General features: G+C 42.9%; 1 long non-coding RNA gene across 1 annotated transcript; it reads right to left on the bottom strand.

Moving 5' to 3' along the window:
* Window positions 1–24,193: 24,193 nt before the first annotated feature.
* On the bottom strand, window positions 24,194–131,644 carry LOC138261465 (uncharacterized). The gene is made up of 2 exons (XR_011199096.1): window positions 130,846–131,644; window positions 24,194–26,161 (listed from the first exon to the last, which is right to left on the bottom strand). It is a non-coding gene; the product is annotated as an uncharacterized lncRNA (long non-coding RNA).
* Window positions 131,645–144,179: the final 12,535 nt, after the last annotated feature.

The raw sequence follows: 144,179 nt of genomic DNA, 5'->3' as shown, positions 1-144,179 counted from the left end.
CCCCTACAGAAGGTTTGGCAAAGATATGGCACCATTAAAGCCTCCTGACAGAACTGACTTCACAGAAGAAGCCAAAGTAGGTCATATGGACTGAGAAGTGTCAGAAAGCCTTTGACACTCTGAATAAGGGGCACTGTATAGCACCTGTGCTAAAGGAACATTATTTGAGCAACCAGGTTGTTTTTCAAACAAGTGCTTCAGAACATCGGACTGGGCCAATGTTATCACAGCTAGGGGATGAGGGTCAGGAGCAACCAGTTGCCTTTATCAGCAGACATTTACTTTCAAGAGAGCAGGGTGGAGTACCATACTAAGGGAAGCCTTTGCTGTGGGTTGGCCACTGAGGGAGATGAGAACTACTTATTTGGGACTCATTTCCAGGTTCAGACCGACCACAGGCTTCTCAGATGGCTTATGCAGATGAGAAAGGAAAATACCAAATTGTTGAAGTGATCCATCTCCATACAGGGTATCGACTTTACAGTAGGGCACAGACCTGGACTCACCAGGCCAAAGTAGAAAGCCCTTCCTGGTTCTTCTTAGGGTCACTTTATATGCCTCCCATAGGATAACTCTATTCACGTCTACCTACCCTTTTTCTTCAAAGTAATTATCAGTAACTCGGGTCAATCTCTGGACCTCCTCCGGAGAAGTCAGACGCCAGGCTGCCTTCCACCAGCTACCCATCTGTCTCGCGGCATGAGCCTGTAACCTGAGCTCCAGGGGGAATGATCTGAAGCGTCTTGAGCTTTAAATTGTGTGACTATACATCTAAGTATTGATAAAGCAGGAGTAAATATATAATCTATGCGGGAGTGTGTGTTATGAGTCCCAGAATATTAAGAATGTGCCTTCTCTTGGGTGTGTAGAAAGCACCAGAAATCCACCATACCTAATGCCTTTATAAAACCATCAAGTTTCTCTTCATGGGCTATTCATACCTGTTTTTATATGTCCTTTCTATAGATAGGTCCATTACCATGTTGAAGTATCCCCACATTATCATCAAAGCCAGTGGAATCTCTATTACCACCTTACTTACTACCTGTAGCATATTGGTTTGACGACCTGGAGGGACATATACATTAATGAGCGCCATCACTTCTCCCTCCCATCGGCCCACTATTACTATATATCAGCCGAAGGAATCTCTGATTATTTTAGTTGTTTCAAAGGGAAGAGACTTCCAAACCAAAGGGCCATACCCCTAAATCCCCTAGTATAGCCAGCATATCCCAATAAGTCATACTTCCCTTTATTCAACACAGAAGTATTAATACCTCACATATGTGTCTCTTGTAGAAACACAAAATCTGTTGCGTATCGTGATAAAGTTTTATGTACAAGGCCCCGCTTAATTTTGTGACCCATGCTGTTAACATTCAACAACAGTACTGTTAAACTATTAACAGTCATTTATATTTGGTTCTTTGACTATGTCCCTGCATCCCTTTATTAGTTAATCAGCAACTTCCCTCCTGCCTTAGTTCCCAAAACCCAAAATCAAGTAAAAATCCCTCCCCCAACTCTCCACCCACCCTATCTTACCACTCCATGGATATGGAACTAGCCGCTCCCCAAATTCATGGTACAACAAACAAAAAAGGAATAAAAGGAAAAGAAACAATGAAGCAGTAACTAGCTATATCAGGGGTCCTGATAGTTGGGGTAGCACAGCGAAAGCTGCAAAGAGATATATGGCTGTCCCCGAGCTGGGAGATCTATCCGATTACCAACCAGAATCAAGATTATTTCCCCTGAGGTAACTTGTGTTACCACTTGTTTCGGCGTTTCTGTCTCAGATGAAATTGACCATGAGCCATATGCCTCTTGAGTCTTACGTGTCCTCCTTAAGCACTTCCCATCTTGTGCCACCCAATGCCACTTGCTGTCAATGGAAAGCTTCCACAACTTTTGCTCTTTCATTTTCCGCTCGATCACAAGTGGATTTCCGCCTGGATTGCATGTGTGACCAACATCTTTTCCTTGCTGCAATCCAATTGTTTTTGACCCCATCTCCTAGTCCATTTTGTGGAGGCAGATGCCCCCTTTATTCCAGCCAGTCCAAAACTTCTGTTGGGGTCGAGAAGAAATGTGTTTCACCTTCTGCAATGATACGAGGACTTGCTGGGAACAGTGCATATTTGATGTTCAGCGACTTCATATGATGCTGGACTGCCAAATAAGTAGCTCTCTATTTCTGCACTACCATTGTGAAATCCAAATATAACTACGCATTGAGTCCTTCCACTTGCCAGGGGCCATGTGTTCTTTTTTTTTGTAACAGTGCATTCCTATCACTGTAGGTGAGGAGTCTCGCTATCGTCACTCCGGTAGGTGCACCCAGTTGCAGTTCTTTGGCCGGAACTCTGTGTGCTCTTTCCACAGTAAAACATTTGGAGGTCTTTCCTTCTAGTACTGAGCCCGCCATCCATTCTTCCATATACAACTCCATATGTGGGCCTTCCACCTTCTCCCACCGCTCTAATGTTGTTACATGATGATCGTCCTTCTGCATCTTCCGCCCTTTCTCTGAGTACTTTCACCTCCTTCTCCAAGCTGGTTAAACAATCACTATGGTATAAAATCGTGGGCCTGGTATGTTCCACAGTCAATTCAGTGTCTGTCACTCTGTCTACCAGTTTCTTGTGTTTTTCCCTCAGGATGTTAACATCTATTGCCACAGTCTCAAATTTCCATTCCAGAGTCTCTCTAGTCTCCTTAATAGCTGCCAGGATTATTGCTGTATGTGACTTTAATCTGTTATTGTCCATATCATGTGATGGGGATTGAATTTTCTCCCTTTCCCGTTTCTCCACGAAGCAGTTACAAGGCCTTTGTGCACACCGCTATGATTACTGAGACCTCCAGATCGTGAGTGCCTCCAGAATTTAGACAAATCCCTTGGGTGTGTGGAGGTGTTCTGTTCCTCTGGCAGGAGGAGCATCTGGGCTGTTCCCAGGAACTTGATTAACTTCAAAGAGGTCTAGCCTCCCACAGGCAAATATTAGCTGACACCTGGGCATGGCCCTCTTTTGACCACCAAGCCAGGCAGACACCAATTCTAGTGAGAGAGGGGCCGACCTCAGAACCACTTTGAAGTGACCAAAGGGGTGCTCTTGTTCATTTCTCTGGCCAGATATCTATAGTGGGACAAGGAACTCTGTACAGGGGGAAAGTGTTCTGCCATGATGGGTTTAGTTAGAGAGGAGCAGGGTGGGACTGTTTGCAGTAGGGCCCACAGGAAGTGCTGCAAAGGTAAGTAGGATTATTCATGGGACCTTTTTCCCTATTCTTCATGGAGAGGCCAGGAGTCACCCCCAACAACACACTAGTGCTAGGCATAAATGTAGTACCCCTGGCCACCCTCTTCAGAATGCTACTAGAGCTGTGGAAGGCAAAGGAAAGGCTGCAACTGCTGTTAAGACCTTTGATAAGACCTGAAAGGTTAGACGTGCTCCCACTTGTATCCAGATCAAAGAAGTAGTCTCCAAAGGTCAGTTGGATGACCTCCATAAAGCTCCAGGGACAGAACAAGCTGCAAGAAACACCTTTTTCCAGAAGAGCTCTGCTGACCAGTTCCAGCTGGATCTCCCCTGGACCCTGCTGGCTGTTATTGCTGGTGTGAGTCTTTTCCCTCAAATGCTGTTCCTGAGTTCCAAGTACCCTTGATTGAGCCCATTTGTTCTCCCCCAACCATCCTGAAAAACCTGGGACTTTTTGGCTCCAAAGTCCGCCAGGGCCAAGCCTGCCAGGTAAATCTGACAAATGTGCATTGCACTGGGCCAAGGATTCAGGTTGCTTCTGCTACCAGCTTTTCTGGAGCGGCAAATCTGTTTCAGTTGGTTGACATAGATAGGGTATCCAGCTTCATGGAGCCCTGCTTATCTATATCTAGCAACCTTGCTCTTCTGGAAGAATCCAAGCTCCAAAAAAGTGACTTAATCAGAATGGTGACATCTTCCCTGGGAGAAAGCACCAAAAGTATCTGGGTGGTGAGGGTTTATCCTTGGGGGCAAAAGTCAGTGGCTTCTTTAGGACTTCATCCTCAACCTCGTGGAGCCCTTCTTGGCCACAGCCTGCTTCCTTGCCCCACTAATGATTTTTGACTTCAATTACAGAGACTAAGTCTGAAGGTAAAACTTCCTATCAGGACGAATCTGGTCTCAGTGGCCAACCCGCGCTCCATTGTGCACGGCCTTCAATAATGGCTAGGTCCTGGTCTTGCACAACCAGATAACCACGGTTGGTGCTTAACCCTTTTTGGCACTATTTTTCAATTTAAACTTTAAAAATTCAAATATCTGGTTCCCCTTATTGGATTTGAGTTGTATTGGTGTCATTTGCTTCATTATATTATTCTGTACTTTATCAATTGGAGTGGAATTTTTATTGTGCTCTGATATTCAATTTTTAACTGTTTTCGTACTTCTAAATGCTTTACGCATTTTTTAAATTACGTCTGTCTGCTTTATGCCATACCTTCCAGGGGTTGGACTCAGGTTTAAATTATTGAAACCTTTACAGGACCTAACAAAAATAGTGACATTATTAGTTGTGGTGGACAATCGTGTACCCCAACTAATTATCCACTTTCTCACAAAGAACTATTTTGACATCATGTTCTCAGCTCTTCTTTTGGTTATATGCTAGAATATCAAGAACAGAACTATTGTGAATCCACAATATCGAGGTCCAAAATATTGCAAAGGTAACCTCATATGGGTAGGTATAGATTTACTATTCTTAACTCTGCAAATATGTACCTTTAATATATATATCACCAAAATATATATGTAATTAAGTACAGTAAACCCATGCTTACATATATGTATATATATATATATACATATATATATATATATTCACTGAAAAAAACAAAGACTAGAGGGATGTTATCGGTAGGTTCATGTTTACTCACACAAAACCATAGAATTTCAGCACTTATAGTTATCTTTATCTGAACAAACTATAGCTTGTGCTGTTAAGTAACTGTTGGCACGAGTTACAATTTCTTAACATAAATATAGTTAGAAGTATAACTATAAGTGCTTTATGGGTTTTTGTGGGTAAAATATGAAGCTAACTATAACACCTCTCAACCTTTAGTTTTTTTCAGTATACATATATATACATATATATACATGAATATACATGAATATACGATTTTATATATATATATATATATATATAAAATCGTATATTCATGTAAAAAACCAAAGGGAACATAGAAATTCACCAGTTATAGTTAGAGTTACTTCAAGTAAAAAAGTTACGCCCTCGCCATGCACAGTTTTTCATCAAACATTTTACTGCAAGTATTATATTGATATTATCAATTATGTCATTTTATGACATAGGTTTATTGATGACCTTTTCATTATATGGAAAGGATCAGAGGAGAGTACTGTTGAGTTTATCGAGAGTAATGGATACAATCTAATTTTACTTTGAATGTGCGCAGGACAAGCATTGAGGTTATTGATGTGGCAGTTGGAGTTGAACATGGAGAGTTGCAAATACGCCTCTTTAGGAAGCCCACTGCAGGCAATAGCTTAATGCATGCCCACAACAGGCAGCCTGAGAATCTTAAATTGAGCATACATTTTGGTTAACTGCTGAGAGCTAGAAGGAATTGCAGTACAGTGGCAGCATATGAGAGTGAACGTAGAGTGATTATACATCGTTTCAGAGAGAGAGAGAGGTTCCCCGAATTGGGTCTTAGAGAAGTCCAGTAAGAAGGCAGAGGGTATAACTAGAGACCAGCTACTCTTCACTAATACATCCACGAGCAATGATGAATACAAATTGAGATTGATCTATACATACAATCCTAGTCACAGATGTGTACATAGAATTTTGAACAAACACTGGGGGATAATTAGAAGTGATGCCATGATTGGCAATAAAATAACACTGAAACCAAGCATTATATATCTGAAATTGAAATAATTGAGAGACACTTTGATACAAAGTGACATCACCCTGATTAGTGCTAACTCTAGATTTGGGTTACAAGGCTTCTATCCATGCAGGTGTTGCAAGCCATGTAAATCTAGTAAGATGAAGAAGGAATACACAACTGTGGGCAATTATACAATGGCCCATCAGACAATTTCTCACACGCAGCACGCAGTGTGTAAAATATGTGCTTGAGTGTTCCTGCTCTCTAAGACATGTTGGGAGCACCGTATGTGCTGCCAAAAACAGGTGCTGGAGCACATGCGGGCAAGCAATATGGTGAGCCGAAACACCCTATAGCGAGACATTATCAAACAGTGCATTTCAGTGACCCCACACAGTTATTCTATTGTGCAGTTGAAAACATTGGGAGGAATCCTAGAGGGGGTAATGATACTCTGTATCAAAGGAAAAGAGAATCAGAATTGATTATTGATCTTCAAACATTAACTCCCAATGAGCTGAAAAGTGATGAAGAGTTAAATGTGCATCTTCAGAGAGATTAGATAAATGTGATTTTTTTGTACTTGGATTCTGCTTTTTATGCTTTTGGTGATTAGATGAACATAGTCATTTTAGAATTTCTAATGATCATGTATTAGTGGTGTCTTTGTGTTGCAGGAAGAAAGAAGAAAGGAAGGGGCGCATGCCTGCTGTCTCCGGTATGGGTGAGTGAGGAGCAGCCTACCCTTGGTGTGGTGATTGTAAAGTTAAGATTTATTTGGTTACTTTTCTTTATTTTTTGCACTTGTGAAGATCTGTTTGCACCTATAAGATACGTACATATTTCACTTTACCTTGGGAGGATATCCACATTTAGCTATTAGATATAGTGACCTTGGTACCATATAGATGGCAGTGCAGCACAGGGGATCCTAAAAGGGCATATGGGTACAATATTACATTGATGATATACATGTCTTTAGAGCCCTACCAGATCCCTGTACCAAACACATTTTGATATTATTTTTCATATTATCGATTTAGATTTCTGTTTGTTAGTCTTCCAGTTTTTTTTGGTTTATATGACGTATATTCATATATATTTTTTCTTATGGACTTCATCTGTGCAATGTTGTATCCCGAGAATGAATCTTCGAACTAGAGTGATTTTATAGGATTTAAAAAAAAAAAAAAATGTGTAGTATAATGATTAGCCCACTGTTAGCAACTTGAATGCTGGGCTGTTAACATGTAAACTCATTTTAATCAATTTCTCCCATGAGACAGTCTGGGAATGTTTATTGTGACACTATCTGGAGATATATGTATGGCATTACGTCCATCTATATGAATGATTAAAGAGGGCAATTTCTTCTCCGAGGCAGACGGTGAAGCTATGATAGCATGTTAGCAGTTTCCCTGTGGGAAGGTGCGGGACCTTTTATCTTTGGGTTTCTGCACGATGTATTTTCATGTCCATTATTTGTGTACACGGAAGTCTGTATTTCCCCTTTTGTACTTGCATGCAGATGTATGTGTAGATATAGCTTTCTAGTGTTGTTTGCATTGTATGTGAACAAATGGGGGCAAAGATCTTCATATATGTGCATTCTCTACACGTGTAAACCTAGATTCCACACTGGTATAACACTAGGACAATATCGTGCTTATGTTTTTGTACACTGCGTGGATGGTGTTAGGTCATCGTCGCTGTCGGCGACCCCTGGGGATTTAAACAATGCTGTAGACACACTCGGGTTATGTGAGCAAGGCCGAGTTGTGGGTAGAAACACATTGTGGTGAAATAAATGGCAATACCCTGGCTGCCCGAGTGATCGCATTTTACTTTGCAGTGTTTTGGACTATATATACATATTTATATATATATATATTACAGAGTCCCGGTCGCCACTAGGTAGTTATAGCTAGGACCATTTTGTCCATAGATGAAGTGTTTTTTGATTTGCCAATACCTTTGGCACCGCGTGACGAATCTTCACAAAATATTCAAAATTAATACTTTGGTCAGTCCAGCTGCTGTCTTGAAAGTTTCAGGGTGATTCATGAAGTGGGGGCCAAAATAAAGGGGTGGGGGTCCCAAAACACTTTTTCTTTATTCTGTGGCTATGGGGATTTTAAATTCTTTAGGCGCCTATAGTCTAAACCGCTGAACTTTTTTTTGGTTTGGTGTAAATCCGTTCAGTAGTTTTGGAGTGATTTAAAGTAAAAAAAAAAAGTATAGATATCTAACATTGTGGATTGGCGAATTTGGATTTGGAAAAGCAAGGCTCTGATTACAGACCTCAACCTGACAGAAAAGTTGCGTACGCCATATTATTTGTTGCATCGGCTCAGGGGTGGTAAAAGAAGAGAGAAAAACACATAAGGAGTCAGGATACTGGTATCCTGACCCCATAGGACACATAGAGTGGTTAGGGACCCCTCGTTGGCAAAAATTGCCTAATCATTTTTTTTTGTCCTATGCACGGATTTGTGGGTCCTTGGATCCCGAATTTGTGAATCCATCTGAGGATTAGCAAAGTCAGAGAAAATTTGAAAAAATAAATCACCCACTTTATCCGAACTAATGCTGCCCATGGCCAAAGGCCATGCACAACTTGGGTTTGGGTGCATGCAGGAGGGTTGGTCGCTGACCCTGGCCATATGCCATGCATGGCGCTGCTTATATTCACTTCTGTGCGTGCTAAAAACAAAATAGAAATTCACTAAAAAACAAAGGTTACAGGGACATTATAGTTAGGTTCTAAATTTACTCGCACAAAACCTTAGAAATTCAACAGTTATAGTTAGAGTTATTTCAAATAACCATAACTCACACCGTAAGGTAACTATAACTCACACCTTCGCCATGCTCAGCTAATTACTTCACATTTTATATCACTGATGACACCATCATTGACATCTTTGATATTATCACTGCAACATTTGCAATAAAATTATTGATCAGAAAACTGTGCATTGCGAGGGTGTGAGTTATTGTTACTTGAAATAACTCTAACTGCTGAATTTCTAAGGTTTTGTAGAGTACATTCAGAACCTAACTATAATGTACCTGTAACCTTTGTTTTTATTAGTGAACATATATATATATATACATATATATATATATATGTACACATACATTTATGATATTTTAATCCAAGATATTTAGACTCAGTGTTATGGCTCCATGAAAATTTGTGTTCTAAATACTGGGGAAATGCTGTTTTTTCTGTAACTTGCTCAGTGTGCGAAAGACATCCGTGTTCAATCCATAAAAAAGAGTGATTGTCTCTGCTTTGCTCTTTGCTGCTGGTACTGTGAATTTTACCTACCTTGTTTGTACTAAAAGCCAGCCTTGTCACCAAAGCGGCAGTTAATTTGTGCACGTGGTCACTAGCTCATTTTCCGAAGCATTACAGAGAAAGGCAGAAAATGGGAAAAAAGGAGCAAGAGAAAGATAGGATAACTGTGTCAAAAGGAGAAAATATGGATGACAATTAACCCGTAAGAGTGAAATAAAGGATCAGGCAGCTTAGAGTGAGGAAAAAAGGAGACGTGAGGTATAACCAGGGATTGGCAGGCTTCGTAATCGACGATTTTGTAATTCAGCAACCCTGGCTTTCGAAAAATATGGGGCTCCTATGCTTAAGTTTTTTTAACAAATCAAGCAATGCGCTGAAGGTTTATGTAACAGTACATGGTTGTTTCATTCCCTGTGTATTATTTAGTGTGCGAGTCTGGAGTCTCAAGAGGAAGGTGCAGGTGAAATCTAGTTCGTCTGGGCATCTGACAAAGTGCAGGCCGCAGTAGCCCCTAAGGTGCGTGGAGCCATTAGACTTTCTTTCAGGAGGGCCCGGTAAGCCCAAGGCCAATGTATATCTTTGAGATATGGAGGATTCGAGGGCCCCTCATTAAATTATGCAGGGGTCACCCATCATTTTGCATTATGCCACTACCTTAGCGCTTTACCAAGTAGGGATGTTAAAGCAAAACTGAATCCTAACCTTGGTTAACGCCTTCTGTAATGTTGGCTTGTTTCTGAAGTCACTCATTTCTTCAATAGATTGCCGATATTTGTGGCTCCTCCATGGCTAAATGATCAATTAAAATGCTTATTAAAAGTAATAGACATCTCCAGCAAGCAATGTAGAATTTTTGTCACTGCTTCCCAGTGAGCCTTCAGTGAGCAAGCGCCATTACTACTGGGACTCATTTAAACTATTGTTTTCCGTTTCAATGGCGGCCACATGATTAAAATGGCAGATAACCTTTTGTAACTGATATATATTATTCTAGGCTTGATTTCACTTTTTGAAATTGTTTTGTACATTGTATTGTTATGTTATTTTGTGTTGTGTTAAGCTATGTTTGTTTTATGTTATCCCTTGTGAAGAGTGAAGGTTGGGCAATTTCCGCTCTACCTACTGCGAAAAGTTGTTTTTTAATCTCCTGGCTTTAATGTGCAAAAGTTTGCAAACAGCAGTTGTGCATGCCTGAGTTGCATATGTTCAAACATAGTGGTTTGTCAATGTTTGTTTACCGGTGTATTTGGAGTGCTCCAGTAGGCACAGGTGTTAGCTGCCAGCCATTTGTCTTTGTCAGTGCTTTTTTATGTACTAACAAAATTTTAGTAAAATCACAAGGTCTAGGCTAAAACGTAAAGGAAAAGGTGACTTGCTATAGACAATGTGTTAAACCTGACAGCCTTAGGGTGGTCTTCCCCCAACTTTTGCCTGCCTCCTTCTGCTTTTGATCCTCTTTTTTGCTGGTTTTAGGACTCTGCACACTTTACCACTACTGACCAGTGCTAAAGTGATTGTCTCTCTCCCCTAAACATGGTAACATTGGCTCATACCCAATTGGCATTTTTACCTATAAGTCCCTAGTAAAGTGCATTAGATGTCCCCAGGGCCTGTAAATTAAATGCTATTTTGCTACTAGTGGGCCTGCGGCACTGATGTGCCACCCACATAAGTAGCCCCTTATCCATGTCTCAGGTGTACATTGCTAGGCCTGTGTGTGCAGTTTCACTGCCACTTCGACTTAGCATTCATAACTACTTGCCAAGCCTTAAATTCCCCTTTTCTTCAATAGGTCACCACTAAGGTAGGCCCTAGGTAATCCCTAGCGTAGGGTGCTATGTAAGTAAAAGGCATGGCATGTACTTGTAAGTTTTACATGTCCTGAAAAATTCCCAAACTGCTTTTTTACTACTGTCAAGCCTGCTCCTCTCATAGGCCAGCATTAGAGATCCCCTTATGTGCTTTTAAGTGGTACTTTCTGACCTGAGAGGACTAGACTAGTCATATTTGGTATGTTCGGCATGGTAGTAAGAAATTCTACTTATTGGTGAAGTTGGATTTTACATTACTATTTCAGAACTTCTACTTTTAGAAAGTAGGCATTTATCTACACCTACTGCCATCTGTGCCTTACAACCTGTCTCCAATTCATGTCTGGTCTGTGCTGGTTGACAGCTCTCCTTGTGAATTCCATCCAGACAGCCATAAATATAGGACCCTCAGCTGCATCTGCATTAATCTGCATACAGATGGGTTTCTCTTGGCAGGAAGGGTGGAGGGGCTTGCTCTTACACTTGAAAGGGCAGTGGTCTGCCCTCACACAAACAACTGATAACTCCCCAAACAGGGCTCCTGGCAGGCAGGTATGGATTGAAAGTGGAACTTTTGCACTTCAAAACCACTTTTTGAAGTTTCCCCTACTTCAAAGGCACTCTTGGGTATATATATTTGGTCTGCAACCCCAACAAATCAGACACTTCTGGATCTACAACTGGACTTTGTCAGAAAGACTGCTGAGCTGCCCAAAGGACTCATCTGGACTGCTTTTCCAGAAGGACTGCTATCCTGCTTGCTGTTCTGCTGCCTGCTGCTCCCTCATTCTGCTGGAAAGACCCTGCCTTCCTCCGCAAGTGCTCTCCAAGGGCTTGGATTGAGCTTTCCTCCTCTTCTGAAGTCTCTGGGCCAACAAAGACTTCATCTACTGGCTAGTCCACCGAATTCAGCGATACCAGAACTGTTGCCGCTCTGTGATACTGTGCGCTGCCTGCTCTGGCTCCAGTGTCCTTGCTGAATGCAATGATCGTGGCCTGGAAAGTAAGCTTGATGTCGCCGCAATACCGCTGAATCCCCGCAGTATGATCATGACAATGTAAAGTCAAAACATAGCGTCTTGATCTGCTGGACTTACCAACCCCTCCGGGTCACAAGGAACCATCACCTCACCATTGATACCGCATCACCTCCCCTGCAACCGGACACAACAGGTGCATCGGCCTCCACTGCGCAACAGTGAGGAACTGACTCCTCACCTCCCTGGCTGCAGCCAGGAACTGATGCCGCACTGACCCCAGCTGTGCCTCATCTCTCCGACTCCGTGCTATGTCTTTGTTTCCTCGTATACCAAAGGTACTGTGCCTGAAGTCAGTGTGACTCTGTGACAAGCCCGCACTCCTCTGCGAGTGGCGTTGGCCTGTTAGGAACGACTCTGTCACAATGTCGTAATAGCCCCAGATGGAGCAATTGTGTTCCTAAACACAATAATAGGATTTAATCTTGCAAAATTCAGATCTTTACTTGTGTATTTTGGATTCTTGTCATTTTGGTTTTATTTTATCCAGATAAATATTATTTATTTTCCTAAAAAATGGTGTTAAGTACTTTTTGTGGTGTTTTCACTGTGTTACTGTGTGAGTTATTGCACAAATACTTTACACATTGCCTTCTAAGTTAAGCCTGCCTGCTCTGTGGCAAGGCTACCAGAAGGTGAGCACAGGATAATTTAGGTTGTGCAGTGATTTACCCTGACTAGGATTGTGGTCCCTACTAGGACAAAGGTGTATACCTCTGCCAACTAGAGACCCCTGCCAAATAGAGACTACATTTCTAACACAATGTAAATATAATATAAAAAATTTAAGGTGCGAAGTTCAGTTTAGTTTTCAACTATAAAATAGTCCCTCCCATAGATAACTTTTTAAAATACTTGTGGGAGCTTTGCCTATTCATACACTTGTACAATTCACAAACTTCACAATTTCTCAAAGCCACAAAGTACAAAACTTCACACAACTCGTCACTACTCCAGCAGAATGAAACAAATGTACGCAGCTCTAATATTTTCTATGAATGCAGTTTTTAAAAAGCGCAAATCTGTCATTCACAAAACATCTTGCGCTGTTGGAGGGTCACGGTTCTGTTAGCAGGGTACTTTCAGCCGGATGTAGGTTTGCCAAGGAGATAGCCCCAGGTTGGGTTTGTCTCATGACCTTTCTCATCAACCATGAGGCTGAACTTGGACATCCAGAGTCCTACATGTAAGGATCGATTGGGACCTAATGTGACTTAGAAATGACAAGTTTGAATTGAAAAACAAAATTACTACAAAAAAGCTGAAAAAAGTCAACGTTATTATATTATACAAAAGAGAAAAAGTATAATCGTTGGTATTTCTACCTAGCAACTGTTATTTTGCAACTTTATATGGAATGTTTCCTAGAGTTGTTCAGGGAAAGTGTGTTCTTAGGTTTGCAGTTTTAATGACTGCACCTTTCATAAAACACAATTGAAAATAACAACGCCAATACACTGCAGTCATATTTAAGCATACTTTATTAAACACAAGACACCATAACACACCATGAGAAAGCATTGTATTACAAGGAACTACTTCAAAGGGAAGCTCTTTGAACTAAATGGAGATATATGGACAGCGTTGTTTTGGAGTGTTCTAGAGAACAACGATGTCACAACTTTAGTAAGTAGAAGTCTACAAAAGTAAAACATGAAGCATAAAAGTGATAAAAGTCATTTATATAAAATGCTGATCGGTAGTTTACCCTTTTTCAAAATGATACCAATCTTCAGAAGGGCGGTATTGACTGAAAAAAGAAAAACACAATTAGACGTTTTCAACATTAAACAAACAGCTTGCACAATGAAGAAATATTTCGTTTTGCAAGTATTTCAGTTGTTTTCTTGGGTGTGTGCCATCGAAGGGTGACTTGGAGATTTCAAGCTAAGAATGCCACATTTTTCTGGACCATTTGCACTTGTCTGCATATGCGTTCAAAGTCTGGACATGATTGGGGATATGCATTCCAATATATATATAGCAAAAATGGTTGTGGTAAGATTGGAACCCAGACTGTTTACAGCTGGCATGGTTCTCTGTCCTCAACTGTGAACAGACTTGGGAAGAAAAAAAAAACATTTAACATTGACAAATCAGCCTCGGCTGCACGTGTAAAAATCAATAGGGTTGTGAGTGGAGTTGTGCGTGTGTGTTTGGGGAAGGGGGGAAAGCAACTATCCTAACTAAGCCTTGCAAGAACGGGAGGGAAAATTAAGTTGTCGATTCTGCTTTGATTCACTGATGCTGATTAATACGGACAGTAATGAGGCTTACTGGCATTGGGGTTTTTGATGTTGCTCACTCTATTTGGTCATTGAGTCTTATTAATTCTAGGTACTTTTGAGGCTTGAGCTTACCTGGGGCCATTTTGGTGCATTCCTGAATGGGGCTATTATTGGCGCTTCCCATTGATTATTGCAAGGGACAACAAAAGTGTCTTAATTGTTATGACCATTAACACTTACTAATGCTTTGGACTTTATTTGAGGGTTCTTACTGCATGGCTCCATTTATACTCTTATTTCCTTTGCTCATGCATAAGACTTAACAGTGTAGAATATATATATACATGATATATGATGCACACAAGTCCTCCATTAAGGGAGCCATAGACCCTGCAAGGCGGCTTCACGTACACAGGAACGGAGCACCGTCAACAATCCTCACAGAAAACCAAAGAGGAAGCCAAATCTGAAACTCTCTGTGGTTTATTCAGCAAATAAAGTGGCAACATGCTTTCCTTCTGTTCAGTCCTGATGCGTTTCGGCTCCACTCTTGAGCCTTGATCACATGTGCAAAAGGTTACTTCTCCGGATAAAGACTATGTGTGCCGGACATTGACTTTGACATTGCCACTTTTACATTGCCAGCCTTGCTATATATCTACACTTTGGCGCTACAGTGCCTTTGATGGCCTTTATCCTGGAGAAGTAAGCACTATTAGCGTAATGAACATGGAACTACATTAATTACAATCCATGCTGGTTATAGTGGTACCGGGCACATCGCCGCCAGCATTTAAAAGCACGTGGTTATGTTACACAGTTACCTTTTGCACCTGTGATCAAGGCTCAAAAGTGGCGCCGAAACGCGTCAGGACTGAACAGAAGGAATGTATGTTGCCACTTTATTTGCTGAATAAATCACTGAGAGGTTCAAAATTGGCCTCCTTTTTGGTTTTCTGTGAGGATATATATATATATATATATATATATATATATATATATATGTACACATACATGTGTGTGTCTGAGTGTGTCTGTGTATACATATATATATATATATATATATATATATATATATATATATATATATGTATCAGAGGTCTCCAAACCTTTGAACGCCATGCCCCCCCAGCTGAAAAATAAAAATTATCATTTGGCCCCCTCCTCAGACTTTTTCACATTTATTGTGTAAAGATGGCAATGTTTAAATATGTCTAGACCTATTTAAACATTGCAGTTAAATACTGTTACCTTTTTAAAGATACAATAAAATGCTTCTGCTTTAAACAAAGGCCTGTTATCTGTGTATGTTAATGCTTCTTTTGGCCAGAGTCTGCCCCCCCCTGTGATCACTTGAGGCCCCCCTAGGGGGGCCCACCCCCTGTATGAAGACCTCTGATATATATTTAAAATATTATATATAGATGTGCACACAGGCACACATATGTGTGTGTGTGTGCGTGTATGTAGGTATAAATATATATATATATATATATATATATATACATATATATATATATATATATATATATATATATATATATATATATACATGTACATATATGTGTGTGTGTTTGTAAGGCATTTTTTCAGACATTTTTGGAACCTCTAAATGTTGGTCACTCCCACTATTTATTACCAGAGGCACCATCTTCTGTTTGGAGCATGTCTAATAAGTCAGTCACACAAACAGCATACAATCTACTGTCCGTGTGCCACTCAAAAGTATAGTTATATAGAGAAAGATAGGTTAGTATGGGCTCTGAGTTATAAAACAGTGATTGTAGGAGCTAGACATAATTATAGCACCCTATGAGATGTCCATATCGTGGGGGCTCATTGATGCTAGGGGTTTGTGTTTTCAAAAAACAAAATTAAATAGCAAAGATGTTATCTTTAATTTAACTTTAGCTCCCAATGCACCATCGACTATTACGTAACATATTATTTCACAAATGCAATACCACATTACTAATCTAAAAATGAGAACTGATATCATTAAACTTTAAAAAACAGTCGCAATCCAGTGCTGAAATTAGCATACCAACAAACCTACGTACCAACTCTTTAATACCTCAATCTCTTTCACCACAAAGCAGTAAGTATCAGACGAAAATATACACGAATTAAAAGAAGGTCTGGAGCCTGATTTCGAGTTCAGTAGATATTCCGTCTGCCCTCTTATACGTTTCATAGCATATATCTCATTTATAACGTTGTGAACGAGACATCTGTCACATTTGTGACAGACCCATCTACCAAACTCTAAGTAAGGGCTCCAGTAACTCCCTCACAAGTCTCACACGCAGAACTACATTCTCAGTCTTTCATTCACGTGTTTCCCACCTTTCAGACACGGTGGCAGGATAGGAGTCTTTCTACAGGTTAAGTCACTAGTATAATGGGCTCATTTCACGTATTGTTAGCTTTTATATTGTAGACAATACTCACCCCCTTTGTATGTGTGTCACACAATCTGCCAGATCAATACTAAAAAGCAGAAATTAATGGGTAAAGAACCAAATTATGGAAATATTATAACTGCATTAATTCTGTGTTCGCTGGTAGAATTATACTGCACAGCTTGAAAACTCAACAGAGAAATATAATTGACATAAGAAAGGAATAATTTGAAATGCTCCTTGGTAATAATCCTTCTTCAGAACTATGTTTAATACAAGTCATTGCTTTCTCAAAAACCGAATAATGTATTATCAGAGAGAAAACAACAAAGATGTTTCAGTTAGGGCTGAATGTTGTTAGATCTCTTGATTTTGACTTAATAAGTGCGTCGACATGCCACTATTCTGTTACATTAGGTCCCAAAAAAACTGTTATAAAGCTACGTAAAGTAACACACTTCCAAACTAAAGCACAATATTTATGAATATTCAGTAAAGAAAATTGTATAATGAGAGGATCTCCCATTCTTCAGCGTGAGTTTGCGAGACCGCCTGGCACTGGCTACTTAAGCTGCACTGGCTCTCACAGAGCTTGCTCGTGCTTGCTAATTTGACTAACAAACTTTGTAGCAGACAAAAACACATACAATAGTTACAAAGACATCATACAATGTATGAGTACTGGCTCAGGGCTGGACTGGACAGTCTGACAACCTGGTCTTTACGGATCTGCTGTGAAAGAAGGATGGACTGCCATGCCCCAACCACTCCATGACCCCATTCAGTTGTGGCCACCTGCACTGTGCAGCTCCTTTGAACATTTTAGCAAGGTTCTATTTTGATTTACAATCCGGCATTGTATTATTCTTTTTTTAAATCAACATTGGTAGTTTTTTGTTTTTATTTTAGATTGACAAGCATGATTTTTATTGTGACTGTGAAACGATCGTATGATCAGGCAGTGGGGTTTAGGTGGGGTGGGGAAGGGATAGGTAGTGAGATCAGTCAGTATCTGCCCATGGCAAAGGCAGTGACAGAACAAGGCACTTAACCACTTATTCCATGCTGCAGTGGTACCTTTTCTAAAATATAGTGTTGAGCTTGGTAAGGTAGCGGAGCATGGTAATGGTCTGTGCAAATGATCATGATGTCTGTCTTGAGAACATTACGGCACTCAAGGCAGTGCATGCAATATGGAGCAATGAACGTATTCCGCTTCCTGACTCCCGTTGCAAGTTTGCATTGTACAGATTCCATTGGTTGTAAGACGATCAATGCCTAATTAATGTTTTGCTGTAAAAATAAAACACAATAATGCACAACTAAGTAGGGGGTAGGGTGTTAAAAAGCTTTTAATAGAGTGGGAAGGTTTCTTTAGACCGCTGTGGTGTTGCTCTGATTCATAAACCTTGGCTCCCTGGTCATGGGATCATCTGTGTGGTCTCTGGTCCTTAGCTGGTCACCAAGAGTAAGCCTAAAGCCATACACAAGCAAAACACTTTTTGAGCTCTGTGGATTGGAATGCGACTGGTGGGAGGGAGGTAATGATGCTTCATTGTCGTGACAGTGGCCTAACAAATGTTGAGGGCCCCCTGCATTGTACATGGAGGGGCCCCCTCCGGACTCACTCAGGAGCTCTTATGCCAGATTACTGTGCTGAGGGGTCCCCGCTCTACAGGGGCTGCCGGGATCTTTGTTATGCCCCATGTTGTGAACCTGTTGCCTTTACCTAGCCTATGCACAGACAGACAAGAAAAGATGAATGTACTGCAAAAACATATGCCAGACATATATTGCCAAAAGTGGCACTCTTTGGATTGTCAAAAATAAAGATCAGTTTATCTAGTTTTTAGCAAGTTCTAACACTAACTAAAACATGTTACCATGGTTTTTGGGACTGTACTGAGGACTGACGTGGCCAACATCTACTACCTTGCTCATGGAGTTTTGAATTCCTAGTTCAGATTCTTCAAATTTCTACCAGTCGGGTATTTCTATACTATGAGGCTTATTTAAAAGACCCTCTGCTCCTGTGGCCCATCACTTTTAATGACGTTCCAGCGGCGCACACTCCAGGATCATATTTACAAGGCCACATAAAACCACCCTGCGTGGCTTTTCATGACCTTGTAAATATTGACTGGGGCAACGCAGCACAAGTCGCTGTGTTGCCTCACCCTGCGACAGGGAGGCGTGCCATGGTTGTTACGTGGTGGGAGTTCCCATGAAACATCCATGGCATTTGACACATTCCTAGATTTACAATGTTTTGTAATCCTGGGAATGTGTCAAAAGCCTATGCCTCCCCAGGGGAGGCCTAAGGGAGACACAACAAGGAGAAATACCTTTATTTCTCCTTGTTTTTCCCTTTTCTATGGGTGCTGCATTCTGTAGCATACTTAGAAAAAGGACAACCCCTCTTGTGATTGTTTTTGAGCAGGTAGGTGTCCCTTCCTGCAAAAACCAATCATCCCTGCAATGCAGACACCCTTGCACCATAGTGCAAGGGTGGCTGAGTTGGCGCATGGCAGCCGGTTGTGCACCAGAACAGTGGCAAAGGACAGAAATGTGCTGTATCTTATAGATAGGGTGCATCCCTGCCCTTTTCTTTTGATGCAGAGCAGCACAGCAAGATTCCTTGAGATACTGCCCTGCGCCAAATCCTCGTAAATGAGGCCCTATGTTTGGAAGAGGGAAAAAGTTTGCAAAGGGTAAAACTCCATTAAAAGTGCAGTTCTCCGATGGGTCATCTTCTCATTCGATTTGTGGGCTATATATATACTAGCAGATGATAATTCAGTAGGGGCTCAGCCCTGGTCACCTATACTCGGTCAAGAAGCTAAAGTCACAGAGATGAAAGGTGGCGAGTAATTGGACATGAACTATTTCACAGAGCTAATGTAAAAATACTACATTTCCAGACAGACATGGACTTTACTGTACTCATCCCTTTCACTCTTGACGAGGTTAGTCCTCTTTTCTGGATCACTACCCAATCAAGGCAACAGCCTGGTTTTCAGGATCAGATGAGAAATATGGGGGATGGAGTAGAGTGACTGTGGTACTTGGATAGATGGAAATGATGCTTCTTTCCTCTTTCCTTACCTTCATACATAACAACAGTAAGTATGATTTATGAGGAATTACTGTTTTTGAGATTCATTAGGCTTGTGGTAGACGGATGAGAGGGATTTATTTATTCCAAGTCTACTTATATTCTGATCAGCCTGTTTGTTATGTTTTATGGCAGATTGACATTGCCTTCTTTCCTTTTCGGTTTTCTATTCCCTGTTATCTAAGGGAAATTGTCTGAATTATTTTTTTTCCAATATTATTTTATATTGCCTATCCGTTCTCAATTAAAAAAAGCAAGAATGGCTAGCACAAAAATCAAAAGGAACCTGTTTCCTTTCACTAGCACATGCACACACGGCAAGATTAGCATACTCCGTTATTTTTACTCCAAACACACATTTGCCATATATGACACTTGTTAGATTGCAAAACAATAAAGGTTATTCTATTTCATTTTAGCAAGTATCATAAAACTTACTAAAGCATGGCATTTGTGATTCTGCTGAGGTTAGCATGCCCAAAATCCACTAATTACTTATGGAGTTGTGTTTTATAATACATACATGGGGTTCTCCGCATAATATTTAAGGCATTATTGTTAATAGGAAATATGAACAGATCTTATTACATTATTTTGTGACATACAGGAAAGCTTCATCATTCCCAGTCGTGTTCTGCGCTGAATAAAATTCAAAATAGGACTACAGTTGTTTTGCTGTCTCTAATTTTCGCTGAAGCTTATATGCCCAGCAGTGAATCTATCTGAAATCTAAAATACGCCTTACAAACCACATTGAAATCATAATAATTTTTTGTTTAACTATGATTAAACAAATGTAAGCCTGTCAAGTTCAAGAGGGATTACTTTGATGCCTACAAGTTCCAAAATAGGGTTCCTGAGCTAATTGCATTTTAATGAGAATAATAAGCTGCTATAAAATGATTTTGCTCAATCGCTGTCAGATGATAAGCACACTGATTGGCTCCCAGTATCACCTGTGTACCCCCTCAAGCACTGTATTATTTAAGGAGACTATTTTGCTTTTACTTTCTGTACCTTAATTAGCTCACTTCTTGACCACACCTACTGTACTGTCAGGTCATCCGCCACCTTCAGTGGCTCCCGATGGTCAGAGGAAACTCATTTTTGCTGAGGTAGCTTCAAGGTGACTTCTCTTATGAACCCTCAACTGCAGTGGCAACTTTGGAATCCTTTGCTTAACAAACAGTGAACACCTATTGGTGCACTCTTAGCAATACAACTGCTTGATGATACAGTTGCTAGTACTGCTGCATGTAATATTTTTACGCCTGATCATCCCCTTAGCCTAACATTACATTAGGTTTGGAAATTCCCCTTGCTCAATCATAATATAATTAAGTAAAGTTTCACTGTACCTGTTACTTTAATCTACCTATCCAGGGTTAAAGAAGTTGTTTGCAAACACTGTTCTGACTGGTTAGAATGTTGAAACGTATTGCAGTTTCCAAATATAAACAGTCCACTTCCAAGGTTTGACTCTATGCTCTTTTGGTGGCATGCTCCTTGTCAATCACTGTATGAAAATGCTTCAAACAAATTGTTGACTTGGCAAAAATGAGATAGAAAATGTGGTATGCAACTATATTACAATGACTGCTTCATCACTGATACTTCTCATTAGTAATGCGTCATCAGAATCATTTAGCGAGAAGGGTGCATTGACTTGCCCAGTGCTATAACAGTGACCATCTTTGTGTAAGAAAAATACTGATATTTTAAGGTTCTGGATGGCCCAAGAGATACCTGGTTTAGATCGAACCTACTAGACAGAAAATGTGTTGTCTCTTGCAAGGACTATTGTGGTTACCAACCAAGAACAACCAGAGGTTTGGAACCACCTCATTGCTTACCTTTGGTTGACTTCCCTTGGTGCTATCATTTGCCTGCTTCTTATTCGTGCCAAGGTTTGTCAATCTTGTGGTTGTCCCTCTCAAGGAGCATTGCCTCTTTACAATCTCTTTGACCAGTTGGCATTGCTGCTTCCACTGCATGGTTTTCAAGCAATTCTTATATTTTGTGTGAGTTTTTAGAGTGCTTGTGTTTTTGAGCCATCTTCCTCGTGAACATCAGGCTGACTCCGTGTTGCTCTCTGTTGCCAGACTGTTTCTCTCCTCCACGTCCTTTTGCCCTCACCTATGTAGCTCCATATTGCTTCCACCCAGCCATGCCCTCAGTGTTTCCTTCCTTCAAACCCTGTGCTGCTTTCTCTCCAGCTTCCACCCCATTGCTTCTGTATCTCTTCCAGCTCTTCCCACCTGTTGCTTTCATGCCCCCTCCTGAGTTGTTTCGGCGTTCGGCCTAACCCTTCCCCGTGCTGCTTTGTCGTTCCCTCCTGCCAGCTACCACGTTGTTTCCGCTCCCCCTGCCTGCCCACTTTAAAAAACAAAAACGTGCTTGTGTATTATTATTTCTTATTAGTTACAGATACAACTTGAAGTGCTTTAAATCTGCTTTTGTCTTGTATTTGTTATTTCAAGTTTATGTTTTGAAAGTGAAACAAATATTGGATTGCTACTGTTTCACAATTTGCCTTTACATTTTCTGCCATGAAATTAATGCCCAGGCAACTAAAACACAGGCCACCACGGACAAGAGAAAGAACAACACATTTTTTATATAATGATAGCTGCTGCAATCTTGTGACAAAGACGGCAGAGGTAACTATCACCCAACTACATTGTATGCATCCTATAGACTGTATAAATATGAAATATCCTTAAATCCATGAGATTTGTAAGGTTCTCATGTAGGTTACTGTAGTGTACATAGTGCAAGGATTTTGACTCATGTATTGTTAATCACAACCTCTCTTTAGGCCTGTTATCATAATTAGATGCAAAGCATGGCCACAGATATCTCAGAAAATATGCAGAAATACAAACTAATTCACGTTAAATCAGATGTAGATGTGCTACAGTGTTTGTCACAGTCAAAACTATAACTTACGTTTTAGAATGTCCATTCTCCATTCAGTGACATTCAATGGCATTTTCTTATATATATTTAGGGCAAAACATACCAAGGATCAGTTGCAAAGCAGCCACTGTTTTTAGACAGTGGTACGGTAAGACACAATCCTTTTTTGCCGTGTGCCAAATATACCAGCACAGCAGAAAATGGCCCTTGACAAGAATTTACTGAAAACCTGCCTCATGAATATTAAAGAGGCCCGATTTCTCTTCATAGGCTAGTGAATGACTGCAAATACAGGGAATGGAGTCCTACGAGACACAAAAGCCGCCATCCCTACATCTGCATCCCCCCTATGGAATGACAGTGTTCCATGTCCCTTACAGTTATGAGAATGCGAAACTGAAAAAAAGGTAGGATATGAACGGACATAGGGCATGCAGGGGTTCAATGGACTCCTGCACACTCTACCCCATGCTGGCAGTGGGGATCATTCATTTTGTAAATGGTCACCGGCATCTTTCAGGTGTTGCTATTCTATGAATGGGTTGTGATCGCAGGCTCTGCTGGAAACCATGTATACATATCCTTGTAGGTCTCAAGGCAGGGAACCATCTCTTTCCTGACCCTTTTATAAATTACCAGGACACACAATGTGGATATTGTGAGTTCTAAGGGTACTTTGGACTCAAAATGTGATTAATACTCTGTGATTGGAGATTTTGCATGTGCAAAGCCTGCAATGTAGTGCACTGCAGACTTCCTAAGAGCAAAAATCTTTTATATGTGTGGGCCCTAGTTCCTTAAAATAAGTGTAACATCAATTTAAATGCATGTCTTTATATTACTTCTTATCTTCTGTTCCCCTATGGTTATGCCACTACCACGACCATCTTAGTTCTGATCTTGTGCCATAGCTTGAAATATTCTTTGTCCATGAAGTTACTTCTCCTCCACCACAAGGGTTTGCTGTTTCATAACATTCAATCTCGCCATAATCATGAGTTAATGTTGAGCAAGACGTCATGTCATGTGACCTTAGCGTTATACTTAGCGACATCCCCATGATTTTTCTCAGCTGCTTTGGCATACAGCATAACTAACTGTTTACTTAAAATCTGCATAAGGAAATTACCAGGCACAGACATTGTTGACATTAACCAAGATGGATGCTGCATCTGAACAGAAATCGCTTGTGTAGACATTTAGGTTCTTTCCAATTAAATTGACTTCGAACAGTTGACTTTTTGGTGCTTTAGATAAGTATTAGATCAATTATTCTGACTCATGCCACCTCAAAAATGTACCTGTGTGCTATATGTTATGTTTAAGTAAGCAGTAGCTCTTCTATATTTAGGAGAAGCTGATGGATGCGTGTGCCTGCCCCTCATGGCTTCATACTGATGTTACCATTCAAATCTGCAATAGAAGTAGGAGTAAAGTACTCTGCTCAAGCCATCGACCTTTAAACCATAGCCTGCAATGCTTAAAATATTTATTCGACCCATTCGAAAATATTTTAAGGGTATCCCAAAATTGTGTCCACACGTACATACCAATTCACACCAGCACCGATAAAACATACACTAAGAATATAAATACTTATTTCAAAATTATCATATTGATTGAAGGTGATTTCTGGTGCCAAAAAGTCAATTCTGTTCACTCCGTTTCAGAGATGAGTAGGGGAGCTGTCAACTTGACTCTTTTATCTATGTTACCATTTTAAAATTGGCCATGTGCTTCAGATTTTATTCAAAGAAAATGAAGAGCACGAGACACACACAGAAAACTATGTTGTACACAAACTAGTAACACCTGAATGCTATGTTGTCCTGGTTGGCCATAATGTCCAACCCACATTTTTGAGAAGTTCTCCTTTGAATGTAAATATATTGCAAACTAAAGCAGGGTATGCATGTTTGAACAACAAATTTGGAAAAATCAGGAAGGTTAAACTTCTTTATGCTTCTTTTTGAAATTTGAGGTAGAATTGATGATGTGAACTCTTCAAAATTAGCAACAAAAGTTGCCCGTAGCCAGACCTAAAAAAGAGTAGACAGTTTGAGTTTTTATTTAACTCAATATTTTAAATGAGAAAGAACTCTTATTAGAAATCTTTGTGATGGAGCATCACATTGCACAGAATAATTTAAGAGGCAGATGTGTGACTGCAAGTCATAAACAGGTGTTATTGATGTATTTTGTCTGCTCCACATTCCAATTAAATCAGTTAATGATATGTTGCAAAGGCGTTGATCTACTGAGCGGTTAAGTGGAAACAGCAATAGTGTATAATTACTTGATAAAACTGCAAGACTTAAGATTCTGTTTCATAAGACATTTATAGGTAGTACCGTTTGCCAAGCACCCAGGATTTATATTCTGTAAGACATACAGGGCAGGCCTGAGGTCCTACAAGACTGGCTTAAATGTGTACAATAGTAAATGTCACAGTAAGGTGACCGAATTAGCACATGGATGAGAAATAAGGGTCAGATGTCAAAGCTTTTTAGCGGTCGCAAATGGTCCGATTCACAGAATTGGGCCATTTGCAACCGCTAAATAGCTTTATGGTATGTACCAATGGAAAATTGTGATTCAATAATCGTAAATTTGCTTTGCGATTCAGTATTAGGAATGGGCGTGTTTAGGGTGTTAATTTGGGAGGCTTCTGTCCACAGTCTGAGCTAGCTGGTCAGTGCAGTGGGCCCCTGGATGATGAGGGAATGTTGGTGAGAGTAGCAGATCCCTCGTCTTCACATATGGGGAAAATGGAACCCTCCTTGCAGTAAAAAAACAGGGACTTGCAACTCTGACAGTGACTGGGTCAAGGCAGTGGCCACACATCGGGAGGCCCCCACAACGAGTACTGACCGATAGCTGACTTGGGCTCCCAAGGAGTGTAGGAGTAAGCGGTGGAGACATGTCCCGGGGTAGCAGCTGGGGAGTGCCCTCCAAGGATGTATGTGCTTGACTTCAGCGGCTGGTGGTGTGCTATGCTCGACATGGAGATGGCATAGTAGAGAGCTGAGAGGAAAATTTTAAACCAAGCTCTGGACAGAGAGATGCCACTGCTTGACCGCTGAGGTTAGTGCGGTGGCTGAGGGCCTTGTGGCACCAACATTATCCCATTGTGCCATACATGAGCATGTGGAGTGCAGTGGGCTTGGCCCCTGGAAAATACTACCAGCCACGTGTTGCACCCTGATGTGTTGCTTCCTGAATCAGGACTTGCTTATAGCACATCGTATTCTTGTGCTGTGAGAGCACTTTGGTGTCATCAGGGAACTGTGAATCAAGCGTACTTGCCTCTCTGGTGCAGGTGTAGTCATTATGTGAATGCAGAAATGGCCTGCACTTTTCTGTAAGTACTCCTGAAGGACATTTCCTGCCACCCCAACACTGAGAAACTGTGACTCTCCAGTCAGCTGGTGTTCGAGTTTCTGGTAAGAAAGAAAAACAGTATTAGGATTAAATAAAATATACAAGCACTAGTCACATCCTTCCTCTTGCTTCAGCAGTGGCAGAAGTGCATTAAAGAAAGTATGGGAAGCATGAAGACGACAGGGTAAGCAGGCATGCTAGCGGGGTCAAATGAGTGGCTAAAATGATATTTTTAACCTTTTTTGGTCCTTCACCTTCAGGTAACTATATATAGCACAGCTTAAATGAAAAAGGAAGTTCAGTTAATCAGTGGGAAATACACTATCATACATTAAGAAACCTCTATTAAGAATGCACTACAGAGGCCAGTGTAACCAAAGAGCCAAAGAACTGAATTCTGGTAGGTGCAGTGGAGAATAATGAGTTGTGTATGTTTAGTGCTACGAGGTCCCAGTCTGTGACAGAAAGCACTGTGAATTTGTAACTCACTTACTTTAAACTTTCATTGTACACAGTATAAGGTAGACTGCTATAAAATGTGCAAAAATGTTTAAGATTAAAAAAAGGGCTTCAAAAACATAGATTTTAGTAATATCCAGACTGTACATAGTCCAGTTTTTATATCTGTGCTTTAAAAGCACACACTTCACAGATTAACTCCCTTGTAGTATCACTCAAACAGAATACATTTGTGTCATCATGAAGCCAATACCGGCTTCCAAGTACCCTTTACATCAGCAGATTAACCAGTTGGGCACATTAACATTTGTTTCAGGCAAGCAGGCACCCTGGCAAGAAGGCTTGTTTAGCTGTCTGCCCCTCCCTTGATTGCACAGCATGTGAGACTCCCTACGTTACATTTTATCTGAGGCATTTCAGCTCCCAAGATAAACCGTCCTGGGATGGTTGTCTTTTAACAAAAAGTAGGGGAACTGTTTTTCTTAAATTAAAAAAACTAGGGACATGTGGTGCTCCTCAGACCTTTCCACTTCGACCACTGGGCTTAGGAATTAACTGGTCACACAATGAAGAAACTCTTCATAAATGGCGTGTTTGAACAAGGACTTGACAATTAGTTCCAGACTGTATGAGATATGCTAGCAATACATGTTCAGTTTGGTAATGTCAACATTGTGTTGGTCACCACAGGTATGACGATTGTAACAGAAATGCTTGTCTTTACTTAGGTGATGCAGAACATGTAATCCAACAGATTGTTTACTCTATTTACTAATTTTTGAAAACTGAATGTATAGAAAAGTGGTGGGGTGTGGCTTTGTAGTTGATTTTGTTTGTGCAATTTGTGTCTTGTGGTGAGTGAGCTAAGTAGTAAATATCTAGGTTCTTTGATTTGGTGCCGTCAGTGTTGTGAGGCACAGATGTTTTCTCAGTGGCGTGTCTTGTGCACTCTGTTTCTCTAGTGGTGAGGTTAGTATAGAAGGCCTGGAGAATATATGCCAAGTGCTGAGGTGGGTATGTTTTGGAGTGTTCTAGTTTTTGATAGCAAGTACAATTCATGGATGGATGGTTGTACTGGGTACCTGTGATGGGAAATTAGAGTGTTCCTGGAGAGTATGTTGATGTGTTTGAGGGGTTCAGCAGACTTGCTATTTACGCAGTATGGTGTTTCAGCACGGTGGTGATGGAAATCAAGCTTCATCATGTATGTGGGATAATTTGTTGAAACTGTGTGACTGAGTTTTCGAATGTATGGGATTGTAAGTAATGATGAATGGGTGGCGAGATGTTGTGTTGCTTGTAGTGGTTGAGACATTTAATAATTCCCCTGTACAACTGTATTTGGAGGGAAATTGCAGTGGTTTTATATGGGAAACATGTACTGGTTGCGATGTAATCTTGAGAATGAGTGGCAGGCATACATGATTATTTCTGACGAAGTGGCTGGGTTTAGCATTTGAGAGTTTTTTCGTTGCTTGATTGTGTGTAGTGTGAATGCAGAATCGTTTGATATAGTGTGTTGTCTAATTTGCTTGCATAAGTGTTTTGTAGTGAGAAAGGATGTTGTTGGCATGATTAGTGCTATTGGAGTATTGAGGCACATGTACTGGGGCATTTTCTTGTGGCCTGGTGCCTGGCTCTACCTTGTAAGGATAGATGCAGGAGGGTCCTTAACGTGGCTTTAGCACTGCAAATCTTCTGTTGGCAAAGGCAAAACTGTGGCCTTGCCACATATTGAGATGTGGGTGAGTGGAGCTGCTGCTCCATTGTTCACTTATGTTGATCTATACAAATGCCACCATACATTTAGGTGCATTAATGATGCATTCTATGGCTATACTACATGATGGCTGCGGTGTGGTATATGGATATGATATAAGGGTTGGTCATGCCCCCGGCCGCTGAGACTGCTAGATTGAGGTGAGCTGTCTCCTGAGTCTTTGGCATCTGCAGCAGTGAAGATGTGGGTGCACTTCTTTACCAACCATTAGAAAACTCATAGCCATGCATTCTGCTGCCATAATAACTGATGGTAGGAATATTATTTAAGGACCATCGGGGGCCTACCGATCTGTAGTGCAACAGCTGCAGTGGCTCCGGGGCTCATAGGCTCAGAGATCTGAGGGGCTCACTATGTTCCCGTTATAGTTGTTTTTATTGTCAGAGCTGGGGTGAACGTCAGGTTTTTCTTATTTGCACTGGAAACCATGCCACCCTTGCTACACCCGTGAGGTCATTATGGGATCTTTACTGCAACACACATCCACTGCTTTATTCCTGCAACGCCACCCCTTTATGGGATCTTTTAAATCACTGAGGAAGAACAAATGGCGTGATATAACTTCTGCCACCCCTCTGGCTTTGGTTAAATGACAGTAATGCAGGTCAGAAATTGACTCCAGCAATTGTTTCACTCCTGAAAACCGAGTAGTTCCTCATGTGCACATTTTGGTGACTCTGGAAGGGGTCCCGAGGGCATTTGCTGTGTAAAGTTCTGACCCTCAATTCCTGTGAACATGTTCAAGAATGCAATCATTCTTGATCCTACAACTTCACGATTTGTACCTTTGGAAAGCAAATCTTCTCCACCTTTATTGTTCATATTGTTTCCACTTAATACAGTCCAGTGTCTTGACTGTGCTCCTTTAGCTGTTTTCTGGTCTTCTACTACAATATCGTTGTCGAAATATCGACCTGCAGATATCGAGACCGTTAGATCTACTAATAATACAAAATTTGCACGTGCCAGGATGAACTTTTGGACTCGATACCATGGGTACAATAAATATGTAGAATGATATTTCAGGTGTTGAAATTCTGACACGCAACCCACCTGTTTCTGCTATTTCACATATTGCATTGTGCGGCAAACTTGTTACCGATTTTTTTTGGTATAAAGGGCAATGTTTTCCTTCTGTCTGCATATGTATTTTTAACATTTCTATTCATTTTTTCAGATAATAAAATATAAGCAACAGTACAAAACAGATTTTTGCTTTACATGCTGTACAGGACAGACAAGCAAATGCGCTTATCGCTTAATTAGGATATTATAGACAGTGCAGGTTTTCATGTACCACTGGTTTGCTGAGGACAGACATTGATGAAATTAGCAAAGACAACAAGCAGCACGTAATTGTCTCAATGTCATGGTAAGTAAAAAAAATCAGGACAACCATTTCTGTTAAAATGAAGGATAAATTAAACTGTTCTGATCGTACTGCCGAAAAATAGTTAATGAAGAAATAATGAATTTTTTTACATTTGAAAAGTACTCATATGTGTCATTAGTTCACCAATTTTAAATAAAACCTGTAGGCTCAAAACATACCCAAACAGCAGGTTTGGGCAACTTGCAGAGACCATCAAAACTGCATGCAACAGATGACCTCCACAATTGCCAGGAAGCGATCCTTCTTGAGCATGCCTCACATGAAGTCCTGATGACAGGAGATTTTAGTATCAAGGACCTGGGGAGCAGAGGACCCGCAGACTGAAATACTAAGGAACAGGAAAAAATCAATAATCTCATGAGTACCAAACATCAGCTCCCCTTGACTTTCAGAGGAATCTCATATCTTCTTGTCTGAATCTCTAGAAGATCGTCTTATTCATTTTGAGATCCATAACAGGTGCTGAAGCAATCACAACACCCTGACTCTAACAGTGAATCAGGGAGCACCCATTCCCACCAAATATCGGACAGAGGGGGTCTTCCAAGTGCACTGATATAACAAAGTTAGCAGGATCAAATCAAGGATCACAGACACGCCAACCCTGACTAAGTGGCTATATAAGGTGACTACGGACCCCAGTACCACCTGGGGGGAAATGCAAACTAGGTGGGGCAATCTTTTACCAGAGCTCTTGGACGTTCTAATAGCAATAGGGGGGCGCACACAGCCTTCAATGACATCAGGGAGGGAGCAGAGCAACCAGCAGTACAACAAGGTCATCCTCACTACAAGGAGTATCCTAAAAAAGGCCTGGTGCAATCACAAGTCTAACAGCACAGAGAAAACTGTAACAGATCCCAGTAAAACACGCAAGAAACACAGAAAAGCAGTGTGGGAAGTGAAGAAAGCTATGTAGGGCAAGGAATGGTTAAAGGTACATACAATGATCCAGGAAGAAGCTAGCCTGCTTCAGAAACTACGTTGACAAACTGTAAACATCATACTGTACCATAGAACATGGAGTCCCAGAAAGAGTCTGGGTGACCTATGTAGCCGCACAATACTGTAGCTACTCGGTGGCACCAATTCACACAGACAAAGAGGAATATGCTGACCAGTCGACCGGGAATGAGTCAGATATCACAACACAATCCCAGCTGTGCAAAATCATCAAGGAAATGAAAAATGATGGGGCTCCTGGACCCAACGTGTTGCCTGCAGGAATCTTGAAAAGCTCAATGGAGGAATGGGCCAAACTGTTAACCCCTCTCTTTAACCAAATGTTCCTTACTGCCCAAATTCCCAAAGCATGGAGGGGCTCTAGTCTGTGCCCTATCTTTAAGAAAGGTGACCCAACAAAGCTATCTAATTATCGACTGATAGCCCTGTTAGACCTAGAGGCTAAAGCTTATGCATGATTACTGCTTACGAACCTAGAGGCCTGGGTTCTAGACAGTGACAAACTTCCATTCTTTCAGACAGGCTTTTGAGCAGCAGTGTCAACTATGATCACATCACTGCCCTCGCTGTGCTGAGCCATCAAGCAGCCCACGGGAAACAAATGCCACTCTTCTGCTATTTCAATGACTACAATGCTGCTTTTGAAAGAGCTGACCTACCCATGTTATGGAGGAAATTAATTCTGTGTGGCATTTTCCCAAACCTCTTACAGGTGATAATTGCTTTCTATTAAGACGCATGGATCCACATCAAAATTGGGCCACACACTGTCACTGCCAAAATCATTACGCAGGGTGGTTTTAAAAATGGGCTACGTCCTCACCCTACTGCTCTTTAATTTATACACAGCAGACTTGTGAAGAGCTCTAGCGAATAACATCCTGGCTTTGTTAGGCCATATGACTCTACATATCCTTCAGTACGCAGATGACATTGTCATAATGGATCATACGAAAATCGGTCTGCAGTGAGCTCTGAGTAGACTCAAAACCTACAATGAAACAAACTTTCTCATGATCAACCAAGAGAAGACCAAAGTCATAATATTCAGCCGCTATAAGGAAAAGAAACCTCTGTCATAGTGACCATTAAAATGCACAGAAATACAACTATTTGGGAGTCTAGACTACTGAGACATCTAAACCCTTGGCCCACATAGGCTCATTAAAAAAGAAAGCTGCTGCCATTACGTACTGTCTCGCCTGCCTCAACAAAAAAAAAATAGTGCCTCCGCTGCACTGATCCTCAAAGTCATAAAGGCCTGTCTCCTTACAGCATTACAATATGGCCACCAGGCAATCGCAGGCGCCTGTGCACCCACTTTGGAGCACTCAGACCTTAGTGTACAATAAGGTATTTCTACTACCCAGATCCCTGCGTGGGTCCAGAATCCATCCGGAATTTGGTGTGTCAAGCCAACGGTTAACCTGCAAGTCCGACATCTTGAAATATTATATATGCATACTAACAGCACCTGCAAACTCAGTGAAAGTCTGTTTGAAAGATACATTTAAGAGGCCTGGGAATCCTTGGCATCGGGTATTAAAGAAGGCAATTCAATCCACTCAAACAGAAGCACCAGCACTAACACTTGATACCGTTACTTTCTTAACACGGAAAAAGGTTATTAATAAACAGATGATCCTTGTGTCATTTCAGCAGGAAAGACATTGCTTCTCTGAAGTCCTCAGATATTGCACAGCTGCTGAATACGTCCTGTTTGGTAGGAAGATCCCAGCCATACCTCTCAGAGGACATGAACTTTTGTGCACGTAGAGACATCATGTATTTGCGACTGCTAGGCCTACCTGTGGTAGATTTCAACCTGGCATGGCCCACATTAGGGAAGGGAGGTGCTGCAGGATGTGCCACTTCAAGAACAAATCCTGGCTCCATCTCCTGTGCTGCTGCCCTTCTTTCAATGCTGCTGAAACCAATTTGCTGAAACCAATTTTTTTTATGAAGGGGGCCCGCAGCTGCCAAGAGGCCTTCTCGATATTTTTTTCTCATTCTGATGTGAGGTCCCTAGAAAAGTGCTGTAAATTTGTCAATGAACTTAGAGCTTTTCTTCAACCTCGAACTACTGACCCCAAGCCTATCAAGTACACTCAAAAGCTTTTCACTCAATACTGACACTTAGCTTCTTGGAATGCTTAGTTTGCACGGTCCACAGGACACTAACTGCACGTAACACTTTTCAATATTTAGCTATGCAGAAACTATTATCTGGTCTATCAATATTTTAATTATTTGGGTAATTTGGGTGTTGAATTTTGCTCATTTTGCTCATTTTAGCACTTCGCTTTTTGAAAGATTTTGTAATATCTCATTTTAATTTACGGGGTGTCCTCTGTGTACGCTGACTCGAAAAAAACAATCTTCTTGCCAGCATGCCTATTTTTCTTGTTTGTAATAGGTAGTCTTGCATCAACAACGCCTCATGGGAATTTGTACATAAAATTGGTTATGGTTTTTATTAACTAAACAATAAAATATATCCTATCATATATCATATCATAGTCCTCAACGTCTGTGCAGAATCCGGGATCTGTAAAACCTGTAGACCTATTTTAGGTCCCAGAGTTTCATAGTTTGAAACCCCAGTTTAGAGTTGGCAGACTTTAACAGGACTCAACATCGGTGGATAAACTTTGCAATGTGGTTGTGGGGTTGCGATTTGGGGTTCTCAAACTGTGGAATGTGTTTATGGATCCAACATGATGAACCAAACTTTTTTATAATTTTTGAACTTTGTATTTTCATTGACCTAGTGCTATGGTCAAGGATTGTGCATCCAGTCCCATTATATGGCCTTAATTTTTTTTTTAATCTTTTTTTTAGGAAGAGGGCAACATTATGGGCCCAACTCATAAAGGTATACTTAGATGTTTGGTCTAAACTTAGGCAAAACGTCTAGGTTTACAACTTTGGGAATTCACGAAGGGCACTTACGTGCCGTATCTTTAGGTCCGTCTAAATTTATATTTGTTAATTGGGCACATAGGGCCTGATTCTAACTTTGGAGGACGGTGTTAAACCGTCCCAAAAGTGGCGGATGTACCACCTACCGTATTACGAGTTCCATAGGATATAATGGACTCGTAATACGGTCGGTGGTATATCCGCCACTTTTGGGACGGTTTTACACCGTCCTCCAAAGTTAGAATCAGGCCCATAGTGTCCTGCAAAGGCAGCAGAAAGAGAAAATTGTCTCTCACTGAATTTCAGCGAGAGCATTTGGGTACGCAAACTTGAGTCTGAATTTGCAGCCCCAGAAAGGTTGACATGAGTAGAAGCTTCTTTATCAAATGAGGGAGGTTCAGTTTTTTTAAATGTGAGTCTGTAAACTGTCTTCTTAGCAGGGTTCCAAGACAGTTTGCTAACTGATGGTTCAAATAAAAATAACTTTAAACCCTGAAAGGTCCAACTGACACATTTATGTAAGATTTTTTTCCAAAAACTATTGAATAGATGTGCACCAAACCAAGCAAAGGCAATCTTCAGGGTAAAGCTGTAGTTTCATGCCATATATGGTGTCCAGAGTTTTTTTTTCTGTGACAGAGAGCAAAATACATATGCCTGCTAAAATGAGGAATGATGTTTTTGATGAACTTTTTTGGGAAGTTTTTACAACGATTCATGCAATTGCTTTAATGTTATTAGCAAAAAAGGGGCTTTTCAATTGCCGCTCTGACCTGACCATAGCTTCAGAGTCGCCATCGATGACAGTTTAATAAATATATTCATAAATATATATCCATGTACGTATTTACATGTTTCTTAAGTATATATACACACAATGACATATGTCACACACATAAGCACTTTGACCAAAATGACACAGTTTTGGTCAAGTGGGCAAGCCAGGATTAGAATGCTTGTATGCCAAGTTTGCAACATAGTCAATTAACTATTATACTACGCAGCAACTGCTTAGAGAAGCTACACTATTCCGTACAGTGGTTAATCAGGCGAATTTTAATTCCATTTCGTAAATACAAACAGCTCTAGATATCAAACAGAAGAAAAAGAACCAAACACATGCTGCCACTATCCATGAGTAACAGTCATTATTTCAATGATGGAGTTCTGAAATCATATAAACATATCAATTTAAATAATTTTGTAACTTTCAAACAAGTGGTAACTTCACCAAATGTATGACCTCAGAGTGGAATGCCTGGCCGTACACCAATAAAAGCGAGTAGAAGAACCTTGCCAAGACATAACTTTCAGAAATTTGGCACTCAGAGAGATGCATAGATTTATACAGGTGTTGTTTACCCATCTTCTCTGAATCTAACTTGCTATAAGCGGTGAAGTTCTGAAAACGTTGCCATTTAAATCTTTCCTCTCTCTTAGTTAGACGTTCACACACATCTTAAGTGTGATTACGTGTCTATAGTTACAAGTAGCTCTTAAAAGGGTCTTTGCCAGACCTACAGGTAAAGTATGTAAAATTAAAGCAGCCTGGAAAACACTATGGCCCTGATTTATACTTTTTTGCGCTGCATTTGCATCATTTTTTGACGCAAAAGCGGCGTAAACTTACAAAATACAATTGTATTTTGTAAGTTTGCGCCGCTATTCTGTAAGTTTGCACTGCTTTTGCATCAAAAAATGGCGCAAAAGCGGCGCAAAAAAATATAAACCAGGGCCTATCCTTTTAATGAGCGATCCTATCATTTCCCCAGGGCAAATTTATGGAACAAAAGTAAAGTATGTAAAATTAAACCAGCCTGGAAAGCATTATGACCCTGATTTATACTTTTTTTGCGCCGCATTTGTGTCATTTTGTGACACAAAAGGGGCGTGCACTTACAAAATACAATTGTATTTTGTAAGTTTGCACCGCTATTTTGTAAGTTTGTGCTGCTTTTGCATAAAAAAATGACGCAAATGCTGCGCAAAAAATGTATAAATCAGGGCCTGTCATTTTAATGAGTGATCCTACCATTTCGCCAGGGCAAATTTATGGAACAAAGCCCATAAAAGAATGACAGCGGCACAGCTTTGTAGTTGTTTTTTTTATATTTTACGATTTTGGGCATCTAACATGACATTGAAGAACTGTGACATATGTCTGCTTCATTTGAGGATCACCACTTGCAAATTGTGATATTCTGTAAGAAGGAAGTCATACGACGCCGGCATATAAACATACTACCAGATTTGCAAACATCAAGCTTGATTCACAAAACCTTGGCTGCAGTTTTGTGAGGGACATTTTAGGTCTTGCAAAAGTGTGGTTGAAGTTTCAACACTGGGTGGTCCTGAGTCACAAACAGCATATGTGCGCAGGAGTAGAGTCGGTGGTTAAAGTTCTGATCCATCCCTCCAAGCATAGCAAATCCCTGCGGTGCTCCCCTGTGCAGTGGCTGTCATGAGACACTAGGATATGTTGATGGGGGGCTACCTATGTAAGCAGATTGTCATACCCATATCCACGCCGCCCTTAGTCGAGCACTGATATGTTCTGGCCTTGAAAGGTTCATATATCAATGCTGAGGTGTACAGTCCCACTCAAAAGAGTAGGAGTGTTAATCTGCACTCCACTGCTCATGGATTCGTGAGCAAGGAAGTACACTGCAGGATCGGCAATGCACACATGGAACATTTATTTTCCATCCCTATATAGCAACTTGACCTATGGCTTCCTAGATCCAGTGCAGGATTTCCAAACGGAGTAGCTTGTGTGCCACATGCATAATTTAGTACATCCTTCTGTTAATAAAGGATGCACTGGAATTAGTTTGCTATGCACCAAACACAAAATTGGCGAATGTGCATTAACATTCCAGTTTGCCATCAGAACCCCATATTGCATAAGTAAAATTTGCCCCAAATGCACCCTTTCCAAATCTGAGCTAGGGAACATCAGGAAACGTGTTTTGAATTGAGACCACAGTGCTCTGTTCTGGAAGTAGAAGGCTAATTTTGTGCATGCTAGTTCTGCCTTGTTGTGGAAATACTCTGGTTATCAAAACGGTGCCAAATATACAGGCGTCTGAGTCCTTATCTCGTTCAAATAAGCGTTTGTGATCAATTCTTTTACCTCTAATAAGCACTGAGTCCCTCACATTCATTGTTTCAAGTATTTTTTCCTTCGAGGTTGGTAAAAGCTTCAAACTGTGCTCACGGGACTTTTCCTTATGATATGAGGCACACTGAGCTCCTAATGGTACCAAACATAATACTAAGGAACCACAACCTCCAACACAACATAGAAGAGAGACTCCAGTCTGTGGCAGAATTCTTGAGACCTGGGTGTGAAGGCACCCGAACCTAAAAGCATAGCGGGGCCAAACTAATGTGAGTACAGTGCTATACAAACTATGTTAACATACCATACCACAACAAGCCTGAGACAACTGTATACATTTATTTTCTGAATCATTTAGATACTCCCAGAGGAGGCAGTACCAGTTTTGAGTAATCATAACATCTACATGCAACATGTCACATCAACTGAAAACCAAATGAAACTGTTTCCTTAATGCATACAATCTGGAGCATTCCTTGACTGGTGAGAAGGCAAGATAAGAATTCGTCGGGGATTCAAAATAGGTTTTTCCAAGTCATTGACTGTAGAAATTTAAAATCCTAACCAGTGCTTAATTTGTAAGATAAGTGCTGGGGCACAAACTTTGTTCAGAAGCTGCTGCCGGCATTGCAGAAGGTCGTGGTGCCGAATAGCATGGTTGCATAGTCTTGATTCCCATTCATGCATCTTTAATCCATCATCAGTCTCTCCATGCCCCTCAAACTCACTCCTGTGTTCTTTTTCATCCCTTCCCGCATCCTTTATCACTGTTTTTCCGTCTTTCTCTTCCTCTTTCTTTCTCCCTTTTATGTTTTTCTCTCTTTTATTGTGATCCAAATTTTGAAAGGGAAAAATAAGTGCTGGTGCCCAAAAAAGTGCTGGTAGGTTTCACCTGCAATCACCTGCTCAAATTAAGCACTGAATTACTGACAAAAAATATAAGGAGCAACTGTATCTGGATCTGTTTATCAATATGAGTTCAGCAACTAATTCCCCATTATTGGCCAAAGGATATGATCGCTCCTTATTCCAGTTCATTTGTTCATTGAAAATGTCTTTATAGGCTTACTGAAGTCCTTATCAAAAAGCACCGCCATGGCCTAAATCAAACCATCTGACAAGACAATGCATGAAAGCTGGTACACTGCCTAAGGGGTTATTTGCAAGGACATAGTAAAGATGCTATTGGCACTTGATGCAAGCAAGGAAAAGGGACCCTTGGCCCACAGGTTGGTAGAAAAAGACGGACATGATTAGAGTGCAGTGGATCCCTCCCACCCCTGGGCTGCAGTGCCGCTGCAACTGCATAATATCTACACCATGTTCATTTAGACCATAGCTTTGGCAAAGTCAGTAAGTCAGGATTATATTTTCAGTTAAAATCCAGACCTTTAGCCCTGCATAAGCTGCTGGGAGCGCTCATTTGTATTTCAGCAGTAGCTCAGTAGCAGGAGCTGAATCTTAGTGACTGGGCAGCTGAAAATGGTCGTTTTTAAAAGATCAGAAAGCTGTATCTCTAATGAAAACCATCAGTGTAATTGCCATTTGGAGTTCCTTCCTTTGAGGAAGGGATACCAAATACATTTGCATCACCACAAATTGAACCAATGTGTCATGTAGTGAAAAAAATAAAAGGTCGCTTTTTATACAAATGCAGTAGGAGATAAAGAATTCAATGTGACAAGGTATGAAGTCTGAGTGTGCTTTTCTGATGTAAACTAGTCCCCTATGCATTCCAGTGTGAGCACCTCCTAGGAGGTAGAAGGGTGCACTCAAGCAGCCAAACGACTATGAGGTTAAAATACTCCTCTCGCCTGATCCTGGATGTGATGTATAATGCCTCAAACCAATAACTGAGGGGTGTTCACTCAAGCAAGCCAGTCATTTGGACGATGCTGACCCAAAACTCACTCTGAGCTCTGCGGTGTCTGTTGCCACCAGCCTTTCAAAGGTGATAACAACAAGTGTAAATGATGTAAAAAGGGCTAATATATGTATGAAACAGGAACAGACCTTTCTATATTATTACGCTGAGCTGTAACTTGTGCACGAATAAACAAGCACCCGGCGCAAATGAAATTTTCGGTGAGGTGTAGGAGAGCACAAAGTTACCGCTTGGGAGTGAATGGGCCCTCAGAATCAGAGACATTTTAAGGCATGGGCAGAGTGAGCTCAGCCCATGGTCCCAGCCTTTCAAGGGGCCCACAGCTAGAGCCAGTCCGCTCTGCAGAGAGTGTTGCCATAATGACCTAGAAAAATTGTTATACAGATTGTTTTATATACCATCTTTTTCTTTAATTTATTTTCAATGAGGGTAATTTATGGGAGTCTATTACAGATATTTTGCAGAGAAATGCTTATGTTTTTCAACACCATGTAACAACCATACAAAAATTATTTCAGACCAAAACAGGACTTCCCAGATGAGAAATGGGAGCGGTGTCAAATATTAATTGTAATAGTATTAGTTCGCTGCTGCTGTTTTAAAAAAAATACGCCTCACAGTCACTGAATATTAGATGTAAACACATTTAGAATTTGGACCAGTGTGTCTGTACACTGTCAGTAACTAGGCCAAAGAGGGCATGTAAGAGCTGAAATTGGATCATGAACTCAAAGCTGTTCTGAACAGGGGGACCGAAAAGCACGCTTGGCCCAGACCCCTGAAATCCTTAAGATGTCCCTGCTAAGATTTGATGGAGAAAGCAAGTGCTGTAAAACTCTGCAGCTTCCTAAGCTCAAATAATGGTTTGGGGGCCTTATCAAATGGCTAAAAACAACTGATAATGCTTGAACGAAACCAACTTTCCTATATTTTCATTGTGGAAAAACAAGAAAATCCTCTGAAGTTTTGTCTTTGATTAGCAAAAAACTAAATTTCCACATATGTGACATTAGGCAATAAAATATAGAACATTCACCAAAAAAGACTAACGGCTGCTTCAGACTTCTCAATGTAACTGTTTGAAATACCAACAAGCATCACAACTTAACTATTTTTAGGATGTCATAGCTTTAAGACATTAACTTCTGCAATTCCAGACAAAACGCCTGTTAAAGTGACATTATGAATCAAAACATAAAGAACACTGAAATTGTACTTGAGAAAACCGTAACCGAATGACAATGCAATTCTCATGCCCTCACACATTAAGTCACATGTGGCATGTTACGGTAGGCAGACTTGTAGAGGTAATTTCACCAGGGAGGTTATCCTGGCGCTGAGCATGTATGTGTGTGTCTAGCCACAGCTAGGGCCTAGAGAGGATTAGCCAGATCATCAGCTTCTTGCGGAATTCAAGAAGTGAGGTTGAGGCTTTAGACGAGCAAAGGTGTCTGGAAGGTTTGTGAAAGCAGATGCAATTGTTAAGGTATGCTAGGCCAGTATGATGTAGTGCCTTGAATGTGTGGGTGTGGAGTGAGAATTGCACTCTATTGTGAATGCAGAGCTAGCCACTTCAGGTGGGGTGTGATGTGACTGCGGCATGGGAGTTTGAGAGTGGTTCTGGCTGCTGAGTTCTGGAAGGTCTACAGCTTCTTGTGAGTCTTTTGTTGATCCCAGCATAGAGGGTGCCACCATGGTCCTGCTTGCTTGTGACCAGGACTTGTGTGACAGTTTTCGGGTGCTGAATGCAAGCCATTTGAATATGTTCTTCAGCATCTCAAGGGTGTGAAGAATGAGTTGGTGATGGCATTGACTTGGGCAGTTATGTTGACTTTGCTGTCAATGATGATCCTAAGGTCCTTGGTGTAGGAGGTGGGATGGGTGTTGGTCCTTGCTCTGTTGGCCACCTGGTGGATTCCCACAGTGATGTGCTTTTTCTTCCCAAAAATCACAATTTCTGTCTTGTTAGTGTTCAGCTGTAAACTGTTGATCTTCATCGAATGGGCGATTTCAATCATGCGTATATTGAACTTGATTCAGGTACTGGGCGTCTTGTGCGTGAGGAAGAGAAAGAGTTGCCTGACATTGGTGTAAGAGAAGAATTTGATGTTCTGGGAATGGATGATGCTGGCTGGAAGGATCATGTATCCATTGAAGAGAGATGGGCTCAGGGATGACCATTTGTAAATCCCCAGCGGAGATTACAATCATCTTAGGTGGACAGTGTCAGACTGACTGACTGGTTTCTTCTAGTCAGGAAGGAGCAGATCCACTGGAGTGCGTGTCTCTGGATTTTGATGCCGTGTAGGCATTGGATGATGATGGGATGGGAGACTGCCAAACACTTCAGAGAGGTTCAAGAGGATGAGGGCCACAGGGTCTCCTCAGTCCACAGTCATGCAGATGTTATCCATGGCAGTGATAAGGGCAGTTTCCATGCTGTGTTTGGGTTGGTGGGTGTTGACAGTGGCATTCCAGTCCTTGTCAGTGACGCTGTCCCAGTATTGGTAGTCTGGCAAAGGTCATGTACTTTGGACCAGGACAGGGATGCTGAGCTTGACAAGGGCATGCTTTGTTCAAAGGACTAATATGGGCTTGTTGATTTGGGTCTTCTTGAAGTTGACAAAAATAGGATCCAGGAGGTGATGTACATGGGTGCCTTTACATGTTTAATGTTGGATGAGGCCCAGGGTTCTTAAGTCTTCATTGAGTGCTTTTGAGTTGCGGTAGGACTGGTCTGCCAGGTGGAAGTGCAGTTCCTGAGTAGCATATAATTGCTAGCAGTGAGAGTGAATGATGCAACATCACAAATGACTTCATCTTTTTTTAACTCTGGGTGTATCCCATTCATACTGTGCAACATTTTAGCCATGCAAAGACAGACTTGATTGCCCCAAGCCTTGTGCTACCACATTTTCACCAAACCAGTGCACATCGCCTTAGCTTATGTGCAACAGCCTATGGTCGGGCCCGGTACCCTGGCCTTATGCACTGTCTTTTACCAATGTTCAAAGATTAGCTGATGGGTTCCTTGATCCTATAGTCCTTAATCTAATAGAAAATGCCAGTCGGCAGGATCTATGAGTTGTGTAAGAATCAGTTTTTTTTTTTTTAAACATATTGGGAGCAAGATGGGCCCCTTACATTACCTCTGTCTTCAGGGAGTACTCTCCCTGTCCACTTATATGTCTTTAACATTTTTTTCAGAATGGAAGAGTTGGTGCCTGGTGTATAGAATCTGCATTTTCTACATGGTCACTCCACAATTTTCATTTTTTTGTTGACCTTATTTTTGATGGACTTAGAACTTTGTGCACTTTACCCCTGCTAAACAGGAGTCAAGTGCCTGTACTCCCCTTTAGACAAGTAAAAATTGGCTTAAACCTAATTGGTGCAATTAAGTTTCTGATAAGGACATAGAACATGGCGTAGAAATACACCCCTGGCATGGAACGTTAAATGCCACCTGTGGACGGCAGCACCTCCTGTCCCAAACACTACAGTAGGAGTGAAAACATAGCTTTAGGGTGCACCATCTGTAGGCTGATAACAGCAGCTTCACCCTGCTGTACAGACCTTGCAAAATTAACCTCTTTGACAGGTAGAAAAACCTGATTTCAAACAGTAACTGTCACCCCTAAGCGCATGTTTCTGCCCACATGGCATAATGCATAATATGTAAGAGTGGGATAGATGTGACATTGGAAATGGCATGTTCACCCAGTTACTAGACCCAAAACAACATTGCCTGTGGTCAGGGTGTAACTGGCACATAGGAAAAGTTAAGGGATAGGTTATACACTTTAATGTATTGCTTTTGACCAGTACCACCTTTAGACATAATTAAAAGGCTTATTTTTAAATTGAATAAAAATCCAATCTAATGTGAAGCCTGATTTTATTAACTGTATTGGGAATGTAACTTTAAGAAAGTTACCTTACCCTTCCTGAAGCTGCTGGGAGCTCATTTGCATTAGATGTCCCAGTCTACTGCAGTCTGAACTTGGCCTGAATGAGGTGTGAAAGAGATGTGAAATCTGCTCCCAGAGTAGAGACAAAGACCTGGATGTGGTGAGGAATTTTTCTTCATCTTGCAGAAAGACCAGTTGATGTGGACCCAGGAACGTCATTAACTTAAAACACAAATATATAGGCTTTCACAACTAAATGTAACTGGAATCCTGGAGGTAGTTACCTTTTGGCTGCCTAGTTAGGTTGGCCCTAAAGTAGCCTTAAAAACCTGTGGGGTTACTCCCAGCCAGAACTGGTTTTCAGTTTCCACAAAAAGGGGGCTGCTCATTCTCCTGGCACCACCTCAGGGTGGGCACACAAGCTCTGCTGAAGGGGGGAAGGGTTCTCCCATCTTGGATTTTAGGAATAAGGCACACTGTGGGATTGTTTGCAGTAGGGCAAACGGGAACAGCTGCAAAAAGTGGGTAGGGTTGCCCCTGGCATCTATTACCCAATATTATAGGAAAAAGCCTGGAGTCACCTGTGTCCACTAGCTTATGCCAGACATAAACGTGGTACCCCAAAACACCATCTGGGGAACACTTTCTGGACCTGTGGAAGATCAGAAGAGTACTGGACATGATGTCTGTAACCTGAGAGGAGTCCTGATGGAATGTAGCTGCTCCATTTTGTACCCTAGACAAAGAAGTGAACTCCTAGGGCCTGAGAGGTGACCTACTTTATGACTACAGAGACACACAAATGTCCTGTTGACCAGTAGCTACTGGACTGTACTTTGATCTGGGCCTCTGAAAACACCCTGAGAGTCCCTAAGTACTTTCCCCAAAGGAGCTTTACAAGTGTTCTTATGTGGTTGTTTGAGCACCATAAGAAAGTTTAGAAATGTTCCTACAGAGCTTCAGAGGGATCCACCAGAAAAATGTATCTGACTGGCATTGCCACAGTATGCGATTGGATATTAGCTTAGTCCTACTCAAAGATTCCCACACCTCCAAAAAACAGACAAAGACTCATTCTGTGATGGAATTTAAAACATTTCAGAAATATATCCAAAGTTCCAGTGTGTCATCGGCACCAACCTGCTTCATGTATCCGGCCTTCAGTTCCATGACTATGGATACAGTTTCAGCTGCAATGTGCTTGGGGAGGATTTTTCTTTTCAAAAAGTCCGATCTTGAGTTGAGGCTTAGAAGAAATGTCATTTGTTATCTTCAAAAAAGTCACAATGTACCATTCTGAAGTGGGGTTTTTCAAACTTTTTGGCTTCCAGACTTTCACCGGGACCAACCCACTTGGTGAATCAGACCCAGGATGCATCGTAGTTGACATGAAATGACATCTAGCTCCCAGTCTACCACCTACATCGAATGTCATCGGCTGTGAGTGATTTTAGGAGCTACGTTTACAGAAAACTTTAAAAATGTATATCTCTATTTCCCCTTATGTTTTTTGCCATTTTGGTGTCATTTTCTTTATTATACTTTACTCTATTTTTAATTCAGTTAGGGATTTTCAATATTCTGTGTTTTGGTTTTATAACTGTGTTAACACTGCATAAATATTTACATTTTGCCTTTAAGTTAAGCCTCTCTGCCCTGTGCCAAGGGCAGAGAGGGGTGAGAACAGATCAATTTAGCGACGCTGAAAGTTCCCCCCGACATGAATTGTTATTATTCATTGTAATCCAATAATAATCCATTTTCTCACACCTGGCATCCTGCAGTGGCTGCAACTATTAAAATCTTCAGTTATTTACAGTTAATCAGATCATTCGGATCCTCAGATCCTCCAAAGATCCATAGCTCCTGCATTTTAGATAGAGAAAAAAAATGTTTCTTCATCCAATCTAATTTATTTTCAAATTTATTATCATTGGAGGATTTGGGGATCAGCAAATAAGTTAAACTTTAACCCAATATCAATTAACTCAAAATGCACTGAATAAACATATTCCAAATCACATAAATGCTCTATTCTGAGTACAATTCTGGTTCTTAACCAAGTTTTTTTTGTAATTCCATTCTGCAGGCTTTTGCTGTGGCGGTGAGCAAATATTTTTATGGGAAATACACATGTTCTCCATACCATCACTTCTTCATCGCTGTACAAAGCTGCATAAAACTTGGAATGCCAAAATATAGTGTGATGACTTAAAAATCACAAGTGATAGTTACTTAACAAAACTCAAAAGTCCCTGAAAATAGTCAGTTTATGATTAGCTAAGCAAACCATAATCTGAGCCCCATGCAAACAATAACTTGCACTCCAAATGCAATGGTCACAATCTCACAATTTTTCTTTCAAAAAATAACTAGACTAAACAACACAGTACCATTAAATAACATCACTAATCCAAACAAATAAATTGTACTAAAGCCAAAGGGAACTCACTGAACATTTGGTAATGTTCTGGTGATATGGAAAGTCACAAGTGATGTCATCTAACATCTTCAATGTCAAACCCTCAGATCATGAGCATTACATTTGGGTTGTGGGTTATAAGTGTGAATTTAGGGGCATATTTAAGAGCCCCTAGCACCTTATTCTGCCACATTAGGGTAATTTATTTTTACGCTAATGTGGCCCAACAAGGCCAAAATCCCTGCGCCACATTTACAAAGTGGTGCAAAACATGCATTGCGCCACTTTGTAACCCTTTGCGCTACATTATGCCTGCGCCAGGCATAATGTATCCAATGGGGGCGTTCCCCGGTTAGGGGGTCTGAAAAAATGGCGCAAGGAAATCTAAAAGATTTCCTTGCGGCATTTTTTCCAGCACTAACGACTACTCAGAGCAGGTGTTAAAATGGGGCACACCATTGTTCACAATGGTCCCCTATGTACTCTGCAGGTGTCACACCAAAATGTTGGTATGACTCCTGCAGAGTTCTTCAATAGCGTCATAAAAAATAACGCTATTGTCCCCTAACCTGCGCCATGGTGCACCGTATTTTAAATACGGCGTACACATGGTGGCGGTGGATGCACGGTAAAGGGCGCAGGAAAAGTGGCGCTGCACTGTATGCAGCTCCACTTTTCTTAAATATGCCCCTTAGTCCTTGAACAGTTTACCTCCTTTTTGAAGAACCTATTTACGCATTCCCTCTTGTGTTCCTTTTATTAGAAGCAAAGCCCATATTTGCAAATAATGCCTCTGAGGCTTATCATCCCATTGGCCTATTTACTTTTATATAATTCTTGTATTTTTGGGGGTGCCAAAGGGCTGTATATTGAAATACAAAACATGGAAGTAACACCATCTCAAATAAATAATTTAAATTTAAATACCAAGACAACAATCACCCTATCATTATCTCAAATTCAAAAATGAAATGTTTCCTTACATAGGAAACTGTTGGGTATTTGGTTCCATCTAATGATATGGAATGCCACAGCATATATATGATGATCAAAGTTACCTCAATATAATATTGACCCTTTCAAAATGGTTATTTTAAACCATGTAATGTCTCAATAGAGTGTTAAATAAATTCAGCCTCTCCAAGAGTGAATATTAGTAAATTGATTTAATTTGCTCCATTTGTCTTACAACAGCAATAAAGTCACTAGATCACCTTTTAATCACTTCATTTTGTTTAGCTCTTTATCGGGGAGGCCTGCAACCACCGAGAGTGGTGGGACACACAAATAGGTGGGGGTGGGGGTGAGCGCATGCACATGCACTACATGAAAGAAGGGGGGCATAAAGTAAATACAATTTTAAAAAGCTTACCTTGTTTGAAGTTGGTGACGGACACGTCCTCCTTGATCCGGTTTTCTTCTTCGCTCCAGCCTCCATCTCAGGCCGCATTCAATTACCTTAACCAATCCTGGCACTGCTCTCATGCTGGTAACCGTCAGGAAAGTAGCACCAGGATTGGAGGGAGTGGACTCTCTTGGTGCTGCCAAGGGCACTGGGGGCCTGGGCTTTCTCTAACCCAGCTGTCTTAATACATGTGTTAAGTTATACTAGTTTTATAAAGCGCACTTCCACCCAGCGTGTCTTGGAGCTTACCTATGCTGTCAGGACAGCAAAGGTGTTTTCAACAAAAGTCCTAGTCAATGTGACTGACGGGCACGAACATACAAAGGTATGTGAAAGAACAAGTGCAAATTATGTGTAAAGGCACCGGAATGACAGCTGCTTTGCGACTTTGCAGTATCAGGTAAACTGAAGAGGTGACCTATATATGTACATCTAAAAATACCCGAAGGAGTGCTCGAACGTGCAAGATGACATTGCAAAGAGCAAATAGGCAGTCAGAAAAGTGATATATGTTCACATGTTCTCGACAATGTATCCAGGTGTAAGTGTCTCATTTAGAAAGAGCAACTTTAAGGAGCCCTTCCATTAATGAACTAACTCGGTCTGGTGGCTCTTGTAATAACAGACTCCTGTGAATGTAAACCACACAGAAGGGCACGTCAAGTGAAATAAAAACAACTGTCTCATTAAAAATTACAGATCTACATCAGGGCGTATGAAACACGATGCAGTACAGACGCTTTCTGTCCTGTTTCACTGGAAGAGGTTGCTAGCCAACAGGGGCGAAGCTTGGTCAGTAGGACTTGAGGGGGCGGATTTGGGGGTTGAGCTTCAGATTTTTCAAAAATCACTCTGGTACATCATGTTAATCATTACATGAGAAGCAGCCCAAAAGGAGGGCTTAAGGGCCCGTGGAATGGTGGGGGAGTGTGCATTGTGAGGACGCGTGCGAGTATGGTTGTGGGTGTGTGCGTTTTTGTCTATTTAAAAATCCCAGGTGAAATCCGACAGACACCTTACCATACCCAACTGAAAGCTCCTGTACACAACTACTTATTAAATAATACGTTTATTAAGGGGTGTAAAACTCCATACACCTCCCCAGAAGCTGCGCCCCTGCTAACCAAACACCTATGTTGGATCACCCTCCCATAATACATTGCTCTGTCTGTTACTGATAGCCTTCTTGTTGCACCATCTACTTTAGCATGACATACCAGTGCAAATACTCCAGATCTTCATACATTTTTGGACCAGATGAAAGAGCACATTCCCCTAGACTGTTAACCAAATAATAACGCGCCTGTGTAAATTTTTAATGAATAACATTGTTATATCTCAGTCTTTGCTTTGTGTGTACAGGCAGTTCTTAACTCTGACTTGTAATATCCGTAAAGTGAGACAACAGACTGTGCTTCAAAATAATTAAATAAATACATTAATACATAGACAAATAAATCTATATACAAGTATGCCTCCCGACAAATGTCTTCAATCCCAAGCCAGTAAAATAGTTGCCTTACCCTCACATAACGAGGGCCCTGTCCCTGGATGCGATCACTTTCTAATCTGCTAAATTCTGATACCTTGGGCACTTCGACCGAACTGTTTTAATAATTGTCACCTATTCCGAGTTCACCCTGTAATATGGGGCTTAACATTGGAATTTCGGCACTTAGCGAACCAACATCCAGATGTACCGGTATTTTCCAGGCATTCTTAACCTCGATAAATTTCGAGCAGTTTGACGGGTCACTTACTTGGGGAATATTGCAGGAATGTTCTGCTGGCTACACATATCTGGGAATTCTGCAATGTGACTAATATGAGTTACTACACATCCTGGAATTTCACAGGACACTCATAATGAAGGTCTTAGAAGGGTGCGAGCTCCTTTTGCAGGACCCTTCATACACCTAAAATCACGTAAACGAGTCTCACTAAATTGGGTGCATGACATAGCAAGGGGGCCATGGCAACTATGTAAGCAAGAAAATGGATGTCCTGCCTCCTTGCTGAGTAATAAGAGGCAGTCGTATTTGGGGCGCAGGGGGCTCATCACATCTGTGGGCCCCTGTGCCACTGCACTTGCTGCAGTAATGCGACTGTGCCACTGGGGAGTGCACCACCAATAGTATGAAACATGTGCATGAGTCTTCAAATCATCAAACAAATGAAAAAATCGTTGTTCTGAACAGTGCTTGAAATGATAAACTAGAAGTGCAGGGACCCTATACCAGAGTATCTGTTTGTTTCGGAGAAGTGGCAGTACTCTCCAAGTAAAAGTATTGCACTTCTGCTGAGAAGTGCATGTGCTTCCCCTCTCAAAATAAAAAAGTTCAAGTACTCAGTACTGACCCATTTAAAGCACTCGTTAGTATATTTCACAAATGTATGCCATAAATGAGCATCGTTAATCCACATCTTTTCAAGTTTTTTTCTCTCTTCACTGTGCATTTGGCCTTTAGTTTACTCAAATTAGAATTAATTTGCCTTGTTTGTGAAGTAGAGCAAATCCTGAGAAAATATCACTTCACTGCGATGCACAGTTTTCTAGTCAACAGTTTGGTTGATGTCGTCATCTTTTAACTTTGAGTACTTAGGAAAAGGCTGTTGGATAAGTTACAAACTCTACTTATCTGGCCTTTAATTTCTAACAGTCATCACCCTTAATCCCAAGCACTGTCAGCATCAAAGCCCAGAACTGAGGTTATTAAAATGAAATGTAATTTTTCAGGAAATGGATACCCAAATAGTGGAGTCTTATTACAAGCTACCAGTCAGGGGAGTGGCAAAGGCCTAATTAATGTACAACCTTTTTACTACGTGTTAGCATTAATCCCAGCACTGTATGAAGATGTGGAACTTCGTTGCCACACATTTCATGAAACATCATAGTTTGTTTGAAATAAAAAAGCAGGAGTAAAGTCTACAAAGATCGAATTTATTTGCTTATGTTACAGCATATTATCATTTTGCTTACTGATTTTTCAGCAACATAAGCAAAATATTCTTAGGAGTTGTTTTCATTTTTTAATTTATTTTGATGAAGATCAAACCTGTAAATTGCCTACTTGCCAAAAAAGTTAGTAAAAATAGCGTTTTGGTGAAATTCCTTTTAGAACACATTAGAAATCTAAAGGAAGCGATAACGTTCACAACATTGTAAGGTACACAATTTAGGATCCCACCCATAGTAAAATGTTTAAGCAACCATAATACGTTTTTTAACTTTTACATAGACAACGCAAGCGCTGTCTCTTCAAGACATTTTGTTTACAGTTAGTGGGTTACAGCCGCCCATAATCTACCATTGGTCAGCTTCAGCGTTGCTCTTAGTTACTTCATTTCCGTTTATAACAGCATGCGTGCATCATGTCCTGTCTTGAGTTTGATCCTTCCCTAGAGCATGAACAACATGCGTGCATCATGTCCTCTCTTGAGTTTGATCCTTCCCTAGAGCATGAACAACATGCGTGCATCATGTCCTCTCTTGAGTTTGATCCTTCCCTAGAGCATGAAGAGCATGCATGCATCATGTCCTCTCTTGAGTTTGATCCTTCCCTAGAGCATGAACAGTTTGGACCTACGTTTTTTTTGTTTTCAAACATTCCATGTAAGTTCTTGTGTTTTTAGGCCATTTTCCATCTCCCTGTCCTTGCTGCTTCTTTTCTCTCCCATCCCCTGACCCGTCCATTACTTCTCCAACCCCCACCAGCCAATTGCCATCTCTTCTACCCCCCCACCCCAGTCATTGCCTGTTTTACCATGAGGTCGTTGGTTCCATACTCCATCCCAACCGCCACTTTTCCAAAACCCATGAAAATAAATCAATTGTTGACATTTGCAGATCAAAACCTTCTCAACGCACATGTCTGTAGAGATGAGTTCCTGTCATGGCCGTGGTAGTCTCAGACACAACATTCGTTACAATGCAAATAACAAAACATTTTTGGAAGAAAAATAAACACGAGTGTCGAGTCTCTGGCATTATAGCACTGTTCTGGTCACGCCCTCCATTAGTGGCCTGCTACTAAAGTCCTGATTTGTATTTTATTTTTGTTCCCTTCTATGACCCCTTGCAAGTAACTTCCAGAGAACATCTCGCCCCGAAAGAATGCAGGCAAGTGACCCTGACAAGTACTGTATTCACGTGCACGGCAGCAATGGCCTGTCACTCGAATGGTCGCTTAGCTGCTCCAAAGCGTAGTATGTGCTACTGGTCGCAGGAGCTGAGGCTGAAGCTTCTATGTTGTGCCGAGCAGTTGCAGTCATGTGGATACTGCCGTTAGTGAGGAGGTCACCTACCTCCTTCTTGAACCTCCTCCGCCTTCGAACCCTCAGCTGTCATACATCTCTGAGCTTCGTTCACGCAGTGACATGCATCTCAGCTGCTCTCCACACACTCATATGTCCCTGGTAGGCAGGACATGTCCATGCCAAAACATTGCTTCTTCTCCAATCAGAGACATCCATTTTTAACTGACAAGAAAGTCCATGCTATATGCAACATGTTCAGACATTGCTGGTTTTTAACAATACTTTGCATTCTGGTACTTGTAGTATTGCATTTAATATTGCCTAAAATCGCAGCGGTTGGTTGCTAATGAGCCATAACTCATTGAAGAAGTGGTGTGTGACATGGAACCACTTGACAGTTGCGGTACATACCTTCAAATCTGTATGAAGGTGTAGTAAAAGGGTTAAACAGCTAGGTACAGTACTGGTTGAGCGGTTGGCTCACAAGTTCCATTCTTGTTAATTTTAGTAATACATCGGGGTGGGGGGGTCGAGTGAGACTTGTTGCTAGGTTCTACACTTTGTCCAAAGCTATTCAGAAATTACGAACATGCATACCTTTGTTGTTTAATAACTTAGCCAGATTTTTTACAAGCTGAGCAGCCAGTGAATGACAGACACATGCACTCTCTCTCTCTCTCTCTCTCTCTCTTTGAGAGAAGGGAAGATTTAGGCCCATATTTATACTTTTTGACGCTAAACTGCGCTAACGCAGTTTAGCGTCAAAAAATTTAGCGCCGTCTAACGCCATTCTGAAGCGCCATGCGGGCGCCGTATTTATGGAATGGCGTTAGCCGGCGCTAGCAGACCGGCGCTGCCTGGTGTGCGTGGAAAAAAACCACGTAGACCAGGCAGCGCCGGCGTAGGGGGAAAATGGCGTTAGGGCGTCTTAAAATGGGGCAAGTCAGGTTGAGGCAAAAAAATCGCCTCAACCCGATTTGCGCCATTATTTTCGACGCCCAGACGCCATTTAAATGACTCCTGTCTTAGTAAAGACAGGAGTCATGCCCCCTTGCCCAATGGCCATGCCCAGGGGACTTATGTCCCCTGGGCATGGTCATTGGGCATAGTGGCATGTAGGGGGGCACAAATAAGGCCCCCCTATGCCACCCAAAAAAAATTAAAAAATATAAAAAATTATACTTACCTGAACTTACCTGAATGTCCCTGGGGTGGGTCCCTCCATCCTTGGGTGTCCTCCTGGGGTGGGCAGGGGTGGCAGGGGGGGTCCCTGGGGGCAGGGGAGGGCACCTGTGGGCTCATTTTGAGCCCACAGGCCCCTTAACGCCTACCCTGACCCAGGCGTTAAATAGTGGCGCAAATGCGGGGTTTTTTGACCCGCCACCTCCCGGGCGTGATTTTTGCCCGGGAGTATAAATACGACGCATTTGCGTCGCCGTCATTTTTTTAGACGGGAACGCCTTCCTTGCATCTCATTAACGCAAGGAAGGCGTTCACGCAAAAAAATGACGCTATTTGCCCATACTTTGGCGCTAGACGCGTCTAACGCCAAAGTATAAATATGGCGTTAGTTTTGCGCCGAATTTGCGTCGAAAAAAACGACGCTAATTTGGCGCAAACGGAGTATAAATACGGGCCTAAGGCCCATATTTATACTTTTTGACGCTAAACTGCGCTAACGCAGTTTAGCGTCAAAAAGTTTTGCGCCGGCTAACGCCATTCTGAAGCGCCATGCGGGCGCCGTATTTATTGAATGGCGTTAGCCGGCGCAAGCAGACCGGCGCTGCCTGGTGTGCGCGAGAAAAACCACGTACACCAGACAGCGCCGGCGTAGGGGGAAAATGGCGCATGGGCGTCTTAAAATGGGGCAAGTCAGGTTACGTCGAAAAAATCATCGTAACCCGACTTGCGCCATTTATTTTCGACGCCCATCCCCCATCAACATGACTCCTATCATTGTAAAGATAGGAGTCATGCCCCCTTGCCCAATGGCCATGCCCAGGGGACTTCTGTCCCCTGGGCATGGTCATTGGGCATAGTGGCATGTAGGGGGGCACAAATCAGGCCCCCCTATGCCAAAAAAAATTATTAAAAAAAAAAAAAAAAATACTTACCTGAACTTACCTGAATGTCCCTGGGGTGGGTCCCTCCAGCCTTGGGTGTCCTCCTGGGGTGGGCAAGGGTGGCAGGGGGGGTCCCTGGGGGCAGGGGAGGGCACTCTGGGCTCATTTTGAGCCCACTTGTCCCTTAACGCCATGCCTGACCCAGGCGTTAAAAAGCGGCGCAAATGCGCCGTTTTTAGCCACGCCCACTCCCGGGCGTCTCTTTTGCCCGGGAGTATAAATACCACGTAAAGGCCTGGGAGTCATTTTTTAGACGGGAACGCCTCCCTTGCATATCATTAACGCAAGGAAGGGGTTCACGCTAAAAAATGACGCACATTCCGGGAACTTTGGCGCTATTCGCCTCTAACGCCATAGTATAAATATGGCGTTAGTTGGCGTTAGTTTAGCGTCGAATTTGCGTCGAAAAAAACGACGCAAATTCGGCGCAAACGGAGTATAAATACGGCCCTAAATACGGGCCCAAGTGACCAAACTCTGTAGTACTGACTGCTGCCTCAGGTCTTTATTCTTTCAGTATAAAACTGTCAGCTTCACATGTACTCTGCAGAGAGTTGTGTCCATTTACCACGGATTGAGTGGTTTTAGTTTACCCATACTTCAAAATTTCCTTCACAAAAAAAGTACTGCAGATAAATACTTATCAACAATTATATTTACTCTTCCCATTAACACATGTTTTTAAATGTTGCATACAATGCCTCATTGGATATGCTGGCATGTTTTCCAAACTCTTCGGAATTTAAGCATGATAATTTCCAGAATGGCATCCCGCTGTCCATCCCCGCTCTCCCCCCAATCCCCACCCCACCCGCCTTCCCATTCACCACCCCTACCCGGTTGCAAAGCCAATAGCTCACCAATACGCAAGACCGATTGGCTTTGCAAACGCTTGATTTTTACTGACTCATGCTCCTCCATTCTTATTCGCCTAATTGTTTTGTCTTCCTGACACGGCTCTGTGCTGAAACGTATTTGATCTGACAGCCACTATTTGTTTAACCATGTTTAAAATATAATACTTATGTCTAAATCACCCTACTCTCTCCTTTCAGCCTTTGTTTAAGTGTGGTTCATTGCGCGCAGCTGATTCTGTTTCCGGTTTGTGATCTCGCGCCATGCAGAGTAGCCGAGCGCCAGGAGTAATTGTCATTTGACGGTGGTATGTTCAGATACCAAGGGTCAAAGGTACTGTACAAATCAGGGTTCTGTTATTATGTTGTAACAAAGTAGAGATCGACCTTTGGCTTGTTTTGAGCGGGTTCGCCTCTGCTGCACTCTCATTAAAGTCAATATTAGAGCCGTGTTTGCTCTGCTCGTTATGCAATCATGATCTATCAAAGCCGCTTTTGTCACTGAGCAGAGGAATGTTGACAACTCAGCTGGCAGTGTTCTTGCAACACTTGAATGCTGGTCAATGGTTGCTATTTCGTGTCTGCGCTTAGGTAATCTTTGTTCTGCTGACTTGGAGGCCACACATATGCTTATCCGGCATCCTTTCATCCAAAGTAATAATGCCTTTTGCCTTCCATTACACTAGATTTATCTGTTCTTCCTTTGCGGTGGCTAGCTGTCTTCCCACTTCCTGTCTGATGGGAAGCACAGGTATAGGTAACTAAAGAGGCCCTTGCACTGAGAGGGTAAGAATGGTGTTGTCAAAGAAAGGCAACTGGTGAAAAAGGTGAGTGGATTTTCAGCACTTTAAGCAAAATACAATTTTACAGCTGGAGTACTCACCATACACTGACTATAAGTTCTCACCATACACCAGTGGTCTCCAAACGTTTTAATGCTATGCCCCCAGTTGAAAAAAAAAAACATTGAGGCCCCCCTCAGAATGTTTCACAAATATTTGATAAAGATGGCAATGTTTAAATATGTCTAGATGTATTTAAACATTGTAGTTAAGTACTGTTAGCTTTTTAAAAATGCAATAACAAGTGTTTGCTAAAAATACAACACTGTTATATGTGTAATACTTATTTTTTTGTTAGAGCCTGGGCCCCCCCTGGGATCACTTGAGGTACCCCTAGGGGGGCAGCCCCCCAGTTTGAAAACCCCTGCTGTACACTGAATAAAGGCTAAATGGGGGTGGGAGGGTGGCTTTTTTCAGAAATGTGTTACCAAGACAAGGTGGCATTTAACCTCGCCAATACGGAGGCACCAGCCCTGACACCCGCACAAGCTGCTTCTTTCCATCTGAACACGTTTTTTGCAAATTTGACTTTCCCCATTACTGTGTCACCCATGACCCCATTATTGCCTACATTACTTACTAGGCTTCAAATACCACAAAATCCTTAAATAAGTAGGATGAGCTGTGCCAATATGGCTCTGGAATATTGTAAAGAAGAAGTACAGTTTTTGCCAAAAACATAATATTTAACAGTTCTATATAGCGCCCCAGTATCACTACAATTGTTAGGCGCTTTAGAGAGAACTCAGTTGAACTTTACATGTTAGACAAAGGCTTGCATGCAGAAAATGATTTACATTTCAGTTCACAAGCCTTAAGCGCGGTTACTCCGAGTCATTAACAACAGAGAGTTTTACGTTTTAAATGTTATCCAAAACAGAATATGGTAGTTTTTTCCTATGACAACAGGTAAACAATGTGATTAAATCTAATAAGGTCTGCGACCTTTTTGGCTGCAGAAAACATTAATAATTTGGATAAGTAAAATGGTTGATCCTCGGGGATGATTTGATAGGTGAGACAACACAATTTGAAATTAATTCTAGCGGTAAGGGACAATCACTGAAGATCACATAGAATCAGAGGGTTGTAATAAATACTTTCTCAGTTGGTGACAAGTCTGGCGTCCGAGTGTAGAACTGCCTTGTCTGGTGCTATTGAGCGCTTCCAGGCACTAGCAAGGATAGCATTCCCAAAAGAAACCTGGGAGTGAGTATGACTTGGTGTGTAGTTCTAAGGCAGGCAGGTGAGATACAATGTTGGGTCCTTCTTAGTACATGATTGAAGAAGTTATCAGAATTGGCCATATGGTTCATGTGAGAAATTACAGTTAATGAAGAGTCTAGATAAATAAAAGCCTGGGATTGTACTGTGAGGAAGAATGGAAGTAGAATGCCTCCTGATTTCAATCTTTCTAGAATTGTAGAGTCAATATTCAGTAGAAATGTAGTTTTTTTTTCTTGGTATTGGCATTAGAAAGTTTTCTGACATCAAAGTATTGAGTTCTAAAGGCCGGGTTTCAGCGCCATTATGGGCCTTATTACGACCTTAATGGAGGAGTTGCCTCCATCACAAATGTGGCGGATATCCCTTCCACGGTATTACGATCTCCATTGAATATAATGGGATCACAATACGGCGGACGGGATATCCGGCACAATTTATATGATGGAAACTCCTCTGTCAAGGTCGTAATAAGGCCCTCTGTCCTCAGAGGCAGAGGTTCTCAGGTAGATCCGCAATGTGTGTCAGCTACAAAATATGTGGTTGCATACTAAAAATGTTAAAACTTTTTAATACTTGCTTGATTTTCCAATAAAACCTTTCGCCAAAACTTTATTTGTTTGTTTATATGAGCTGCAATTTACCCCTCACGAAACACCTCATTGAAACATGATGGCTGCTGTTTAGACTGATTACTCCAGATCTGTTGCTAATTGACAGGTTACATCTGGTGCAACCTTCATTTTGCACCTCTGGTACTGGAAGGTATCTGGACCCTGTGCTCTTCTGATGTCATGCCCTACATGAAAAGCATAGCTGGAAAAATGGAAGGCATCTTCGGTAGAAAGAATGTTCTCAAAAAGATGCACTTAGGTAAAAGAAAAGACATTTGAATTTGTAAACCTAGCAAAAGATAAAACATTAAAACTGTGGAACAACTTTCTTTTTTTTGCAAAGCAACATGTCCAGCCCATTCTTGTTGTATCTTTCCCCCATTCCAGTAGAAAGTCTACGCTAGAAATAACATGCACACCTTTGCACAGTGGTGCAAAGATGTGTGCCTCTTGTTAGGCAGCCTTTTATGCGCCTTAGTAGAAGTGGATTTTCAATGCTCTCTCCCCCAGCAATGGAACATAGGCACTTTAATTGCTGCACTGCACATTTTTATGTAAATCTGCCCCTGTATATTAACTTATCTCTCCCAGTGCTCACTTCATATGATATGGCCCATAGCCCTTCTAAGGATTCTCAGTTTGGACCTAAACCACCCCATCATTCTTCTGTACTCTTCAATCCCACTCTCTTACTATTTCCTTCTCTAAGCACCGAAAAGCAACCAGCTTCTTGCCTACAGGAGTACACACTTATTTGCAGTTTCATATAGTATAAACCAGGCCCATAAGATGGAGGACTGGCCCAGCAGCCTGACACATCCAGATTTTTGCTTGTGGGTGTTAGACTTGGTGTGGTTTCCGCCTTTCTTTTTTGCCTTCTGACCTGTTTTGTTGAATTCATTTTTGTTGGCTTTAGAGTTCTGGACACTTTACCACTTTTGACCAGTGCTAAATTGCATGTCCTCTTTCCCTAAAACATGTTAATATTGGCCTATCCACACTGGCATATTCAATTTACTTGTAAGTCCCTAGTAAAGTGCACTACATGCACCCAGGGTCTGTAAATCAAATGCTACAGGCAGCCTGCAGCACTGATTGTGTCACCCACTTTAGTAGCCCTTTCAAGATGTCCAAGGCCTGCCATTGTACAGCCTACATGTGCAGTTTTAAACTCCCATGTTGACCTGGCAAGTTAACCCACTTGCCAGGCCCCAAACTTTCCTTTTTAATACATATGCCATATGTCATCCCTAGGGTAGGCCCTAGACAGCCCAAAGGGCAGGGGAAGTCTATTTAAAAAGCTGGACAAGTACATTTATGTTTTACATGTCTAGGCAGTGAAATACTCTTACATTCACTTTTCACTAATTCTATCCCTATCTCTCCCAGAGGTTAACATTGGGATTGCCTTATTACATATTATAAGTGTAATTTTCAATTGGCAACAGATGGATATTTCGAGTTTCGTGTCTCTGCACTCACAATTTAAAATCACAACTGATGGTGAAGTTGGATTTTAAGTTGCAAGTTTGAAAATGCTACTTTTAGAAAGTTGGCATTTTCTTACTTTAACCATTCTGTGCCTCTGCCTGTCTCTGAATCCACATCTGGGTAGGTGACAGCTGGGCTCTAAAGCATTCCCTCTAGGCAGCCACAGATACAGGGAGATAGGTGTGCCTAATGGGCCATACACATCCTGATGGGCCACTATCATCCTGGTGGGTCATCCTGAGCAGGATGGGAGGGAGGAGCGGACACTTACATCTGAATAGGCTGGGTCCTGAGCCCTCGCGAAGGGCTCCATAAACCCCTGTAATGTGTCTGGAGCCAGGATTGGAAGGACAAGGACTGTGGGTACTTCAAAGACCTCAAGTTGAGTTCTCCACTTCAAAAGGACAACTGGGTATAAATACTGGACCCCAGAGTCCACCTAATCAGTACACTTCTGGACATGAGGACATTCTGCCAGGAAGATGGGCTGCTGTGCTGCCGAAGGGACTGTCACTCTGCCGGACCTTGATGGAGGCACCTCCTTTTCTCTGCCTGCCCTGGTGTCTGCTGCACTCCTTGCCTGGGAGTAAGAAGGACTGGACCTGCATCTGTACATTCCCAGAACTACGGTGACTCCCAGAGTTTGATAGCTTTCCTCCTGTTCTGAAGTCTCAGAGACATCAAGCATTAGATCCACTCTGCTACAGCTTCTGGGCTCTGCCAGCTGTGAGTCCTACCCTGGTCCTACCCTGCAAAGTAGTGCCACTTCCGTCCGATCTCTCTCCTCCCTTTTCCAGCGAAAGTCATCGAGAAGATCGTCAACACTCAGCTCATCCACTTCCTCGAAGACAATTCCATCCTGGACCCCTCACAATCCGGATTCAGACGAAACCACAGCACTGAGACTGCCCTCCTCGCCGCCACAGATGACATCAGACATCAAATGGACAACGGCGAAACCTCAGCCCTCATCCTCCTCGACCTATCAGCCGCCTTTGACACCGTCTGCCACCGCACCCTACTGACCCGCCTCCAGGAAGCCGGCATCCAAGACAAAGCCCTCCACTGGATCTCATCCTTCCTCTCCGACAGAACGCAGAGAGTCCGTCTCTCCCCTTTCCGCTCCAAAGCCACCAACCTCATCTGCGGCGTCCCCCAAGGATCCTCCCTCAGCCCTACGTTGTTCAACATCTACATGGCCCCCCTCGCTCAACTGGCCCGCCAACATCATCTCAGCATCATCTCCTACGCCGACGACACCCAGCTCGTCCTCTCCCTGACCAAAGACCCGCTCACCGCCAAAACAAACCTCCACGAGGGACTAAAATCCATCGCCGATTGGATGAACAACAGTCGCCTGAAACTCAACTCCGACAAGACGGAAGTCCTCATCCTCGGACGCACTCCCTCGGCCTGGAACGACTCATGGTGGCCCTCCGTCCTCGGACCCCCACCCACCCCTGCCAGCCACGCAAGAAACCTCGGCTTCATCCTGGACTCTGCCCTCACCATGTCCAAACAGGTCAGCGCCGTCTCCTCCTCCTGTTTCAACACCCTTCGAATGCTCCGCAGAATCTTCAAGTGGATTCCAACAGAAACCAGAAAGACGGTGACCCAGGCCCTCGTCAGCAGCAGACTTGACTACGGCAACGCACTCTACACAGGCATCCCAACCAAAGACATCAAACGACTCCAACGTATCCAAAATGCCTCCGCCCGACTGATCCTCAACATACCCCGCCGAAGTCACATCTCCCCTCACCTAAAGGAACTCCACTGGCTCCCGGTAGACAAGAGGATCACCTTTAAACTCCTGACCCACGCTCACAAGGCACTTCACAACACCGGACCCTCCTACCTCAACACCAGACTTAACTTCTACACTCCAACGCGTCAGCTCTGATCCGCCAACCTCGCCCTCGCCATCGTACCCCGAATCCAGCGCAAGACATCCGGCGGCAGATCCTTCTCCTTCCTCGCCGCCAAGACCTGGAACTCTCTCCCCACATCTCTCCGCCAGACCCAGGACCTCCTCGCATTCAGAAGGCTTCTCAAGACCTGGCTCTTCGACCACTAAATCAGCAGCGCTCCCCCCCCCCCCCAGCGCCTCGAAACCCTGACGGGTACATAGCGCGCTTTATACATTTTATGATTGATTGATTGATTGATTGGGCCCTTGAAAGTGGGTTCTGCAGCTGTTTTATACAGAAATCCATGCATTATCACCACTACATCATTCGGAACCGCTACATCTCTCCTCAACGCCGACGCATCACTGAGGACAAAGACATAGCAGCACCAACTTGTGGGCCAAGAACAGGCGCATCACCCTCAGCCCCAGTGCATCACCATTGCATCATCGACTGCGTGGCTCAATGACCACACATCGCTTTCATCGCAAAGGGGTTTGATGCTGAATCCCTGCTCAAAGATCAACGACTGTGCAGCTCAAGGACAATGCATCCTCTGACTGCCCAGATCTGAACCAACGAATCGCCTTCGCATCGTCTCGTCTTCTCCACGCATCAGATCTTAGACATAACCCACCATACAAGGTACTGTTTCAGCGGGACAAGTTTGGTCCCTGTGGCCGGCCCATGCTCCATTGCGGGCAGCCTAAACTTTGGATTTTCTCCTGTATAGCACGACCAAATAGCCCAGTTAGTGTTTTAAGTTTCTAAGCACTACAATTGCAGATATTCTTTAAAAATTAATATCTCAATGCCTACTTATTGGATATTTAGCACTTATTTTGGTCATAAAATTGAGATCTAATCTTTCTAACCAAGTGTGGATTTTTGTGGTGTTTTCATTGTCTTTCTATTTTGCGTGTTGCACAAATATTTTACACATTGCCTCTTAAGTTACACCTGATTGCTCTGTGTCAAACTACCAAAAGGTGAGTAGAGGTTAAGTTTTAGTGAATCTAACTTGCCTTGACTAAGACTGTGGTTCCTGCTTGTCAGTATGCATACCCCTGACAACCAGAAACCCAATTTCTAACATTGGGTAAGACAGAAAGAGCAGCAAAATCATTTCATCCATGAAAAATTTACCATCCCAGTTGTATTGATTATTTGCCAGATTGCCTGCTTTTCAAAGAATATGAATCTCAATAACAGCCTTCTCCCTGCTGTCAATGAGTACATGAATTGTGCTGTATGTTTTTTTAAGGAAAAGTAATTTTTTTTTGCCAAATCCCTCTTTATTACCATGCTATTCACTGATTTTAAAATAAAACAAGCAGCACATTTTATTTACCTGGTGACAGTAACAAATGTACATTTTACATGTGCTTTCACTTTTATTGAATTCCAGGCTCAATTATGCCTTCAAATATGAAAGAGATATATCAAATTTATAATAGGATAAAAATCATGTTAAATGTACTTGTATGTAGTGTGTGCTCATCAGCAAGTGCATGAATTCAGGGAAAGGGCAGTGTGATGGGGTACACTTTGACTTTTCAGCTATGGCAGAAATAAAATACAGGGCTCTTCCTAATGAAAATCAGATACATAAAAATGCTGGACCCAGATTTACAAAACATTTTGGGGCATATTTACAAGCCCCTTGCACCACCTTGTGTCGTCCTAGTTTTTTTGGGTTTTTTTTGCGGTAAGGTGGTGTTAAGGAGGCCTTTCTTTCTCCCATGCCATATTTACAAAGTGGTTCAATGCATGACCTGCATCACTTTGTAAACCCTTGTGCCACATTATGCCTGCGTCAGGCATAATGTATGCCAGGGGGGCGTTCTGACACCGGGAGGCCCGAAAAAATGACTCAGTGAAATTGACAGCATTTCACTGCACCATTTGTTCCATCATTTTTAATGTTTGCTCGGAGCAGGCATTAAAATGGCGCACCCATATTAACCATTGGGTCTCCCTGCGCCTTGCTGCACCAGCATCACATTTTTTGACACTAGTGAAGCAAAGCACCACAACAGCATACTTTTTTTTATACTAATGTACTAGCAACCGCCATGGTGCACCATATTATAACATGGTGTCATTAGGTGACATTAGGAGGACACAAGAAAAGTGGAACATCAGGACTGATGCACCACTTTCTTGTAAATCTGCCCCTTTGTGTCAGGTTGGTGTCCCGTTTTTTAAAGAAGACCTGTTAGGTTGGCATTTACAAACCATTCACAGTCTGTGTTGCTTTGTAACAAAAAGTAACATAAGGCAGCCTTGCAATACTGTGCATCAAGCAGATGTACCATGAGTGTGCAACTCCTCATGGATTTTGACTCAAATCCCTATTTACAAAGGGTTGTAGGCAAGGAATTGTACTAAAATCTTGTGCCTCTCTGAGGCAGAGGTAAGAAGGAGAAATATTTTTCTTTTTCTTCATTTTTTCCTCTTTGCATGTGTGCTGTATTTTGCAGCACACATACATAGAGGAACTTATCTTAAAGCATAGTTTTTCTGCAGGAATAGTGCTCTTCCCGTACAAAAGCTATGCTGACCACAAAACAGACACCCATGCACTATATAGCGCAAGAGTACTTATGATGGCACATGGCTGCCTAAAGTGCTCCAGCACAGGGAGAGGGCACAATGCGCCACTTCTGGTGCATTTCTGGTCTATCCACTTCATGCAATTCAGTGCTTTCTCCCTTTCATGCTTCTCTGGGTAGTTCCCAAGAGTGGATGGAAGAGCGTATGACTTTGCTGTAAATACCTTTGCTATAAAAATGGCAAATACTTTTGCTCCTTATTCCAAATATTTAGTAACACAGTGAGCTTTGGCCCTTTAATCCCAGATGACATTTAGTTTGGAAATATTACTACATTTTTCTCTTGCAGCACATGAGAGAAGGGGCAAGAGGAGAACGTTTCAGTCTCGAAGAAGCAGTATGCCTACAAGTACACAACGATGTTTTCACAGAAAGGTGAAACGCATGAGTACCTTGGTAAGTAGGAAGAGTCAGGCCTAGATAAATAGTGAAGAAGATAAACCAGGTCAAGCAGTGGGGTAGTGGGTTAATAATCTAGTAAAGTTTTCACATCTATCCAAGAGCCACATACTAGTCCACATTACTTGAATTACTGTATGCTTGACTGCAGACAGAAGACATTTAAGAGCATCTCTCTAGCCACCAGTCATTACACCAAGACGCGTCCTTCATAAGATACATTGCAATTCAACACTCTTCCAGCTAAAAATGTCCCACAGTGTGTTCTGCTGGCCCTCTTCTAGGATATGAAACTCTACATAGATGCAACTACAATACTATACTCTGCGAAATACTAATGGTACCTGAGAGTAGTCTCTGGTTGATTTACCACCTTTAATTCATCTTCACATTTAATAACCTTTTTTTGTTTTGCGTATCAATATTTTCCACGTGAAGATGCAGGATATAATTACTTTTCTTGGTGTTTCCACCATTGTGGTCCCTTCCGTGCTGGCCTCTGTCTCTATTGCTCACAACTCCACGTGTCACATTTCTTTTGAGGCGTCATCCTGTGTGATTTATTTTTCTCGCTCTGACCTCCTTTCAGATGCCTTCCTATTTGCCATTTAAGATTTCTTCCAGGAATAATAGTGCTTTGCGTTTCAGCAGTCCATGCAAAATAGAAATTTTCGTGATTGGTAGCTCCACATACAAAATTATTTAGTGCCACGACTAGGTGGCAACCTCCTGCAATATCTGCCCCATCTCCGATTATGGAATCACTTGTCCTTTACTTTCTAAGGTGCATATAGGCAGGAAGAGGGCTGAGCACGTATTGCAATGAAGCACTGAGATATGGAAGATAAGAAGGCAGTGGGGAAAAAAGGGGGTGGAAAATTAGTGGAAAGCTCACTGACAGAGAGGTGACACATTGAGCTCACTTGGCACAGCCCCAGCACATCTAAGTTTGACTTTCAGGTCAAGGCATGATTTCTAACTATAGGGAATTCATAAGGGTGGTTCAGCAGTCAGAAAACCATTTCACTCATATGAACGTTTACCTCACTGAAGTGTAATATTATGCAGGAGTAAATCTCATGCAAGGAGTTTGGGTAGATGTTTAAAGTCATAATTAGAGGTCAATATCTTTAAACACTCACAGTGTGAGTTTGAGAGTATTCGCAAAAACATTTCAGCCTGGAAAAGATCAGGGGTTTACTCCTATCAAGGGTAGGCGTAAATCTCTTTCCATGGTTAGAAGGGGAATGAAACACCCAAATCGTTGCAAGGGTCTAGGAACTGGTAGTTCTCTGTAGGGAATTATAATGTCCCAGTGAGGAAAAAATATGCTGTTGCGCAAAGGCACTGGCTTTCCGCGACTGCAAAATTGTACAATGCATTCATTGTCCACATAGGGGACATACCAACCCAAATGCCAAGAAAGGAATTTACAACTGATACATCCTTCCAGGCATAAATCTGAGCAACTTTTGTGAATCCTAAATATGTCTAAAACTATGCCCATGCAGGAACAACATTCTCTGGCCAGTTTCATGCATCTGTGTGTGAGTGAGTCGGCCCCAAGAGATCACTTAAACCCCCCAAAAAATGCTGTACCGAGTTTTGCACAACACAATACTCTAGAATGACCACCTAACTGAATGCCACTATAGGCACTGTCACCAGTCCTGAACGTTTGACCTGCAAATCACTGATTTCAGATTTATTAGTCTAAATACTCCAATGGAAGGAAACAAAAATACAACAGCTCAATGCAGCAGGCAATCTACCACACAAAAGTCCAGGGCTTGAAAGTGTCCATAGTGGTGTGCAGGATATTAGATCGCATCAATTGCTCCTGAAACATGCAGCTTACTAAAGAGGTGTGAAATGTATAGAATTTCAGTAACCCTAGGAATGAGTTGAAAGTTGTAACACATATTGAAGATTTTCGAAATGTGCAATGAGTGTTTGCAGATTGCACGTGTGCCATGCCATGCAAATTACGAGGGCAAGAAAATGTACAGAATTAAAAGTAAATTAAGACCAGACCACAGAGTAGGTGGATTGACAGAATAAACCAACTGGAGAGCAGAGGCATAACATAGATTTAAAGCACCAAAAAATATGTTGAACCACCCCCTCGGGAACAGTAGCAGGGCCGGTGTGTTGATGCTTAGTGTACTTTGGAAATAAGAAGACGTGTTGCAGCATTTTGTATGTATCAAAATGAGAATAGCACGAAATATTGGATTATAACAGAAAGTGGCAATACGCAGGATATGGGAAACTAGCAGTTCGACTCGAGCAACAGGAAAAGTGAAAAAGTTACGAACTCTCAGATTTTAAAAGTCTCGATTCCACCCTACAAAATGTAAATTTACTTCTGTAGATTCTTTCTTTATTTAAAGTAAATTTATGTTTTTTACCCCATCTCAGAAAATTCGAAAAGTATTCATGGAGATTTTTACAGATTGCAACTGTTAAGGAATATTTACCCACATAGCAGTAGCTCATATTTCAGATCTAATATTTTGTCCAAACGATATTACCTGCTTTGATATTGTGGTATAAAACCGTTTATATTTATTCAGATATAAATACTAAATACTTAGAAAAAAGTGCATTTGGAGATAAAAAACGAAACACATTCCTATGCACCTCTCCCAGTTTTGGAGTGTTTTTCCCCACTCCTGCCTTGTGAGTGTTCACATTCCTTTCCCAGCCTCTCCACCCTAAAACATTAAGTGCCTTACCCCTTGAGGCGATAATAAGGATTTTTGGCGTAACAGTGTGTGCGTAAATCAATTTGTCAGTGTAAAATACTATTTTGTATCAAAAGTGAATTTACACTGGTAAATCCATATGTATAAGATGCGGGCATATAGCTTTTTGAAACAGATCAACAAAGATTAAAGAGTTGGAAATGGCAGGAAGAGATCAGAAACAAGGTTTACAGACATGGTCAGAGGGAAATAATAAACGAGAATGAGGGAATGAGAGGAGGAAACTAAAGAAAGGAAAGTATTGTAGAGAGACAAGAGGAGACAACAAACCTTAAACCTTAGGGAAATTGTGAGGAAAGAAGAAAGGATGACAAAGAAGAGACAGACCAGAGTAGTGAATAGGTTCGATTCGAAAGATAGAAGGACACCCTAAGAAGGACAGTACAAGAAATTACCAGCAAGGAAAGAGTCCCTAGAGGTAGATGAAGGGCAACAAGAAGCAAAGAATTCTTCAAACAAGGTTGAGATGTAGGAGTCGATCAAGAGCAAAAGGTTGAGTGACTTATGACAGAGAGGGGTGTATTGGTTGTATGTGAGAGTACACATAACAAAAATATTGTTAGGCATATATTTTGTGTCCTAAAGATCATTTACAAAAATATCACTCCATTCCGTATATATTTTCTAATATTAACTCCTAGGGGAGATATTTTTGTATACAGTAATTAGGACACTATAGGGCAGATTTCAGAGCCCCTAGCACCACCTTAGCACTGCCATAGTGTACTTTATTTTATGCTAAGGCGGCACTAAAGTGACATTTCCCTCGCGACACATTTACAAAGTGGTGCAATGCATGCATCTGCCACTTTGTAAAACCTTGCACTACATTATGCCTGCTCCAGACATAATGTATGCAAGGGGGAGCGTTCCCCCGTTAAGGGGCCGAAAAAATGGTGCAAGGAAATCTAAGAGATTACCTTGCACCATTTGTTTAGGCACTTTTAACGCCTGCTCTGAGCATGCGTGGAAATGGGGCATTCCATTTTTTATATTGGGCCCCTATGTACTCTGCAGGAGTAGCACCAAAATTTGTAAAAAACACAACGCTATTGGCCTCTACCCTGCGCCATGGTGTGCCATATTTTAAATGCAGCGCACACATGGTGATGGTAGGGGGACGCTAAGGGGCACAAGGAAAGTGCCACTTTCCTTAAATATGCTCCTATATTTTTATCACACAACATTTATGCCCAATTATTATGATACGATAACACTGTCGTTTCCATAGACTGAGCGTAAGAGAGGACTGACTGCAGAGGACATAACAAATGAGAATCAATAAAGAAAAAACAGCTAAATTCAGGCAAACATTGAGGAAACTTCCCCAAACAGATAAGGAATAAAGGTGACAGAAATAAGTAGAATGGGCAAAGTTTGTTTAGGCACGGAAGAGGCATTTTTGACACATTTCTGAAAGGTCCTGGGGTGTGATATCAAGAAAGTGAGGTTTGCAAGAGCTACCCAGAAAGATGCTCCATAGCTTTAACTGGGAGTTCAGGTGGTAAGGTTAGCACAGGAGAGGAAGGAAATGACTGTAGGTTCAAAGATTCAACAGAGACAGGGAGGAAGTAAGAACTGAGTAAAACAGTGGTGAAAGGAGTCGAAGGAGGTGGGATGAAAGATTAGCACTAGAGGGCAATCTAAGAATTAAAGTAGCTAACAATCAAAGCAGTGATGTAAGGGCAAGAAGAATAAGATACAGCAAGGATATGTGGAGGCTAAGGATGAAAGAAGCTTTGGATGCAATGTGACAGAAGAGTTAATGGCCTTAAAGAAGGATGTCTTGGTGCACTGAAGAGTACTATATGTAAAAGTTGAGATGATTCAGATACGAATGTGAAACAGATTGACTTGGCAGTGCCCTAACACTCCCGAGAAGAAGATTAAAAAGCCAAGGAAAATGAGAGGAAATACACAAGAAGAGAAATATGGGAAAGTGAAAACGACAGAGGGAGTGGCAACAATAAAGAGTGGTCACAAACTCTGCGAATGTGGCACAAGAATAGAAACAAATGTCTCAGCAGGAGGGAGATGCAATCCAGAAAAGTAGGCCATATGGACTAGAGTCGTAAGTGGAAAGGGACACAACTGCATAAAAGCAGTGGATAGATTTACCACACCAGACTTGCAGAGATATGGCTATGTGTGTGGTTTACCAGAGGGAACAAGGAAAGGAAGTGGATGAGAAAACGGAATCGTGAAGTGCTAATTGAAAGGTTAGCTAAAGAAAGCAAGAACAGGGAAGGGTAAATTAAATTTGACAAAATTAGAAAAGTCGTTTGATTATGTCACACAAAAGATGGACAATTGTGCGGGGAAGGGAAGATAAGGGGGGAACAAGTGTAAGCAAAGTATAGTAAATATCATTTTTAGTACACCAAGAAAGGTAATGACACAGAAGAAGGATCAAGTACTTAAGGTTACATTTCAGGGTAGAAAAGAACATATGGTAGGTGGAGAAGACATCTGAAAGTGACAAAACAACAGCACAGCAGAAAGGTCGAGGATAGGGGAGAAGAATCAAGCTGAAGATTTTGATCACAGAAAAGAAAAATATAGCCTTACAAATCGGTATACAGTAAAATGAAGACTGTGATCCCACAGAAGAGTACAAGGGCAAGAGGACGATATATAGTGTCCGTGGAAAAAAGGTACGGGAGAGACTCAGAGACTTACTGGAATTTAAGAATAATAGATTCATTATTTGTTTTATTTGTTTATTTAAGGGGTGGGTGGGGGAGAGGTACAGGGACAGGGGGGAATAAAAAAAAACTACCTGCTTCCAATGCCGCCTCGTGCTACCACCTCACTCCTCTTCTTTTGGTGTCCCACCATTCACTGCGACACCAGCACAGGCTCCCCAGCATTCCTGGCATGAAAGCAGCATCAGGATTGGTCTGAGCGGTTTGGACTACCGCTCAGACACTGCCCTGTGTCTGTGCAGTTTCTCCAGCCTGGCTGTTCAACACAGCTGGGTTGGAGAAACCTAAGTGCGGATGTGTGTTTGTCTGACCTAAGACGGACGGCTCTCTTCTCCTCCTCCCTCCCATGGCCCCGTTAACTATAATTTTATTTTTCTGCTGCTGGCTCAACGAGCATGTTCAGGGAGGGGCAGGGCTGGGCCATAGAAGGGAGGAGAGGGTAGGGGGAGTGGAGTGCACCTAAGTGCGTCTGTGTGTTTGGCCAGCCATCTTAGGCACTCCATGAGTGGTAAATAACCCTCTCTGTCACTACATTGCTACAAAAAGTTTCATTTTTAATAAAACAATAATTGTGACATTTGATCATTTAAAGTTAAGATTTAATTATCAAATTAACATAGCATCCTTGGAGGTGATTAACCATTATGTTGAATTAAGTTGGAAGGCTTCCCGGTTTCTTACCGTGAACAAACTAGAAAAAATAAACCACTCCAAGTAGTAAAAGTCAAGGCTAGCTCAGATGGCTTGGTGATTGCATTTACCCTATGGTTTAGGTCTAGTGGCAACATCACGGTTTGCTCCCAAAAACATATATATTATTTGAGAGAGAGTTACCTAGTAAATTTCAGTCACTTATATCACCCCGAATTTTCAGGATTAGAATGAATTTGACTCTGGCACTGGAGCCAGGATCTCTATAGCTAAACTTAATGAAGTCTTTGATTATCACACAGATTTCAAAGTATGTTTTGATGAAAATTGAATTAAGACTTTGAAAATTACATAAATCGTAGGTGAGCAGACTATTCAAAACTGGCTGTCTGTGATTGTATTCGTAAGTATTTGACGATCTTGACAACTGAAGGAGCTCATGTTAATTTTCTCCTAGATTCGAACTAGAGTGTTTCCAGGCTCATTTATGTTGGCTACCCAACTGGGCTTGAAAAGAGTGAAATACAATTTGTTTGTTTTAGGCCTGAACTTGGAAACAACAGTGTTTAATTAAGCTTTTGTCTATTTTAGCACGTTTTCATTCAATGATATTGTAAAAACAAACACCAAGAGGTAGTCTTTTTATATTTTTATTCGGGAATAGATCTGTGAGCATGATTTTATAGGGGCACCTATTAATAAGAAAATATATTGTCTTACACATATGGGTATCGTCATGAGTTTCCTGTTGGGGCTGTCAGAATACTGACTAGAAAAAGCTTGGGCTACAAAAAAGTTGTAAGTATTGGATTATTTTTCTTAATTCCACATCTAGGTACTTTGAAGATATATATTGTTACATACACACAGTGCTTTATTACTAACTTTTGATCCGTTTGAGCTAGAAGCAGAATGTATTTGTTGAAATTCACTAATTAAGCAGCAGAAAGTAGATTATGTGGCAAATGCACTAAATGCATAATCATGCCGAAAATATTGCAGAATCACATAATTCTAAGGGCCCTGGAAATAGTCACTATTAACATACAGATCAACTTGAAATCAAACAGAATTATGACTAAACTACAGCCTGAGTAAAGGCCTACTGAAGATATGACACCCACAACTGTAATTGTTGAGGATGGTCTTTAAAGAATATGAGAATGCATAACTTAAACTGCAGTGGCCCATCTTCTTTTTCTCAGATAGGGCATCATGATCTTAATTGACATACGTGAATTAACTACAGATTATCCCTTGATGCATTGACTCTACGAGGTATGCAACTACTCTTGCAGGTTTGAAGGTCCATTGCACCTGACCACCTTTGTTCGCCTTGACTTAAATGGACCAGTGTTTTTCATATCCAGAAGTTTAAAGGTGACATAAATATTGCCAACATGCACACACACTACATTGAGCCCCATTGACAATTATGTTTTTGTAAACGACTGTGTAGCAGATGTGGGTGATATTACAATAGCAATCAGAGTCTTTTTGCAAAATACATTCACAAGTTTAAATTTGACAAGCATTGACAAAGCCAGTAGATTTGGCCTTTAACTGAAATTATTGTTTCAGTGATTGGTGAGTTTAGGTATTCAGTAACTGTTCGCACATGCCTATGGAACTTATTCTTGCACTCGTGTACATGACTCATTCTTTCATTTACCCACTGTTGGACTTGGCCCTCTATACAGGGTCACCCTAAAACCTTTTGCCTTCACCCCTCCTATTTTTCTGAATTTGTTTTAGTTGGCCTCAGGACTCTTGCACTTTACCGCTGCTAGAAGATGCTAAAGTGCGTGTTCTCACTTGTTAAAATATGGTAAACTTGGCTTTCACCCGATTGACATATATAATTTATGTATAATTCTTTAGTAAAGTGGTATAACATATTCACAGGGCTGGTAAATTAAATGATACTTGTGGGCCTGCAGTACCTATTGTGCCACATACTGAAGTAGCCCTTAAAACATGTCCTAGGTATGCATTACATATCATTGTTTTAAAGCTCCAACATGGCTCCCACCTTTAGAAGCAATGTGTCAACCACCTTCGGATGTTAAAGCAATATTCACAGTATTCACAATGTCATTCAAATATGACTAACATGCAAACATAGCACTGGAATGCCATCTTAGAATGGTATTGTGCATATTGTGTCACTGCTGTATCGATCCAAGATGGCTGAAATCTTGCTTCTGGGTGGGGCAGCCATCTTGGAATGTTAAAACACTGAGGAACAATGGTCAATACCATTCCAAGAAAACCACATAGTTTAAAAGTATTGGTAGCATTGGATGGAGGGTACTGCAAATTTCATGAGTAGCAAGTCAGAGGCTTAGCCTCAAGAGCGGCAGAACACTCTAGAAAAACAAAAGAAAAAAGGAGAATGAAAGAAATTAATCGGTCCTCTAAAAGGAGAAAATTGAAAACTAAAGAACTGACCCATCAGCCTTGGCCCTGATACACACTCAATTTCTGGTCGACGTGCACATGTAATCAGGTCTTAACTCACTGAACTATGTATGGAACAATGCCTGAAGTGGGCTGACCCATTGACCCATGCTAGGTTTTGTAAGTTTTCTTTTGATTACTTTGGTCTGTCCCCAATTTATTTTATTTATCCAGTGAAATAGATAATAATTTGAGGGCTTTGGTCAAATCTCTTTTCCAAAACAATAGCGATCAGATAAGAAATAGTAAGATCCAGGCGATGGCACTGTCTGCCATCATACAGATTACATCAATTGAATGGACAGGACCTTATCTAGTTTGGTTTTAAATCCAGAACATAGATTTTATTTAACCTGTTTTAGGTTGTGCACAGTCCATTTCCTGGCAGCTTTTCCACAACAAGGTAATCGGTTCTCTACTTCACCATGTTGCCCCTGTGGCAATACCAGCCAGCAATCCTTCATTAATTTTATGTTTTTCTATTGAATTTATATTATTCCCAGAGTTCAATGTTTATGCCCTATATTGCGCATGAAAAACTTTAGATCTGTCAGTACGAGCCTCCAATGTTTGCAGGGTCTAGATTCAGTCTTAATTTGTTATGCAGTAATTAGATATGTGCATCAAGCTCTAATGATTAGAAGAGATATAAGGGTTCTTACATTGCCAACTTCGTAGTTTCAGCCACTAAATCTCTATCCATCAACTGTCTTAAATAAAATATTGCTTCAATGTTTTGTATTTTTTTTTTTTTTAAGTTTTATTTAAAGGTTGTTCCCTCTGTGTATTGGAGTGGACATTTATTGTGTTTTATTCTTTTTATGCACTTTATCTTGTACTTTAAGTTTGTAGCATTTTATTCTGTATGGTGTCTTTTTATTGCTAAAATAGCTGGATAAAAGTACTTTGACTGACTGACTGACTTTGATCTGTGATAAACAGTTTTTTATAGAATTGTGGCGCGTGATTTTAATTGCAACTTTAAACCCCTTGGTATTTCCATTGACGCACTTCAGAAGCTTATACTCCAGCCAAAACATGGTCTGCAGCAGTCCTGCAACTAAATACCTTTACCTTCAATAATGGCCTGAGAGCCTGCAGTGGGAGGACCCCCTTCAGATAAAGAGGGTATGGCAACCTTCAATCGCCAGGATGGGGCTAGTCACAGAGATTACATATTGATGGATGTGAGACTGTGGATGCAAGTAATCAACATGGAGGTGGTTGCACTCTCTGGGCCCTAGTATTCCTCCTCATGACCTAGAACCTCTGGATAGGAGGCTTTTGCCAATGAACAACCGACATAGGCTGATATGGAGTGCTGTTGCTGCTACACTAACTATATATGCCCAGCTATGTGAGGTTATTGTTGCAGCGTTGGACGCAGTTCTGGCCTTAAGAGGGAGTTCACTCCCAGTGTCCTTTTGAGAGGACTGTATTGACACCCACAGTTCCCTGTTTTCCACCTTAAAGGAGCTTTTTCTGGTAGAAGCAAGGACACTTCCAAAATGGGCTCATGTGGCCAAATGGTACACAAAGGCATGTTGGGTATCGAACCAGGTGCTGATGGTCTAGAACCGTGCCCCGCTTTGCAGTAGTATAACAGCTGCCGCTTGGGTCCAGCACTTCTCTGGCATGTATGCCCAAGATGTAGGGACAAATGAGTTGGGCTTGGCATCAGCCATTGTCCCAACTCTGAGCCAAGTTAGCAGGCCATGTGAGGGTGTGACCATGGCCACACACGCAGTAGACCCGGCCACCCCAGGGGAATGGACAAAGGAGTGTCAATCATATGGCAGCCCGCCAACAGCGACTTTGTTCCACCATATTGACTATGGTGCTAGTCCTATTTCTGTAAGTGAAATTGCTGCGGCAATTGATTGTATTACACCATGGAAAGCGTCCGGGATTGATACAGTGCCTGAGGATTTGTTTAAAGGTGAGAAGGATATTTGGTGCCCCTATTCTGTGCTTCTCTTCAACAACATCATGAATGGGCTCACCATGCAGTGGACTTAGATAGAGGCTGAAATTGTTCCAATCTATAAGAAGGTCCTTAGGTCTCTGCTAGCAAATGACTGCCCTAATAGTCTTATTGAGAGCTCACAGAAGCTCTTTAGTCGAGTTCTGTTGAGCAGGCCTTGGGTTGGATTGAGGATGTAGGGGTGCTGACTCCTCTCAAAGCTCCATTTAGGGCAGGGACAAGCATCCTTGATCAAGTGCTCCAATTACAACTAATCTACTGGAAGTATGTTATGCTGGGGGGTGGGTGCCTCTATGTCACCTTTGTTGACCTTCGGTCGGCTTTTGACCTAGTTCCTAGGGAGGGCTTTTGGGTAGTTTTAGCTAACATGGGAGTTCCAAATTATTTGATTGATGTGTTCAGGAGGCCCCCAACCGGACAATTATGCACAGGTTAGATGTAGCCCTGCTGGGGACTTGACAGATCGTTTCCCAGTGTCTTATGGGGGTGAGACAGGGGTGTGTTTGAGCCCCACATTGTTTCTGTTATACAGGAAAGACCTGGCAACCCTTCTAGAGCAATATAAGCATGATGCCCTGCATCTGGCTAATAGGAATGTCCCGGAGTTCCTGTTTACGGACGACAGCTTTCTGGTCTTGAGACCCCCAATGGGTATTGAAAGTTTTCTGGACCAGTTCGGTGTCTTCTGCAAGCAGAGATGGTTGGAGACCAACCCTAACAAAACAAAATATATGGTACTGAATACTTGCCAGATAGCCAGATCACACCCAGTTCTTAATGGCTCAACATTGGAGTGGGTCCTTTACCTTTGAATATCTAGGGCTCACCCTCAATGAGCATTTTGGTTGGTCATCCCAGATCCAAAAGTGTAAACTTAGATTAGAACACTATACTAGTGGTATTCTGAGAGCATTGAAGGGATCTAGCTGATAACACCTGCATTGCAAATTTATAACATGTAAGCTCTGGGGAGTCTCTATATGGTGGGAAAGTCTTGGTGCACAACAACTTCAATTATATGGAACTGATGGAAAATCGTTTTCTGCAACTCCTCACCAATCTTCCTGCCAGCACTCCATTAATGCCCCTCCGGCTAGACCTAGGCATTTTATTTCTTGTCCTCAGAGTAAAGTTCAGATACCTGTTGAATTGGAAGAGGATCTGGTCCTCAGCTGACTTATTGTCTTTTACGCAAGGCCTGGAAGAAATCTTAAAACTTCCTGAGGATAACAGGTTCCTAAGGTTGGGGTATATAGGGCTCAGTCTTGAAGAGATTGGGTTCAGGAATATGTGAACCCATCCGGAAACGTTGTGTGGCATTTCTAAGTCCATGCTGAAGGAGCTGTATTGGAGACAATCAGATGGTAGAGTCCATAGGACGCGGGGAAGGTACAATGACCTTGGCTTTTCTAAAATTTAAAAACACCTATCGTCTGAAAGAGTACATGAATGCAATTGAGTTCCCAGCTGCCAGATCTCTTTACCTCAAGTACTGTGATGGGACATTGTCTCTTTGATCATTTACTGCAAAGTGGCAACGCCCGCATGGTTTTGCTGAACTTGACCTGAGCAGTCCATTTTGCTCCGAGGCTAATGAAACTGTAGACAATGTTCTGTATTTTTGTTCACAATATCATTCACATAGGAGGAAGTGGATTTTGCAGCTGTGTCACAATTTAGGCATTAAGGACTATAAAGTTGCAACTAGGATTCAGACACCGCACACCCAATTGTATTGGCTGTCTCTTGCTTTCTCGCATATATGTGGAGTTTCAGACAGAAAAGGCTCTCCCTGTTGCTGCTTAATGCCTAGCGTCCAGAACCAGATTGCACTAAAGTAGTATTTTGCAGTTTCTTCTGATTTTATAAAATGTATGCTGCTTTTGTAAATGGTTCTCCAGTGCCCGTTATAGTGCAAATTGTGTCTACGTGCTATGAAATGAACTTAACTCATATTCCATATTGCTGTGATGTCAACCACATATGCTGCTACCTTTTATTTTCATGTCTCTCTTTTAACTATTTTATATTTTGTAATTTTAGAATTTGTAATGCTGTAATTACATTGTTTTAACTTGTTGTTATACCTGCTTTCATGGCAACTGCCAAAATAAAGCTCTATAAAGGTAAAGATAAACAGTTAACCCCTCCATCCAGACCTAAAAAGTCCTTAAACACACACACAGCTAGATACAATGTATGAAATTCTAATTTTGGTGATTCTGGATAGGCATAAATGGACCCATTTTCGACCAGAAATCAGGGTTTATGCCTATAAACCGCACTGTGAATCAGGCGTATGATTGTCCACAAAATGAAAGCCCAGCTTTAGTGTAAGGGTAGAGATTGTAATGATCCCTCATTTAATCCTTACTATGACCAACGCAATACACAATCATACTTTGTTCTGTATTTTGTTATTTCTGCATTTAGAGGTCCATCAGCAAGCTAACCAGTCTATGCAGTGGTATCAAATTGTTTCCAATTAAATAAGGCTGTAACTCTCAACCATGTTGGACCTCCATGCTGGCCCTGACATAATAAATATCTGGCTTACAAAATCACAGTCATTTTTATTGGAATTTAAGTTTTATATTTGTATAAACATCATCCAACCCTTCCTTAAAAATACCTTTAAATAAATGAATAGAAAAACACAAAGCCATGATGACTGCAATTTGAACTTCCTCACATGGGGATGCTCTTGACTGCCCCTCCAGGTTCAAAAACATAGGAGCATATTTAAGAGCACCTAGCGCCATTCAAACGCCACATTAGCGTCATTTTTCTTATGCTAATGTGGCGTTAAAAGGCCAGAAACGCTGTGCAATATTCACAAAGTGGTGCAATGCATGCATTGTGCTACTTTGTAACCCTTAGTGCTACATTATGCCTGCACCAGGCATAATGTTTACAAAGGGGGGGTACCCCCATTAAGGGGGGGGGTGAAAAAGTGGCTCACGGAAATCTAAGATTTCCTTGCTCCATTATTTTCAGCTATTTTAATGCCTGCTCGGAGCAGGTGTTAAAGGAGGCTTCCATTGCTTACAATGGGCCTATGGGTGCTTTGCAGGATTAGCGTCAGAATTTTTTACGCCAATCCTGAAAAGCACCGGAATAGCGTCAAAAATTCTGACATTAGTCCCCTAACTACTGCCATGGTGCTCTGTATTTTAAATAAGGCACACACATGGTGGCGTTAGGGGAGCACCACTTTTCTTTAATATGCCCTATTGTGTGCCAGCTTCTGTGCTCTAAAGGTTTTCAAGCAAATCCTCCACAAACCACCCAGCAGGCACGCAAAATCATTCCGAGCACTCAGCATTAGATTCCAGATTTCTTGTAACTACACTGTCTCCGGCTACATATGTTTGCACCCTCTACCTCCTCTTGTTTTTGCGGCTTTGACTGCCTTGTGATCATTTCAGGACGTTCTTGTTTTTTTGTGTGTTTTTTTTAGCCATTAGTTTAATTACAAAATAAAAAAAGGTTATGTTATTTTATGTTATGTCATGTTCCCATTGCTTAAAACGAATCTATGCTTGTTGTACACAATATATATTTTCATTTCACTTGTTATGTTATGTTACTTTTTTTTAAAATCAATCTGTAATATTTTCTATCATATTACACGTTTGGGTTATGTCATATTATGCTGAACATATGTTTCTGTATTTTAAAATAAAGCTAAGTTTTCAATACAAAATAAATGTTTTCCATTTATTGTCATGTTGTTATGTTATGCGTATGTTTCTGCTTTTTTAAATCAATCTATGCATGTTGTACAAAATGAATATTTTCTATTATATTGTTAAGTTATTCTACGTTATGTCATGTTATGTTATGTCATGTTATGCTACACAGATGTTTCTGTGTTTTTTAGATCTGACCTGGGCTTGTGGTAAAAAATAATTACTTTCTACTTTTTTGTTGGTTTTAAGCTAATGTATAGTATTGTAATATGTAATTTTTGTCTGATGTATTTTTAGTGCATCTCCATCAGTCGCCTTTAGAGCTCTGCCCAATTTTAACAACCATACAAGGTGTATATGTTCATTAACGTGTAACCAGTTTCAAAATAATGGGGCTAAGAATGGAGATAGGGTGATATTTTAACGAGAGATGGACAAGTGGTCGGTAAGGTACACAGCTTCGTATTGAGTAAATGAACTAAGCTATAAGAGACGGTATGGCGTTTGTACATAGAGCATGTCTGTCACTGTATACGGCCTCTTGGAGCTGGCAGGACGAGGTGATGCTACATGGCACTGAGCTGTATGCAGGGAGTTAAATGTGACAGGTCCTGCCAGGTCTGAGCACCGGCCGTAATTAAAAAGGGTGACTTAAAAAGGTCCCTTTCAGACTCTATATTTAGACCCTTAACTTACCAAGCTGCTAGAAAGTATTATGTTTGTCAGCACCAATGCTAGGTCGGATAAGGAGATGAGCTTTGGAACCAATTTAATTTTTCTGTTTGTGTGGGTTCCACTGCCACTGCCTGCAGCAAGACTGAGACCGAGTCTTAAAAGGCAGGACCAATATCTGAATCTGAATATTTTTTAAAAGAGAGAAGGATGCTGCTTCCCAATGAACCCTGGTCATATTTTCTTTCAGCATTGTGTTCATTTGCTGGCCTGTGCCCTTGCACCTTTCAGTGTCTCAGACAGCATGCTGACTTTAACAGTTTTTGAGACAATGGTCTCCAGTTTCACTTTATTAAATAGGCCACAGTCCTTGTGAAGAACTACTGGCCACGTCCCTTTGGTCACACCATTTTTAGAGGACCCCAGTTTTATTATCCCACTTAAATCCCTGGCTGTATGTCTTGCCTCGTAATTTTTAGGTCAAAGCCTACCAGGCAGCCTCGTTTGCAAAGGCATTATAAGGGCATTCTGAATGCTACCCTGGGAATGCATTTCACCCATTGCTTACCATTGGCTTTGTGGTTTGCAGCTCACATTTGCTTGCTTTCTGTTTGCTGGCTTTGTTTTTTTAGGCTATCCAACTGGAGTTAGTCACTCCTGTAGAGCATTGCCTATTTACCATTTCTCCTTCTATTTTTCCATAAGTGCTCGCTTCCTGTAAACGAGCCTTTAAATTTTGTTCCTCTCTTGTCACATTTCTGGGCATTCAAAGGCAGAGATTAAATGGCAGGCTCTGCCTTCTGAAGGAGCCGGGCCCGATTCACAAAGGTAAACCTTAGACCAAAAGTCTAACTTTACTTGTAGTAAAATTATAATTTTGGTCTAAGCTTACACCTCTGGTCTAAGCTTACACCTTTGGTCTAAGTTTAGACCAATAGTCTAAACCTAAACCAAAAGTGTAACTTTACTACAAGTAAAGTTAGACTTTTAGTCTACATTTAGACTTTTGGTGTGAACTTAGACGAAAAGTCTAAACGTAGACCAAAAGTGTAACTTTACTCGTAGTAAAGTTACACTTTTGGTCTAAGTTTAGATTTTTGGTCTAAACTTAGACTTTTGGTCTAAGTTTACCCTTGTGAATCACCCCCCTGGTCTTTCTCTGACTTCAAAGAGTGAGGATTCATGTGCCAATCCTGCTGCGTACCCATGTGAGAGGAAAGACTGTAGGATGTTATTTTTTCTAGCACACAACAAAATTAAATATCTGTAAAGGAACTCTGCAAATATTTCTTCATACATCAGAATGAAGAAAGCACAAATGAATCAGTTTTTTGCAATTCTGAGGTGGTGTGGAAACAAATACTTTAATATGATTACAACAAAGCAGCAATACACTAGGGGATGCCATTCCCACAATTTATCATTTGTGCACTGTACAATTCTATCAGTAAAACTTTGAGCCTGACTCACCAGGGGCCTACGTAGTCACAGTGAAAGCCTCACAGTCATGGTGGTGATCCTGCAGTTGTCGCAGGGCGTCCACAATGGTAAATCGCAGAACAGAGGTCCTGACACGAGTGAGGAGCCATCTCTATGACTGCAGGGCCTCCCCAGTGACTGTGAAGGCCCTATGTGAATCATGCCTTGTATGTTTGTGTAAATGTACTGGTCATTTCTGTAGAAAATGTATGTAATGGCAGTGCACTACCACACCATGCATACACTGACATGCTACTTCACTCTACACCAGTCTACTCTACAGCACTCTACTTCATGACACTCTACTTCTCTCTATGCTGCGCCACTCTACACCACTCAACAAAATTCTACTCCACTCCAATCTACACACCTCTAGTCCACTCTACGCCACTCCATTCCACTCTGTGTCACTTCACTTTTTGCCACTTAATGACATCCCACTCTAGGACACTCCTCTCACTCTTACACTCCACTCCAGGATACACCACTCTATGCCACCCTGCTCCATTCCACTCTACGACACTCTACTACATGCTACTTCACTCTACAACACTCTATTCCAGTTCACTCTGCACAACTTCACTCTACGACACTTCACTCTATGACACTCCACTGTACAACACTCCACTCTACAACATTCTATGCCACTCTAGGACATTCCACTCACGACACTCTGTGCAATTTTAGTCCACTCTTTACTACTCCAGACTACACTATTCCACAACACTTTACTCCAGTCTTTGCTATGCCACTCCACTCCACGGCACTCCAATCCACCCCACACTACAACGCTTTACTCCACTGTGTGCTCCTTCAACATATGACACTGTACTCCACTCTACTCCATATTATGCCACTCCTCTCTATGACACTCCACTCTACGACACTCCACTCTATGATACTCTGCATCACTCTTCTCCACTCTACACCCCTTCACTCTATGTTCCTCCACTCTACAACCCTACACTTTATGCCCCTCCACTCTATGATAATACTATACGCCAATCTACTCTAAGCAACTCCATGACACTCTACCCCACTCTTTCCCACCCTATGCCACTCCACCCTATGACACTCTATGGCATTTCACTTTAGTCCACTCTGCTCCACTCTATGCTACCCTATGCCACTCTACTCTACTCTAAGCCACTTTACTCCACTTTTTGCCATTCTATGTAACTTCACTCTATAAACCTCTGCTCAACTCCACTTTATGACACTGTACTCCACTCAGTGCCACTCTACCCCACTTAAAACTGTTCACCCCTGCCACCCTCCACAACACTCATCTCAACTCTACCACACTCTGTGGCCCTCCACAACACTCTATGACACTCTACTACACCCTTCTCAATGACACTTTTCCATGCCATGCTACTGTACTCCACTATATGAAAATCTACAATGCTTTATTCCACTCTATGCTACTCCATTCCCCTTACTCCACTTCACTCTACCCCACTATTACTCTATTCCACTCCCCTTTATACCACTCCAGTCTCTATACAGCTCTACTCCAATCCATGACACTACACTCTATGCCACTCTACTCCACTCTGTTCGAGTCTATGCTACGCTACTCTGTGTCCCGCTACTCAAGGCCCCTCTACTCTGCAAATCTACTCCTCTCAATCACCCTATATGTCCCACCACTCTATGCCCCTCAACTCCACTCCATTATAAGCCCCTCCATGCTACTGTACATCACTCCACTCTGCGCCACTCTACTCCACTGTAATCCACTTCACTCTAATCCATGACATTCCCCCTCCTCTTCATGACATTCCACTCTACGGCACTCTATGCCACTCTACGACACTCCACTATATGCCACTCTACATCACTTTACGCCACTCCACACCCCTATCCACCACAAGCTTTTTGACATGCTGAACAGCAGCCACGCTGATGTACAACATGGATAAAACACATTGACATTGCCAATAGAGAGACCTATTGGCTTTACCAATTTCTGTTGCAGTTAATGTGAAGTGGTTCTCACGTTTTTAAAATCGTCCTCGAAGGCCTGGATGGACACCTGATTATCTCTCCTTCATGGCCACTGTCTCCTTCACCCTGTTTTAACTTCCTCCCGTGCTCTCTGCCCAGTTGGCAGCCTACCTCTCTTCAATCTGCCCCAACATGTGTTTGGTTTTCAATTACGTTCTGCTAAATCTAAACGAGTGCATTGGGGTTTGGCAAAGAGCTAAACTGGCAACTTACTCCTTCCCTGGATGCTGTGCACAGAACTTAAAATGAATTGTGAATGATGTTCACGCAAGTGTGATCAGTCCCTCGCTACTCTGCGAAAAGAACCGAGACCAGACAAGAGAAGCTGATTCACAAATATTTCCTTTACTGGTTCATGAGATTTTCCACCTTCAGGCACGTCCTATCTTCTGAGGCCACATGATTTCATATAAGTCGCTCAAAAAATAATGCAACCAAGTTCATGGCATTTAACGAGGCTAATAAAAAGGACTGCTATTTATTAAAAACTTCGGAGAAGCGTGCAACTTTTATATTAAAAAGATGAAATAGTAGGTTGTGTGGGATGGGTGTTCTGGCAGAAATATTTTAATGTGCATCCGCAAAAACTTTACCAGAAAAGGAGGACCCTATTAATAGCAACTGTACTTAGCTTTCCTTCTATGTTCCAAGGGAGACACTGTGTCCTCCCGTTTAAAGTTGGGTAAGAGACCAATCAATCTTTGTATCTGTTTTTGTTCTGCACCGCATGTGCTACTTGTTAGTAACTTGATTCGTTTGAGCTAGAAACGTAACCCTCAAATTATGGAGCAGATGGCGGATTATGTGGCAACTGTGGTTAATACACAATTATGTGGAAAACGCTATATCACCAGTATCTATTAATTATAGTGGATAGTTGATGTTGGATGTATACATACTTAAGCAAACGATGTTCTAATCTATTTAAATAACACAAAAAACAAGAAAGAGTATCACACACAATATCTATAGTAGAAGATCAATTTGGAGCATATTGTCAACAGTATTCACTGACAGAGCGCGTCTATAGCTTCAAACATGCTAATCGTGGTGATTATCTTGATAAATAACAAATTAAAAGTTGTCTAAGAGTTTTCTCTACATTATATAACATGTTGCTTGTTTGTTTCTGATCTTAGTTGTGTCATCTCTTCCACACAACTTGATAGCTTCTCTTTAACATTGCAATTTTGTCACCTCTTAAGTAAGGGTGTGGGAAATAAGCGCAATTTACTTTTGTGTATTTACACAAATTTTCAGAAAAACTATGTAAAATTATGCGACATGCAAAACTGGCATTGAGAGCTAAATGTTAGCCTAACATGCATTTCTACCAGGAAAAACAGCTGTTTGAGTTCTGTTCTTTCAAATTGTTCCTGTGCTCCTACAACAGGATTTCTACCCGAATAAACTAGAAGTTACTGGATGGTTTATGGCTTTTTTCAGGAATTTCATGTAACAAGCTTAACACAAAATTCCAACATCATCCAAGATTACGTCAGGATCTAAAACATTTTGCCAAGGGCTACTTAAAGTCCGCACCACCAAAAAAGCAGTGTGACTGCGGAGTATATTCTAAACTAAAGATCTTTCAATATTATGGTCTTGTCTCTTGGATTAAGATCCTTTTCAAGAGTGATTGGTTTAATTGGGATAGTATGAAATGCTAGCAGCACATGCTTTTCTAATCTCCCCTTTAGGTACTGCTTTCATGTATCTCAGCGGGTATTTTATATATTTAGGGTAGGATGGTAATTGAATTCTGTGATTTCTAGATTTAGTGAGAAAGTGAGAGGAGAATCCACTGGTGTAATTTCCCCTATCTTCACCCAAAAGTCTGAGGACTTTCTATTACAACCCGGCCATAAATTAGTCTGTAAGGCAAAGAGATCGATGAGATGGGTGAAAAATCTTCCTTCCAATTAACGGGAAGAGTGCATTTTCAAAACCAGTTTAAACAGTATGTCACCACTCTTTTGAATGAAATATATTGCATGACAACAATATTACATCCATTCTATAGCCCTAACCACTACATCACAAGGTAACCTCAGGTAACTTGATTTGGGGGTAAGAATTGTCATGATATGCTTACGTTGATGATGCTGTGATAGGCGATGTAGAGGAAGCAATATTTTTAGATATTATTGAACTTCACATAGTTCATACCTGCCAACTCTAAAAAAATGTACAAAATCGTGTGAAAGGGGAGGTGGAGTCTTTGAGGGCTGTAACCCCGAGCCCATCACTTTAACCATCAAGGGCAATCAAGGAAGCGAGGCTTCGAGCTCGTCCTTTCTAAGCAAGTGGTCCACAGCCCCTGCACCACTAAGAAATACTAACAAGGGCTTCTGATTCAGAATTCCTTGTTTTGGGAAGTTAGAAATCCCATAATGAAGCCCCTCTATGTGAAACCTCAACAATCTATGTAGGGGGTTTCCAGCTCACTATGTAATAACAGCGTAATAGCTCTTAACTGGCTGAATGTGTGATGAGTTGTGATAGCGTTCAACACACGGTGGCACTGTGTAACCTGGCAGATCAGAGAGAGTGTCCTGTTACTGCTTAAAACTACAACCAATAATGACACAACTGTCTGCAATAAAACAGATCTCAATCATCTTTTCAGGTATTCAATAAAACGCAGACTTAGTTCAACGAAGAAGCAAAGTGCTTTGTAATGAAAGTGCATCAGGTACTGTGTTTTGAACAATCCACACAGTTGTGTGCGGAATCAGGTGGGCAACGCCCATAGGGCAGAAAGGGCTTTAGCCCCTCTCATTGTGTGTCTTAGTCTGGGCTATGGCAGCTTGCCGGACACACACAATTCTTGAGCTGCTGTAAGCTTGCTGGACAGTGTCTGGCATCTCAGCCTCATCTGAGAATTTCACAGTTCTTCAAAAGACCATTCATTTGTTCACCAGGCTTCGTTGTTTTTCACTGGTTCCTGGAGTTCCTGCCGCTCCACTCTGCTAATTCCTTGCATTTCCAAATTACTTTAGCTGCTACAGTGTGAGAATGGATTTCATGAAAAGTAACGTTAGGCTTTGGTTTTTTTGCAGTTTTACATTGCACAAACTCGACATGAAGGTATTAATGCACTTTAGATGAGCACAAGTGTTCAGTTTTGTAGGCACAGGACATTGAGTGATTTGCTCAGAATCACAGGATGGTGGGCTGACACTGAGACTCGAACCTGGTTCCCCAACTCGAAGCCAGCAGCTCTAGCAGTTATGCCACATCCTTTCCATATGCCATATCAATATTAAAGGCATGTTAAGAGTCTGAATATTTGTTGCAGGACCCATAAAGAATGTATTTCCTCCATCCTTCACCACTGATTGATGGCATAAGAGAAATAGTTGAATTATATCTGATACCCCACTCACTACCCTGAATAGCATGCTGAATTACTCGGTGTCTGAGAATGCATCCTGTATTCAGACAACTCTCCCATCATTCTCAGTGCTCACCTTGCAATCACAGTGATCACACTGTACTTACACCACTCACCATGCACTCACTCAATGTATCCTCCTCTCACCCTGCGCTCAGACGAGCACTCCACTCACCCTGCAGTCTCACCACTCACTCTGCACTCACAGCGATCACACTGTGCTTACACTGCCATCACTCACCGTGTACTCACACCGTTAACCCTCATTTACCCTGCACTCACACAAGCACACCACTCATGTGCAATCACATGTCACTCGTACTGATCACCCTGCAGTCTCACCACTCACCCTGCACTCAGTCTCAAACAAGCATACGTCACCATGCACTCATTCTTCCCCCTCTGCACTTTCCCCCTCATTCAGTCTAAAATGGGCACATCAACCACCCTGCATTCACATTACTCACCCTTCACTCACTCCTCTCACTCGACTTACACACGGGTACATAACTCATTCTGCACTTCCATAAGCACTTCCATCACTCACACAGCTAACCCTTCACTCACATGGGCACACCATTCACCCTATACTCATACCACTCAAACAGGCATAACACTACCCCTGGACTCACACCACTCACTCCCTTCTCTCACTCTGCAGTCACACAGGCATGTTGTTCAGCCTGCACTCACTCAGGCACTCCATTCATCTGTCACTCATGCAGCTCATGCAGCTTGCACACAGGCACAATATTTTGCCAGAACTCACAAGGACACACCACTCACTCTGCACTAACTTCTCTCACCATGCACTCATCATTCACTCCCAGAGCTCACCCTTCACTCTCGCCACTCACACTACACTCACACAGGTACACTGGTCAGTCAGCATGCACACAGCTGCACCACTCACCATGCATTTACACTGCTCACACCTCTCTCACCCAGCACGCACATGGGCCCTTCTCTCACCTTGCAGCCATGTAGCTTGCCCTGCACTCACATCGGCACACCTTCACCCTACACTCACACCACTCAAGCTGTGTTCACTCACACTGTTCACAATCACCCAGCACTTACATAAACAGACCTCTTAAGATGCACACATAACAAGCATTGGCAAAGCCTCTTGTATACAATGGGGGTGATTCTAACCTTGGCGGACGGCGGAGGCCGTCCGCCAAGGTACCGCCGTGAAATGACCGCACCGCGGTCAAAAGACCGCGGCGGCCATTTAAACATTTCCTCTGGGCCGGCGGGCGCTCTCCGAAAGAGCGCCCGCCGGCCCAGAGGAAATGCCCCTGCAACGAGGACGCCGGCTCAGAATTGAGCCGGCGTAGTTGCAGGGGTGCGACGGGTGCAGTTGCACCCGTCGCGTATTTCAGTGTCTGCAAGGCAGACACTGAAATACTTTGCGGGGCCCTCTTACGGGGGCCCCTGCCGTGCCCATGCCATTGGCATGGGCACGGCAGGGGCCCCCAGGGGCCCCGCGGTAGGGGCTGTCAGAATTCTCATGGCGGCGGAGCGCGCTCCGCCGCCATGAAGGATTCCCCCGAGCAGCGGTAAGTCGGCGGGAGCCCGCCGACTTGCCGCTTCTGACCGCGGCTGAACCGCCGCGGTCAGAATGCTCGTGGGAGCACCGCCAGCCTGTTGGCGGTGCTCCCGTAGTCGGTGGCCCTGGCGGCCACCGGCCGCCAGGGTCAGAATGACCCCCAATATGTCTTGCACGTGAGAGTGCATGCACAAGCAGCACATGCGCTGTCACAGGGGAGACCTAAAAATTACCCAGCTGTCATGAATATACATATTTCTACACAGGCACCTGCAGTACGCCTGTTCTTTCTGTAGAACTAGATACCTAGTCAGTTCCATTTGTAACTACATGGCAGGGGGAAGAGGAGAGTGGACTGAGGATGTGGGCTTGCAAAAGGACGGAGATCATGGCCGAGGCTTTTGGGAATGGTGAGGGATTGATGAACGCTCTGAGTTTGTGCAATAAGCTGGGATGAACTGTTTATGAGTTACAGGAGGAAAATGCAGGCAAAGGCTACAGAAAGGGGAAACAGGCACAACAGGCTAAGGGTGAAGCAGTACAGAAGAAGCTGTGAGCTGGTGAGGGAATAGAGGTTGACTTTAAAACAAGGGTCGTTTGTGAGTGGGAGAAGTAGCACTGGCTCCACAGGTGTGTTTTTTAAACCTTCACCTGAGCCCCTTTGGCCTGCGTAAGGGCCTGGTGTTTTCTCTGCTGCTGATGCCACGACATAGATCAGCGCTTGGACATATTGACCTGCAAGATGGCAGTGCTCTGTGGAAGCAGGTACCACAGTTGAGAGCTGTCTGAGGCTGTGCGCACCGGTTTCAGCTTCTTTAGAACACTTGGGCTCAAGTCCTAACAAAATTTCAGCTGAGATTCTGGGACTCATGAAAGCACACCAAACCTTCAACTCTGAATTGGAACACAGGTGCCAGCACTGAGGTTTTCTGTTCATCTTCTCAGTTCAGGCACGTTCAGTCATTCCTGGCTTTCCATTCACCAAAATGGTTCATTCTGGAACTTGTGCTTTTTATGGGTGTTTTTTACATTGTATGTTGGGTCTGAAAATCCCAACATGCAAAGTCTTACTGGACAAAAATACATGTTTGCCAAAGGAGTCAAGAATTTCATAAGATCAATTGGATACTGTGATATTCATTTTTAAAAAGTGGATTCATTTGTTTCCAATGGTGTAACTGGTAGTATAGTGCTGTGATACATCACAGCACTATACAAGTATCTTAACTTTTTTAGACAACAGCTATGTCATGGATTGCCACCACATAACTCATTATCCAGAAGTAGTGCAGTGTTTAGGTAACCCTCTCACTTTTATTCAAAATCACAGGTTTACTTCTTTCCTTTTATGTATTTATTGCAAATAATCTTACACAGTTCCTATCTGCACCCATTGTGGCTTTGACTCTCATTGCAATCTTAGTAAGTGAATGAACGTGACTACGTGGAGCTAGGTAGTGCACAGTTTTCCTGTTCAAATATGTATTAGAATTAGGAGTAGGGAGCAGGGAAAGCTGACTGGAGCCAAGATACCTGATGCCTGCCTTGCTTCAGAGGAACCTGCCCCATGTCCTGTAGAGAGAGATAGCCTTTTGCCTGAAAAGTAGACCATGGTCAAGAGACCTAAACATGAGACAGGAGATCTGAACAGGGAGAGCTGACGATGGGACTCAAGATCACATTGACAGACCCACTGGAAGAGTTCACAGGTAAAAGGGTCCTCTAACAATAGTACCTGAAGTGGCAGAGCCTTAGGACATCCTGGTGCCTTGGCAGCACAGTCAAAGGCATCTGGACTTTCCCTTGCTGTATGCCTGTCAACACTGCATTACTTCAACTCTCCAAATGATTTTAGACCCTCTGCTTCACTCTCCAATGCTTGGTCACAAATCAAGCAGTGCTGCACAGTTCACTAGAAAACAAATTATGAAAACAACCACCAGTTACTCACCTTTAACCTCTTGACCACTCAGGACTTCATTGAGGCTGCAAAAGCTTGAAGGCCAGCACGATCATCAGTAGACCTGTGTCCTGCTCATATATGCAAGAATATCCTCATTAATAGCTAAGCTAGCTAGAAATATAAACAGCTCTTTGAATAAAGGTCTGTTCTCAAAATAAAATCCTAAAACACAAAAGTCCTTCAAACAATGGCTCCTTCGAACTACCAGACAATAAGAAACTATTTCTAGGCAAAAAGTTTGAAAGACCAGCATCAAGACAAATAGCTATATTTATTAAAGAAAATAACCTTCTCTTAGATTACCAAAACAGAATTGGGTATGGCTGTGGCATGAAAACAGTACTGACTTCCACACTGGATGATTTAAACATTGCAAGTGATTCAAATGGAGTATTGGCAGGCCAATTACATGACCTCTCCCTTGCCTTTGATTCTGTCCATCTCTACAGGGACTTGGAATTGGACAAATCTTCTTAAAAATAACTTTGTGTCTTTAGTTAGCTAGACCTATGCCAAGAGACTGCCCCTTTCTCTCACTCTTGCATGTTCTTTTTCATTTTTTGCTTTCTCCCTTTGTCATAATATTTCCATATTTCTCTTTCTCCTTTCCCCCTTTTTTGTTTTTCTCCCTTTTAGTTCTGTAACAAAGTCTGTTGAGGAAAAACGAGTGCAGGACCACAAAAATCAGTGCAAGTGGGTTCCACCTGCACCCACTGGCTCAAACTAGGCACTGCCATTAAGCCTAATATTTTGAGACCTCTATGTAAAGGCAGCCTCACACATGAATCTTTTTCAACATCCAAATGAGTAAACTAAATTGTAACCTCGGTCATTAATGGGACAGAAGAATATTTCTGGGCTTGCAATCATAAATATTTCACACGCAAATTGTCCTGCACAGAAGGAATCAGGGATTGCCAAAAATGATGCTGTCTTAAAATAACTTTGTGAAAACATGACTTATGGGGTTTGGATTCAAATTTATAGAAACTCTGTTTTAGTTGTCAGTGCACCCAATCTGCTTTTCAAAGATCACTATGAGTAGCCTAGGAACAGAATCAAATCTACAAAAGCATGCTTGTTATAATATCAAGTTTGTTCAATTTGCTTAAATTGCACAGTTTGTCAATTGTTTTTCTCATATTGGCTACGAGGATAGCTCGAAACCCCACTTTTGGAAATGCTTGCTCTGCCCCATTGCTTGAAGTATTAGTCCCCCCCCCCCCCCATTGCACCCCTGCGTGGGTTCCTACTACAATGAGACTACAGAAACCAGTGTGAGTGGAGGAGGAGGCGTGGCTTGGGGAAGCTACTGGGAATCCTACACACATTTACATTGTGATGCACAGCCAGATTTATTTAGGAAAAACTGAAATTACAACTAAGGTAGTAAAGCAACTTGTGAGCCAGCCTAAATTCCTGTGTTTTGTTTGAAACTTTTGGAAGTGTTGTCGGTGCTCTTGGGTGTCTGAGAGGATTAAGAGGTAGACTTGGCGATTTGTACAACAAAGAGGTGGATCGAAAACAGATACCAGAGCACACGTGGACTCAGTGGGCAGCTGTGACTGCGGCTGTTCAGACTTAAGACTGAAGTAATTTGAAAGAGAAGTAGGAGCTGAAGGTTCAAGAGGACAGAGAGAAAACAAGCATTTTCAATGCAACGGGGCTCGCATTTGCTCAAGTTGGAGCTATTTGCGTTGTAAACTCCTAACCTAACTTTTCTTGCCACACAAATTAAAAGTAAAAAAACACAGCGCGATTGCGCTATGTAAAATGCAGTGCGATCTCACTGCAATTGAAAACGGAAAAAACTGAGTGCAATTGCGCTACGTAAACCACAGCGCGATGGCGCTGCAGGGAAAATTAACAGATAAAGTAGTCCGGACCCCAGGCTCAAAACATCGAGCCTCGTATGTTTTTGGTAGTTTACCGGTGCTGTGTAGGCGGGCTAAACACCGGAAAAGGCATGACTTAGGCATGCCTTTCACAAATGAAAGCAAGCAGATTTTAAAGAGCAAGCCCAGAAACCAATTAAAGAGACTGATGTGACCTGGGCGTGGTTTGAAGCCCAAAGAGAGATTACTTTATGGACGGAGCGCTTTGCGCTCGCCCATAGTAAAGGAGACCGTGAAGAAAGGGAGCGTTAAGAGGTGTGGTGGGGGATGGGAAGTGGTGTTGTGTGTGTCAGACCTGCCAACTCACAATATGCTGCCATGTGACACACAATATTGGCTTCCATCACATGGTCATCTGGTGAGGAGCCAATATCACACAGTGGCAAGGAAAATGAGCTGAGAAACCACTGGAAACAGTGGTTTTCAGCTCGTTTCAGAGGCTTTTAAATGCAGATGTCCTTTATTGGGTGACAAAGCATCCCAGGACTTCAGTAGCAGCCTCAGGGAGCTTTTGTTTTTCTTTCCAAAGGACGAGGTTTGGGGGCGAGATAGGGGCAAAAGTGCATCTCTGCACAAGGCCACACCCCTCCAATGCCCCGGCCCCTCTTCACACTGTGAGATTGTTGTTGAAGTTGGAAGGTCTGGTGTGTATGTGTGTATATTTTCTTTAGATTACGCTACTAAATGTTTGCACTTCGCAGTATGATCCTTGTTTTAACTTTTGGAGTGTTTCTCTTAGACTATTTTTCGCCTAGAATAACGGCCCATGCTTTATGTGCCCCCCTCCCACCCCAAAAGGTGAGCTGTAGCCAGGTTCGGTAGTACTAAGGGAGCAGCGGTCCCAGCCATAGACTGTAACACCGGGATTTACGATGCAGCATAGGACAGCGGCAATATTGCCCTTCCCAGGGCCGCATTGCCAGTGTGAGGCAAAATCCCCGCGTCACAATCACTTCTGTCAAAGTGCTCGGACCCAGTAACTTAAAGTAAAGGTAATACCGCAACTGGAGTTCGCATGCCCTCGGTGCCAGGCCACTTGTGACTGGGCCCTACGTCGACACTAAAGAGCTAACCTCCCACACGTCAGAGGTCACGCCGAGTCCCAACATGCCACAAAAGAGCTGCTGCCTATTGCATTGAGTCTTGGCAGTGTCCACGCTGTCTTTGTATTGGTGGTTTTACCACATGCTTCCATCCTTCTTTAAGCTGGTCAGTGCCAGCACAGTACCACTGCCTGGAAAACACAGCAGCGCCAGGCAGTGCCACCCAGATCTCAATCGATGGCCGCACTCCTACCGCATATGCTAATACCGCATATATTTTTGTTAATTCAACCCAATGCACCTGAACACCATTTCCGAGACTCGTGACTGAATTGTTTATTGATTTAACAGGAAATGTAACAATCAGTTATGAACATTTGAGCGCCTGAACCAAGGGTCTCATGGAAAAATCGTTATATTTAACAATATTGTATGATGAGTGCAGCTAAACATATCGAATAACTGATTGCAGCTGCTGGTCAAAACATGCAGAGAAAACAAGAACACAACAACACCATTTCGCAGAGCAATGTGGACATTTCTAGAAGTGAAAGGTGAAAAGTCAAGTGAGAGAACAAGAGGGAACAGCGACCTGCAACAAGAACAAAACAGTGTAGGGGTACCAAAAGACAATCGGAAGGGGAGGTAAAAAAGAGTTAAGCGTAGAACACTCATGCTCCTAGTGATATAATCGAAGATTATATTTTCAGATGTAAATTGCTCCACATCGCAGAGCCTCGAATTTACAGTTTAATGGATCAAACATCTGGAGGAAAAAGTAAATACAGAAGAATTTACAACATAGAAGAATCATGAAAATCAAGGCAGATTCATCCATAAGGCCATCCTCCAGGGGGAATTGGGCCATTTTCCTTGCTTGTATGTAGGCCCAGAACATCCTTGCTACCCTTCTGAGTGATGCTGTTTGCCAATAGGTCAGGTCAGGCTGAAAGTGTTACCGATGAAACTGGTCAAAGTGGCAGCTGTCCAAGATGGCTAAACCTATGCGATGGAGTCTGAAACTCCAATAGGCATTAGTAAACAGAGGGCACGTGCTCTGAACTGCCAAAGATGAGCAGAACACACTGATTCATAAAAATGGTGCATTTCTGTGCAGAAAGTTTGCAGATCAATCACACTGCAAAGGGTTGGACAATAAGTTATGAAGTCTCGCTGACTGTCATTGAAAGGACCACTAACCCAGGTTCTCCTTAAAACAAAGGAAATTGCAAACAAGGCACATTTATATCTATTGTATGTAAAAAAAAAAAGTATTATGAATATTAATTGCTGCTAGCTTGTGAGCCTGAAAACCCAGCTGGATTGCGACCTTGAGGATTGCAAATGAGGGCCCGTGCATAGCTGTCCAAGTGGCCGTAGATCGTGCTTGACACCTTCAGCCTTTAGCCAACATCAATTTGCATTCTGGGGCTTGTAGTTTCCTTTGTACCACTATTTTCATGAGCCAAAAGGTCAGCACTTATTTAAAGCAATCACATGAAATGGTGACAATTGGCATCGAACTGAATGGTTTGGTTACATGGTAACACTATAGTAATTACTTAGCGCATTCAACATGATTCCAATAGGATGTAAAAGTGGACTCTCGGAATATAAAACCCTCCTTTCAAACCACAACCTTTGCTACATCATCACATTTTAGCCAGTGGAATAGTGAACATCATGCATCTATCAGTGCTTGAACACGCTCAGTCGTGCACTGTGAAACATAAACAGACACGGTGTTTTCATTGTGCTGACATTGTGTAGCGCGGTCTTCAAGATGCTCGAGCCCAGAACAAGAGAAGAACACTGCAAGAACCATAAGGATTTTTAGGGGCATTATGATAGTGTAAACAAAGCACATCTGCCCCCAAAAGTCCCTTATTTCCCTTGCGATTTACCAGCCCGCTCAAGGGAATCGCTGGAAAAAAAACTACAGTTCAGTTACAAAGGCAAACGTTAGTTGCAAAATTAGAGTGCAGTCAAACAATTCAGCTTTTTATCATTTCTTGTCATTTTACAGTAACTCCTGCTAGTTTGTAACTATTTTCCATGGCTGATCATATTTAAATGTGTCAGATTGTCTAAAACTGTAGTTACTGGAAATCTCTGCAGTAGCTTGACCTTTGGAACTTTGCAGCTAAAAACACACACACGGATTTTATGTTGGAATTTGGGTGACACGTTAATGTGCAATGTAGGTCCAGAAGGAGTTGATCCATGGAGGGTTTTCAGGATATTCATGGACGGTAAATTTACATGCAATGAATCTAAATGGAAATCACGCATTCAGTTTACAGACACTGTGAAATCTGGCACGGATATAGCACATTTAGTCCTACGTTGGACTTTCCCGGACTACAGTGCAAACCTATCTTTGGAATGACACAAAATTGCACAAAAATGGCTAGTTGGGAGACATTCACGATCATGTCCATCAATTAGAAAGTTATGTATTTGAACACCAGATTTTTTGACTTCACACATTTTTACAATAAGAGGCACAGAGACATTATGTAATTTTCCTTGAAACTCATGATTTTCGTCAAACCCTTAAGCATTCTTAGAACTCGGGTCTTCAGTTGCCAGAGTAATGAATATAATCATTAGACCACACTTACTAATAAGCAACCTCATTTGCCAGTATCCAGTGCTTAATTTGTATAAAACATGCAAAGGTCCAAAGTTTTCTCAGGAGGCCCTTCCCAGCGATCCCCAATGTCAGGGTAGTGGAATATAATGAGGATGTCTCCTACCTGCAACCACCGGCATTAATTAAGCAATTAAGGTCCTCATTATGAGTTGGCCAGTCTTTAGTGCAGAGATACTAGGGGGCTGGAATTAAAATTACAAGCTAGTATCTCCACACCAAAGTTTGGGGGAGCACTGTCTCTACCCACCGCGTGTCTGTGGGGAGCACTGTCTCTACCCACCCCGTGTCCGTGGGGAGCACTATCTCTGCCCACCCGGTCTGCTCCAGGGAGGCACGTCACGGTTAGGCAACACTCCTGAGGCCCCTGCTCTGAAGCATTAGACATGGGTGAGGTGGCTCTGAGCTGGAATTATCCGGGCCCAGACACACTCCAGGTGGTACAACCCAACTCGGAAAGAGGTCCTAACGTTTGACTTGGTTTATCCCCATAGAACAAATATCTGCATTAACTTAATCCACTCTCTTTTCCGACTCGTGATATGTTTTTTATTGCATTGGATGTTAAGCTTGTTTCAGGGTTTTTTCCCCTGGGACACCACAAGGCACAGGTTTTCACTCTTGATCCCGCAATATTATGGACGGTGTCAGCTTGCAGTGAAATATCAACTCAATAGTGCTAGTCTCTTTGTATTGTAAAGTGACAATAGTCAAAGTATGGAAAAATCACAACTGAAAGTAAAAATGACAGAAACCCAAATTTAAAGAGCACTTAATACATTTTGGAAATCATTTGCATTCCGATGAGAAACATCTAGCTAGCGATGCTAGTGTCTGTTTTGCAGTTACAGTTTAGCATAATACTGGGTGCGCAACAAATGGGCAAAGACTGCAAAATGGCTCTGAAAGAGTGAAATATACGTGCAGCAGAACGGCCGCGGCGGAAAATAGGATTTTTCTAAACAATTGCTGTCTTATCCTACTTAGGGTCGGTTGTAAATTACCCTTACCACGTCATTGCTACAGTGCATTTTGGGAGAAGCTACCATGCACATGGTGCTTATAAAGGCAGCAAAAAAAGCTCATACTCGAATTTATGGAGATGTTCCACGTGACTGTACTATACCCAACTGGAAAAGGTGAGGGTCATCCCGTGGGCTAGGGAGGCGCAGCTGGATCACTAACCCCTAACGAGGGGCGGGAAGTGGGAAAGCCGATGCCCGGGAGAATTCGACGGCCGGATTGGCTGGCATTATTTGAAGGGACCAATCAATGGGGTCCACTGGGAGCACCACTGGGGTTAAAAGGACAGGGATGCCAAGGGAGTCATAAGCCTTTTCCATTGGCACACCGGAAGCACGGGGGTAGCAGCTGTGACTACAGAGTGGGCTTCTGCAGAGACAGAGGGACAGCATGGGGAGTGAAATAGCCAAAGGAGGAGCTGCTCAACTGAGTGCCTATGGGATGCCTCAGGGCTGGGGCACAGGGAGAGGCCACTGGTCAGCAAGGAGTCCCCAGAGGGCAGACACGGCACTTGCAGCCTCGGTTAGGCACAGGGGATACCCACAACACTGGGCAGTAAGGTGTAGCCTAAAAGTTGTAGGAAGTGCTCGATCCCTGCTGAAATGAGGCTATCGCTCGGGGCACAGTCAGGAAGTGCTGGCTAAAATGAACAGACAGAACTAGATCCATAAACAATGATGGCATGGCGATTATGCTGGGATATGCCTGGGAGTTATGATTTTTCTCATTTTTGTTTTGACATTGTTACGTGAAAAAAACTGTGGCCATTTTGCACCATTATCGTAATGGAAGGATGGGTACCTGCAGCGAGCTAGGAGTTCCTGGGACTCGCCCCTCGGGAAGGGTTAATGACTGTCTGATTGTTTCAAGATACAAAGCTGCATAACAATTGAAACTAGTGCAACAAAGTCTTTTTTAACACAGGAAAATCTACATAACCAGCCCACTCACACACACCCCCTAGCTTGATGAAAAAAGAATATGCTCCTAAGGTCCCCCAGTATGTGACAGAGATATATTTGATTATTTGGCTTTGCAGTCTGTCTCACAATTTGTTCGCTGGTTCCAACTACAGAGGAACACATTTTATTCTCTTTGAACTCAGGTTGTCTATGTTCTGGGCCACTGGAATTATGCAGCAGTGGAGGACAGAATTGTGCCAGAGGTTTGACTAAATTGTGGGGCAAGAAAAGGCAAACAAAGCAACATGATGCAGCACGTTTCATGACAGTTTTAGTGAATATTTTACTTATTTATTGTGTCCTTTTTACACGTTTTTGCAGATGTTTTCACCGTATAGAAAATTATTTCACCACAATAATTCAATTTTAATACCCAAACCCAACAATTGGCAAATGATAGCTGACCAGTAAACATTTACAGAGCTATTTTTATTGTGAAGCATGTGTTTGCCACATTTTTAGTAACCTTTGATCCGTTCGAGCTAGAAACATGTTTGAATCTGTAAATCGTGATGTAGATGGGGTATTATGTGGGACATGTGGCGAAAGCTATCATTGCAACGAAAAAGACACAGAATCGCATAATTCCATTGGCTCGCCTTATGGAGGCACACAATTGACAACTGATCACATAAAATTCATCCGCATACACATCTATCATTGCAAATTCACCTAAATGTAAAATTATGTGAAAACATTGAAACAGACTCAAAAACACCGTGCCCTGCGAACAAAGGGTCCCGGTCATCTGTAAACTGCTCCAACACCCTCATGCGTCTCTTCTGTGTTTTAAAATACCTTAAAAATACATTTAAAATATGTTTATTAAAGAACATTTTATTTTATATGGAGCTAAACATATGTTTATAAATAAAGTCCCTATGAACTATTTCCAAGTGGTAAGGAACGGTTATAGGAAATAACAGAAAATACTTTTAGTGTAAGAAAGTCTTCTGAACAGTAATCTTCGGTCATATTGCCTTTTTTCTGTTTGGCCGAGTGCCTAGAGCCATACATTTGACTAACTGGCAACACGTCTCTTTTAACATTAACTCTTAAGTACCATACATCTAATTTAGGACCTTTGGATGTCCTTGCTCAACTTTCTCCATGTGCTCATTAGCTGTCCTTGAGCGGCTACAGTGAATCATGGAAGGTTAAGCGTCTCTTTGACAAAAATATATTACTAACCCCTCGTTATAAGAGGACTGGTCAACTGGGCGGATTTTCCCCACCACCAGAGTTACTGATAACAGGAGTACCAGTAAGTCGGAGGTGGGGAAATTCATCCCATCACAAGTTTTGATTGTGAGATTCCAGTACAAAATGAGGAATTAATGTGGAATTGGTACATCTGATATAGATTCGCTGGATAATTACTGATTTTCCTCTATATTCTTTCATGGACATTTCAGATGTTTTCAGCAGCTGAAATCTCTGGGTGAATGGACAAATCAATATTCTGAAGGGGAGGGTAACTAGTGTTACTGTCCTCATCAGAATTAGGAGGCCAATTGTAATAAGTGCCTAAGTATACTCAGTAACTATTACTTTTTTGACTGCAGGTGAAATGTACACGATCTGAAAAGTTTCCATTAACTTTATTTAGCAAAAAACCTGTTGGGCTCATATCAATGTATGAAAAAACACAGTATGCAAATATTATACTAGTGTAAGACAAACATTTATCAAGCTTTTAGATACAGTTGTCTCAGAGTGGTGTCTCAAAGTTCCTCGTGGTGCCCTCAGCAAGGAGGAGGGCTATGTGGAAACAATGGCACCTACAGAAACAGGATTGTTTCTTACTTTTAATGGCCATATCACACAATGGAACCAGACACATTTTCAATGAAAAGGTCCTGGGATATCCTATTTGCAGGGTGATCCTTCTTTTGTCAAAGGCAGGCCTCTGTAAAAGCGTTCAAGATCTAAGGCAGACCCATTATGCTAAGCCGTCGGATATATATATTTCACCGTTAGAGTTACATAAAAGAACATGTATTCAAGACAATTTTACCCAAGACAGTCTATTAAGATTATCTATCTATCTTATCTATCTATCTATCTATCTATCTATCTATCTATCTATCTATCTATCTATCTATCTATCTATCTATCTATCTAAAAAATATATAGATGTGTGTGTGTGTTTGTGTATATATATATATATATATATATATATATATATATATATATATATATATATATATACACATTATAATGAGGTTTTGCTTTAATGTGCTTGCATGGGTATTCTTATGACCCTGCTTTGAAGACATAATATTAAGATAAAAAGCAAACCATAGCTTAAGCAATGCATGTTTATTTTTTTATTTTTCAGTACTTCACTGATGATTGGAATATTATCAATATATCACAACTCATACATGAGGAATTACAATGTGTAATATATTTTTTTAGGAAATAATATGGTAATTATGAACTGTGAAAGAAGATATGAATATTTTAATTATTATAAGAACTGTGCAACTATGTGACTTACTTAACATCAACCAGATGTCTGTCATATCAAAGGCCCTTAATTTAAACAGCAAATATGATTTAACTTTAGGAAATGGGAGGGTTGAATTGAACCAAGATGCTTGTGGGTGCATGAGTCAATTGCATTCCTCCCTACTATTGTGTTTGTCTCACACAGGAGCAGGGCCTTTTCAAAGTGTCTTGATTGACTTGTTGAGGTATTCTTCCACTGCTGCAGTCAGTCCATCAAACAGAAAGCACCATCAAAGCTAACAGCAGCTATAATACATTGTCTTTGCCAATGCTTGTTTTACATGCAGTTGAGAATATTTTATTTTATATATTATAAATATTATTCGGATTGCAGTAGGAAAACTAGAGAAAATAATATATGGGTGATGCTGCAAATGTTTACCATTTTTTATCTCAGTATTCCAAGTTCGCCAATAAAGTAATACTTTATTAAAATGTATCCTTGGATACGTATTTGTTTTGCAGCACATATACTACATCTTGAGAGGTGGATGTTCACGTCCTGAGCATCACAGAGAAGCAAATGAGTAACTCAACATTCCTGTCCATATTTTGTGGATATTCGTGCATGTTGAACATTTTGGGGAAAGTCCATCATTGTAATTTCTGTTGGCTCCATAATAACAATTAAAAAATAGAAATACTCATACTAAAAATTCTCTTGAGTCTCCAATTATAACACTAAGGGCCTTATTCCGACTTTGGCGGGCGGCGGAGGCCGCCCGCCAAAGTCCCGCCGACAAATGACCGCACCGCGGTCAAAAGACTGCGGCGGCCATTCTTACATTTTCGCTGGGCCGGCGGGCGCTCTCCAAAAGAGCGCCCGCCGGGCCAGCGGAAATGCCCCTGCAACGAGGATGCCGGCTCCGAATGGAGCCGGCGGAGTTGCAGGGGTGCGACGGGTGCAGTGGCACCCGTCGCGTATTTCAGTGTCTGCATTGCAGACACTGAAATACTTTGTGGGGCCCTCTTACGGGAGCCCCTGCAGTGCCCATGCCATTGGCATGGGCACTGCAGGGGCCCCCAGGGGCCCCGCGGCACCCCCTACCGCCATCCTGTTCCTGGCGGGAGACCCGCCAGGAACAGGATGGCGGTAGGGGGTGTCAGAATCCCCATGGCAGCGGAGCGCGCTCCGCCGCCATGGAGGATTCTGTAGGGCAGTGGTAAACCGGCGGGAGACCGCCGGTTTACCCTTTCTGGCCGCGGCTGAACCGCCGCGGTCAGAATGCCCTTGGGAGCACCGCCAGCCTGTTGGCGGTGCTCCCGTGGTCGGTGAGCCAGGGTCAGAATGACCCCCTAAATCTGCACACATACGAATTACAAATAAATCTAGCAAATGAGATAATTTGGCATGAATTTGCAGAGCTCTTCATATTAAATGTCAATGCATTTTGCAGTTTGTTTGGCAGTGCAAACACTTGGCTGGATAAGGAACAGAGCAAATGTATTGTCTCTCATGGTCTGCATTTAAAATGATTTGGTGCTGTAGTTGTCTGCTCCACTAACATAGTTCTGAATGGCTTTACAGCAGTGGTGGTGGCCGCGTAACTCAAGGGGAGGCGGCTACGAGGTAAAATAAATAAATAAAAAGCACTTACCTCCATCCCTGCCACCTCCTGCAGCCTCACGCTCCTCTTCTTCTGGTGTCCCAGCATTCACTGCTGGGACACCAGCACAGGCTTCCCAGCAATCCTGGTGCTGCTCTCATGCAAAACCTAGGATGAAAGCAGCGCCAGGACTGGTCTGAGTGGCTCGGACTGCCCTGGGGTCTGTGCAGTTTCTCCAGCTCGCTGGAAAAACCAAAGTGTGCATGTGCATTTAGGTTCACTCTCCCCTCCTCCTCTCTTCCACCTCCCATGGCCCAGCCCTACCCCTCCCTGCACCGCTAGTAAACTATTGTTTTATTTTTCTGCTTCTGGCTCAGCCAGTGGGGCGACGCTCCTTCACCATAGCAAAGGAGCCACCCCTTCGCCATAGTGAAGGAGCCACCCTTGCTTTACAGGCTTAATAAAATGTGCACCCTCTGACTTATCTGAGTGTCAAGTCCTGCTTGAGTAAACCGCATTCAAGTGCCATGGCGAGGGAGATAAACTACTGCACAGAGTATACAGTTATGGTTAAAAAAGGCATCGTTCTTACCACATTGCACCTTAGGAATTATTTTCACTTCATACAGGGCTAATTTCTAATGACGTGTGATCTAAAATGCCAAAAACATATGCATGTATCTAAATTTTAAATGGTGTCTGAATATTAGTTGTGTCTATGGTTCATCTTGTGATTCATACTTAAGGCTCCCGGTTTTCAGTTTTTGCTGATTTTTACAGATACATCTATTTTCCTGTCTGTGTATACTTTTAAATATGGATAAATACTGCAAATAGGTGTTAATTCGGATGATTCTTGCCACTGTCAATCATGAGTGCTAGGTCAATAGCTTTTCAGACTGACAGGAAGGGAAGCTAATTTTTTAAAAATATTTTCTAATAGAGCTTAAAGATCTGCAGCAGTACAGCTGTTAAAGCTGTTCTATGATGCAAATAGTTTCAAATGCCTGTGTTGTACTCTAAATGGCTAAAACGCATTGGACATTTAAACATGAATAACCATTTGCCGGTTTAAAACGTGGAAATATACCTATTGCAGCTTCATTGTTTGCACTAAGCACAAATTAAACGTGGATGAATACAGATAAAATGAGCAAATAAATAACTCTGAATAAATGGACAAGGACATTTCAAGAAAATAACTACAATAAAACTGGGACGCCTATTTGTACTCCTATTTGTACTTATTCTAATATGTGTTTCTTTTTTAATCAGTTTCTGTTGTTATATTTAGTGAATTATACATTTTTTTTTTTTTTTTTGCACAATCTGCACTTCTAGGGATAGAGGGCCAGATGTACGTACCTTTTTACTTGTCGCAAACAGATTCGCAGAATCGGGCGGTTTACGATAAGAAGAAAACATTTCAGTATGTACAAACCCTATTTTGCGATTCGGTAATCTATTTACAGAATCGCAAAATAAGATTGCGTCTCGTAATTAGGAAGAGGTGTTCCCTTCCTAATTGCGAGTTGCAGTGCGATATATGATTGTTTTGTGACCGTGAATGCAGTCACAAAACAATCACAGTTAGCACCAATTTCAAATTGGTGCTAACCCATTCAATAACGGGAAGGGGCCCCCGTGGGATCCCTTCCCCTTTGTGAATGGTAGCGAAAATATTTTTTCAGAGCTGGCTTTGGTCCCACGGACCTCTGCCTGCTCTGAAAAAATGAAAAGAAAGTTTTTCATTTTGGTTTTTGAAATGCAGCCCGTTTTCCTTGATGGAAAACGGGCTGCATTTAATAAAACAACAGCTTTATTTACAAGTAGTCAGGCCACCATCCCTGTGAGTGCAGCCATTCCCAACAGGGTCGCAAATTGCGACCTACCTCATGAATATTAATGAGGTAGGTAATTTGCGACCCAATTGGGAATCGCAAGCATTGTCATTGACACTGTAGTACATCATGTTTTGCAACTTGCAAATTGCGACTCGCTAAGACTCATCATTTGCGAGTCGCAAAACCTGATATTTGTACATCTGCCCTTAGTTTCTGTCTACTGGAATTTTATCTGTTGGCTTTTATATTTATGGTTAGACAACATTAAGTATGAGTCAAGTAAACCTGCTTCATACCTTTTCACTCTTAGCTTGATGTCCTTTACCTACTCCTCCTAAAGCCTGGCTTTTCCTGTTCCATGTTGGAAATAGGGTTAAAGAACAGGAACCTGGGCTAAGCAGGGAGAAAGCAAGCCAAAAAAGGAGAAGTCATGTTGGTGTATACAGAGGCCTAGATAAGTTTCCAGCACTGAACCTTCCTGCTAAGCCTTCCTTTGCACCACACCACTTATGTACTTTTTGCCAAATATGCTTTGTTTCGTGTGGGTATTTTTCAACTATTAGTTCAGTAGCTCTGATGGTTTATATTTTTAATTTTCTGATCTGTTTTTTTCGGTCCCTTTTAGCATTATATTGATGTCTTAACATGCATTGGAAATTGTTCATTTTAATAGGCTGTGACATCAAACTCTGTAACTTGAAGCAAGAAGCTTGGTTTGTGGATCAGCAATTCATTTCAGGAGACTTCGACCTTCCGTACCACTAAACACAATTTTGAAGGTCATAGAATCCACATTTAATAAAGCAACATAATAAACGTGTCCTAATCATTTTGTTGTGCTCTCTCTTTTTGTTTTTTACTGGGGTCTCCACAAGACTATTCACCAAATGACAATTCAATTGGCTCTGCCACTGATCCTAGGGCGCATGTTTTACAGGTCCAGGTCATGAATCAGAACATGTGGAAAAAATGCCCACCCAGATCTCTATAGCAAGTGAAACTGGGTCAGCCTCGGATTCAAGCACATTTTCTCCACCTATTCGCACTTAAATGAAAAGGCCTAAAGCATGGCCCGTGATGTAGGTGTGGAAATTTGCTGGTCGCATTTAAAATACTCTACATGACACTGCCTGCAGAGCAAAATCTTATTTTAGACCCTTCTGAGAAAGAGGACGCATTTTCCATCGCGTGTTGCTAATTTCTTAACAGTGCCTTCACGTATTCTGAAAGCATTCCTTCTCGCCTCTGCAGTCAGGAGTGGCGACAAGCCCAGCCAAGAGACTCATGTTATTTACCTCCACGTTCAACATCTGTAACTGTCACTCCATTTATGCATTCAATGAACAGATGTTCTTCCCCAGGTGTCTTAGTAGTGCATGCAAGCAGTAATATCATCGAATAGGCTTCATGCACTAATTTTGTAATCAAGAAAAACCCTGGGGTATTGTAATTTGGCTTGAGAATCCCCTGGGCATGAGACAGACACCTCATCAAGTCCTGCTAGTAATTGCTACTGTTGTGACAAAAGTAGAACGTGCTTGTTAAAATATGATATATGTGATATGAATTACAACTCTTCGATTTGTAGTATTCATAAACTATAAGCTTCTAATTGGCTTTGGACAAGAGTCAGCTGTTTAAGTGGGCTTAATATTTGTAGGCTTTCGGTTGTTTTTATGTGCATCACTCTACTTCAGGTCTCTTCGGGGTGCCTTACAGAGAAAAGTAGAGGTTAAAGGACAACATTGAGAGTTGACTTTCTAAGATCAGGGATCCTTAAATGCTTATTGTAAGCACTGAGTGAAACCAGAGCCGGTTAAATGCCTATGTGGTGTACATTTTGTGTGATTTAGCAACATGTAGCATATTAGGAGGGGGTCCTATTTTGCTACAGCTCTGTTTGCAACAGAGACTGCTGTTTTGCTGCAGCAGAAATCATTGCTTGTGCGGCAAAATAGCACTCATTCCTGCAAATGAAATGAAGCGAAATAGACACAAGGTACTTATGCGCTACTTGTGCTCAATTTCTCAAAAAACACTTGTAGAAAAAGTTGTAACATATAAAAATAGCACTGCGGTGCTCATGTTTAAATACTACATTCTTGAGGTCTGAAATTCTGACCTGTAAAAATATCGACTCCAGACTATCTACCACCAGAATATCATCAAGTAATTATACATAGGTAAGTATCGATTAACCGTCCTTAACTCCATATCTGGTACCTTGAAGTTAAGAAGATGCATAGTTGAGATTTACACTTGTTTCTGTATTCTTACCTTGATGATACAGTGGGTCTAAATATTCTAGAGTTAATATTTTCTTTGCAGAGAGATATCACAAACTTGATAATGCAGTACAACACAAGTACATATTAGCACCAACCAGGCAGATTTTGTAAGCTGATTTTAATAAGTTTTAAGCTGATATTGAATAGTCTATACTCAGATTTTAGTTATTTCAAGATTTTCTAACTTTGTTTAATGCAGCTTGCACTGAAAAGACAGCTTCACACAAACACACCCACACACACCCACACATACATATATCTTCAAAATATTTGTTGCAGTTTTATATTGTGCAAACTTGGCCAAGGGCATTGGAGCACTTTACATGAGCACCAGATTACATTACTCAAGGTCAGAGTTTTTTTAGGCACAGGTAGATTAAGTGATTTTCCCAGAACCACAGGATGTTGAGCCAACACCGGGAATCCAACCTAGTTCCAAGGTTCTAAAGATGGCAGTTCTGGACTTCCTCCCAGGGTATCACCTTATGTGTGGCAGTACTGCTGAAAGACAGTGCACTATTTTAAGAAAAATAGATATCCACAAAAAAATCCTTAAAATCCTTATAGTCAGCTAAATTCACAAATATAACTTGTACCTACACTAGATGAATATAGTAACGTTGCCCTCTCTGAGGTACATCCTTAATGTTTGAACAGAACAGTTACGCTGATTGATTTGCTTGTACCAAAGGCATAAAGGCATCACTCTTCAGGACACTTTCTAAATAAATTCTCCAAGACATTGTTCAGAAGGTGAGATCTGGTGAGGACTTAGCCAAAGTTCAAATGTTATGAAGGAAGTTAAAAAATATATTTTAAGAAATATGTTGTGCAATATCAGCTAAACATGGAAGTTATTTGCTTATGGTCTGAGTGAATGAGAGAGTCAATTTTAAAAGAGTATCCTTGAACAAAATCACATCTAAGCACCTATCAATGACTAACTGTCCAGTAAGAGGGAAATGTGTTCATGAACACAAAATTGTTTTAGCGTATACAAAAAAGTACCATGGGAGGCTAGAGGCCACATGGCACCCGGAAATGCTCCTGTCCACCCTTCTTCTTGTCCATCTACTCTTGGAAATGCAAACTTGCAATAAGAATGTGTCAGAATTAAATGAACGTTTTGTGAAAAAGTATCTACAAACCAGAGAAATGACTTGCAAAGCCATCATACCTTCTAATGGCAGTCATTGGAGTCACAGGGCTGTGATAAGATCTTTATATGAAATACTAGATGAACAGCAGAATTTTGGATTTGTTAGTGTGTTTGGATTTTTGCCCTGGTTAAGCCCCTTAAAGAAGTCGCCCCAAACTGACTAGGAGAACTTTAGTGCTTCTACTACTGAGGTTTGCAGGGAATTAAGGGTAAATTGTCGACTTGCATTGAATTCAGTACTAAGAAAAGTAGTTGTTAATGTATGAAGTAACTTGAGTACAGAAACATGTCTTTGGTCCTCATTGAGGGCCTGATTAGATGTTGCCTCTTAATTCTGATGGGGCCAGCAGCAGGAGTTATCAGCCCTATTCGAATTATGAGGTCCATGGGAACACTATTGGATCTATTAACCGCTAAAAGCAGCAGGAAGCTCCAGGCAAAATTCTGGCCCCAAATTAGCAACTACTAGGGGAACTGGACCTGGAATTACCAATTCCCCAGTAAGTCCTCATTTCTTAGTAGAAACTGAGGCTCCAACTCATAATAGGATGGTTTTTTTGGTACCCCAGGTATCAAAACTGTAGGGGTGCAGAAGATCTGAACCATTTTTTCCATACTACTCATAATGAGAGCCTTTGTTGAGAATCACTGTAACAACTTGGTTTTTAGAAGCATACCGCACTTCTTCATTTTCTAAGTGTGCTAAATAACAAATATTACTGTTGCCCAGTTTAATGGCATCTCAGTTTACCCACCTATGAAAAATGGAAGGCTGAGTCTTTGTTGCTGGAGTATGAATTAGTGACCTTTAAATCACTGCAACCGCAAATATTAATTCATTGAACTATCCTCCTGGAGGCAACAAAATCACCCTGTCTTTTACTTTCTTAAATTAAAGCCGACTCAGAGGCAACCATGCTTTGTTGTCTATCAGATAATGTTTCCCTGCCCATTTATACAGAAACATTTATTAATTAAAACAGTTATTTCTCAAAACCCAGTTGCAGCAATGTCCAGCTCTTACAACATCAAGGTAACTCAATCACCTTCCTAATTATTTATTAACTAGAAAGAACGGTATTGGTTCGGTTTCAGTTACTGTGAAGCAAAACTCCAGTTTAAATGTATTGTTTTATTTAAAAAAACACACATCAAGCCATTGCTTTAACAATATTAACAGCTGTCAGTCATTTATATCACACTTTTTCCAATGGTCTTCACACTGAACATTTTTCTACAAAATAATTATAACCCATTAGAAATTATCTCGCATTTTAACGATCACAGAAGAGTAAAAGGCTGAGTACACCTTGCAAGGATTCAACAGTTGCAACCCGCCGATCATACACAAATCTCAACAACAAGTGCTCAACGCACTGAGGTATCTTAACAGCCTATCATTTGACTAATCGAGTCTCCCAAATCCAACAGTCTATCATTTAGCAATGCTTTTGATGATCAAGATCTCAGGGAGAGAAGACTTGTCTGAAAATTCAGCCTAATATTCAATATTTTGTAATTCCTCTATTTTTTCCAACCACCGAATCAAATCATCTTTGGACCAGTGCCAGGAGAGGTCATTAGAAATATGGACTATAGATACTTCCCTTTGGATGGACAACTTTAACCACTTCTATCAAGGAGGTCTGGTGCCAACCCAGTTCAAACAGGACTTTGTTAGCTCTATTCTCAAGAAGCGAAGATTAAGACACCTTCAGTCTACCAACTGTATGCTGATAAGAACTCTGACTCCCATTACATTTCTAAATCTTAGAGCAACTGTGGGGATTACCTTGTGCTCATTAAGCAGCCAGCATTAGTTCCACGTTAAATAGTTGGCTAACTGATCAAATATATCAGTGGATTAATGCATCCACTGTAGAGATCCATGTGTGACCTGAAAGTCGCAAGGTTGAATTCCTTTGGGTCAATTCAGCCTTTCACCATTTTAAGGCTGATAAATGAGAACCATTGTTTTTTTATTAGCGCCCAGAGACCAAAAAATAGTAGAGTGTGCCATGTAATGTCTAATTATTATTATTATGCCCTGGTGGTTCACGGTAGTAAAACACCATTTGTACATGCTTGGGATATTCTTCTTGTAATTTCAGGTGCAAATTAATGTATGTGGACTGTTTCTATTTGGACTTACTTGCACCTTTCTAAATAATGGAACATGTCAAATCTAGTAATAGTCTATTGGAGCTCAAAAGAGTCTCAGACCGGGAATTTGTTCAAGCTATATGCAGAGAAAATCCCTTAATGGCTACTATGCGGAAAGTGGGGCTGAAGAAACCAATACTGCACTTTTCTGTCAATTTATATTTTTCTGGAAAATGCTTAAGTTCAAGTCTTCTTATCAAATCAAACGTGGACAGTGTAACAAGCAACTTTCAAGCCAAGGGCATTGATTATATGGATATGAAAGAGGTCATCCATTTCGCAAAATATATTTAAGATTTTTATTACCCCTCCCCTTTGGGTATTCAATCATTAACAGCGATACTGTCATTTAAAAGTGGTTGTTCTGTTACCAGATTTCTTCGTAAGTAGCAAAATAGGCCAGCTTGAGAGATTAGGCAGTTAAAGTTAAATGCCCCCATGACAGAAGGTATTTTATTTTATTTTGATTGCGTAAAAGTAACAGATTTCTGGGAAATAAGGATCAAATTAAAAGTACAAGTGCAAAATGGGAACCTAAAATCTAAAGTGATCTTTATGGTGAAATTGCTTTTTTATAACTTCCATGAATTTCTGAAGAAAATTCTTCCAAAGGCCACAGTAAAAAGAAACACTTCCACATTTATTGTAGGCTTTAGGCCAGCCATCTGGTCTGAGCAGTACGCTGGAGAAGGTTCAAAAGTGGAAGAAAGGATAGCTGAGGTATGTGTAAAATATATCATGAGTATTGTAAAGAAATGGCTCCCTGTTGCAGTTACCCCCCACTTTTTGCCTGATACTGATGCTGACTTGACTGAGAAGTGTGCTGGGACCCTGCTAACCAGGCCCCAGCACCAGTGTTCCTTCACCTAAAATGTACCATTGTATCCACAATTGGCACACCCTGGCATTCAGATAAGTCCCTTGTAACTGGTACTTCTAGTACCAAGGGCCCTGATGCCAAGAAAGGTCTCTAAGGGCTGCAGCATGTCTTATGCCACCCTAGAGACCCCTCACTCAGCACAGACACACTGCTTACAAGCCTGTGTGTGCTGGTGAGAACAAAATGAGTAAGTCGACATGGCACTCCCCTCAGGGTGCCATGCCAGCCTCTCACTGCCTATGCAGTATAGGTAAGACACCCCTCTAGCAGGCCTTACAGCCCTAAGGCAGGGTGCACTATACCATAGGTGAGGGTACCAGTGCATGAGCACTGTGCCCCTACAGTGTCTAAGCAAAACCTTAGACATTGTAAGTGCAGGGTAGCCATAAGAGTATATGGTCTGGGAGTCTGTTTTACACGAACTCCACAGCACCATAATGGCTACACTGAAAACTGGGAAGTTTGGTATCAAACTTCTCAGCACAATAAATGCACACTGATGCCAGTGTACATTTTATTGCAAAATACACCCCAGAGGGCACCTTAGAGGTGCCCCCTGAAACTTAACCAACTAGCTGTGTAGGCTGACTGGTTCCAGCAGCCTGCCACACTAGAGACATGTTGCTGGCCCCATGGGGAGAGTGCCTTTGTCACTCTGAGGCCAGTAACAAAGCCTGCACTGGGTGGAGATGCTAACACCTCCCCCAGGCAGGAGCTGTGACACCTGGCGGTGAGCCTCAAAGGCTCACCCCTTTGTCACAGCCCAGCAGGGCACTCCAGCTTAGTGGAGTTGCCCGCCCCCTCCGGCCACGGCCCCCACTTTTGGCGGCAAGGCTGGAGGGAACAAAGAAAGCAACAAGGAGGAGTCACTGGCCAGTCAGGACAGCCCCTAAGGTGTCCTGAGCTGAAGTGACTCTAACTTTTAGAAATCCTCCATCTTGCAGATGGAGGATTCCCCCAATAGGGTTAGGATTGTGACCCCCTCCCCTTGGGAGGAGGCACAAAGAGGGTGTACCCACCCTCAGGGCTAGTAGCCATTGGCTACTAACCCCCCAGACCTAAACACGCCCTTAAATTTAGTATTTAAGGGCTACCCTGAACCCTAGAAAATTAGATTCCTGCAACTACAAGAAGAAGGACTGCCTAGCTGAAAACCCCTGCAGCGGAAGACCAGAAGACGACAACTGCCTTGGCTCCAGAAACTCACCGGCCTGTCTCCTGCCTTCCAAAGATCCTGCTCCAGCGACGCCTTCCAAAGGGACCAGCGACCTCGACATCCTCTGAGGACTGCCCCTGCTTCGAAAAGACAAGAAACTCCCGAGGACAGCGGACCTGCTCCAAGAAAAGCTGCAACTTTGTTTCCAGCAGCTTTAAAGAACCCTGCAAGCTCCCCGCAAGAAGCGTGAGACTTGCAACACTGCACCCGGCGACCCCGACTCGGCTGGTGGCGATCCAACACCTCAGGAGGGACCCCAGGACTACTCTGATACTGTGAGTACCAAAACCTGTCCCCCCTGAGCCCCCACAGCGCCGCCTGCAGAGGGAATCCCGAGGCTTCCCCTGACCGCGACTCTTTGAACCTAAAGTCCCGACGCCTGGGAGAGACCCTGCACCCGCAGCCCCCAGGACCTGAAGGACCGGACTTTCACTGGAGAAGTGACCCCCAGGAGTCCCTCTCCCTTGCCCAAGTGGAGGTTTCCCCGAGGAATCCCCCCCTTGCCTGCCTGCAGCGCTGAAGAGATCCCGAGATCTCTCATAGACTAACATTGAAAACCTGACGCTTGTTTCTACACTGCACCCGGCCGCCCCCGCGCTGCTGAGGGTGAAATTTCTGTGTGGACTTGTGTCCCCCCCGGTGCCCTACAAAACCCCCCTGGTCTGCCCTCCGAAGACGCGGGTACTTACCTGCAAGCAGACCGGAACCGGGGCACCCCCTTCTCTCCATTCTAGCCTATGTGTTTTGGGCACCACTTTGAACTCTGCACCTGACCGGCCCTGAGCTGCTGGTGTGGTGACTTTGGGGTTGCTCTGAACCCCCAACGGTGGGCTACCTTGGACCAAGAACTGAACCCTGTAAGTGTCCTACTTACCTGGTAAAACTAACGAAAACTTACCTCCCCCAGGAACTGTGAAAATTGCACTAAGTGTCCACTTTTAAAACAGCTATTTGTCAATAACTTGAAAAGTATACATGCAATTTTGATGATTTGAAGTTCCTAAAGTACTTACCTGCAATACCTTTCGAATGAGATATTACATGTAGAATTTGAACCTGTGGTTCTTAAAATAAACTAAGAAAAGATATTTTTCTATATAAAAACCTATTGGCTGGATTTGTCTCTGAGTGTGTGTACCTCATTTATTGTCTTGTGTATGTACAACAAATGCTTAACACTACTCCTTGGATAAGCCTACTGCTCGACCACACTACCACAAAATAGAGCATTAGTATTATCTATTTTTTACCACTATTTTACCTCTAAGGGGAACCCTTGGACTCTGTGCATGCTATTCCTTACTTTGAAATAGCACATACAGAGCCAACTTCCTACATTGGTGGATCAGCGGTGGGGTACAAGACTTTGCATTTGCTGGACTACTCAGCCAATACCTGATCACACGACAAATTCCAAAATTGTCATTAGAAATTGATTTTTGCAATTTGAAAAGTTTTCTAAATTCTTAAAAGTCCTGCTAGGGCCTTGTGTTAGATCCTGTTTAGCATTTCTTTTAGAGTTTAAAAGTTTGTAAAAGTTTGAATTAGATTCTAGAACCAGTTTTAGATTCTTAAAAAGTATTCCAACTTTTAGAAGCAAAATGTCTAGCACAGATGTGACTGTGGTGGAACTCGACACCACACCTTACCTCCATCTTAAGATGAGGGAGCTAAGGTCACTCTGTAAAATAAAGAAAATAACAATGGGCCCCAAACCTACCAAAATACAGCTCCAGGAGCTTTTGGCAGAGTTTGAAAAGGCCAACCCCTCTGAGGGTGGCAACTCAGAGGAAGAGGATAGTGACTTGGAGGACAATTCCCCCCTACCAGTCCTATCTAGGGAGAACAGGGTCCCTCAAACCCTGACTCCAAAAATAATAGTCAGAGATGCTGGTTCCCTCACAGGAGAGACCAACACCTCTGAAATCACTGAGGATAACCCCAGTGAAGAGGACATCCAGTTAGCCAGGATGGCCAAAAGATTGGCTTTGGAAAAGCAGCTCCTAGCCATAGAAAGGGAAAGAAAAGAGATGGGCCTAGGTCCCATCAATGGTGGCAGCAACTTAAATAGGGTCAGAGATTCTCCTGACATCCTAAAAATCCCCAAAGGGATTGTAACAAAATATGAAGATGGTGATGACATCACCAAATGGTTCACAGCTTTTGAGAGGGCTTGTGTAACCAGAAAAGTGAACAGATCTCACTGGGGTGCTCTCCTTTGGGAAATGTTCACTGGAAAGTGTAGGGATAGACTCCTCACACTCTCTGGAAAAGATGCAGAATCTTATGACCTCATGAAGGGTACCCTGATTGAGGGCTTTGGATTCTCCACTGAGGAGTATAGAATTAGGTTCAGGGGGCTCAAAAATCCTCGAGCCAGACCTGGGTTGATTTTGTAGACTACTCAGTAAAAACACTAGATGGTTGGTTAACTGGAAATGAAGTGTGTGACTATGTTGGGCTTTATAATTTGTTTATGAAAGAACACATTTTAAGTAACTGCTTCAATGAAAAGTTGCATCAGTATCTGGTAGACCTAGGTCCAATTTCTCCCCAAGAATTGGGAAAGAAGGCAGACCACTGGGTCAAGACTAGGGTAACCAAAACTTCCACTGGGGGTGACCAAAAGAAAGGGGTTACAAAAACTCCCCAGGAGAAAGTGGGTGACACTAGAAACAAAGAAAAAGAGTCCTCTGTAGGCCCCCAAAAACCAGAACAGGTGGGTGGGCCCCAAGACACAACCCAAAACAAAGGTGGGTACCAGGGTAAGAACTGGGATGCCACTAAGGCATGGTGCCACAACTGTAAACAGTCTGGGCACCACACCAAGGACACTTCTTGTCCCAAAAACAAACCCCAGAACAAAATTCCAGGGGTAACCAGTGTAGCCATGGGAGATGACTCCTCAGATGAGGAGGTCTTCATAGCCTTCAACTGGAAACAGGGCCCAACAGGTGAGTTGGAGATTCCAGAGGGAAGTAGACACTTCCACCACCTACTGGTGAATGGAATCCCAACCACTGCCCTGAGAGACACTTGTGCCAGTCACACTATTGTGCATGACAGGCTGGTGCTCTCAAACCAGTACATCCCAGGTGAGACTGCCAGGGTAAGAGTTAGCCTAGACAGGGTCACTAAGAGGCCTGTGGCTTTAGTACCCATAGAAGTGGGTGGCACTCTTAGCTGGAGAAGGGTAGTAGTCAGTACAGACCTCCCCCTTGATTGTCTCCTTGGAAATGACTACCCAGAGGTTAGTCAGAGCCCAAGAGAGGAACTGGTCCAGTGCCAGTCCTCTCCCAAGGATTCTGGAAGTCCTGCCTCTGCAGTAAATGCAAGCAGGCCCCAGAAGAAGAAGAAAAGAAAACAGAGTAGGAAGGGTGGACAACCTTTAGCCAAGGTTACAGCAAGCCAGGGAGATTCTGCTCCAGTAGGGGAGAACTCCAAAAATGGCCCTGATAAAGTCCAACCTGACCCACAAGAAGTCCTGGCTAGTCAGGCAACTGTTAAACCTGAGTGGGTGGCTCCTCAGCTAACAGAAGAAAGAGTGGAAGAAGGGTGTTCACTACAAGATGTGGTAACCCCCCACTCCAATACAGCAGACAGGCAACCTGAACCCAAAGAAGCCTGTAACTTAGCCCCTTCCCTTTTAGGTGAAGAGCTAAAGGTGTGGTTCTGGGCACTGACAGCTGTCAGTGGCCTCTGCTGGGTGTTAGCCTTTATGGCTGCACTATCCTTGGCATGGTGGTTTGACCCCATGCCAAATAACAAGTTAGGCCCCCTGACCCTGTTGGTCATGGTGGGGTTACTCCAGCTCTGGGTAACCTCTTTGGGTAAGCTAGGGGTGACCTTGGCTAAGATAAGATTAGCAGAGGTGGATACCTCTGACCCCAAAATAGAGAGAATGGGTGAAGACATAAAAAGCACAGACAAGAGGCAGTTCAGACTAGGTCCTATCACTGTGGAAGTGGGTCAGTTCCCCAGAGGGAATGACCTGAACAGGAGGATGTAAGGCAGAGTAGGCCCTGCAACAAACCAGCCATTTCCTCTACTCTTCCTCGCCTGACAGACTAGGAAGACTCTTCCAGCGTTGGCTGAGTCTCCTGGCCTGTGGGCTGGGGGGGGCTTGTGTAAAGAAATGGCTCCCTGTTGCAGTTACCCCCCACTTTTTGCCTGATACTGATGCTGACTTGACTGAGAAGTGTGCTGGGACCCTGCTAACCAGGCCCCAGCACCAGTGTTCCTTCACCTAAAATGTACCATTGTATCCACAATTGGCACACCCTGGCATTCAGATAAGTCCCTTGTAACTGGTACTTCTAGTACCAAGGGCCCTGATGCCAAGAAAGGTCTCTAAGGGCTGCAGCATGTCTTATGCCACCCTAGAGACCCCTCACTCAGCACAGACACACTGCTTACAAGCCTGTGTGTGCTGGTGAGAACAAAATGAGTAAGTCGACATGGCACTCCCCTCAGGGTGCCATGCCAGCCTCTCACTGCCTATGCAGTATAGGTAAGACACCCCTCTAGCAGGCCTTACAGCCCTAAGGCAGGGTGCACTATACCATAGGTGAGGGTACCAGTGCATGAGCACTGTGCCCCTACAGTGTCTAAGCAAAACCTTAGACATTGTAAGTGCAGGGTAGCCATAAGAGTATATGGTCTGGGAGTCTGTTTTACACGAACTCCACAGCACCATAATGGCTACACTGAAAACTGGGAAGTTTGGTATCAAACTTCTCAGCACAATAAATGCACACTGATGCCAGTGTACATTTTATTGCAAAATACACCCCAGAGGGCACCTTAGAGGTGCCCCCTGAAACTTAACCAACTAGCTGTGTAGGCTGACTGGTTCCAGCAGCCTGCCACACTAGAGACATGTTGCTGGCCCCATGGGGAGAGTGCCTTTGTCACTCTGAGGCCAGTAACAAAGCCTGCACTGGGTGGAGATGCTAACACCTCCCCCAGGCAGGAGCTGTGACACCTGGCGGTGAGCCTCAAAGGCTCACCCCTTTGTCACAGCCCAGCAGGGCACTCCAGCTTAGTGGAGTTGCCCGCCCCCTCCGGCCACGGCCCCCACTTTTGGCGGCAAGGCTGGAGGGAACAAAGAAAGCAACAAGGAGGAGTCACTGGCCAGTCAGGACAGCCCCTAAGGTGTCCTGAGCTGAAGTGACTCTAACTTTTAGAAATCCTCCATCTTGCAGATGGAGGATTCCCCCAATAGGGTTAGGATTGTGACCCCCTCCCCTTGGGAGGAGGCACAAAGAGGGTGTACCCACCCTCAGGGCTAGTAGCCATTGGCTACTAACCCCCCAGACCTAAACACGCCCTTAAATTTAGTATTTAAGGGCTACCCTGAACCCTAGAAAATTAGATTCCTGCAACTACAAGAAGAAGGACTGCCTAGCTGAAAACCCCTGCAGCGGAAGACCAGAAGACGACAACTGCCTTGGCTCCAGAAACTCACCGGCCTGTCTCCTGCCTTCCAAAGATCCTGCTCCAGCGACGCCTTCCAAAGGGACCAGCGACCTCGACATCCTCTGAGGACTGCCCCTGCTTCGAAAAGACAAGAAACTCCCGAGGACAGCGGACCTGCTCCAAGAAAAGCTGCAACTTTGTTTCCAGCAGCTTTAAAGAACCCTGCAAGCTCCCCGCAAGAAGCGTGAGACTTGCAACACTGCACCCGGCGACCCCGACTCGGCTGGTGGCGATCCAACACCTCAGGAGGGACCCCAGGACTACTCTGATACTGTGAGTACCAAAACCTGTCCCCCCTGAGCCCCCACAGCGCCGCCTGCAGAGGGAATCCCGAGGCTTCCCCTGACCGCGACTCTTTGAACCTAAAGTCCCGACGCCTGGGAGAGACCCTGCACCCGCAGCCCCCAGGACCTGAAGGACCGGACTTTCACTGGAGAAGTGACCCCCAGGAGTCCCTCTCCCTTGCCCAAGTGGAGGTTTCCCCGAGGAATCCCCCCCTTGCCTGCCTGCAGCGCTGAAGAGATCCCGAGATCTCTCATAGACTAACATTGAAAACCCGACGCTTGTTTCTACACTGCACCCGGCCGCCCCCGCGCTGCTGAGGGTGAAATTTCTGTGTGGACTTGTGTCCCCCCCGGTGCCCTACAAAACCCCCCTGGTCTGCCCTCCGAAGACGCGGGTACTTACCTGCAAGCAGACCGGAACCGGGGCACCCCCTTCTCTCCATTCTAGCCTATGTGTTTTGGGCACCACTTTGAACTCTGCACCTGACCGGCCCTGAGCTGCTGGTGTGGTGACTTTGGGGTTGCTCTGAACCCCCAACGGTGGGCTACCTTGGACCAAGAACTGAACCCTGTAAGTGTCCTACTTACCTGGTAAAACTAACGAAAACTTACCTCCCCCAGGAACTGTGAAAATTGCACTAAGTGTCCACTTTTAAAACAGCTATTTGTCAATAACTTGAAAAGTATACATGCAATTTTGATGATTTGAAGTTCCTAAAGTACTTACCTGCAATACCTTTCGAATGAGATATTACATGTAGAATTTGAACCTGTGGTTCTTAAAATAAACTAAGAAAAGATATTTTTCTATATAAAAACCTATTGGCTGGATTTGTCTCTGAGTGTGTGTACCTCATTTATTGTCTTGTGTATGTACAACAAATGCTTAACACTACTCCTTGGATAAGCCTACTGCTCGACCACACTACCACAAAATAGAGCATTAGTATTATCTATTTTTTACCACTATTTTACCTCTAAGGGGAACCCTTGGACTCTGTGCATGCTATTCCTTACTTTGAAATAGCACATACAGAGCCAACTTCCTACAAGTATTCCACCCAAAAGTCATTTACTGGTCTTTGTCAGGATCCAAGTTAAACTTTCATGACAAACACATAAAGCAGTGTTCCACCTATGGGGCCTCTAGGACAAAAATTAAAGGTACTCAGATCTTCTGCACCTCAATTCATAAAGTGAGGCACACTTAGAGTAGTTTTCTATCGCTAAAGTGACAATTGTCAGACAAGGTTACAGAGTGCAAGCAATGGCACTTTGGAACAAATACCCATTTCACCCAAAAATAGCTAAAATTCCTCACAGCTTTAGAGAAAAGGGTAAATCACATGTCTTTTGTATGTCTTCAATGCGCTTTGTTCACTTAGTGCAGCTAACCTCTTGATTCAAGAAGAATAGCTCTTCAAGAGGGTTAACTCTGTAAGGGTAAACTACGTAAACCCTGCAAATTGGCCACACAGCAATCAACAAATCCCTGAAGCAGCCACAATCCATTCAACCTCAGTCCTCCACCCCAGCTCAGTGACATGCCATTAATTCTTCAGATGGACAGAACCTGCATAAATATTTCAGCTTCATAGCTACTCATTTTCACCGGGCAAGCTAACTTACCCACAACTAGGGAGGACGAGTAGAGTACAAAGAGAAGGGAGGAGAAATGTGGCTGAGGCTTTTACAAAAAAAAAAAATAACAAGTATGTCATATGCAAGTTAAAAGTTAATCACACCATAGAATGACCATGCTGGTATGTAATGCAGATGAAACCAATAATTGTGGACATGTATGGGTAATTAAAATGGAGGAGTGTATGTTGTGTGCCCAGGAGTGATGTCATAGTTTTGTTAGAGACACCAGGGGCCAGCATTGTTTTTATCAAAATCCTCTGCTTAAACATTTTTGGTATAAATAGAAATGGACCATTAGGTTTAAAAACAAGCACAACATGTTCGGTGCAAAGACTTGTACTGTACGAATCTGCTGTAGGAATTTTAGGGTTGACAAATTTGGTAAAATCACCCTGCTGACATGCAGTGTGGCACACGTGCAAAGCATTAAGACATTTTCGTTTGGTAAAGTGATTGTTGAATTTGTTTCAAGTTTACAATAACTCCTTGCAGAACTATGACAATTTAAATGTAATTATGGACATTTATCGTGATATCTCTTTGAGAAGCATGTTACAACCACTACTCATTTAAACGTGCTTGTTCTGCATGGCTAATTTGTGTTTGAAATTGTCTACTGCACGTCAGAATATGTTGGCCCAAAGATTTCTCTCTAACTAGTGCTTATGTCGACAAAAAAATAAAATAAATAAATGCATAAATGCAAGGTCTAAGTCATTCCTTGAAGACTCCCACAGCTGATGATGAGTGTGGGGGATAATGGATGGCAAGATACCCTAGTTTTGATTCCACCTCTTGCCCCCTACTTCCACCACCTACACTTCTTGTCTCTTTGTCCCCCTTTTGAACCTTCTTTTTCATCCCGCTTTCTCTATTTGTCACTTTTTTTTACCTTTCCTTCCTCCTTTTGTCTCCTTTTTCAGCCTTTCTCTGACTTGCTCCTGGTCAAATTCTGATAACGAAAATAAAGTCCTGTTTTGCAAAAATTAGTGTTGGTGCTCACCACCTGCAAGCACCCACACAAATTAAGCATTGACTTGTGCGTTGCATCATGTTTTCTACGTTGATAATAATCCACAAGGCAGAGAGACCATACAGTTGTATAATCATTCTGCACTTTTGTTTATAACATAGTGATAAAAGTACTATTGTTACCAAGAGATAGAAAAAACGGCTGCTGCTTGCCACTGGTTCAAAATAAAAAATATTTTGCTTCTAAAGTGAATAAACTGGCAGCCACTCAGAGAACCTGATGGTCTTAACCAGATAATAAATAAAATAAGCATTGACAAAGCCAATAGGTGTGGGATTAATGCGCTGAAGCATGCAGCATTAGCACACTTGAGCAAGGTACACAGCAATGAGCCAGCAGGAGTGGACGGAGAGGGCTATAGTTGGAAAGTAGTCTGACATGCAGTTCACAGCTACCACCCTAGCATATGTAGGTAGATACACCCACCAGCCAATAACAATAGGTGAAAGATAAATGCTTCACTGGGCTGAGCAAATGTGTGATTGACAAATTCACATGCCAAAAGCGAAAAGATGTTGGTCATAGGAAGCCTATGGTTCCAAGTGCAGACTCAAAGTCTACTATAAGTACATTGTTTGCAATAGGTCAGTTTGACAGCTAATCTGTCAAGTCTTACACCTAACAAGCATTGGCAAAGCCAATAGGTTTCTCCTAAGCGAAATCTATTGACTTTGTCAATGTTTTTTGCAAAGTTGTGTAGCAAAATCCAATCCAAATAGACATAAAATTGCATGTTCCGGAATCCAAGCAAATAAAATGACTGACTCCAATTAAGTGTAGTGCTTGACTCATGAAAATATCACCCCAGTGGCACATCCGAAACACATGTACACAGAAAACGTAGCAGCTATCAAAGAGCGAAAGCAACCAATTGTGCTCATAGCAGTCCTGCGGCAAATTCTATCTGAGGTGGCATAGCTAACATATCGCACAAATGCCTCACCAGAGTAAGAGTTTAAAGAGATGGTCAAACAAACGCTCAGACCCATGAACATTGCCACCACCAACCAGTTCCAACTGTCCACTCTGCTTACAGCTAAAGCCATTGGCCACTGCATAGAAGGACTATCAGTAAATCTAAACATTTAATCTGATGTCTTTTATCAACCTTTTGACAAACATTTGCTCATAATATAAGTATTTCAGGGTCACATGACAGCAATGGCTGAATATATTTTGGTAGTCGGATGGGAAGGCAGTCTGGGAATCTATTAAACAGCCTAGGATTGGAGAATTGTCAATGTGTCTATTGGCCTTGGAACCCACACATGCCTCTCGGGAGCCTAAACACTGTTCTAAATCGTCCTACAATAGTGACTGGGCACCATGTGATTCGCAATCAATGCACTTTGCTGGTGGATGACATATGGTGAAGCACACTCACGTGGCAGTAACATATGAGCGGGAGGTAAATAGGTGTCATTCGTAGGATGTGCTGCTGTCTATTCTCAGTGGGTAATGCTAAGTGGTTATAGCAGCTTTAGGAGAGTGACATGCTGGAGATGAGCCAAATGGTAAAATGGTAAAAAAGTTTGTCGAAAGCACACGGCTAGTGGACTAGCCACTAGCAACTGCCAGAAACAGTTCTTCATCCAAGCTCCATGTGACAGCTGAAGATGAGAAAAGAAGATAGGAAATGGCATGAGAAGCTGCTGCTGACCAGTGACAAGCAAGAAAACGAGAGTGACCAGAAAAGCTACCCATGGTAAGTAATATGTGGGTAGGCTGTAAATCCCTTCTAAGATTTGTTGTTTATCACAAAAGCTTTTGCAAGCACAACATGCAAGTGCACGCATTCAGGCGAAACCTAAAAAAGGATTTAGATTCCCTGTGGAAATTATAGATACATTTAGGAACTCCAACAAGCAAAAATAGAAACTGCAGGCCCACAGGAACAATAGTCTGAAAATAAAACTGATGTTTTGCTCCCCTACTTGTGTTTGGGAGGCAGAGCGTGGATCTGGTAAAAGTAGAAGCTTCAACTATTATCAGATCTGGGAACAAAGAACAAGTGCAGTTTTAGTTTCGTTTGCAGACCTAGGGATAGACTTTATTAAGGAAAAACATTTTACATTATTTAAAATGATCAGGAGAGCAGAATAGATGTTTCTTATTCAGCAATTGATGTAATTCATCACATTCACTTTTCATTGTAGCAAATTTTTATTTTTAATGTTTTTCTTGTAATTCTTTGGATTTATCGGTCCCTTTCCCACGGAATGAAGCAACCTTATAACATAGGCTGTCTGACTCACAAAGCCATTCAACTTCCACGTGCAAACGATCTGATTCACAAGTGCAAAGAAACTTTAAAGGCAAAATTATACCCCTTCACCGATTTATCCATGCGTATTATTAGTTACCACACAGTGGTGTAAAGTTCCATACGGGTAAATCCTACCTGAGGTAGGGAAATCAGTGTTCCAGGATATTGATGTCCTTCAAGGTTTTGGGAACATCTACAAACTAGTTTGTGGACTTTTTCCACAATTCCCACTGTGGTAATGTCAAGGAATCTAAATCTGTCTAAAGCAGGAGTAAATACCTTTTCAGACAGGGAACAGAAAAGGGAGGGTATGGAACACTAACATTATACAATTGATTAAAACTGTCCCAATAACATACTTTGCTTAATAGAATTCGTGCGGAACCAAGCTGGTTTACCAAAGCATAATGCTGAGACACAGCAATGAAGTATAACCATAAGCTAATTTGACTTCGGGGCACAGAGTAGTATTCCAGGGCGTGGAAATCCTTGAAAGTTTGGGAACATTTGCAAACTAAAATGTTTGTGGATATTTACAAACTTTGTTTCCAGGCATCTCCACAGTAGAAACAGTCAGAAAAGCACTTCTTTCAAGATCAGGAGCAGGTATGTTGCCAGAGAGGGAATGAAAATGAAACACTCATAGTATACATTAAAATAAGAATGGCATAGAAACAGAACTGAGTCTAACAGATTTCCTGAGCAAACCAGCTTGATTTACTCATGCATACTAACACTCAATGGATATTATTACACAGTAGTAAATACTTCTACAGCAGAAGGGAGTAGGCCTTCGAGGGCGTGGAAATCCTGAAATGTTGAGAAAACCACAAACTACAGAGTTTGTGGTATTTAGCAATTGCTAATCCATTCCTACTCTCGAACCAATCAGATATTTACTCCTGTCAAGGGTAGGAATAAATGCATTTTCAGGGAATGAATGGAAGGAGCCATGTGATTATATAATAAACTAAAGTCATGCACAAGACTTGAACTGTGCTTGACAGATCTCCACTGCAAACCATATCTAAGTAAATTTACAAATCTCGTCTAAGTGGCTTTCATATCAAAAAGAGAATAGATGCAGGGTTATGAATACACAACCTGCTACGGTGTAACATATTAATAGTGAGAGCAAGCCTCATTACAATATATTAGCATACTCATAGAAATGTTAAGACTCCAAATGCAGTCCATAATTACTTTTGTAAGAATGCAAGCGAGATTCTTTCAGATAACTACTGGAGGAGGGACAGGAGCATAAACACCATTGGCCTTGGAGTCGTCCGTAGTGGTCGTTGGCAAGCAAGCAAAGGTTTGCAATCACTCCCTGCTGGCCTATACAATGTATTGGACCATGGTCGTGAAGATATTCGTAAACCTTCACCCACAGTCTGTCGACCTTACCTCAGGGCAGATCTGCAAATATCAGGAATTCACAAACCTTTCTACAAGAACTCTTGGAAACCTATTATAGTTGTGGGTTTTCAGTATTTAAACTCGGAAATTTTTTGACGATTCCAATTTACTTCTACACAAAAGGTTTTCTAAATGCATAATTGTGCATAATGTGCAGTTGCACACTGAGAGACATCAGTACAATAGCACTTTTTTCATTTTCTTTCGGCACAGAATTGATATTTCCCTGTTGAGAAACCTTACCCTTACAAATCCACTCCAACTGTGTGTGTGTTCCCTGCTCACTACCTCTCTGTAAAGGTGTTTACACCTGTCCTCGGCAAGGATACATTTATTACTGTTTTCATGGTGAAAACGGGTTGGAAACATTTTTGTAAATTTCCATAAACTCTCTAGTTTGAAGATGTTCCCCAGGTTTTAAGGACACCACGCCCTGCAAGACCAGCATCCGCTCCTGGAGCACAATTTACCTCTGGTTATATAAAATATTTTATGGTAATATGACAAATGGGTAAACGGATTTACAAGTGTAAGTTTCCCTTTTGTGAATTACTTGCATTTGGAAATAAAGAATGTCCTCAGGTTGTATGTCACAGCATTGACTACGGAAATATAGGATGATCCCAGCAAACATACTCACAAGCAAAATATTGTGAAATGTATATATATATATATATATATATATATATATATAGGTAAATATAGATTTACTATTCTTAACTCCAAATCTACATATCTTGAACATACATATTTATTGTCCACTTAAAAATATATTTTTTTTATTGTCAAGGTAAATTTATGTGGAGTTGGGTATAGTAAATCTTTACTTACCATTATATAGTTACTTCTTCGATATTTTGGTTGTGTCTATTTTTACTATGATATGTTTGTAGCACGATATTTAAAATCAATATTCCGGTATCACATCTTATGCCATTGTAAGATGAATGGCTTTGTGCATCGGGCCCACTCCTCTTTAAGGTAGTTTGATTTCTCAGTGCTGTGAAGACAAAGAAACAAAAGTAATAAGATAAATATATTTAAAAATAAACGAGAATGAGGTGAAGGACATGAATTGATTACACTTGAGGCATTCAGCATGTTCCTGTGACCATTTTAAAAGACGTAAAATGTCTTTGCATCAAGCTGCATCTTTGGTTCTGTGATCAAACCAAAAACTGATTATGCCTGCTTGTGTCCAATACTGATCACGGTGGAACCTTTTACTTTTGGCAGAGTTCCACACTAGCTCTTAGTTCAGAGCCGAGCATCCACTTTATTGATAGAATGGATCACCAGACATGCCCATGAGACAGGGATCCACTAGGCAGAAGGTGTCCTCAGAGAGAGGTATAGCAGAGGAACACAGGCAGTGAACTTGGGTATGTCAAAAGCAGCCTTCGTACTACCCACCACCCTAGACCGGGGGTCCTCAGGTATTCCACACACAGCTGCTGCCCCTGCATGGGTGAGGGCAGGCAGGAGGAGTGCTGTCAGGAACTAAGCAATGTTCTGTAATCTTCTTACCACTACTCTCCAGGTTCTGCTGCAAAACTCGGAATCAGTTCTCAAAGCCACCACTGTGCACATGGGCTGATGAATGGTGACAAACAAAAGCAGGAAGAAAGTGAAGCTGCGAATAGCGGGTCTTGAAATAGCTATATGTAAGTTTTGTCTGATTAAGGTGAAAGTATAGACATTGGGGGGACAAGGAGCTAGCCTCTTCCCAATAAGGCTAAGCTAGGGTCCATGACATATGACACAATGAATCCATGCAATAGAGACTTTGACAGAAACATCTGTGCTTTACCACTTTAATAATGCCATAACATTTGCCACTATTTCTTTGCACTTTCCAGTAGCACATACGGGGTCCAGAGACATTAGAGCACTTCATGTGAAAACCAGGTTACATTACATTTTTAAGAAAAGGGAGATTAAGTGATTTACCCAGAATCATGGGATGTTGAGCCGGCACCAAGACTTAAACCTAGTTCTCCAGGGCCAGATCAACAGCTCTGGCCATTGGGCAACATCACCACCCGCTCGACTGCAGAGTGAAAAGGTTATTTGGTGCTCTTCTTTCATATATGTTCAGCTGGTCATGTTGCAAGAGAAAGAGTTTGGGTACCAAAATTAACTTTCACATCTATGAAGAGAAGCTATGAGCCTTGTATGATGCTTCAGATCCAAGGCCACAGTGGGTGCCCTTACAGATTTGACTGCCAGTTCATTAAATATGTAATGTGTGTGACTGCATTGCAGATGCTTTCTATTGTGACATTTGTGATGTGAAACAAAATACCATGGGCCTGATTCACCTGAAAAACGTACACTTCTGTATAGATTTACAATTTTTATCAATTCATAAAGGAATTTAATGAGTATTATTGTTATGGCTGCCTATCTTTTTATGTGCGGAGTCTCTGCCACGAATGCAGTCGTAAAGATACTACTCATTAAATTCCTTTGTGAATTGCAAAAAATAGTAACTTTATACAGAAGTGTAAGTTACATTTCTGAATCAGGCCCCATGTATATAGTCAGCAATCACTTTATAGATCCATGAATTGTTATTTATCTATCTATCTATCTACCTATCTATCTATTTTTGTACCTGTCTGTCTGTCTGTCTACCCATCTATCTCTGCATGTGCATATATCCACATACCCATTTATTGTATTTCTTTCACTCCCACACTCTTTCTCTATTTCCTGTGTGTGTTTGTGCAGATGCAGGCATGCACAGGCTTACTTGCGTGTATGTGAGAGTATGTAGTTGTATGGACGTTTATGTAATTTTATGTATGCATCCTCTACTCTACCATACCCCTGAGTTAACAGTAAGATCATAAATCACATCTCATAATCATTGGCCATCCTGTTTGCTACAATAGCACACCGAGGCCCAGATTTATTTAGTGCTTACACTGCCCTTCAGTCATGCAAGGCGAGGCAAGGCAAGGCAATGCCAGCCCTTAACTCAGTTTTACTATGCTACACAGAGCGACCTTGCATGACTCTGCTTGGTGTAGTAAACCTGAAGTAATTTAAGGCAGCACAAGTTGATGCTTTGTGTTCCATAGATGGAGCATGGATGTTCCCATGCATCCACCATGGATTTAGGCGTATTCCCAGATTTACTAAGACTAGCGCCGAAATGTGTCAAAATCTACCCAGGTGAGGTATAACTAGGAGAAATATGGTTACTTCTCCTTGCTATTCCCTCATTCTGCAGCACACATAGAAAGAAGAAAATGCCTCTGGGGATTGTTTTTGTGCAGGAAGGTGATCCTTCCTGCACAAAAACAATCCTGGCTGTAACAAAGGCACCACTGCATCATGCCACAAGGGTGCCCGCCTTGGTGCTTGGCAGCCACAAGTGAGCCAGCGCAGAGAGAGCACAGGAATGCACCATATTTTAGTAATGATGGTGCATTCCTGCTCTCTGCATTTGAAGCAGCGCACCAAGTTGTCTTGCTATGTTATGCCAAATAATTGTTAATCTGGGCCCAGGGGTGTAACACTGGCCCTTGCAGGCACTGTGGTGAAAGGAATGCCGGGGCAGGGGTTTGGGGACTGGGTCCAGTCTTCATGGACCCCCTTTTCAGTCCAATGCATATTAGTATCTGCGAGATATGGTAGTTTCAGGGGTCCTTCACCACATTTTGCAGGGTGGCATCACCATATTCCGTTATGCCACTGTAATTCACTGTTTGCAATTGCTGAATCTGCAGATTTTAACCAAAAAAATATGTTTCTAGCTAAAATGGTTAAAAAGTTACAAAAAATGCAGCAACATGTGTTGCAACTCAGTGTAAGACTCTTTGCAAAGCTGGACTCGTCACCTTTGTGCTACTTATTGCTATATTTAGGTTTAAAATAGCAGTACAACCAGTGCCCAGACAGTGTTACTAAGTATAACAATTACAAAATAATGCAGTAATACTGTTACAAAATGTGCCACATTATTTCGCTTAATTTGCTTTTTTTGTTGCCGCATAATTTACTGAACTCGACAGCATGATTTGGCCTCCTCTTGCCACAAAATTCCAGGGGCCCTGGTTTTACCCTACAAATTATTGCTTTCTGCGTGCTGTAAAAGACTCGTCGTTTTTTAATTTGGTCCTAGTCTGCCTTTACTCCAGATTCGGCCTATTTATACTTTTGTGAGAGTCCTCCATGTCACAGAAGCCAGTAATAACTAAATGTTCACTAACTATGTACTTGCATAGAACAGTGTTCCTTGCATGGTTACATAAACTGGGCCGTGCGTATATTTAAAGTCCTTCGGGTAATAACGGCTCAGACTATCAATTGGACCATGAAACTCCCTAGTTTTCCTACTACAAAAAAAAAGTTTGCATTATATGAGAGTATACGAGGAGGGTTTTTCCCTATGTTGTTGTTTTTTCTAAAACGACTCCAACAAGTGTAAAGAGACGCGAATGCATTGTGGTGGATGTGCAACTGAGTGTAGGAGATGCCGGATTATCAGCTATTTGAAAGAGTTAATCATATCACGTCGGGTGGAATCACCTACAGAAAGGCACCTCTAGTACGTACGTGAAATGTTTTATGTGATGGTATAGGCCACATGTAAAATCTGTCCCAGTTTACTGTCATCCTTATTTCACCACTGAGCAGACCACCAAGCCCTGCTGTCACTTAGCAGTGAGAGCGCTGCGAAGTGAGGCCTTCCTTCGTGTGGCGGGAATCTTTCCTTATCTTGTAACATCTTAGTCGTTCACAAGGTTACTACTACCATCACCACTAGGGCAGCAAAAATCGCACACCATGTTAAAATAGTTAACAATTGTGTTGTGTTTTCGGCTGAGGAGTATTTAACAACAAAGAAATTAATTCCTAAGGAGCATTTAACAGGAAATAGTTTTTAGGGTCCCCTATAGATTTAGCCTGCACAATCTCCTCACCATAAACCATATGGACAAGAATGGATCATTTAAAATACATAAAGTTGATTGTTTGAGAGGCCAAAGGGAATGACCTAAGTGGAGGCCCAGAGGCAGGATTTCCAGGGTAAACATTCCTAAGGAGGCCTGCGGTCGACCCTAGAATGTATATATGCACACAAAAGATACACTACAGGAAGCCTTAAACTACAATCCTATATTGCCTTTTAGAGGATCTATGGCTTGGCCATCATGCGTCAGAATGTCAAGCGGTGTGTAAACGTTTACTAGGGTGCTAAGATATCACCATTGGCCTATAAGTACAGTTACACGATTTACATACTCAATATTTGTAATAAAAGAAGGGCATCTGTGTATCTCTGTGGTTATTTCTTATCATTTTAATATTATTATTAGTAGTAACATTATTGCCACTATTATTTCAGAGCCTCACTGCCACCGAGGCGCTTCCCAACATGACAAAGTACACGGCCAACAGTTTCTGAATGTCAGCAGAATCATAAGGTTGGCAATATAGGATAATACTCCATGCCCTTCATCCTTTATGTACTTTTTAAAAGAATGTGTAATTTTAAAAAAAGGATTCCTATGGTTAAAAGTCTGTAATTCACAAGGGCGCAAACGTGTATTTTCTGTAGACTTTTTGTAGCAAACTACCTCAAAATACAAATTCAGAAAAACACCACCCTTTCCTCCAAACCAATAGTTTAAGACATTTCAATTAAATTATATTTACAAACAATATTTGATAAAGATGCCTTTATCTAATAGACCACTGACTACGGCAAGTACACCCTTACATCCAGTCCTATTCACTTCCATTTCTTGGTTAATAAAAACTTTAGAACAAAGACTATTTTGAGCTGACTAAGAGTAGACTTACTCTGGGCCCTTTTAATTTTTCGCAAAAATCATAGGAAAGAAATCCGCAAAACAACAGTGAAACTTTAAAGAATGAACCCATCCAACTCTAAAAATATTTTGGAAAAGCATATACAAACGCATAAAGTTTTTAACTTAAAAATACGTATATCTTGTACTTTTCTACACATGGCCAGGTCCGGTGTGTGAATGTAGGGACTCAAGACATGCACTGCGCTACTGTGGGTAAGCCTGAATGGCTATATTATTTGTTAATATATGTCTTATCTGTATCCATAACATAAGATGCATTGCACCAGAGCGGTGCGTATATTCATACACAGTATACAGAGTCGTATGAGATTTCAGGTTTTATACCATATTTTGTGAGGAATGTTGAGTGCTGGCCAACTTCCTGCACAGGATCAAAAGCCTGCCTGCTGAAAAGAAACCTTACATCTGCATAGGGAAAAGCAGGCGAGACAAAGGAGCTCAGACCTGTCAGCCAAACACATGATTCGCATCCATACATTCACTAACCGTATATTCAACTACATTCACACTCAGGTATTACGTTTTTTGCCCTGTAGATGCCTTTTACCTATTACAGAAAAGATTTCCAAACAGTTACTAACAGTGCAATGCTTGACCTTGGCCAACCGAGTAGGCCAGGGCAGAAACCCGCTCTTTGCTTCAGTTTAACCCCATATTTTAGTGAATAATTAAAGTATGATGGAATATCACACTAAGCTGTCAATTTTAAGAACAATTTTCTCTTGCCTGGAAATTATCAGTGTAGGCCATATGATTTTTCGATTTATTGCGGCATGCCCACAGTACATCGCGCACAGTGCACTGTGATTCACTACATTGCAAGCACTGCGTATTAATTGCTGTTCAGTTTGTGTCTGAATGAACCCTGATGAATGTAATATAGGCTAAATCAAGAGGCTGTGACCTAACACATGTAAGCACTTACACACTTATATTTTGCAACCATCAATGACTTCTTAACAGTAGCACCCCTCTTGAAATGTAGTACACTTCACCGTAAAATGTGTCGCAGTTCAACAGCAGCGCACTAGCTCTCTAGAGCGTAGACTTTGTTCTCCACTACTCAGACACAGCTGTTCAGTTTTGCAAGAAGTAATGTGCAGTTGTGCAATTCTTTAAAAATGCACTAAATTGAATGCAATTAGTCAATACGTAGACCAGATAATTAAGACTGCGATCTGCTGACCCATCTTCAACAGACTGTCCCATTGACTGGTGTAAACTTTGAGTTTTAGGAAAAGAGAACTGTGGTTCTTATCTGGCTGTAGTTATTTAGAAGCCAATACAAGTTTTCTGTTTTTGCTACCATGCTCTGCCAAGGTGCGCGTGATGGTAGTAACTGTAGCCACAGCTCAGCCCTCCATTGCTCTCTAGCTAGGTTTGCACTCTATAAAACCATACGCATGCATACTATCATACATACTCCTTTTTCGGCTGTGTTCATAGCTTTGGTGGTGCTCTAGTACTCAGGACCCCTTGAGAGCCATCAAGCCTCGGGGTGCTCCGTCTGTGCTGCACACTGTGATGACCAGAAGCGGGACTTTGCGGGCCAGTTGGATAAAATGTCAGCTCATCTCGCCCCCAAAATCCCGGTTCCAGAATCACACATTTTTAGACTCAAGAAGAAAGTACATCCGCAGTGTTCCCAATGCCACAGTGTTTTCTTAGGTCCCCTGTTGTCTCAAATGTTGGTTCCAAGTGGGCCAGCACGCCAAATCACAATTCATCTTATATGATGTAAACCAGAACGCAAAGCAACATAAAGACCTAAAAAACTATGAGAAAATGCATGGCTTAGGAATATTAAACACCACATACTATTCATATTACGTATTTCTCCCCAAATGCAATTTGCACTGGTGTGAGCAAATTCTAACACAGGGCCATAGTCTTTACGCCTTCCCTTACACAAATACACAAAGAGGTTAAAAAGATATTCACCTGCACGACTTTCACTGACTCCAGTAAGTAAAAGCACGTGAACCATTTCATAGTTGGGGCAATCGGATAAAGTTTTCTTTGACCCTTTATTTTTACTTTTCAGGCCAATTTGTGGCATGTATTAATTCGAGTAAAATTAGGCAATTTCACAGGGATCCCTGGAACTTATAGCAGAATGCAGCTAAATAATTGTAAATAAATGGCCAAAAAAATAAAAAAATAAAAAATGGAGTTGTCTGCTAGTCTGCCTCCTAAGGTTTTGTAATTTTTATATGTGAATGTCATGCAACAGCAAGTGACATTTTCTGGTGGTGTATCCTACTGTGGATTCACTTCTAGTAAAACCATTGTGGTCACTGGTAAACCTTTTGCCAGAAAGGTGTGACAAACTCTTCAAAATGTGAGCAAAGAGGCATAAGTGAATCTTTCCTCTGCCACAATGATTTGCAGTTCAGGCCTCTAACTTTGATAGCCAACAAGCTGATTCGCATGGCATGTGTTTCCCACTAATAAAAAAAATCATATTAATCGAATAGCCCTGTAGCCAACATATTTCATGGGTAAATGCATGAGATCAGATTGTTGTAAACTGCTAGAGAATGGTTAGGACTGTAATATATAGCAAAACCTATGTTCGGAACAAGTGATAGAAAGGAACTAAACTTAAAGCCACGACTGGAAAAAATATAAGAAACTCTCTTCCTTTCACAAAAAAGCAAATCCAAAGAATGTGTTCTCCACATCTCTTATACGTAAATGAGTTTGAGGGTGTTCCCAATAGATTAACGTTTTATGAAACCGGGAGGAATTTCGAACGAGCTGCCTAACCTTTTGTTTTTCAATTAACCCAAATAAAATTATCTTGAAGTACAGTAATCATGCTAAGATTGTATGAACAGTGCACCAGAGTTAAATGTTATTACTAGACGAGTTACTGCCATTAACAATAGTACTTTCGATAGCGCTTGAGGCCTAAAAACTGCGACTGAAAAATCATATGCACAGACAAAGCGAGGCATACTGGCGCTCAGAGGAGCACACAAAAAAAGGAGAACCTCTAGTCTAGGCAGTTTAGGGAGTGTTATCTCGTGCACAGTTTAGGGAAGATTTGTTATCGTGATTTACAGGGCGATTATGTCAAATGCGACACCTTGGAGAATGGGTTTTGGATAAGGAAATGAAAGAAAAGAAAAGAAAAGAAAAGGAAAAGGAAAGAAAAGGAAGACTAAGCAGAGAAAGGATAGGATGGAAGGGGGAAGAGCAGAAAGAGAATGGAGAAAGAAAGCGAAATACATAGAGAATAAAATAGAATAGCGTAGAATGATGAAATTAAGAGGAGTGGTAGGCCCATCAAGGGAATGAGAGTGAAGAAAAGCGCGCCCGCAGCTGGGCTGCGTGTCTCAGACAGTCTGCCGAGCAGTCCCAGGGGAGCACAGGTAAAGGGCCATTGTCTGGCTGCCTTCAACCCAGCATGATCCGCACACCCGGCCGTTAAGTGCCAGCACCGTCACCACGCCCGGGAGAGCACACAGAGGTCCTTCAGTGGTACAGGCCTGGTCGCAAAGTGTAGAGCCCGGACACCCCGACCCAGATCCGACAAACTGACTAGTCCTCTTCCTCTGTCACCTGAGGAGGATGAGAATGGCTAGCACTGAGTTTTATGAAAAACGCAGAGGCCAAAACGTTGAAGTAAAAAAAAAAAGAAATACCACTTACAGTGTGAGTATGGAGTGTGAGCTCCGGCCAGCAGCAGCTGCTGAGTACCGCAGCACCGCCTTGTCGTTTCCGAGGACGGACAACCAGCAGCAGCAATCCTGCTCCAGTTCCTGACTCATGACACGGAGATCACACACTGCCTGGCGAGCTGAGAGATTTCTTGAACACAGCTCGCAAGCAAACAAGAGGCCGGAGCAAGGGAGGGGGGGATATCCAGCGCCCAGAAGAGGGGGTGAAAAAACAAAGATCCACAAGTGCAGAGAAAAAAAACACACACGCGCAACCCAAAAGATATGATATCGTTTTACAAAAAATGCTGCAAGCAGTGTCTGCTGCCAGGAGGGCAGAGAAGGGGAGGGATGTTCAGTGGTTGCTGGGTGTTGCAAAGTGAGGCAGAGGCCGCTGTCTGCCGCCCCGGCTGTACAGGGTCCCTGGAAGGAGCGGGGTCCTTTGCAGGGAGGTGTCTCGAAGTCCAACCGTTCACAGACATGAAAAAACATTGGCAATGCTTTCCTAGAAGTCACCTCCAAATATAGTAACAGGGAAGGGGCATTCCTAGAAGCACCGCAGACGTCAGGCGGGTGGGTGACTGCGGGGCTGCGCGCTGCCGGCAGAGGGCCCCCGCGAGCTGGCCACAGAAAGGCGGCCACGAAGGGGTGCCGAAGCCGACGCCTCCCGGAGCCGAGCCTGCGGTCTCTAGATAAGATCCGGGAGCGGTGTCATGTGCGCGCTCCAAGCAGACGCTGTCACCGTCCGCGTGCATCTTCGTGCATCCTGTGTCTGAGGCGTGTTTGCTTTTCCCGTGGCAGCTGCCTCCCCTCAGGTGGAGTCCCCCATCGCTTCCAGGCGCTCAGCTGATCTCACAAGTATTACTTCTCAAGAGCCGGTCTGCCCTGTCACCAGGAGGAGCGACTGGTGAGGCGCTCGGTAGCTCAGCATCGCCCACTGAAAATATGAGACCTGCGAATGTCCTTCTTTGGGGGCGTGAGAGCTGAGGAAGCTGTTATTGGAGAGATCTGGTTAAAAATGAGGGATAATAGTGTAAAAATGCAGAAACTATCACCCAGTGCAGCTCACATTTGCTAAGTGCAACTATGCTGCTATATTTTAATATCCTGACCTGTAAAATAACAAATACTAGAAGCAGTCACTTTAAGAAGTATTTTTAGTTGTCTAAAGTACTCCTAAATGGCGAGAAACAAGGCAGAGTAACCATGACAATGAGAATGAGCAAGAGCTAATGTCCAGTATTTTTCTATGAGAAAGCCGGCTACCCAAATTCATGCGTCTATTGTTTTATATCAGATATGTAATAAAGAGTGGACTACGCCCCGGAAAGGAGTTGGGCACTTGCAGAGAGCTTCTGTTTCGAATTGTAGCGAGACAAATATCGAACACGAGGTGCATGCAGCAAATACAACAGGCTGGGGGGTCAACGAAATCAAGACATGATGAGGATGCGAACATGTAAATGATAAATTGCCAGACAGCACGATGGACAACTTTTTCACACGTACTCTAGTAACATAACTCGCACTTCACCCTAGAAATTATGATAATGTCCCATTAACCTTAAATACCAGGGCCTGTTGTTGCCTTACAGAATGCAAATCTGGAGTAAAATACATTAAAAAAGGCCTTGTTGCTCAGGAGCCTGAATGTTCCAACATTATACCATTTTGACAGGGACTCAGTAAATCCGCACACCAGAGCTGCTGCAGTGGTATTGTTGAGAAACAACAAATCTGTCCATTCTAGCAGCCATGCTCATAGGTGCCACTACTATACCATTAACGCCATAGGTGACGTTGTTCTTGTACATCACTGCGGCAGATGTATTTTTCCAAAACTTTACTGTGATGTTGTTGAATTGATCCATGTGAGGTAGAATGTGGGCACCCAGTTCCATTGTGATTATTACTTGAACTTATGCAACAGAATTTGTTCGACAGGCCATCAGTCAGCCTGTTTCACGAGGCCACGGGGAAGGCGTGGGCAACGGGGTCACAGCCGTGGGAGTTGAGGCAGTTTTTCCTTTGATGTTCCAGGACCTGTCTTACTATGGCTCTGCAAACATGGCCAAGTTCAACCCTTTTTTGGCACTTGGCTCCCAGTGATAGCAAGGGTGAACAAGTAGCTTGTGGTTACTCAGACCCAGGTATCAATACTATCCTGCCCAGCAGCGCAATAAGATCATTGTCTAGGTAAATGCTTCTCTTTGTAGAAAAGACAACTGCTTTATTACACAGAAAGCATAGACTTACACTACACTTTAAATAAGACATGAATACCTGGTTCACAAGTGTGAATCTATGTGCTTTTATGGGCTTCTGTCAACTAATTCAATACCCTCCCTGGGTCCCCACCTGCTCTGGGTTCTCCACCTTCCGGTTCAGAGTTAAAGGTAAGGTCTATAAGTGCAACTCGTCCTCCCCCACTCCCTCTCCGTTTGGTCTTAGCACTCAGACTCTGAGGCATAGGCCCACTCAAACTCTCACTCTTTTCATATAAGCAGCGCATGGCCGTGTTTAGTCGTCCCACAGCAAAAGGATCTCAGCGGTAGCAGTAGGCTTCCATGTGTCACTTGGCAGTCTTCCAGGGAGCTGTACGGCAGCTAGCCTTGCAGTGCAGTGCTTTGAGGGTTGGGGCAGGAGTAGAGCTTCTGTTGGTGGCCCTCTTCCAGGCAGCAGACTGTAGACCAAGGATTACTCCGGCACTCCATTGGTAATGTAACGCACAACATGGCTCACTCCAACACTGGTGGGTACTTGACTTAGGGCACAGCTCACTACGAGACTCCAGTGAGCACTTGATGCGTCTTCCTGAGTGTAATAGCCCTGTGTTCTCAGGTGATTATTCTTTAACATGGTGGACACCAGGTGCTACTTTCAGCACACAGCGCCTCAAGATGCAGACCTTAATTCTTCACAAACACCCCAGGGACACCTCCCTTGTTCATCTGGACTGCTTCTGTCCCAACAGCACAAGTGGCTGTACTGTGATCCTGCAATTCACTTGTGGTATACACAAGCTACCAGCACCAGCATATCCCAGCTTCAGTCAGGCTGACCACTTGGACACAGAGGCCCTCATTATGACCGTGGCAGTGAGTGATAAAGTGGCGGTAATATCGGCAACAGACTGGCAGTAACTACTGCCAAATTATGACCATGGCGGTGATAACTCCCATAGACAGCCAATGTACTACACCAACCGCCAGGGTGGAACCAACAGTCACCACGGCGGTAGCCGCCAACAGCGAGGCGGGAAACAAAGTACCACCCACCATATTATGACACAGGAAACCACCACCTTTTCCGGGGTGGTACCAACGCCATCAAAAGCCTGGAGGAAACACATCACTGAAGTGAAAAGACTCACCATCGGAGACACAGGGATGAACCACGCCGCCATGGAACCTGAACTGCAAGTTTTCCCGATGATCTTCTACGTTATTCTCCACCTAGAACACCAACGCCGACGAAGATGACAACGGTGAGTACAGCCACCTAGCACACAAGGGAGGGAGGGAGGGAGGAAAATGAGAGTGACACACACACACACGACACACACCCGACACACCCATACACACGTCGAGCTGCACACAAAAAACAATTTGCACCCAATACATTGCAGAATAATGCAAGGATAACAGGAATGAACGAAAGTGAATGTATTAGTATCAACAGCTAATAAATGATCGAATTGTCCATGAAACAGATATGTACACATGTACACAAAGGGACACTGCCCAATCCAATGTTTAAAGGGCCCACATGGCCACAGGGCACAGTCCAAGGCCCAACTTGAATACTGACTTCATCCGGTTAGAACTCTGCAGGGGCATCAGTTTGCAGTTGGGCAGGCACCTCATGGGGAGGGGAGGGTACAGCAACAAGCCCACTGGTTCTGTAGGGGGCTCCATGCCCATTGCTCTGTCCTGGAGTGTGCAAGGCCACAGTCTCTGGAGTGAGTGACTTGCCCACTGGTTCCAGAGGGGGCTCCATGCCCATTTCTCTCTGCTGGGGAGTGCAATGCCACACTCTCTCAGGTGGGGAACATGCCCACTGGTTCTCGAGGGGGCAACATACCCATTGCTCTGTCCTGGGGAGTGCAAGGCCACAGTCTCTCAGGGGGGGAACATGCACACTGGTACTGGAGGGGGCAAAATGCCCATTGCTCTGTCCTGGGGAGTGCAAGGCCAGAGTCTCTGGAGTGGGTGACTTGCTTACTGGTTCTGGAGGGGGCTCCATGCCAATTTCTCTGTCCTGGGGAGTGCAAGGCCACAGTCTCCCAGGGGGGGACAGGCACACTGGTTCTGGAGGGGCAATATGCCCATTGCTCTGTCCTGGGGAGAGCAAGGCCACAGTCTCTCAGGTGGGTGACTTGCCCACTGGTTTTGGAGGGGGGCCCTCGTACAGCAGGCCCTGGAGGGTGGCCTACATGGCATCCGCTGGTGGTGATAGCTGCACGTTAGTGGCAGATGGAGGTGCCTCCTGGGCAGCTTCTGCAGGTGGTGATGGCTGCAGTGTGGTGGCAGATGGAGGTGCCTCCTAGGCAGCTTCTGCAGGTGGTGATGGCTGCAGTGTGGTGGCAGATGGAGGTGCCTCCTGGGCAGCCTCTGCAGGTGGTGATGGCTGCAGTGTGGTGGCAGATGGAGGTGCCCCCTGGGAAGCCTCTGCAGGTGGTGATGGCTGTACTTCCTCAGCTGGCGGTGGGGGCCCTGTGACCTCTGGTGGTGGTGGAGGTGTCACAATGACAGCCTCTGCTTCGTCCCCTCTATGACATGGGGTGTGGATTCCATACCCTTCCTTGCAGGGTTTGATGGCTTCTTCCCCTTCTTAGCTGAAGGTGCAGGCTCCTTCCCCTTCTTGCCTGGAGGAGCAGACTCCTTCCCCTTCTTGCCTGGAGGTGTGGTATCCTTCCCAGCACGACTAGGTGGTGCCACCACTGTCCCCGTGGAATGTTTGGCTGAGGTGCTGGGCCATTGGGACCCTGCTCTTATGGGCAGGACGGGGGGATGGAAGAGGTCAAGTTGGGCAAGGAAAAGCTTCTTAGGGATGGTGGGGTGGGAGTAGGGAGGAGTGATAGGAGTGGAGGTTGTGGGAGGTGTATGTCTGCTGGATTAGCGTGCAGGTGCATGGGCTGTATGCTGACGTGAGGTGGACAGCTTTTGGGTGTGTGAGTGCTTGCGTTTGTGTCCTTTAGGAGGCGGGTACAGACAGGGTGGGAGAGGACAGATGGGACGCGTGCATGGATGTTGTGGAGGTGTCAGCTGGTGAGGTGTGTGTGCTGCTTGGTGTGGTGATGCTGCTGGTGGATGTTGATGTAGTGCATGCAGGTGTGAGTGTGGACGTGACTGGGAGGGAGATGGAGGAGGAGGAGGAGGGGGAGAGAGTGGAGGCAGTGGATGTTGTCGTGTCTGCAACTGTATGGTGTTTGCATGAGTGCTTGTGGGATGAAGTGTGGTGCTTGTATTTGCCTGTGCCACTCTTGGGTGTTGTCTTGTGTGCATGCTTGTCTGTATGTGTGCCTGGGATGGGTTGGGGTGAATGCCCTCCAGGAATGCATTGCATTGCTGCATCTGGGATGCCAGCCCCTGGATGGCATTCACAATGGTTGATTGCCCTACAGAGATGGATCTCAGGAGGTCAATAGCCGCCTCACTCAGGGTAGCAGGGCTGACTGGCGTATGGCCTGAGGTGCCTGGGGCGAAGGAGATGCCTACTCTCCTGGGTGAGCGGGCACAGGCAACTCGCTGAGGGGCTGCTGGGAGGGCGGTGCTGGTACAGGGGTTGGTGGCTGTACCTGCAGCTGGGGTGGTCACAGTGGTGTCCACCACCACCAGGGAGCTTCCTTCGGAGGAGGTATCTGAGTCTGTTTTGTCACCTCCTGTCTCTGCCGTGGTGTTCCCCCCACCCTCCGTCCCACTGGTTCCCTCAGCATCGGTGGACTCTGCCTCCTGGGTCCTGTGGGATACAGCTCCGTCTGTCACCGGTGCACCTGCTCCTCTGCCAGATGATGCTAATGCGCACAAGGACAGGATGACAGAACAAAAAAGGGGGGGGAGAGACAAAGAAAACACTGGGTCAATGACTGCACCAACACCACAGTTGGCATATACAGCACCGTCACACACAGGGAACAGGCTTAAGCACTATTCATTGCACTGCCAGTGGCATGGCTAGATGCTAAGGCAAGATGAGGGCCACACACCACCAACTGCAGCCCTCCTGGGACCCACAATGCCCTGCCTGAAATGGACTGCTAACAGGCTAGGCTACCTGTATTTGATATACACCCATTACCTTAGAGATGACCTATGCTGCAATGTCTGGCCTGGCCTTAGGGGTACCCACTAACTCACATCCACCACCCAGATCCCACCCCAACTGCCACAATATGTAATGATACCCTCTGTACTCACCCCCTTGTCGCTGCTGTGATTCCCTCAAGTGCCCATCCAGCTCAGGGTTGACCACCACCAGTTTGCAGGCCATCAGGGGGGTCAGGTTTCGATGGGCACCCCTTCCTCGTTGGGAGGCCATCCACAGCTGGGCCTCTGTGGTCTTCAGTGCCCAACATCTCAGGTCCTCCCACCGTTTCAACAGTGGGTGCTCCACCTGCCATAGACCCCCAGGGTCCGCACGTCCTTGGTGATGGCACGCCATATTCCTTTCTTTTAATGGGCGCCGACCTGCACAGGAAATACAGACAGGAGCACACCATTAAACAAACAGTCCAGCCTGTCACACAAATGGCCCACCATACCCGTTTCCATCACCATTGGCACACACATCGCCCGGCTCACACCATGTACACCACTACAAGACACTCCCCCCACCCCCTGCACATGATGCTTGCACACACATCTCCATGCATCCTTCCCACATGCATCATGCCCAAAGTGTACTCACCTGTTGGTCTGGAGGCCCATACAGCAGGCCGTACTGGGGTAGGGCGGCATCTACCAGTCACTCCAACTCCTCCAAAGTGAAGGCAGGGGCCCTTTCCTGCGTCACACGGGCCATGGTAGGTTCTAGACACAGGTCACAACAGCACACTCAGTGTAGGTGTTCTCTTGTTGAAGGTCAGGAAATAAGTGAGGAATCAGATAGAAAATGGCAGTCACGTCAGCCGGCGGTGTACACCGTCACCGCCAGCGCAGATCCCCATTGGCCACTGTACTCCATAGAGCCCCATATTATGCAATGAGGAATTGCACGGCGGTGCAAGACCACCTTCCGCCTCGATGCCCAACGTCAGCGGAATGACCTCACTTCCACCTGTCCCCACATACAGGACAGGCCGTCGCCATTTCAGGGGGGGTGAACTGTGACATCGACATTAACTACGTCACAGATTAGATTGGCACATACCTCGCCATTAACACTGTCCCATTATGTAAGTGCACCAAGTAGACTGCAGTTGTGGTTCCATTGTTCAATTGTGTCAGCCTACTCACTCTTGTGTCCCTTAGATACCTACTGCTGTGGATGAATAGGAGGTGGAGACATACCCCCGTTTTCAGACCACTGGTGGACTTAGCTACACTGGAGGACAGGCACATGATCCTCACCTATAAACTGGACAGGGCCACAAACACAGAGCTGTGTGCCCAATTGGAGCCAGATCTGATCTCATCTATCCATCATCCAACTGGCATCCCCCCTCTTGTGCAAGTGCTATCCGTGCTTCATTTCTTGACAACTGGTTCCTTCCAAGTGACAGCGGGCTTGGCAGCAGGAATGTCACAGCCAATGTTCTCAGTTGTGCTGGCAAGAGTGTTGTATGCCCTGGTAAAACACATGTGCAGCTACATTTCTTTCCCCCAGTGGAAGAATTGGCCACTGTGAAGGACGGATTCTATGGAATGGGACATTTCCCCAATATTATTGGGGCGATTGACGGTACACATATTGCGTTTGTACCCCTTGCCAGAAAGAACAGGTGTTGAGGAATCATAAGAGTTTCCACTCACCAAATGTGCAGATGGTATGCCTGGTGGACCAGTACATCTCCCATGTCATTGCTAAGTATCCTGGGTCGGTGCATGATGCCTTTGTTCTGAGGAATAGCAACATCCCAAATGTGATGGCCCAACTGCAGAGGCACAGGGTGTAGCTAATAGGTGAGCCCTTGTCCCCACCCACTGTATGTTAGTGTAGGCCTTCTGGTGTTAACCCCATAGGATTGTGTGAGGCTAAATGTGCTCCCTCAATACTTGCAGGGGACTCTGGCTGCCCAAACCTATCATGGCTGCTAACCCCTTGAGGAATGCCAGGACAGGGGCTGAGGAACGTTATAATGAGGCACATGGGCGAACCAGGTGGATCATCGAGAGGACCTTCGGCCTCCTGAAGGCCAGGTTCAGGTGCCTCCATCTGACAGGTGGATCCCTGTGCTACTCACCCGAGAAGGTTTGCCAGATAGTAGTGGCATGCTGCATGTTGCACAACCTGGCCCTCAGATGCCATGTACCTTTTCTGCAGGAGGAGGAGACTGGAGATGCCCATGTGGCAGCAGTAGACCCTGATGACAGTGAGGATGAAGAGGCTGAGGATGAGGATGAGGACAACAGAACATCAGTTATCCGTCAGTACTTCCAATGACACACAGGTGAGACAGTGCAACTGCACATTTCTATGACTATTGGTGTATTCTGTGTGGCTGTAGCATGATGGCAATAAATTCCTCTGCATCTCAACTTACTGTCACCTATGGTTTGTCATTTTACAGATGTTGGTGATATAACAACTTTGTACTGATGTGCTGACTACAGCCAACTACAGGTCATTATTTCTATGTTCTCACAGTGTACAGTTCATTTGCACTAGAAGTGACTGTTTCCACAAATACACATATTCAATACTTAAAATACTAGTAGTCAAGTTGTGTTCAAGGGTGTTTATTGTAGTGCTAAGAAAATGAGGGAAAAGTGCAATGGAATGGGGTGATGATGGAGGAAAGTCCAGGGTATTGTTCCAGTCTGTTTAAATCACAGGCGCAGTGTCCAAGGTGCCATAGGAAGGGGAGCAATGGCAGTACAAAGTGGACAAGGTGACTGAGTGGGACACAAGGGGGACAATCAGGAGAGTCTCTTTTCCTGGCAGGGGTCTAGGCAAGTGTCTCTGGCTTCTGTCTGGGTCGCAGAGAATGTTTGGGGGTGGTTCACATTCTGCAGGGGGAGGGGTGCTGGTGGCCTGTGGATCCTGTGGCGGGGCCCCCTGCCCACTAGCTGCAGCGGAAGTGGAGGATTGGTCAATGGACTGGCTAGTGGTAGGGGCCCGCTGGTGTGCTGTTGCCTCCCTCATGATGTTGGCCATGTCTGCTAGCACCCCTGCTATAGAGATCAGGGTTGTGTTAATGGCCTGCAAGTCCTCCCTGATCCCCTGATACTGTCCCTCCTGCAGCAGCCTGTTCTCCTGCAAGTTGTCAAGGATCTGGCCCATCGTGTCCTGGGGATGTTGGAGGGCTCCCAGGATCTCGGAGAGTGCCTCCAGGAGAGTCTGTTCCCTGGTCCTGTTCTCTCCCTGGTGCACATCAGGCCTCCCAGTGTCTCTGTTGGCCGGTGCCACTGTCTCCTGAACGGTGTGCCCACTGCCACTGACCCCAGGTCCCTGATTGTCTTGGGTATGAAGTGTGGTCTGGGGTCCCTGAACAGGTGGGCACACTGCTGATTGACGTGTCCTGGGGACAGAGGTGTGGGTACGCTGGGTGGGTGTTGTGGTGTTGGATAATGAAAGGGGAGGCTCTCTAGTGGACTGTGAGTGGGCTTGGGTGACTGGCTGTCCAGTGGTCCCTGATGTGCCACGTAGGTAATCCAAATCCTGAAGTCCAGAGTTACTGTCATCACTGGGGTCATCTTTGTTGGGGGACTGGAGAGTCGTGGCACCTCCTCTCCGCTGACATTGGCTGGGGTACCTGTGGGGATGTAAGTAATTTATTATGCTTCATGTGTGTAACATATTGTACATCCCTGGCTTCCCCTCTATGGTTGCTTTTGCCCTCCCACCTTTTGCTTGTTTATGGTGATGTATTGTGGGATTGTTAGTTCCCCTATGCTGTGCATGCTTTGGTGATGGGTGTCCATGCAGAGCTGGGAGGGATGTTCATGCATTGGTACAGCATGCACGGCTTGGCATTGGGGTTAGTCAGATGAATAGGTGCAGTATGGGGGATGGAGTGGAGTGATGGGAGTGAGGGTGAGAGTGTGAGATGGATGCAAGTATGGGAGGTGATAAGTGGTAATTGTTGATTTACCAGTGTCCAGTCCTCTGGATACTCCAGTGAGTCCCTCAGGATGCAATATTGCCGAGACTTGCTCCTCCCATGCTGTGAGCTGTGGAAGAGGAGGTGGGGGAGTACACCGCCAGTCTTCTGTATGGCAAGCCGGTGCCTTGCTGCTATGGAGCGTACCTTCCCCCGTAGGTCTTTCCACCTCTTCCTGATGTTGTCCCTTGTTCTTGGGTGCTGTCCCACGGCGTTCACCACGTCCACTACTCTCCAACGTAGCTCGATCTTCCTTGCAATTAATATCTGCTGTACCTGTGCTCCAAACAGCTGTGGCTCTACCCTGACCATTTCCTCCACCCTGACCCTTAACTCCTCTTCAGTGAAACAGGGGTGCCTTTGTGGGGACATGGGTGTTGTGTGTTGGTGAGAGTGTGTTGAGTAATGTGGTGGGGTGTGTGATGTGGGGTGCGTGAGGGATGTGTGGATGTAAGTGGTGTGTGTCTAGTTGTCGCAGTGGTCTTGGTGTCAGTCTTGTGGCAATTATGTGTATTCGTAAAGGGTTGTGGGTAATGTAGGTGTGTGTTTTATAGTGGTGTGGGTGTGTGGGTGTGGTCTTTGTATGAATGTCAGGTGTGTGTTTTTAGTATTGGCCAATGTAGTGTTGTTTTGTATGTGGGTGTCCATTCTGAGCACGGCAGTATGTACTGCAAAGGGTTTACTACTGTTGAATGTCTTCCATGGTGATTCGTAGGTCATAATGTGATGGGCATTGTTTTGTTGGCGTAACGGTATGGGTGTTGGGACTGCCACTTTTCCACTGACACTTGGGCTGGCGGATTTGTGTATGTGGCTGTATTCTGTCAGATTGGTGTGTGTGTGTGTCATAATATGGGGAACGTATTTTCGCCACTGCAGCGGTATTTTGGCGCCATCACGGTGGCAGGAAGCGGCATTTACCGCCAATGTCGTAATGAGTGCAGGACTGCACTCAGATATTTATAATCCCTCCTCGCAGAGATAGAGAAGAGAGACAAGAATCTGTGCCCCATAAGGCACTCCTTTTCTTAACAGCAGATATTGCAGGCCTTAACCCACACCACCTGAAATCTGAGTCATTTACAGCACAGTGTGTCAGGAAGGACCCTGGCACTGATAAAGAAAATTTGTCTCCTTTTTCCTCCCTATAGTGTCCACCCCTCCCATCGAGGAGACGTCAGTAATGCGTATGTGCTGGGGACAGCAACCTCTCCTCAATCTTGTACTTTAGTTCAGGCTGTGGGTTTCCAAAATGAAACTCGCAAACGTGTATCACTTGTGTATGGCACAGTAGCAATTTTAGCACAAAAACACATTAACAACATGCAGGATGTTGATGTTCAAGGTTCTGGGTTCCTCATGAGCAAAGGAACTTTAGATGAATGGGCCTGTAAGCATACATTCATGTCTCAAAGGTAAAAAAACATTTATTGTAGTTCACTAAACGTAGTATGCAGCCACCAATGTACTCCATGCAGGAAACTTGCGACAAGAAAGGTAACGCTCTTTCACTATGAGAGTGCATTTGGTGTCACCCTCACATTTCAGAACAAGTACCAGAACTGATCCTTGTCAGAGACCGGTTATAGGTCAATGTGCACACACACACTTAGCATGTGGCATGACTGAAAAAAAACATGATCCCAGATTTAGCCACTTCTGGTACACAGGGCAGGGGTCACAACTTTACATCATGCAGGGGACATTCCCGTCCCAACACCATTATTCTTGTCCACATTTTTCATTATAGAGAATTTGTTTCTGTCACATGGAGGTTATTATTAACAAGAACAGACAACCTGGGTTTCACCTCCTTAATTCTTGTGCTTCAGGGGCGTTTTAAAGGCTGAAAATGTGTTACAACAATAACTAATTAAAATAGAACAGGTATATTCAAAATAGTAGGAAAAAGGCACAAAAACAAGACACTTAGCAATCTGCAGTCCACATTTTGGAAGTAACTCACACTGTTGAGGCACTGCATGTGTAATGTATACAAAGTAAAAAAAAGTTAAGTTATGTGCTCTCAGTGTCAAAATACAGTAAATAGAGTATTATACCAGTGCAGGTAGTGGTTCATACTCAGGTTGTCCTCTGCATAAGACAGAAAGTACGGCATATTAGTCAGTGCAGTGAAGCTTTTAGGAAATTGGAGTCCTTAGAAAGTAAAGGTCCTGGGACCGACCTGCAAGTAAAACTGGAAGCCCTCTTAAAAGCAGCCATTTGTGTTAATTTTAGAAAGAATAAGTAGTATCACCAATAAGTAAGGGGCTAATTTAGAGTTTGCCAGATGGGCTACTCTGTAAAAATGCGACAGATATCCCGCCTGCCTTAAAACAAGTGCCCTAGGATATTCTGCACATGGAATTAGGCAGACTGGATATCCGTCTCCTTTGTGACAGAGTAACCTGTACCCCAAAGCCTAAATGAGGCCTCCGAGTATGAGGAGGCTGAGTGACTTACCATGTGGCCTGATTGCTGTCTGTCTCTCAGTGGTCCTGGGTGCAACGTGTGCCTGCAGTCTGCAAACACCATGTTGAAACTGGCGGCTGAAGTGGCTTTATGATGTCAATGGCACCTTTTTAAGTTCGATTTTCTGGGTACGAGGTGATTTTGCTTTCTCTTGTCAGGTTTAATTTGTATGTTTTTGGTTAGTTAACACACAGTATTCTAAATTTCGGTCAGGTGACCCACTTGGTAGGGCATGTGTTGTTTTTTAGTTTGAGCTGATTGCACGGGTTAGGATTACAGCCACAGTTGGAGCATGTTTTCATGGTTCACATTTTTGCTTTTTGGGTCCTTTGGTTTTTGATATACACTGTTCTGTTTTAACTGATGATTAGTCTGCATCTGGCTTCAGGATGTCATATTTTTCATATTCCTTGTCAGGTACCCCTGATGAATGGTTTACACCCGAAATGCATTGTATTGCAGTTTGAAATTCATTCTACAAGCAACTTTTCAACTGTTTGATATACAGACACAAATTAAAGTGTGAAGTAACATTTGGATCGTGAATTTGTTGGACCCATGCTTCATTAATGTGAAAATAACATTTTGGG

Source organism: Pleurodeles waltl, chromosome 10 (genome assembly GCF_031143425.1).
Source record: "Pleurodeles waltl isolate 20211129_DDA chromosome 10, aPleWal1.hap1.20221129, whole genome shotgun sequence".
Lineage (NCBI taxonomy): Eukaryota > Metazoa > Chordata > Amphibia > Caudata > Salamandridae > Pleurodeles > Pleurodeles waltl.
Note: the sequence above shows the minus strand (reverse complement) of the source record. Positions and strands in the feature narration are given on the sequence as shown.